General features: G+C 44.7%; 1 protein-coding gene across 12 annotated transcripts; it reads left to right on the forward strand.

Annotated features, from left to right (window-relative positions):
* Window positions 1-245: 245 nt before the first annotated feature.
* On the forward strand, window positions 246-61,949 carry LOC133351414 (serine/threonine-protein phosphatase 6 regulatory subunit 3-like). 12 transcript variants are annotated; one of them, XM_061566606.1, is made up of 25 exons: window positions 246-546; window positions 13,664-13,895; window positions 15,980-16,166; window positions 19,379-19,516; window positions 21,773-21,838; window positions 22,415-22,527; window positions 24,677-24,790; window positions 25,884-26,013; window positions 27,950-28,102; window positions 28,841-28,999; window positions 29,979-30,043; window positions 30,603-30,718; window positions 33,181-33,278; window positions 34,897-34,986; window positions 36,371-36,468; window positions 37,484-37,541; window positions 38,817-38,950; window positions 41,839-42,017; window positions 43,325-43,571; window positions 47,564-47,664; window positions 53,553-53,889; window positions 55,900-55,929; window positions 57,732-57,854; window positions 58,067-58,174; window positions 60,431-61,949. In XM_061566606.1, exons 2-24 carry the CDS (start codon window positions 13,669-13,671, stop codon window positions 58,167-58,169), a joined length of 3,066 nt encoding a protein of 1,021 aa, XP_061422590.1. In that variant the 5' UTR covers window positions 246-546; window positions 13,664-13,668; the 3' UTR covers window positions 58,170-58,174; window positions 60,431-61,949. The 12 variants fall into 12 exon arrangements, with proteins under 12 accessions (XP_061422590.1, XP_061422583.1, XP_061422585.1 ...); XM_061566599.1 differs by having other exon boundaries at window positions 58,067-58,165; XM_061566601.1 differs by having other exon boundaries at window positions 55,906-55,929; window positions 58,067-58,165.
* The last annotated feature ends 82,230 nt before the right edge of the window (window positions 61,950-144,179 follow it).

Consider the following 144,179-nt stretch of genomic DNA (forward strand, 5'->3'; position numbering starts at 1 on the left):
GCCCCTCTCCCCCCTTTCGCTCCCCCTCCCCTCGACCCCCCTCGACCCCCCCTACCCCTCGCCCCCCACACCCCTCGCCCCCCACCCCTCGTCCCCCCACCCCTTGCCCCCCCCCACCCCTCGCCCCCCCCCACCCCTCGCCCCCCCCACCCTCACCCCCCCTCCCCTCGCCCCCCCTCCCCTCGCTCCCCCTCCCCTCGCCCCCCTCCCCTCGCCCCCCTCCCGCGCGCATGCGCACTGCGCCTCCCCGCCCGTCAGCCGCCATCTTCGCGCGGCCGTTCGTTTGGTTGTGGCCGCCTCAGCTCGCGCGGTGGTCGACGACTCCTCTGCATCCTCCCTCGTCGTCGTTGTCGTCCTCCTTCTCTCCGCGAGTTCCTCTCGCTTACCGCCACGCATCTCTCGTTCTCCTCGGAAGAACCTCGCCCCGCCTCCGCGAAGCAATGAGACGCGGCCGAGTGTAGCCGCGGCGTCCGTTCCCGCCTCCCGCGCGCGCTTCCTCATTGTTTCTCCTTCGATCTGCCGGCGGCGCGCACAGCAAAGCAACAGGTGCCGCTTCCCCCTCCTTCTCGCCGCTGCGCCACGTGTCTATTTCTCGTCGCCGTGTCATCGTTTCGGTTAGCGCTTTGTTGCTTGCGAGCCGCGACGCTATCGTTCTTGCTTCGCGTTCCCCCGAGGTTGGGGCCTAGCTCTCCGCGGAGCTTACGGCTTTGCCTGAGTTGGCTGCCGCCTAAGATGCTTCGGGTTCCGCGGACGGCGCCAGCCGATGTGGGGAGGCGAGAAAGCAACCTAGGCCCGATATGGGGTTGTTCCTACAGCAGTAGACTGTTTTTGTTGTTGTTGAGGTAATTGTGAATGATTTTAGACTGTTTTGGCTCAGGTGTTGTGAATGTGTACGTGATTAATGTATTGCGTGTTTGAGACGGATATTCCTCGTAATGCATGCACTAATGCAGTCACGTGTGCATATACGAACACATGCTACAAAATGCATTAACACTGTACAGTACTCACAAACTACCAAAGCACTAATACCACACGTATAAAAACACACTGCTAACGCGTTAGTACACAATCTAACATCTGACATTGGTAGCTCCCGAACATAATATAACACGAACTACAAATAACACGCATTACTAACACAACAACACTGGCATTCACATTTGGAACGTAAAGGTACACATTCTGTCAAATACAAGAACACAACACATACACATTGCCATACACCAACACATTACTTTATAGACAGGCAGCCCGACCAGTTCTCTGTTATTGGAGCAGTGATCGTTCGAAATATATTGATTTGTTAGTCGTCTCGTTTACATTGTAATTTTCATACAAGTAAACATGTCTGCACGGTTACGTGTCCTAGTTAATGTCTCATATCTAATGTGCCGTAGCTAATACATAGCTAATATGTCAATATAAAGTGTGCCATAGCTAATATGTCAGCTGCACTGGTCATAGCTAAGAGTCATATGGAATGTATGACATAGCTAATGTGACATCTAACGTGTAATAGCTAATATAGCCATAACTAATTTGGCAGTTAACGTACCATAGCTAAGATCGAAAACATTTCATGTGGCATAGCTAATGTTTGTCACAGCTAGCGTTATACCTTCTCTGTAGTTAATATGGCACTTGATGTGTCAAACTGTTAGAGGTACCAGGTCATCGCTATTGGGTGTCAGCTAAATGCAAGACTGAATGTGTTATAGCTAACGTGAGCCATGGATAACGTCTCGTTATGTATCAGTTAACGTGTCAGCTAATGTGTCAGTAAATGGCGTTCCTCTGCGTGGCCACGATGTTATTCCGTCCACAGCGCGCGGTCAGTGGCCCGAAGGCACTGTCAGAGTTTCTGCTGTTTATGAACCACTCAAAAACTGCTGTCGCTCAAAATACTGACTTCTTTATTCAACCTATACTTGTATAAGTACATTCACTGGTGTGTTTTGGTTTGACTGGAACCATCATTCTGGTGGAGAGGTAAAATAATCACCATTTTAAAATCAGTAGTGGCCTCATGTGCAGACTGCCACTGCCATAGAAATATGGATTTATTTTTCTCCCTTTTTGTTTGGGACCACCAGCAGAGTTAAGTGCCGCCCATGTGTGTTTGAGCAGGGATACGTTATGACCTGACTTAGACTTTGGTACTAAATTGCTATGATTCATTGCACATTAAGTGCCTCATTTTGGTTCAGTGTCACGTGTGTTTGCACATAGTACAGTCCTTTTCCCAAGAAAGCCTCCCCTAGTCTCAAGACTTTGAGGAGAGGCCGGCGATTGGAATTATGCCACAGTCATTGAATGAGTTTTTTTTCTTACTACACTAATATCATTTTGTTGACCTGCTATTTCCAAATGCAGAGGAATCTGGTTAGTTGATTCCCTGGATTAGAAAATCAATTGAAATGTGGCCTAATTTGAGATTGCAGTGCAACTACTGCCCTTTTGTCAAGTGCAAATCGTTAATAAACACCAATCGCCCCTTTCTTTGTCTCTCCGCCCACTCATTAATTGTGTTGCAAACATGAATTTCAACCAATTTGCACTGACGGTGTATGTGGGTGTAAATTGACCTGTTCCATAATGCAAGATAGACATTTATCCAGTAACTGAAAGCTTTAACATTTGACAGCACAGCCCATTGAATTTGACAATGACGTTGCCGTAAATTGGCTTTTAAAGTACGTTCGTTATTTATCCAGGACGGTCAGCACAGAACAGTTTGTTTACATTGCAGGTCTCTGAAGGAGGGCGCGAGTTCTTTGTGTGGTGAGTGGCCACATGTTTGGTTATGAACCGTACTTATATCACTGCCTGTCACTTGCTCTTCTCTCGAATCAATGATGAAAGCTCCTGTCCCTGTTGTGTGATGAGTGGTGTTGTAAGCTGGCTTCATGTAGAGTGTGTGAATGTGGAAATATGCAAACTTTTTTATTTGGAAGTTGGAATTTTTATTTATTATTGTACGTATTTACGGTTTTCGGATAATATTTTCAGGTTGAATGTAGATTCGTGTCAATTTAGATTTTGGTATTAAGTATATTTTAAGTAAGTATATTTTGCATTAGTTGGTATAGTATTTAGCAAATCTGTGAAGATAATTGCTCACACTTTAAAAATTCCAAAATGTAATAAGTTTAAAGAAATCTTAAATTGCTTTGGTAAAATAGCAACAATGAAATTAGCTGATATAAACTTGGGTGCAATTCATGTGTTTCTTGAAAATACTGTACGTGTGTATCTGTTAAATTCTGGTAATGGATTTGTCCTGATCGTATTAATAATGTTAAATATTAATTTTAATTTGGCAACGCAAAATCGAGGCAAATGCTGTGGGAAAATGTGGTAAGCTGAAAGAGGTGTTACTGTACTTACAGTATTACTGTACATTTGTTTCGATTCTCATCTTGGCACAATGCTTCAACCCTATTAGAATAAAAAATCAAGATCTTGTGTTGGTATTAAGACTCTTAATGTTTATGAATTATCTTGGTAATGTTAGGTATAACACAGGCATATGCAGTGTCCAAGGTATTAGGCAGTATATTTATCTGATGATGTTTGACTGTATAATGTCATACAACCTTCATGTCTTGTTTTTTTCAACGTGAAACAATCGTGGTCTGGCGGCACAATTAAGTGTTTCACATTCATGTACTGTGTGCAGTATGCTAAATGAAGTGGACCTACGCAAATATATAAAACGCTGAAAAAAATCCCTACGAATTAGCCTCATCTATGTCAATGATGTAAACACTTAAGGCAGACATTTATTTGCATCACAATATCTGCATTGCTCATTAGGCTTCTAGCTTATAACTCTACTGTGTTGGGTTGTGTGTAGCATGGACAATATATTACTTGCAACCATTGGCTTAACGAAGGGCGTATATGGTTTTGGTGCCAGTTAGCGCTGTAGTGAAGTGCTCAACTCCGAATTGGAAAATTATGAGCTCACACCTGGTTTCGGGGGGTTGTTCGGCCCATTATCCCTACAGAATTCATAAGACCGTTACTACTTTGTGGGAAGACAGCCATGGTTGCTCTATGAATTTATTAGCCCTGCCATAGGAATGTGCAATTCAACTACTATTTGATCTGTCAACAAAGATTGGTATGACTTGGTACTCATTTGAATCTAGGCAGAGACTTAATTGTTTTTTTACCCCAAATATAGATTGAAAAACATCACAAGCAATAAATACGCAGAGCTCTGTTGGATGAAACAAATATATACTTTTCAAATTTGTTTTCTGCATCTTAGGTACAGGATTGCTCACATGGTGTCCTCCTTTGATCAGCAGACATGTTGGGTTATGTTGACTTGACTATAAATGTTAGATACATTTTCTTGAGATGATGAAAATTAAGAGCACTTTTCTGGTCAGCTGTTATCTTTAAATGTCCCCGATATCATTTGGTACAAGTGAACCTGTACATAAGACTGTTGTCCAACCTTATTCATAATATTATGCTTAGCCTTGACATGCGTTCATGACTATAGTTTGTTTAGCCAGTGTTTTACGTTGCATTGTTTAATTTAGCGGCTGAGTTGAAAATGTCACCGGATAGTTTGCGTGAACTGGTGTAAAATGGTTGTCTTGTTTTCAATCGGCACTGTAGACATTGACGTGTATTTGAGCAGTGTTGCCATGGCGTTGGGCCCTCATGGAGGGATTACTAATGTGGAAATTCTATGTTTAACTACTAAGGAGAAGCTGAATGCAATTCCTTGTTGTGTGGCAATGTTATTCATAAATTTGGTGTGTAACCTCCCTTTATAACGTTTATTTCCTTCCCCAAGATGTATTTTAAGATGCCCCTCACATTTTATATTTGTATGCTGTAATCGGCACAGTTTGTGCAGAGTTCGAATTTGCCATTGCGTGGACTTTTAGTGAACGCAAACATGCTGGCCGATCTCGCATTGTTGCTGAAGTATTGCACTGCTAGAGTATTATTTGAAGAGGTAAGAGGTCATGGGACCCATTGATGTCAATACTACTTGTGAAAAATGCAAACAGGCTGAATGGTTTGCTGGATGACAAGTGCACGAGGACACTGGCTGGAACCTGGCCAAGCGGACTGCCCCGTGATATTGCTTAGTGATGTCTGCATTATCCTTGACCTGCAGTCTGGTTGGTTGGAGGTAGTCTAGTGCAGTCCATTGTGGAACTGCAAAGTTGTCTCTGGATCTGTTCAGTATGACACCTTACCACTGTGTCACCTTCAGTCGTGATTATTAGTCGATGGGTGTACTGCATCGGCTGGAAGTCAAATAAAAGTGACCTGTGCCGTGCTGGGAAGGTAATGTTGCTGTGTGCACAACTTTGTAATGACTAATTAGCACAGTCAGCGTTATGTTGCAGAATTAGTTTGGATGGCAATTGACTTGTGTAGTATATTTTACTCTTGGGCTTGATACAATCTCAACAACAGCTGTCCACTAACCCACAGGTGCAGTACTGAATGTGGAATTGGGAATGAAAGATTTATGTAGGTTGTTAAAACCTACATTTTCAGCGGTCGGAAATTGGGCTACCCATTTGAGAGACTGGTCCTTGCCATATGGATGTTGAATTTTCCCTGTTTGTCTCAGGGTTGCATTTATATATTAAAAACCCAATAATTAGAGTATCATCTGATTTTTCTGTTGATCTTTAATTGCTAGCATCACCTGTACATAAAACCTAATGTGGCATAGTCATTAGGTCATATTGTTTCCCTGCCAAATTAAGTGTGTGGTATTGCTCAGAGCCGATTGTGAACGGTATATTTTGATGGGGCTAATTTATTACTTGTTCATCCACGATTAACTTGCTTCAAAGTGGTTCCTATTTTATAAACCTTTGATTGTGACTTGACTTTAAACAATTATGTTGACCTGGCCTAATATGATCCTTATGGCTGTACCTCAGGGTACCAAATAATACAAAATGGCCGAGGCAATTAAATATGTTATTTCTGGGATACTATTTTTTCCAGGGGTGTACTTAACTCCGCGACTGGAGTACCAATCAATCCGAAATCAGTGCTACTCCGCGGTGTCGAAACGCGAAACAGCATAAAAAAAATCTGTTAGCGAAAAATTCAACTTTGAATCGTGCATCGTGTATAGCTCGTTGAGATGAGTCGATTGCCGCCAACCATCAACAGACTAAATATGACTGCATCACGGACATTATGCGAGAGCCGGGGTACCGCCATAAGGTTGATGTGTTGCATCGTTTGTTGCAAGCCTGTAAAATGTACGTATTTTTTTGGGTGTATTATTAATTGGTAATACCCATTACTCGAATTAAACGAATTTTTCTAAATTTGTATAATCCGTATCACTAAAGTAAAAAAAAACGACTTTAAAACTTGGCTAAGGTCACATTGTCTTTCTAAGCATGCTTACGTGCATTCTGGAAACAGTTTTAGGTATTGCTACAAATCTTTTGGGAGCAGATTTTGTCTGAGTGTATTTTATGAGCATGTCTTTCCTTATCAGTACAAGTTTGCAAACAATTTATGAATTAGACATATTCGTAGACATACTTCATGATTATACTAGTGATTATCCACATCCTTCAAGTGTCTGAAATGTACATCCAAAATTATTAACTGTCCCTTTAAATTTACACCACAATTACAGTTTTATATACACATTAAAGTTAAGCCCCAAGAATTTCCATAATTATTTTATAAGGACCTATTTGCGATAATCGGCCCATTCCTCAAGTTGTTTTCTGTGATGGAGAAAAAAAACTGGAGTATGCAGAGAAAATCTATGTGTATGCTTTGCACAGATGGCCAAACAGAAATATATTTGCTGCACTGCCTCCTGCAGGTACCTTATTGATGGCAGGTAGGCATCTCACAACTCCATGGTTCCATCTCTCCACCACCCCTACCTCAGTCGTTGGAATACATGCATCCAGTTAACAATACTGGATAGTCGAAATAATTTTTTTAAAATCGAGTATTTGATTTCGTCACAATCTTTACACATACCGTAGTGTAAATGCAAGCATTACAGCATTGGCTGTCATGTGATCTGAGTTGAGAATATTTTAGAGTTTGCAAGTATGATCACGACATTCAGCTTTGGAACCCAGCGGTTGATATTTATTTTGGCCATCAAGATCTTTGTTTTTCTGCTTTGGATACACATGTGACTTGCAAATTGCCAGCTGGTTAGTAAGTGACAATTTGTTTTTAGTTTATATACCGTTGGGAGTGTCAGTATTTCTGGATTGCATCATATTTAGCCGCGTACTCGGGTCAGTGAACGAAACTGACCTCAGTCCTCATGCAGGTTTATATTTCCACCATTCATGTGGTACATACGATGCATATGTCTCATAACAGTTTGCTTTGTCTCGTGATCTTGTTCGAAGTTTGACTCATGGTTATTAATGAAAACAAAAACCACACAAAAGATAGCAAAATAAACATTGCCCAAGAAATGAGTTTTAACTGTAAAAGGCTCCAGAGGCACGCAAATGATGCAAACCAAAAAGTAACAAGGTCTTATCTTACTGCCTGGGACACACATCCTCGGTACAGTTCTCCAGGACATTTTTCTGCGGTCGCATCCTTAAGGAAGTTAGAACGAATTGAAAAAGGTATTCGGTCTTAAGTGTAAACCCCGGCATGTGGGCACGATAAATTACGACCGAACACCATGAGAAAATAACACTTTGTACAAGGAGGGCTGCAAATGAAGAGGTGCAATGCCTCGCATATCATTTCATTGACCCCATGCGATGTGTTTTGATTAAAACTCCTCCATGCCTCAAGCTGCGTGACTGAGGGGTATTACAGAGTTCATGATGAGCTAATACAGAGATTATTGAACAAATTATACAATGCGAAGGGACTCCATATGACTTATAATTTGAAATATTTACCCAGGTAAGTAAGCCTCACTGAGTCTCAAGACTTTTAAGGAAGGTATTGTGTACGCTATTTAACGTCCCACCTTTAAGAGTTTATATTGGCAGCAAGGGGAAATTGGGAGTGCCTGGAGAACCTACATCTGAGTTGAAAGCTCTCAATACTCGGCACAAGAGAATATAAACCTATTTGCCGCACTGCTTCCTGCGGTTACTGTTACCAGGCACATGTCTGTGTTCAAAGAACAACACCTCCTGCAAATGGGATCGCAGGTGTGCGCCACCACTCAATTTCAGCCCACTTACCCTTGGATGCCTTTGAGTCTTCCGATTTTTGTCTATTGCATAACTGACTCTTTCATTCAGACTGGGATGGTGATTATTTATTCAGTTTCATGTGTTTCAAAGCATTGACTTATTTCATAAATAAGACATGTTATCTCAAACTAAATGATGACCTTCAAAATTACACCAGATGATTAATATTATGATGATTTTTACTGAGTTTGCCTAATTTGTGGAACTCCTATAATCCACATTTTCTGTATTTCCCGTTGTCAAATTTATTTTTGTCAATGTACATTTCCCGCATCATTAGTTAATATTCCCACATTTGGACTGCTTAATTCAAGTTCAAGATTTGCCTTGAACGATGCAATGCGTTTCTGTTGGTAGTCACAGACCTTTTAATATTTAAAATCATGCTGGAAATTTGAGATGGGTCTGCTTTGGCCACTGTGACCTGCTGCTGTGGTGATGGCTCCTTGTTCATTCTAAACTTACGTCAGTGTGGAGAATAGACTAATGTGTCATCACTTACATTTACAAGACTTTCCCATTACTGAAAAGAACTGTCATTTACGCACATGTGCAGCATCACTCAGATATTTTAAAAGAGATACTCGGGTAAGTTTACGGATGCCTAAAGCAATATAGGAAATCGAGCACAATGATTTTTAAAAAATGATTACAAACAATGCATCTTGCAAGTCAGAATGTCCGCTGTGTTTAACATTTTTGCGTGTCGGTTTTTTCAAGTAAAAATTGAAATGTAAAATTATTTTTTACTCAAATGACTCAAACGCCTCGAATGAGCATTGAGGCCGCCCGACAAGTTACTTGCGTTTGACTGGGGGGAGGAATTTGTCAGTTGGGGACTGTACCATCTCCCACTTAGCACGGGGGGAGCGTTTTCGTCAGTTCATTGCAAAGGTGTTAATGCCTTTTACGCACATAGCACACTCACATGGCGCTAGGTAGTTGTTGCTTGGTAGTGTTGTTAATTGACGGCTAGGTCTACAACTGCATTGTCTGCAGCAGCTGAATAGTGTGTAATTGATGAGATCTGACTCGTAGTGTGGCTTGAGTACAGTGTTCTATTCAGAAATTGGCGAGGGTTGTAGTGACATGTGGAAAATAAAGCTTGTATAAATGCAAGTAATAGTAAGACTACTCTGTAGGATCATGCATTTTTGTGCAGGCATGAGCTTGCTTATTCATTGGGTAGCGTACGGGGGAGTTACTGTCGAACAACAAAACATCAATTGTGGTTGTTTTATAGAATTGGTGACAGTTTTATAACTTTGGCATTGGCTCTAAAAAACGTGGTTACCCTTCCAGATGACAGCCGTAGAATGTAAATAGTGTTGCATCAGCGGAATGTGCAACAAAGGACAGTGTTTTCTTAAGTGCCAGACTTATTTAAGGTTTGTAATTCTCTGAAGTTATTCTTTTATCTGGTCTTGTGGTGCTGTTGGTAAAGCACTTGACTCTTAATCAGAAGGTTGCAAGCTAACATTTTGGTTAAGGGCCAACTTGGCCCATCATCTCTACGGGATTGTTAAAATGAATACTCCCGAGTGAAGTCAACAGAGGTCCTTCAATGAAGAGCTGGACGTGTACCACATGAATGTAGCATTTACCACCATGTGTTTAGGGCAGCTATCGGAGGTGAATATCATCACATTCAGTTTAACACGTAGGCTTTTGCGTCCAATATTATCCATAATCGTGTTTTGTTTGGGTTAGATCGCATAACTATAAATGTGTTGGTAAACCCGCCACCACCTGACACAGCCAATGAGTAAGGTTTGTCACGTAAAAAAAACATGGCAATTCATTACTAGTACATTACACCGGCGTGTTGAAGAGTAAACCCACAACATTTACAATTCGAGCATGACGTTTTGCTAGTAATTACAACTCGGTCTTATTTTATACCAAAACAGGTGGATTTTTCCATAACTTTGGCTATCACCTGATGAGGCTGGTTGTAATTACCGACGCTATATTTGTTGATAAAATGGCATGGCTGGCACTTTGTGGTAAAGCACATCAAACTACTCTTCTTCAAAACAGTTGGCTTTTTGCGATGTGCCACCTTTGTCAAATTGACATGCATTTCAGCATTTTGATTTGTGGAAATACAGTATTCGTTGTCTGCCAGCTATATTCCATTTGTCCTCTTGGAAGGATGTGAACATGAGATGATGGATTTTCTAAAGATAAAGAAACATCCTTTTGAAACTCCCAGTCAGGCATTGGTCCCGATGGTGACTCCACAAGATTTTTGCTAGTTATTTCAGTAAACTTAAATGATCTAGGATGAGATTGAGATCTTTTGCGCACTGCAAAGAGTAGTTCAATGTATGTCATCCGAAATTGTACTTCTCAGAGTCTTAATAAGGGTTTAAATGGCTCATGCGCCGTCAATTATTTGCACATTCTCTCACTAAACATTATTGTATGCATCCTTGCATGCCTGGTGGTTCAATAGAATGCTAATGATGGCAAAATAGCCCAGAGGTTCGAATAAAATGTAAATGAGGAATTATGTAGACGGAATATAGGACAGTCGCTCTCGAGGTGTGAGGCGGCACGTTACATCAAAGCAGTCGTAGGAGCAGCTTCCATTGACTGCGGGAACTGAACACTGAATGACGATGCTTAATTCACCCTGCATTGCTCCTACATTAAATGCTAGAGATCTGCCATTGCATTTCTCATTCTGAACGCAAATATGAATTGTCCTTTATTTTTTGCTGACGCTCATGCTGGCATTGCATCGTGCAACAGACGCGCTCCTGGCTGTGCTGATGAGTTGACGCATTAGCTTCTCCATTTAATGTCAAAACCGATGCATTCGCCGTGAATATTTTAAATAAACAGCTTGGAGCTGAATTAGCAAAGGACCTTTCCTGTTTTGACCCACATTATAGGATGCCTTGTACTGAGCTTTACATTTGTGATGTAAGATTGCACGCAAATTGCTTATTTTTATGCTTTAAGTGACAGGCGGCTTGACTTGTACAGAAAGAGACAAAGTGGTGCAGCGCAGATGTTGTTTTTGCAGTTGATATTTTCATTTAATTTAGCTTGAGACGAAGCAAACAACTGTACACTTCTCCACATGGGTTTTCCAGTAGTATTAAATATGAGGGTATGTATTTGCATCTAAGACTTACTGTACATTCCATAAGAAATTAGGTTTTGGCTGATCTTGGTAGTATGGTGGGGATGCATGCCTGCAAACCAGAAACTGAGGCAAGATGGAGTGCATGGGGATGAAGCAATGGTGTGAGAAATCCAAAGCAGAATGAGTTCCTAAAGGAGGTAGTACAGCAAGTACGTTTATGAGATAACAGAGTTGTCCCTCTTTTCGAGTTTCTCCAGTCACATATAAGTGTAATAATGCAATTTAGAATGCTCACTTTCATGGACCCAAATGACCGTGACTGAGGTGCGGAGCTCAGTTCAGTGACACTGAAAGGCCAAGCGGAAGAGGTGGGCCTTTAATTGCATCTTAAAAGTAGGTGTAGATTGAAAGCTATGAATGTGCAGTAAAATGGTGTTCCAGAAGGAGTAGGCTACCATGGAGAAATTATTCCTGGCAGCGACGGTTCTGGTGATGGGCATTCAGCATTGGTTATGAGTTGCACGTGTGATGTGATATCATCCAAAGCTCCACATAAATATTTAAGAATTCATTGTTGTATGGCCATCTCCTAGCCACCTCATCGCCCAGGCCCACAATACCTAGTTGTTGTTGACAGTTTTTATTTATCCGCATACCAGGCTCAAGCCTGCTTGGTTCATGAGATGTTATGCTGATATAAAATAGGACATACAGGTAGTCCTCTTCTTACAATGGAGATGCGTTACGACGACTCCATCGTAAGTCAAAAATATCGTAAGTCGTCGGACCATCGTAACTCGGGGACTATCTGTACTTGTATTGTTTTTGAAGAAGCAGTGCTTTTTTAAATCCTTTATATTAAGTTCACTTGCTTGCTTGCTTACGACCATGCAAATCTTTCGGTCGTTTTTTAACCCACTTCCCGTCATCCAATCGAGCTGACATTTTGCACACAGACTCGTTGTGCGTGACAATGTATTTTCGTGATTTTTTTTCCAAAATTTTACACCTTTTAGGAAAAAAAAAATTATATTTAATTACCAATTGCTTCATGGTGGCAGACAATCATCTGACCCATAGGTGGCAGCCATCTCAAGCCAGAGGATGAGAGGACTCTAGCCGCCCATTTCAAAGACCAATGTGGGCTGGGTTGTGGCCCATTGAACACGCATATAAAGGATTTATAATGAAAAACTTTGTTTTTACGGGTTAATTTTTCTGCACAGTTGTTGCTTCTGAAAGAGATGAAAATTGCACAACATCTTGCAATAATTTGTTCTCCAATCACTATGCTCTCGCTTGCTAAGTTATAGGTTACTCGTTACTTCATAAAATGCACTGACCTAGTTTAAGTAAATGGCTCAAATTTTTGAAACGCAACGCTTGATTGCCGGAGACATTGTGTCCCAATGGACACTAGCCCTGGCAATAAATTGACCAAGTTTTTTTTTTTGCCGTGGGTTTTTTGACTCGTATAATGATGGGGGAGAAAAAGGCAGCCAGGGATGTTGTGCCACTGCCTATGCCACTACCTATTATGGGCCCCAGTAGGTATCCATTAGACAGCAGCACTGGCCTCTCCATCCAAGTGTTAAATGGGTATTTTGTTTATGCATGTGCATACGTGGATGATTTTGTGTCTACTGTAATAACCCTATTTACGACTCCCTTTTACGCCGTTTAGCAAATACGTATTTATTAATACCACTACCTAATTTGCGTCCTCTCATCCCACATGTCACTGACAGCATCTGTCCTTTGTCGTATCCGTCACCTCCACCTACCCTGTAAATTGCTTTGATTTGCGGTTTTTTCGTAGGTTCATGAGCATAGGTTCAATTGGAGGATGATAGGAATTACATAGTAGATTATAATAAATAGCTTGCAAGTTGAAAAACATGGGAGAAACGTGTTTTAGATGTCATGAGGAAGAGGTTGACATTCGTGAGCCATATTTTGAGAACAGAGGGAAAGTTACAGAGACAGGTACTGGAGTTGCTCCTCAAGGTTGGTGACCAAGGGGAGAAGACCCTTAAGATTGGACCTTCGACGGCCAGAGCCAACTTTTCAGCAACTCTTTTATCTAGCAGAAGGATATAAGTGGTGGTGCGATGTTTTATTTTCAACATTATTGGCTATTTAATAGCTTCTTGATCTTTGTGTGTTTGTAACGGTTTAATTAGGCATGTAAAGGTTTATGTGCTCCTTGTTTGCTTCAAGTGCTTATACTCATGAATTATGTTACCGTGATGAAAAACAGGTACACGGTAAAAAGGTTCTCGCTGCAATCACTCGCAGTGCAAGGCTGACCATGGGGCGTTGTCCGTGTCGTTGTCTGGTGTCCGGCACGCAGGCAGGATGTTCTGGAAGTTTGACCTGCACACGACGTCGCACATCGACACGCTGCTGGAAAAGGATGATGTGACGCTTGCCGAGCTCATGGATGAGGATGACGTGCTGCAGGAATGCAAGTCCCAGAACCGCAAGCTCGTCGACTTCCTGGTGCACCCGCTCGCCATGCAGGAGCTTGTGCGCCTCATCACCCAGGAGCCGGCCGAGGACCTCGACGAGAAGATCCGATACAAGTGAGAGGGGCTGCAACACGGGTGGTGGTTATTCTGTTGGCGTGCAGGGAGGGGGTATTATAGTTTGAGGGTTCAGATCACTTTGTGAATGGAGATGAGGAAGACCAACTGTGTGTGGCTGTGACATCACTCACGTATGTATGTTAAACTTCTTCTTGCACCATACGTAGCCAAATTTGCTAATCTGGTGCTTTGGTCGCACACCTGAAAGTTACGTGGCTGAGCTTTTTAACGTGGGTTTTTAGCATTAACAATGATAAAAACTTGCTTGACATATCATGCGTCACAGCCTAGGGTATGAGTCTGCAAAACACCAGGTGTGTGTTTTTGGATTGTGTCTTTAAAAATGGGTGCTTTAGTCACTGTGTTGGAAATAAAAATTCTGATTGCTGAATGATGACATGGCTTTGTGTCTGTGGGCAGTATTATGAGTGTGCCATGGATTATAAAGATTTCACAGCATAAACACCGTTTTGTGTGTCACACGTAAAGCATTTTCTGGTTCATGGTAAAAGCACAACTTGGCTGCGAAGAAGCAAAAAATATTACCGATGTGAATAACAAATGTTAGCATCAAAACCAGCCAACTTAGATTTGCTACTAGTTGGCTTGCATTACAAAGCGTACATTTTCTGGTGGGGAATTAATTAGGTGGGCATTTGCATTTTAAGTAAGTATTTTTGTTGTTGAATGGACATTTGTTTCACGACAGGTCAGCACTTGAATGTAACGGGCAGAACCAGATTTAAATATGAAGGGAAGTAATACTTGTCAAAGTGCATACATAGGACAGTGCTCTCATATCCTTTGCAGGTCCAAGCTAGAGGTGGAACTTCCACATTACTATGGTGGGAACCATTTTGGACAAGTACTTTTTGACAGTGAATGGGAGGTATGGCCATGTGTCGTATCAAGGTGTAAACTTCTAATAAAATAAGTATCCTCATCCAGTTGACCTGATGTCAGTGAATTAAGACCAGGTTCCCTGTTAAATGGGAATGAGTCATGGTGAAAGTAAGGTTAGGGTTGAGGTGAGTAGTGGTCTTCTGGGGCTTGCATGGCAGTAGGACTGAAAATATACTACAATTAATTTGGTATTAGAATTTTTGTCCCTTTTTATATTCACTGTATTTCGTATCTTTCCTAATATAAAGATGATGCATTGTCATGGGACCGAGAAATGACAATTTGGAATGCTTGCAGAACGCAATGCACCAATGATGTCTGGAAGATGATATCACAGAACTTTTTTTGAGCTCCGTTTAATTGCTTTATATCCACATAGTATGTATATATGTTGAACTTCTGATGCACCATACATAGCCAACCATGCTAATCGGAGGCGTGGAGGAAGGTCAAACTAACGACAAAAAGCAAACATGTGGTAGACCTGACTTACTCTGCTTTAGAGGTGCTACGTGGTAAATTAGCAAATAATGTTAATTTTCAGAGCTGGAAACATGCCAATCTAAGAGAAAAATCTAAATGAAGATTGTATTTTTTGTATAGTCGTCAGTGACTAGCATGAGCGGCAAATTCATCTTCCAAGTGGAGAGGGCTTTGTAATTTGCCAGCTCGTGTACAATTGCCTCCCCTTATGGCACGACCTATGGTGCTTGGATTGAGACCATAAATTCCCTACACCTGAACTTCGTTTAATCATGGGTGGCTGCCTGGATTCAAACCCCAAAGATGTCATCAGTTGCAGTTTAGTTCTCTGACATGCTATTAGCCCTCTGAGCTGCCCAGTCCACCTCGATAACCTTGTTACTTTATTCAGGTACATCTCCATTATCGTAGTAACAAGGCGATTTGTGAGCGTTGCTGAAGATATATAAATGTGCCAATTCGTTACAATGTTATGTTTAAAAGTCTTACTAATTGGCTGTCGGGTGGTGGCGGGTTTAATGACACATTTATATAGTTACGCGATCTAACCCAAAAACCTGTTTTGGATGATATTGGTCACGAAAGCCTCCATGTTAAACTTGTTGAATATAGCACTACAGAGAGAGAGAGCCTTGCGTCTCCTCACCTTCTTCCTCATTCCCTGTCCGTCTTGTCTGTTGCACGCTCCCGTGTAGGTACCCGAATGTGGCGTGCGAGCTGCTGACGGCCGACGTGACGCAGATTAACGACCGGCTCGGGGATGACGAGGCCCTGCTGGCGCGCCTCTACGCCTTCCTAGAGCAGGAGCCACCCCTGAACCCGCTCCTCGCCAGCTTCTTCAGCAAGATCATGGGCATCCTCATCAGCAGGAAAACTGAGCAGGTGGCCCAAAACACATTGCTTTGCACAGAATAATCATGCAAGTTTTACTTTTATCTCTCCGATGTGTTTTCAGATTGCAATGTGTATTGTCCATCATGATGTCAGATGTTTTGCCCTACATGTGGGGAGATTCTGGAAATGAATTGAGCATTTTCAGGCACTGAATGTAGCTCCAAAGACGTGTAGCTCTCGTACATCGTGCCAGACAATATGCGTTACAACTTGAACCCATCGGAGAGCTGTTCAGCGTAACTCTGAAAACCTACACGAAAGTTTGACTTTGCTTTGACGAGAGATTTAACTCCAAAATAAACAACTCGTACATTGTCCCCCCAGCAGTCCAACACTTAAGTTTTGAGATGTAAGCTTGGCACTAACTCTGAAGTTTTTTTTCATTAACAAAGCTTCAAGCTCACATCAGACAGCCTAGGACTCGCAGCCCAGTTACGTATGTACACTAAAAGAGCTTTATGATTTGGTTTGCATCGAAGTAAACTAAAAAGTCGTCTTGTTCAAGCTTGTGTTGACTGGCACTCATTGTTCAGTGGCCCTAAACCAGTACTGGAGGGGGTATACATTATTTTGGTTGGGATTGCTTTATTCAGAGGACAACCGATGTTGACTTCCAACAAATTTGTGCTAATTTTATTAAAAGCAGAAGCATGTGATTATCTTAAGCTGAGTCAACAACTAACAGCTTTCCCATTGTGTTCCATGCTCTAACCACAAAACCACCAGTCCAGATGTATTACATTTCATTCGTGAATCAAGGCCCATGGATGATTATTTTATTATTATTTTTGTTTACCCAGGAAATCCTCACTGAGTCTCAAGACAGTTTTTCAGGAAGGCCCTATCAAGTTTTGGTTGTTGGAGGCGATCTTACTATGTGTTGTCCCAATTGAGTTTTGCAGGTAATACTTCAGTTGTTTTGCCCGATAGAAACTACATTATGGTTCTATTAGCTATGGGAGGAAACTGGTGAACCTGCAGGAAACATGCAGAATAGGGACAGAACAAATAAACGCCACACATTAAGGCACCTGATTCAGGAATCGAACCCAGGGACTTCTCACTGTGAGGCACACGTGTTACCATCTTGCCATTTTCCCCAGATATTCTGGTATCCTCCAATGCAAAATATCCCAAGTAAGTACTTTCTAAAATTATTGGCTTAGTGAAGTTCTTCTTAAGAGAAGATTATAATAAATAATTGGTGAGCCATATCTTCCTGAATTTTGCAGGCTTTGTACACATGACAGGTCAACCCATATGGCAGCAAAGTGCCACAATGAAGCACTACAACATCAAGTAGGCTTGAAAAGTGTATTCACTACCCAGGGAAGTGACATTTGAGTCTCTTTTAGTTTTCCAGGGAGGGGATTCTCTATTTTAATGCTTGGTCAATGTACTATTTGTAATGTTTGTATGTGTGTGGGAGGAACTTGGAGTGCCCAGAGCAAATGTATAAAATATATTGATATAACATTCACAAATATGTTCAGATTGTTCAAAGGACCTGCTATTGAAGTACTTGCAAATATGAAAATGGATGTGTGTTTAATGCATGATGTGTCTATACACCAGCCTGAAATTGCATTTGGTCAGGAGTACTGGTGTTTCCACTGTGGTAGCTTGTGGAGCTGGACGTGGATAGTTGTGCGACAAGCACATCACTGCTCAATTTCCCTGTCAGTAAGACTGGGCCATTATTAGAGCAGCCTACAGACCCCAGTGCGAAGTGGTACAAGGTGGCATCAATGCCATTGACACCACTACACCTCACCATTACTTCCCACTGCTAGATCCCACAACTCCTAGCGTCAACACCCACCACCTGTGGTCCACTTTTACAGTTCCCTTTGTCTGGAATGATCTCATTCTTTTGTCATTCCAATGCCTGTCTCAGTGACCTGTACCTTTGCATTTTACACAAGTGCCTTACCCATTGCAGTATTCTCAGCATTCTCTCAAGCATCTATATTTTTTCCACTGATATTCTTTTCGCAACCGACAAGTTGCTTACCCGATGCTGCCGTCAAATTCCTAGCAATTCACAATCACCGCTGCTTAAAGGCCAGAGTCACCTGTACTGGTTAGCATAAGTCATGAAGGCGCTGTTGGAACTTAGCCAATTCCCTGTGCTTGGTTTAGAGATAAGGAGAGGGTTTGGGGTGGGTGGATGTGTTGCTTGCCAAGAGGTGGGTTTATGGCCCTGCTTGCTCATGCTTAGGAATATTGCATGGCCGCATGCTGAGATAACCAGCGTGGCAGTCACTGGCTGCCCAATGCAGGTTCATTTCCAAACCTTGATGCAATTCGTATCCAAACCTGGTCCGGTCCTATGTTGGGATGAATCGGCTCAAAATGAGCGTATGGTGCGATGTGGTCAATGTCTGTATATGGGATCAACTGTGTGCGTTGTCCTAGTGTTAATAGGTACTTGCAACCAGTATTTTCCCTTACGGGCTATGTTCATTGCATACATTATCTGTTGACATCCACGGTTTTAAAGAAACAGTTTGAATTTGGAATGTGTTTAATCTCTTTATTGTAAGATGCTGTGGTGTATGTTTTTGTCTTTATTTGTGTGAGGATCGTGGGATTTTTTGTATGTTTTTTTGTGAACTGGGAAAATGGCTCTCTCGCGAAACTTAAATTTTCGCAATTCATTTTTACAGCTTTGCATTACCTGGTGGTGGTATTTGATATTTGTGTTGTATCGCTGTGGGCCACTTACAGGAACACACATTTAGTCTGGTGTCAGTACACACTACCACACAAATATGGCTGCGTGTGGTCATGAGTCCACTACCCAAAGTATTCCCAATTTGACGTCTTTGCTTACAGCACTTGACACTGGCTACCATTTGTATCGAGCTTTAAAAAGGGGAACTTTTCTAATTCGGTTTTTCTGCATATGTATCTGGTGTACTGTTTAGAGCACTCTTCTTTGAACATGGTGACCAGAGTTACGTTACTGGGCATATATAATAATTACATTTGTAAAGTGCATTTCACCCATAATCCCAATGCACCAGATGTCAGTGGCAAGTAGGTATCTACCATTCCTGGATCTCGCCGAGTTGACTTGGCCTTAAATGAGTACCTGGTGTAGTATGTAATCATCAGCACTGTGAATACAAAGCAGCCAGCCCCTATGATCTACAAGGCTATATATATATGTGTGGTGTTTGTGTGTGCGCGTGCAGATTATTGACTTCCTACGGAAGAGGGACGACTTTGTGGGTCTGCTACTCAAGCACATTGGCACATCGGCCATTATGGACCTGCTGTTCCGCCTGCTCACGTGTGTTGATCCCCCCAAGCTCAAGCAGGACGTGCTCAACGTGAGTGAAGAATCTGTGTACCTGGTAGCGGTTGAACTATTGTAAAGTGTCTTCCTTGCTCATACAAGCAACCGGTTGGCTCTAAGCAGCCGATGGAGCAAATTCCATATTCGTATGGTGCAGGCCATTCTCTCCGTTGCCTTTCCACAAAGTGATAGGACTCATTTTATCGACCCTCTAGGGATGATTGAATCATTCGACTCCCGAACGTGAATTGAAGACCTTTCTTTCTGATTGTGAGTTTGGCCCTGTAACCTCGGCATCTGTTTTTCATGGTATTATAACGGTCACTAAACATTATAGCAGGCTGTAAATAGTTCATCACAATGCCTGTTTGCCTCATCTAGCATTCTTAGTGGTTAGGAATGTTTGCAGTGCTGTTAATGTGACAAACTTGTGCAGGGGAAATGCGGTCACTAACGTAGGCAACCCTTAAGTGTACGTCATATAAGAACAGTTGTGGTCGAGGGAATTGTGCTGTAAGTTGGTATCGCCTTCTGCATTATGTATTTGCCAATGTTGTTTCCCAAGTGGGCGTTAATTCCATAGGTTTTCTCTTAAGGTCATGTCCCAATGCAGCTCCACAGCTTGTGGGGAAGGACTACATTTTCTGCCTGTTTAGCCAATTTGCAAATAAATTTCCCCTTTAGTGGCTCAACTAGTATGTGTTTACTTAGATTGAGTTATATACAGATTGCATATGTTTTGCAAAGGCTAAATGCTGTTTGTGTTTCAAAGAAGGCCTCACCCAAAATTTAAATAGCTCTTCTTGATATGTAGCTAGACTACTGTGTACCAGGCTTTGTGAAACGAGTTTTCAGCTTCATTGATTAAACAAAAACAAGTAAACCCGTAAAAACTAAGTTTTTCACTATAAATCCTTTATATGCGTGGCGGCGAACTTAATATAAAGGATTTAAAAATATATTCGCCTGTGGAGGACGCGGGGATCAATCCCCGCTACCTTTGGCATGGGAAGCGAGGGCGCTACCAACTGCGCTACTCCGCCACGGCCTGTGGAGCGGTTACGCTCTGGGCTCTTACACTCTGACGTTCATCCAAAGCCATGAATGCGTTCTATTTGAATATATGTAAAATACATTTTTTTTGCCTAAAAAGTGTCAAATTTTGGGAATTTTTTTTCACAAACAATAATTGTCTGGCACAACGAGTCTGTGTGGAAAATGTCAGCTCGATTGGATCACGGGAAGTGGGTTAAAAAACGACCGAAAGATTTGCACGGTCCTAAGCAAGCAAGCACGCGAACTTAATATAAAGGATTTAAAAAGAGACTTCACTTCTGGGCACGTTTCCCTGATGGTCACGGCAGGATCTGTTTGCGTACAGCCCTTTTGTCAATCTACTGCTGGGTAATTTGGTTGTCACAAAAAGTATTTTGAACAGCTTGGGAATTGTTTTGTGAGAGCGAAAAAGACCCCAGCTGGGCCCAAAAGTGAGAGGGCCAGGAGGTATGCAGTCAACAATGCTTGACTCAGGGAGGAGGATGCCCCTGCCATGCATAGTCCCATGGGATGTTGGCTATCAACAACAAGGCAACTCCTATGGCTAATTGGGAATGGGACGCAAGCGTAGGATTGATCACCCTGTCGCTGGCCGCCTTTGGGGAGGGTGTATAGTATGAAAGGCCGAAACACCCTAGGGGACTCAAAGGTTCACTGCTGACGATGCGCTCCCCAAATTTCACCAGGCTCACTGTTCATGAACTCTTGGAAGTGCTTGCACAAAGGATAGTAACATCTCATCCTGTGTTCTTTGGAATCTAAAAATTTGGTTTCCTTCCTTTTATGGACTTTAAATGTTCAGTATAACTGCTAAATATCGATGTAACTGATGTTCTTACGGCAGCTCTTTCGAGTATCCAATTGGTTTACTGCTCTGCCCATTTTAGTGTTTCCCTTGAAATCTCGCCAGGTGGCACTGTTGGTAGAATTATTGATCCGCACCGCAGTTGGAATGTTGTGAATTCAACTCCCTTTAGGGGGTGTGTCAGCTCGCCTCTCCTCCAAGCCTGCTAATACCTATCACTTTGTGGGAAGTCAACTGTTTTCTCTAGGGAGAGACTGGCTCAAACCATGGAAATGCACAACTCCCAGAGACCAGTAAAGATGAACACGTTGATGGAACACATTGATGTGATAACTTACAATCATAATAAAAATAACATGTTGACATAATAATTGACATGTACTCTTTAGAATATATTAATGTGTATTGATGTTTTATTTGTGTTGGCAGTGGCTGAATGAACAGAGGTTGATTCAGAGGCTAATTGAGCTGATTCACCCTTCTCAGGATGAAGATGTGAGTACAGCTATCACTTGCCTCAAACATTTAATAAAATGTTTTAAAAACGTTTCCCCACCATGTCATGCCACCCTCGCCAATGCCATACCAGCACTCTCACCTGTACCCCTTGTCCATTGACAGCTGTGCACTGTACCAACTGAGTGGCCATATATATGCACACACCACACTTACTGGTTCAGTTTTAGGTCTGTATGCTTGGCTAATACTATAATATATTCACAGGGGCTGTATATTTAGCTGTATAAATTCTGTATATCGTTTATTTTTTATGAGATCTGGAATACACTTAATTTGAGTCAGAGTTCAGTTGTTGAATTGGTGGGAGTGCTGGTAACGTTTTGTTGAAAATTAGTTACGAAAAACGACTTGCTTTTCAAAACGTGAGTGACATGTCTTTCCTTCATATCCTATTTTTCTGTGGCCGTATCTCCTGATCACTCCTTTGCCCTCTCTCGATACTTCTCTTAATATTGGAAATGCTACTACTCACAATCAGTATTGTTTCTGCCAATTCAGGTGATTGTTCATCATAAGTTGTATTTGTTTTTTTCAACCCCCCACCCCCTCCAGAGACATTCAAATGCGTCTCAGTCACTGTGTGACATCATCCGGTTGAGCCGGGAGCAGATTAGCCAGGTGCAGGAGAACCCAGAGCCAGACCCCCTGCTCACAACCCTGGAGAAGTGCGTGCACGCTTATACCTTCATAACTTCCACAACGTTACTCTACAAATGTCTGAACACTGGAGGTTACGCACTGTCATATAGTGCACTTGCGCAGACATATAAACACAACCGCATATACATGCGCATCTACACATACATGGATATATACTCTACAAATCAAATCGCCCAGAATGTGCTCTATCTCATCAGAATTTAGAAGCTAAGCAAACTTGAGCCTGCATACTGCTTAGACGGGTGACCACCATGCAATAAACGGGTGTTATGGGCCGCTATGGGGTTACGTTGTGGGCAGCAGAGAGCAGTGCATAAAAATCGGCATGCTCCTTGCATTTTTCCACCCGCACATGTGTGATTATTTCTGATCAAATCAACCCCATAAACTGTGTATGTCGGGAGGCCCTCATTTAGCAGTGGATTGGCAAGGGCTGTAATTTCCATTAAATATGTCATCACATTACACACACTACACTGACATATCACTGACATACCACAGCCACAAACTATAGGGTCCAGTACTGTTAAGCAGTCATTATGTTGAGTGCAGCACATCCAAAGATGTGGTCAACATGTCCCAGTGCTGATGCTAACTAATTGCACCAGGTGTTGTTTTGTATATGCATTGCTTGGATCGTTGTGGAGTGTTAATTATTGATGTGAGACCAGTTTTAAACTTAATACGCACAACTCACACGCATTCTTCAGTGAAAGATACTCGTAACCAGCCTGAATTGTGTCGTTATGAATATCATACAATTATAATTTCTCTTCACTCTAACGTTAATTATTGTGTCTGTGCTTGTAGTAGTCTTTCTTATGATGTTCTGTAGTTGCTGTGCTGCTGTAGAGATGGGTTGCTTTTGGAGTTTTATATTTTTCCTGTAGTAAACTGAATGGGTAGCTGTCAGCATATTTGTGATCCATTCCTCTCTCAGATATTCCTCACCGGCCCGCACTGACCAGTATGGTCTAAAAGTTCTCCTGACCGACAAACTAAAATCTGGATCCACTAGTTATGCCATCGACTGGGAAGGAGCACGGGGTACTAAGAATCAATGGTGCGAACAGGTTCCCTTCTGGATTTAACAGGTGCTACGTTCAATATATGGACTCCCTCGTAGAACTGGAGGAAGAATTGAGTGAAATAAATTGGAACATAGTTGGACTCGGTGAGGTGAGAAGAAAAGTAGATAACTCCATACATTGAAATATGTTTTTTATTTCTACATTTTAGAAGTGGCAACCCTTTTCTATACCAGAGAGTTTTAGGATTCAATAGTATAGGTGGCATTCCTGGAAACTCCATCGTACGTCGGATCCTTTTTTTTCCATAGAACCAGAAACATCACTTGGCAATGTGTGTTTCCTTTTATCAGCCATATTTAACAGGGTTTAATAGGTAAACATCTACAAAACACTCGAATAATAAAATGTTTATGCGAAGTCACATCGGAAACCAGACTGTTCAAACGCATTCAGAGTCATGTCGGAAAGATGCGTCGTAAGTCAAGTTTCTGCGTCGTAAATCGATCCATGGTGGCATTGTATCAACGCAAATGTGGATTATCGTAAATCGGAGACCGCCAGTACTTAGGATGAAGTTGTCCATTTGAGACGTCATATTCGCTTTTAAGGAGAGTAATTTGGCTTGCGCAGTACACATCGAACAATGGCAGACAAAGGAGATAGTGCACCCGAGAGAATAACCTCCATGAAGATGGAGGGATGAAATCGGTCGTGTAGGGGCATTGTATTGAAGGGCTGTGATGGATGTCATATGCGTATGCTTTCATCCAGCAGTCGATACACCAAAACTGAAGATTATTTGTGACGAAAATCATGTTATGCGCATCACGGGTATCATGCAAGCCTATAGCTGTCACCTGTTTAGACTAAATTTCCATACCATTAAATGAAAAGGTAGCATTTTTATGTAATTTTCATAAGTCGTAAGTAATGGATGATTGGATGTATATGTATCGCAAGCGTAACAATCATTATAAAGAAATTAATCTTCACACAGTTCTCTCGTAAGGTTTAAATTTCCAACGTTTTGTTTAAACCCTGCTCATACTCCGCCTGTCCACACGTTTCTGCCAGCAGGCTTCGTTGCTGCCGGTTTAACCGCTTGCGCCTGTGAACTCTGCAGGGAAGAGACCATAGAGCAGCTTGTGAGCAACATGTTTGATGGTGAGAAAAACGAGTCTGCCCTGGTGAATGGAATCCAGGTGCTCCTCACCCTGCTGGAGACAAAGCGCCCAACGTAAGTGAGCATGCTGCTGCTGCTGCTGTGCACAAAAGTGATGTCGTCTTCAATCAGAATTGTTCTCAGGGCTTGGAGGTTACAGTCAGTAATGAGTGTATTGATGTGCATGACACATCCATGGATGAAAATAGGGGCGTAATAGGATTGGGACTGGAGTAGGGGTTCAGGTTATAGATTTGTTGCAGAATTATTTCTCGGTGATGTTTTGTACCAACAAATGTCACACGTTAGTTGTCTGCATGTGCCCAGAGGTTCCAACAGATACCAGCTTTGTGAAGGATAGTCTATTGCACTCAATGCCATTACATTGCAATTGAGACTTACATATTACAGTATAAATACATTGTTATGTTACGGTTGGCAACATGTTACTGTATTTTATGGCTTCGAGTTCTATTTTGGGAAAAGAACAGGTAATATTTTCATTGCATGTATAAATATATCTTGATTAACACGTATTTTTAACTGGTCAGGTATTGCTGTGGTCATAGTTGACTCTCAACAGGAAGCTTTTAAATTTAAAATCCTGATTGGTTTGACCCCTTTTGGTTTGATAAAATTAGTACCACTTGGTGGGAAGTCAGCAGTTATCAATCTATTGAGTGACGAGCTTCTGTCATATAAACGTGGAATTTCGACAGCTGATTCAGGATTGTAAACAAATATATATTGTCTCATGCGTTTGATCAGAAAGACACTGACCTTGAATTATTCACAATGCCGCATTGCCAGTATTTTCTTGATGATTTATTAACGGCCAAGTAAAAGTGTGCGTCTGCTCATCTCTGCATTGGGGCAGTGTACTCATCTCTGCATTCACATGTACATGACAATATCTCCATAAGAGAGGCAATCGCGAATTTACAATATTTTTAATGTTTTTCAACTTCCGAGTGTTAAGAGGCTGAGCGAAACCTTAATGAAAATGTGTTATCGCAACTGTCATTGGAACACCTTCCCCACGGTACCATTCAGTTGTTTTGTCATTGCGAGCAACTCATTTACAAATGAATGCAAGTAAGTAAGGAATGAACGAGCGAACCGCTGTTTCTTCCCTGGCATGCGGTGTCGTGCTCCGGTTGTTGTGTAGGCTCGAGGGACAGCTGGACCTGTTCCCACAGACCACCGAGCGACCGCCGGTGGCCGTGAGTGGTAGCACATTGCAGGGCATCAAGGCACGGTTAAAAGACTTCCACGCCTTATTGCTCGAGCCCCCAAAGGTACTCCCTGGTGTTCATCAAAAGGACCCACAAAGGCATCTGTTTCACGAAGTTGTTTGATGTATTTTTTTCATTTGATGCTCAGTTAAATTATTAGGGGTTTCCAACTGAGAGAACAGCTGTTACTCGTGTAGCTGTTGTGTATGTGTTCAGAGCAGGGGAGCAGTAGTGTAGCGGTCTGCGTGCTGCGCTACGAACTCGGCGACCCGAGTTCGATTCCCGCTCATGGCTAACATCGGTGACGATTACCTGAACCGGTCCTGGGCCTCCCCTATGTTGAATCGGCCTCAAATGAGGACCTGGTGTGGTGTGTTAACATCGCCACTTGGGAAACAAAGGCAGGCGGGTGTGGTGCTGGCCACCCACCCCCTCGCGTGCTGTGCCAGCCTTCATAGGTGCTCGCAAACAGCACTTGCCCTAATGGTCTGTTGAAGGCTATTATGGGGATTTTTTTTATTCGTGTTTTTGTCTTAATCTAAATAAATGTGTTTGTATTTTTTCTCTTTCTGGGTTTCCTCATATATTGCCTGCATAAAACAGCTTGATAGCTGCATAGTCTTTCGTTGCACCCAGATCTACGAGTTGATCATGCTATCCTGTCTCTTTCCTTGCAAAATGTGCATTCGCTGATTTTTTTTTATTTATGGCAAGCCCAAGCAGCTCTTGGGTAATTATAGGGGACTCAATGGAGATGGAATGGGCTAGAAAAAGATGTATGTTGATGTGGGATATGGAGGACCTGAAGCGAAGGAGACTTATTGATGATTGATATCTGTGGTATCAAGATTTACGTTTTTGTGGAGGGGCTTGTAAACACCCTTATGGTGGCTTGTGGTATTCACCCTCAAGTAACAAAGGGAGGCAGAAGTACACTAAATTGAGCAGTGTGCCAGGCAGCTAAAACGTACCAATTTGTAACTTTGGAGGATTATGGCTTGTGCATATGCCAGTCATACAAGCCAGTTAGCCTTTAATATCTGGGTTTTTAACTTTGACCTCCTGCCACTGATAATTTTTGAATTTGTGTCCTTAAGTGCACCTGTCCTAGGCACAAGTACCGATGGTGTACTTATTGCTGCTTCGTGGCAAATGACATTTTGCCTGTAACGCTGTGCCTTTCCATATGTCTATGTATGTATGTGGCGATATAGATATTAGAGTATAGTCCATCCTGAAGGACAGTAACTCCTCCCTGTTTGTTCCTCCCTACCCAGCACATCTGCCTCTAACCAAAACGTTTGCCTCAGAACACATCATTTTCATTTACCTACCCAACATTTCCACCTTACTACATAACTTGTCCACCTATCCAAGCCACCATGTTTGCCTCCTTACCCACATCAGTCTCCCTACCCCACCCACCACTGCCATTTCTCTTGTGATAATTTTCACCCCTCTACCAAAACTTGCCCACCTGCCCACCAAATATTCAGCTCCTTGCCCAAAATATTGGCAACCCTACTCAACATTCCTGCCACCATACTTGGCGTGTCCAACCTCTGTGCTCAACAAGTCCACCTACCTACTTGCCCCGTAAACCTCCATATCGTAGATGACCACCTCTTTAACATTTTTGTAAACGAGATTTATTCCTTTTTAGTTCAAGAGGCATTTTTACGTGTGTCTTTTTTGTGGATCATACAGTGTATGCCTGTGGTATTGTATTCTGTGGGGAGTGGTAGTGCAGCGGTTAGCGTGCTGCTGCGATGAACCCGGCAACACGAGTTTGATTCCCATTCACGGCCAACACCAGTGACGATTATCTGAACCAGTCCTGGGTCTCTACTCGGTCGTCTCGGCCTCAAATGAGCACCCAGTGCGGTGTGGTGCTGACCACTCGCCCCTTCGTGTGCCATGCCGGCCTTCATCGGTGCTCGCTAACAGCACTTGCCCCAACAGTCTTATAAGGTAATATGGGGGATCTTTGTCTTTGCAGAAGAATGCCATGACTACAACAATAGGGGTGCTGGAGCCCCCACTGGGGAACACGCGGCTGCACGTGGCCAAGCTCGTGTCGGCCGTGCTGCAAACCAACACACAAGCACTTAATCAGCAGCTCATGCAGCTCGACACCATCGCTGTGCTGCTGGTGAGCGTTCCTTCACCCATCCCCCCAACCCATGCCTCCATGAATAATTAGCTTTGCTCATGTAACTACTTATTATGGTCTCCCCATGCGATTCGCATCACTTGTTGGATACCCTTCACCAGACACCCCTCCACTCACTATGCACCACACACTTAGTGATGACAGACTGACATTGGGGAATATAAAATATACCTTTCAACATTTTTTTACTTCACAAAAACTGCTGCCCTGTGGAAACATTAAATTTACCATTTTTAATGTGTCCTTTATGCCACTGGCCTTGCATGCTCAACCTGAGTGTGGTGATTGGTCTGATGTTTGGCAGGAAATTCGAATTTCGCCAATAAGGGGGAATGTGGTGCAGATCATACAACCTTCATCATTGGTCGTGGACCTCTACCACAGCTCCCCCTAGTGTAGTTAACATAAGTCTGAGACCCAGTTGTGATATTTTCATGGGTCATTCTCTCACTGAGCTGGCACCATTTAATATTGAGTTGATATAGGGGAGGTCCAAGGAAAGTTTGAATACTACTTGGCATTTATATTATCTATGGTCAGGAAGCAAACACAGGTTATTAGGTTGATGAAACAGTGCTCGCCACTGCGCCACTGCTCCCACAAAAGACATGCAAGCACATAAACGTGCAAAACACAAGCTCACAAAACACTTTTAACACACAAAGTAACGCCCTCTCCATGTGACAATGCAATAGCTCTCTCCGGGGTTGTGCACAGGACCTTTACTTCACGTACGTATGGAACAACTTCTTGCACTTACAAGTGGAGCAGGCGGTCACCACAATCCTCAACAACCCCCCCAGCACAGAGGAGAGCGACGATCCTGGGACAGAGGACGGAGTGGACGTCAGGAGGGAAAACGCCTCGGTAAAAAGTGTATGTATCTATTTCTCTGCGCTGACGAACCCCCAGCATCGATGCAGCCTTCATATGTTTAAGCAAACACCTGGCCACATGGTAACAGAACCCAATAAATTAGCTGGTAAGCATTTCATCATGAATGATATTGCTGTCTTCCTGCAATCATCGTCATGTGGCAAGTAGGGTTCTTGTGTAGGGTTATGGGATCTTGAGTAGAATACAATTATGACATTTAGCTGATTGTCCACTAGGAACAATGGCAGCCATAACTTATGCAAATCCACCATACACTTTCACCTATAATGCTCTTGACAGTCATTCTGAAAGTCATTCCAATTGGACCATGTATTTTTTTTTATCTTTCCCCACAATTTGATTCCAATTGTGCTATCGGCATCACATTCTCAGATTAAGAATGTATTTGGAACTCTTGGCAGAGTAGTGCATTAACTGTTAGAAAGCGGTCCTAGAAAGGAGATTATGCACGTTGAACTTATTTCGCACCATATGTAGCCAACCGTGCTAATCGGAGCTGCGGAATACCATAGAACTGCTTCTGAAATCTCTTCAAGTGATTGCTTATCCACACTAGGGGGGGGCAGTTGAATTTAATCAAATTAAATGCAAATCAAATTGAATGTATTGGCCATTTGTGAGTGTGCTGAGGCTGTCAACTCACTATACTTGAGGAACCTGATTTAGTCATGGACAGTTGACCAAATTTGAGGACAAGATCTCAGCAGTACCAGCACAATGCTCCAGCACTCTGACCTTTGAGCCACTCAATCGTATAATTCATTTCAGGAGGAGTACAAGCGTGCACACATGTACAAAAGACACCCACACACACATTTTACGTATGTTTAATCGTGACTTGTTCCACCTTTTCTGGTTATTATTAGACTATTTCATACATCGGAGCCCTTTAACATTGAATGTATCTTCAAACTTACTTGCTTCTAATTACTTTTGAAATGTCTTCGTGTCTCCTCAGCTTTTCCAAAGGTGTCAACTTGTACAAAGGATGCTCGGTGCGTGGGAGTCAAACGAAAAAGAACAGTACGTTTTTTTGAGTCCTTTGATGCACAGTTTCATTTTTCGTTGTAACGCTTAAACAATTGCGGAAACATTTTCTGCATTTTGAGATAATGAATTGGCTGCATGCTCTTTGGCTGCCTACATTAAATATAGAATGTTTATTATGTAGCCATCATTGCTAATTGGAGGTGTGGGAAGGACAACAAACTAAACACAAAAATCTAAAATGTAGGCCCTGGTAGGGATTTTTACGACCTAAATCCACGTTTCAATGTGGCGCATTAAAAATTTATTTCCAAAAGTTTATGCAATTTCATGTTATGAGTGTTTCGTGAAAATTCCACATTTTTTGATGGTATCCAGTCTTGGTATATGATAAGCACTATTTACTTCCCACCAAGTGATGCAGCCTCATCAGGCAGTGCCAAGTTAAATAACTCTGCTGTTACTGATAATATATTTGACCCTGGATTGAACCTGGGTCTTATAATGATGGGGAGAGGCCCTGTATTTGGACTGGGTTACTGAGCTGTACGTCTCTGCTACTAAGCGCTAATCAGGTTTTGATTGATCATGGCAGGGAGGAAGGTGGAAGGCGGAGGGGCTACATGGGCCACCTGACCAGGATAGCCAACGCTGTGGTGCAGAGCGCGGAGAAGGGACCCAATGCTCTTCTCATCAAGGAGCTGCTCACAGGTGAGGCTGAACCCATTATGGCTCAAACCAGTTTAGATAAACTTATGCAGAAGCTATCTAATTCATTTTGGACGAATGTCGACTTAACACTGATATCTTACATGTAATATTCAGATTGAATCGATACATATCAGTAAAAATCGCTCTTAGAAGGGATTTAAAAAATTACTGCATGCATGGGGTATGATTCTCAATTTCGTAGGTGGCTGTGTAGGCCTGACATTTTTGCATTGGCCACTCCCAAAATGCAGTGATCTGCCAAGATTAATTGGCACTATGTCATCTTGTGAGTCACACCCGTGGCTTTTAACTGGCTGGTACTTGGCTATGTAACTTGTGAATATACATTTTATTCTAAAACATTAACAGTATGATCTTTATTGTTTCATGTGACAACACTTCATTATTTAACTTTTTCCGAATCCTTTTCTTAAATTAAAGGGTGGTTCTTATTCTGAATAATGGGATGATGTGTTACATAGGGTACAATAAAGTAATTGCAGTTTTGTGAAAACTAAAGGGGGGAAACATAATTAATGTTAAGAAGCTTTTTAGATTTTTTTTTATCCAACATCGATTGCTTGGAAATCATCAGATCTGTCCCAAAACTGTTTTACTTTATAATGTCAATGTAAATTCCTACTCAAATTAGCAAGGTGGTGGATGTGGAGGTTGATCATTGAGTCAGTGGTAGAAATTCCACATTTCCTCGGTGGAAAAATGGGAATAATTGTCACTTAATTGTCACTTAAGACAATGTGTTGAAATAGATTAATGAAAATTAAAACCTAAGAAACTATTTGGCTTGGATTGGGGCATCCACGACAATAACATCCAAGTATGTATTTGAAGTTCCAAATGAAACACACTACGTGTGCAGGTCACATTGGTCTAGTGAAATAGTGACCAATACACCAAACACTGAGCCCATTATAGTGTATCTCAACGGTATCCAAAGCCATGACCCAAAAATTTGCTGGATTTGACTCTGTAATTTGCAATAGACATAAAGCATACTAGCGCCATCTATTGGTGGTTATTGCTTTTTTATGTATGGAATTTTGTATTCTTTGCGTCTTCTGGTAAAGCCACATAGATAGAAAAAAAATATACAAATAATGACAATCCCGACGTTTCGATCGCAACACAAGCAAAGCTATCACCCCAACCGTTGGGAAAGAACCATCTGAGGACCCAATCAAAACCTTCACCTTTGCCATACATAGCATGGTTCACCAAAAAGATTTCCAAAATCATGAGCAAACACAAGATTTAACACAGTACATAAAATTCGTGATCTGATCCCTTCTGTGAAGGATGTGATCCCTGACCTGCAATACCCCAGTGTCTACAAACTAAGCTGTGTTTGCGCAATAGTTACATTGGGTAGACTAAGCGACATGTCTCGGACTGGGTTCGTGAACATAAGGCAGATCTGAAACACGGTAGGACCAATACCTCAGCCGTAGCTGATCATTATTTTAACGAGGTGGGCACACACGAAATAGATTTTGCCAAGACGAAGGTACTCTGCAAGCCCACTGGGTATCAGCAAAGATTCGTTCATGAAGCCATCCAGATATATAAACACACACACAATTTCAACTGAGAAGATGGGTACAAACTGAGCAATCATTGGCAGGACTTTATTAACCAGTTTAGGTCATAACTGGCTGTAATGTTCCCTTCCTACCTACCCATGTTAGCAGTTATTTTCGACTCTAAGTTACATTCACTAACGCAGCCATCATTAGCTGTGTTAGTAAATGGCGGCTTGCTATCCTTTTCCACCTCCATGTGGCGATAGTTCTTTCCGAGCTCTCTCCGAGCTTACCTTTACAAGCATCTCTAAACCTTTGTAAACAGCTCTTTGATTGGGGTAGACCTATTGCCGGGTACGGAGACCTCTCCTACATTAACATTAGCTGCCCCGCCCATCTCTAAACCTTTATATACAGCTCTTTGATTGGTGTATACCTACTGCAGGTTACGGAGACCTCTCCTACATTAACATTAGCTGTCCCGCTCATCTATAAACCTTTATAAACAGCTTGCATCAGCAGCTTTCTCCCTCTTTTTTCACCTGATGACGATTGCTTGTGTTGTGATTGAAACGTCATGGTATTGTTTATATTGGTATTATTTTTTTCTATCTACGTGGCTTTACCGAAAAACCCAAAGAATATGAATTTCTGCATTCGCAAAAGTTTTAAGTCAAGATTTATTAAATTTAGTCGGGTTTTTTTTTTCTTCAGTCATAATGAAAATGTTTGTATGCTTAGGTTGTTGTTGGTTCTGATTTGTCCTGAGATCCACAAACATATTTTGTAATCCACCTATGGATCGAGATCCACGTATCGGCTACAGCTGATCAAGCGGGTCGTTGTTGTCAGAAATGTTCTTACATTTGCACCAGTAGCGTACGTTTCCTGACACGCCTCTTCTCCATATTCCTGGCGCAGAGCTTCCAGACGACTACAGGGAGCGGTGGGACGTGTTTGTGGGCAGCGCACTGGTGGACATCAACAAAAAGAACACAGTAGATTTGGTGAGGAGCCTCGTAAGTTGTGCGAATTATTGTTCCTATATTATTTTTCCCCCCTCAACGCTTCTGCCAAGCTTTAACCTTTGCTTTCCTTAATCTTCCTGGAGTGTGGTTATTCAACTGAAAAAATAAGTCTCTGCAGAGAGTAATTTGGAGTGAAAGCCACGTTGATCTTTGACAATTGATGGCTTTAACGTCGGAAACAAGCTGTGTTCATCCATGGAAATTGTCAAGGTGTACTTGTAATCTCGTCACTTGGTGAGTGTTACACAAAAAGCACCATTTTATGTTTTGCCTGTTGTAAAATGAGTCTTGTAAATGTATTTTTCCACAATTGTCACTTTCAAAATCCAGGTAATTTATCTTTACTTGGTGCACACTTAGAGGGTGTAAGAGTCCAGTGACATCTTGTGGACCCCTCTGATTGGTGATGACTTAGAATTCGCTGGCCAAGGGAGTTCTTGGATTTGATATTGGTGGATCACGTAAGGGGACCCTTGATGTGAGTGAGACACCAGCCAAACGGAAATTAGCTCATTGTAGATGGTGTTTTGAGTTTTCCTCCTTTCACGGATTTATCTAGTTATTCCAGTTGATACAAGTTAAACATATTTTTTTAAGATATCGGCCAGACATCTCATGTCGAGGTTTTGAGACTCGAGAGGCTTTCTTGGCTAAATAATCGATTTGTTTGCATTTTTAAAATTTGGAATTGCACCTTGTGTAAAACTCAATTGTTACTTCATCATCTGCTTTTTTTATCAGCAGGGTTCAATATTAACAGCTGCCGTCTATCGCTGGCAAAACCTGTGCTGCATTATGTTGATTGTAGCCATGCAACAATTCATCCTGATACCATGATTAAATAAATTGTCATGATTCAGGGTTATTATTCGATACCAAAATTTATTCCTGTTCGTCTTGTTTGTAATATTCATCTCCTATGTTTATTCTATTAGCCTAAAGGTAACATGGCTTAATTTGCATACTTTAATTTCCATAATCGATTAAGCACGTTAGTCTGTGCTCCATCGTGAGGGCGAGGATATTTGTGCTTCATGAATTGTTACATACTGACATGAATTCAACGATGCCCTTGCTTTTTGGAGAATCGTTTTTACTTTCGACGTAAGTGGTACTTATCATAAAGGTACGAGCCGTTTTTTGGTCTGCATCCTACAGCAAACAATGCCCTTAATAGAGGTTTTCTAGGGTTAGATTGTGTAAATATAAATGTGTCGTTAAACCCGCCACCACCCAACACAGCCAATTAGTAAGGTTTGACGTAAACAGAACATGCCAATTACTTGCTAGTTCAGCACACCGTTGTTTTGGAGAATAACCCCACAACATTTACAATTCGAGTATGACGTTTCACCGGTAATTACAACCAGCCTCATCATTATGGATAATATGGGTTGTGAGTATTGGACGCTAAAGCCAAACAAAGCCCAAGTTACTTGACATTGTTGAACAGGTAAGTGATTCGGGGCTGAGCCTTGCTACATTGACGTTCATCAAAAGTTTGCTTCCAGCTCCAAGCTGACCGCGATCGTGCCTTTTTGGCATTTTATTGTGGGGTTGCTTCTCTGTTGACACTGCGGCTGTGTGACTGCGGGTGTCGGCGGCGCAGGTGAGCCCCTACAACCAGCACTCGTCGAGCGAGGATGACGATGCAGACATCAAGGACATCGGATTCCCCCCGGATGCCTCCCTGCAGCAGGTATACGCGTCCGACCGGCAGGCAGCATCGCGCCACGCAGCCAGCAAACAATGCAGCACCGGCATTTAGCTCGCGAACGTTGTTTGTCATCATTATCAGCCCACATGGATGGTCATTACCTTGGTCATTATGGTTGTCATCACTTCGATCGCCACACCATTATCATGTTCACCGCAGTTGAATCCATTATTATTATTACCGCCATTGTCATAATCATAATTTATAATTTCCATTCGCATTGTTATTATCATCGTCATAATTTTGGCCACAAATCATCATTATAAAGCGAATAATTGTTAAACTAAATATAATTGTTACTCACTGTAATTGTCACACTTTGATTAATTTGTATTGCTCTCAAATGGCCGTTCCACATTGTTGTTACCATCCTTATGGTAACCATCATTACCATCAACATACTTATGTTACCATCATTGTGTTCTATTTTTGTTAGAATAGTTATTGCTATAATCATAATCTGGCCTTTCAATCATTGGTAGTGTTTTCACCATTGTCACAATCATAAATTTGATTGTTTAGTGTAGACATCACTCAATGTCATCTCCCATCAGCATGATTACTGTATTTTCATTAATCATCAGCCATTCATATTTAATTTTACCAGTTGCCAGAACAATGTCTCATAGCACCACAGCACACATCACAACATCACATATTTTTATGAGTATTGCTGTTGGTACAAACTGAGAACACCTCTTGTCATCGTCATTAACACTGTTTTATAACAAAAACAATATTCTGATGTATATTCTTAGTAAACAAGAAATATTTTGATTTTAAATTACGCTTGAAGGAATGCAATGAAGAAACAGGCATTTGGTTAAAAATTTTGGTGTTTTTGGTTCAGCTTGTTTTAGCATATTTTCAGCTTCGCTCTTCGGCAACATCCGAATTGATTTGGTGGCATTTATTTTTGAGCGATTTGGGGCATCTTTGAATGAGACAATATGCTTTCTTTTAGACACTTGCGAAAATGTATGGATTTCATCTGATACTTTGTTTTCTCGCTATGAAGCCAATTCACAGGTGAAAGTAGTGTATCTGCATGCCGACAGTGTTTATGCACATACATTGAGGCCGAAAAGTAAAGCTCACCGTGTGACAAGTAACATCATGGCATAGTCAAGTGGCCTGTTCCACCAGTCATGTAATAGCACGTTGGAAAAATTATGCCATTTCGCCGGCTGGCAAAATCCAACATTGCCCGCTTGCTTTTTGCATTTGTTTACGAGCGCGCTTTGTTTTGCATTTTTCAAAAGCAACCCTTTTTGTGTTGTTTTCTTTTTTCTTCTGTTGTTGTTTGTTGCCGTTGGCCTTTTTCTTTCTTAAATCTGGCCGTCGCTCATTTGTCGGGCGATGCCAGGCCTTCTCTGATTATCAGATGCAACAAATGACGTCCAATTTTGTTGACCAGTTTGGCTTCAGTGATGAGGAGTTCGCCGAGCAGGAAGACAATGTGAAGTAAGTGGCTTCTCGCGTCCTGCTTGCCGCTCCGGAGTTAATATTACGTGGTGTCACGGGGCAATGGAACGTAGTGGGAACGCTAGTTAAATCTATTTGTAGCACAAAGTTAAAGCAAAGAGCACTTAACTCGGATCCCTAACCCTGCAGAAAATTATTAAAAATGCACAATGCTCTTCATGATATTGAGCTGGGCGGTGCTAGAGTTAAAACACTCGACTCATAATCATAATTTCCCAGTTGAGGTTAGACTAAGTTTATTATGCCTCTGGGGTCTAAAAATGAGTACCACTCTTGTGAGAAATCAAGTGGTGGAAGTGCTGTTTAAGTATTGTTCATTATTGTCTAGGGGTCGTCTCATTTTGGACGTGTGTCGGAGTGTGGCTTTATTTACACATTTAAATAAAATACAATTGTACAATCAGTTAATAACAACACATTGTGGTCTCTCTGGGTCAGGACATTGTCTGATATTGGTTTATATTCAATCAACATTGGTCATTCTGGTTGGAGATTGATTGGAATTTTCACTGTCATTTAATAGCCATTGACAGATGACCCCCACCTCATTGCTATTTTGATTCAGGAGAAAACTGACCTTTATTTATTTGCATTACCAATTGGTGTTTGTCAGGATGAGACAAAGTATGCACTAGTGTTTAACATGGCACGTGAAAAAGGACGACCTGACCCATTTAATTATTACATTTACTGTTCTGGAATATGCTTGTAATATAATCATTTAAAGATGTATTTTTTAGATGCAGTGTTGGCCTATACATTTTAAATCAGTGTTTAATATCGAAAACAGTGTATTCCATTCACTTGTGGTTTTATTGTAATATTAGCTGGTGCTCCAAGTATACATCTACAAACCCACGTGCACATTTTTCTAAAAGTGTTGTTATACATAAGGTAAAGTATGGAAGCACGCATGTTAGAAGGCTGATGTGAAACTATTTCAATTTTGCTTGCTGCGCGTAATTTTTATTTATCTTCCGCTTGTCTGTTTCAGCGCTTCCTTTGATAGAGTATCTGAAATAAATTTTGCCATGAATGCAAACGACGAAAGCGTAAGTAACTCGCTCACGGGACACGCTGCCCCTATGCCCTTAGCGAATCCAGTTGAACACGATGACTGAATGCCACCGCCTTTTCTCGTTCAAGAAGCATCTCGTGTCAAAACATGCCCATCTTATAACGTGAAGTTAATTTAGACTTGGTGTTTTGTCCGACTGATCAGGCGAAATCTCGCACTGTTCCTTTTCACATGTGAGGCCCCATTATTTTATAATGGGTAAGTAATGCAAATTATGCCCTTGCCATGTATGTTCTCTATCGTTCAGCTTTAGGAACCAAAGGTAAATTTTTCATAATCTGTGGTATATGCTCTTTCAGGAATCAATATTAACATCACTTTTATTGGTAAAAATAACTTTATAGATCTCTTTCCTTGAGTAGGCTACATTGAAGGAATTCATCACTTGAGGAATAGTGCATTATACCTGTTCCCATTTGCAGTGCTGTAAATGCTTTAAGTAATGCAGAAAGGTGACAAAAGGAATAGTGCTTAACTCCTAATCAGTGATCCTGTGATAAACACGTGGTGATGGTGCAGCCCTGCAATCGCTTGCACATGCCAATGCTGGCAGAGGTCTCTGTTATGTCTGTGTGTATGTTGAACTTCTTGTGCACCGTACGCAGCCAACTGTGCTAATTGGAGGTGGTTGAGGGTCCACCCTGCACTCGATAGAATGAGCACAACTTTGTGGGAAGTCAATATTGGTCATCATATGTAGATGGTGGACCTTCCCATGGGAAAGTGGAATTTTCATCCCTGGCTCATTGCCACCAATGATGAGTTCTGCCCCAAGCTTTCTGGAGTAGGGAAACATTTTGTCCTTGTTGAAAATAAATGAATTACTCGCATTTCTCCTATGTAGCTCTGTCTTATCTCTGGGTTTTTTAGGGACGGATTAAACATTGAGTTTCACCAATTCCATCCTTATTTAGTCTTACTGCTAAATATACCATTGGAAATTCCACATTCCCATGGTGGGCGGCACCATCTATTTTTCCCATAGTCCAATTCCTGTGGTCTTTCCACAAATTGGTGCTGCATATTAAGTTGTCCCTGGAAGGATGATTGGCACAGTTCAGACCATGAATCGAGCGCTATGATCACCGATCCATCGGTAGGGAGTAGCCTCAGAAATCCACGAGTGTGGGTGAGGATTTGGGATCGGCATTGAGGGTTGGGAGGAGAGAGCTGTGGTGTGGACTGCGTATGCTCTGTGAGTGCCACGTCCCAATTGTGGGCTGCCCTCTCCCCGTGCTTGTGCCTGCAGCAAAACGCGGCGCTGTTTGAGGCGTGCTGCAATGAGCGCATCCAGCAGTTTGACGACGAGAGTGGCGCGGACGAGGAGGACATCTGGGAGGAGAAGCAGATCACATATGCCACCAACGTCAAAGTCCGGCAGAGGTGACGCAACGTGGACCCTCGCGACGACGGCACACGGCCCCCAAGCTCATGAGCGCTCTTGATTTCTCGGTTGCCACCTGGTTCTCTAATTTATATGCTCCCATTTGCTTGGTTTGATTATCCTAACACCGTCATCAATTACTTTTTTTTCTTAATTTGGAACGGCCGTTTGCTGTTAGAAATAGTTGTTGTGCATATGGCCGTGTGATACACTCTTACTACTTGGTTTATGAGAAACCAGCAGTCCGCACGTCCTTTCCGGCCCTCCAGCCAGCCAGCGGGCAAGCCTTTTTTGTCATATAGTCTGATAATTATTAATAGCACTGTATCAATCCACTGCTCGGTGAAGGATGCAGATGTCCTCGTGCAGATATGCACGAGCACTTGGGAGCATGGCACGAGCCAGAAAGGAATCCACGCAGTTCTTCCAGCCAGAAAACTTTTCCAATATAGTATGAAAGGTTTGTGAAATTACAGCCAAGCACATCATTATGGCAGCCCAATGACCCGCTGCGTCTTTAGTGACCGACTTCTTAATACTTCAGTGCAGTGATGTCACTTGAGATTAAGTTCCTATGTCGATGTTTATTAATTCATTAATTGGAGCTTCATTTGTGTGGGCAACCTGAGACGCACAACATAGTTACATATTTATGGGATAAAGTTGTTAGTTTTTTAGGATATGTCTCTTAACCATTAGGTGATAATTGCTTCTTTGGTAAGAGGGCCATTCTCTTCATAGGATGATATGCAACAAGAAAAAGTGAGCACATCTGCATAATAACAACTTAGCATCTGTTTGGATCGCAAGATTATTATTTAGCGGACTGGGAGAGGGTTTTTTTTCGCATCATGTATATCCTGGAACTGTGTCATTACCAGTAACATGTTGCGTAATTAGCAGGGAAAGCAGGTGAAAGTAATGAAAGAAGTGAAGTTTGCAGGAGACGATTTACACGAGGATGTATTCTGTTATGACTTAAATTACACTGGTCAACACACTTTTTCTGGCATAAGGTATTCCAACGGTTATAAGGTAATGTTGGGGTGCTGATTCCAAATCTGGCATCAGTTTTTGTTTATCACATCAGGTTTTTTGACATATCAAATATTGCATTTTCAATAAAAACTGCAGAAGAAAAATATTAAATAAATGTGGATATCTACATAAAATGATATTATAAACACACTATCCTAAAAATACAGCACCATATTTTAACACTAAAGCAGTCACTGACTCGCAACAACTTGCAATCATAAGTGACGGATTTAATTTCGGGTAAAATCAATGAAAATGGGGTATGCCGATAGCATAAAAATGAGATGTGATAGAGCAAATTTGAGATCAGATATGGAATCAGCACCCTGAAATGAGTCTAAAACAGCTGCAAAAGTATAGGCCAGACATTTTTTTTGTTGACCAGTGTTATTTATTTCCCGGTGATGTCAGTGATTTAGAAAAGTACATAGTTGGTAGAAATGCTTCAGATTTGTCAGGCAAACAAATATTAACAACTTAACTTTGAAAGATAACACGTACTTTGTGGCATAACTGGAAGCAGTCAAGAAATTTAAAATTCTATTTTTTTGCTTGATCTGGATGTAATCTAGGTCTACTGCACTCACCGGTTGGGCAGATGCATATTCCAACAATGTTCAATTTATTGAATGTTTCTATCATCCGTGTATGTTGACAATCATATATGGTACATTGGCAGTGCTTCTGGCAAATTTTGAAATGAAACCTCTGGAGCATTTTTAGTTCGAAACGTGTATTTTGTTTAATACTAATTAACAGCACTGTCTTTGTACTGTTTGCCTTTTGATGTTCTCTGGTCTGACACTGGTGAGCTAAGCTCTAAAGAAGGCTGTCTGTTTGAGGCCAATCGGTTTCAAAGACAATGCATTGATTATCAGAGCATGTTTGTTTGCATGTTCACCACAAAGTACGTGTGGTTAATCCAGACTTGATTCCTTGCAAAAGGTTTCTATTTAGAGTTTGACCATCCTAACTTGCTTTATTGCCAGAAAGGGTGAAACCTATTATTTGTTCATGCTTTGATACTGGCAAAAAGGTCCTATTTTGTGTATTTTGTTGCCTGTTTTTTGGTTCCACGGCGTGCTTTGAAAAATGTAGCTTGCGTACAAAATCATTGCAGGAGCAGAAATTGCTTTATTTGAATCAAGGTTAGCTGTAGGGTAATGGATCAAATCATCTGTTTTGTGTTCTCTGCTCTAATTGCTTTTACCCGGGCCGATGACCACCTTGGCTAGAATTAAAATTCTGCATTAAAGTTCATTCCACAAGCAATGAAATACATTCCTTATTTATTCCAGCGCAGTTTGACTGAATAATCCCAAGGAAGCAGCCTCGGCATGTTGATATTTGTGCCGATTGCCCTGCGACCATGCACAGCACGGATTTCATTGCGAGCAATTGGGAAGCACGCGCTGCAAATGAGTGTGCCAGAACCCAGTGCACGCAGAATGTTTCAGCTCACGGCTATGTTGTTACCAAGGGGGGCAAGTTTCTTGAACGTATCACATGTGCAGACCATGTCTTCAGCATTACAGTTTTTTTTTTCAAGTTACGCATGGTATTTTTGGACGTGGCTTGCAATTTTTTGCCGTCCTTAATTTAAATTTGTGTTAAGTTAGTTTAAGTTACGTCATTTATTACGTGTATTGCCACCACGTAGAAATATTCCGGATTATGGTGCTGGCAACACAATCTCCCACCAATTGCCATGCCAGCTTTAATGGGTGCTCACTAATAGCACTCTCCCCAACACCTCTGTCTAAAGTGGGGGATGGAATCTATTTTGTGTCCTCCACCACCGGGGCCGCTGTCCTACAGACTCCTCCCCCTGTCTTCTATTGATGGTCAGGTTTGGTGTGTTGTATTCGACCAGCAATACGGGCAAAACGTCGGGCGATAGTGGGGGCAGCGAAGAGAGCACAGACTCGGAGGAGGACGTGGAGGAGGAGGACGTGAGCGTCAAGCCCTGCCGCCACTCGGCCAACAACAACAACGCGGAAGACCGAATGGATGTCGACGGTGCTGACGGTGGGTGGTGCTTGCTGCGTTCGATTTGTGTCGATACACAATTATAGCAGTTGGCTGTACAGCTCCAGGGATCTCAATGGGTTGTGTGAAAGCACTTGCACACAACTGGTGAATAATAAGAATAATGTCATGTATGAATAAAATCCTTGATGAGTCATTTTACTTTTTCACAAGGGCCTTGTTTGGACTGTTCCGTTTTTACGAAGTAGTTTGCTTGTGGGATGAAGCTGCAGTACCTATAGAAGATCCACACATACAAGGGGATAACATTCACATTCCACACAGATGGGTTCACGAAACTTAATGGTGTACTGCTATCTTCTAACTACCTAACAGGCAAACAAGTTTGGAAGTCTGACAACCGAAGTGATTTGCTAGCACATTCCTCCAAAGTGCACCACCAAGCTTGGCATGATGCTGGATTAAAGCCCTGTGCCTGCGTGACACTGTCAGGCACTAAGTGAGGTTCTGGGTTCTATCCCTGAAGTTCCTTGATCAATGTATCAGAAGGTTAATATTGATCATATGCACTGAACCAGTTCTCGTATAATCCTATGTTTTAACTCTAAGGCTTCCTATTATACTGGGGAAGCTCATAATGGCTATGAATGAGTCGATGTCACTGAGGTTCCTGGAATTAGCATCTTTCTCGCTCGCTTTCAGAGGAAGCTTATCATCGCTGTTACAGCATTGAGTCTGCATTAATTTGTCACATAAAATGTGAGCATGCAGTTTATCACAGCGGCTCCTAGCACCTGGCTTGTATTGGCAAAGTGCAGCCTCCTAATGCATCTTCAGGACTGCAGCATGGCTTACTTCCATGTTCACCGGTGGAAGAAGGATTCGACGCTTACGTGATTACATAGATTTCCTCTTTCACTTTCGTAGGGTATAGAGGCTGACATTTTTATTACTTTCCAGGTTCTAGAGCTTGATTATGACAAAAGCAGCTAGAAAAGTAACTCTTGGTCTTTGAATACAGTTGCCAAGATGCTTGCAATGTCATTGCCTTAAAGGTTTGAAAGACAACATGGTAGATGTAATCGGGAAGAGGATGGAGGGACGGGTGATCGTGACAGCCATTCGAGTGGCATCCAGAGGTTAGCTACCAAGAGGTTAAGACCTGAAGTCAGATGATGATGATGATAAGACTTGTAGAGAAAACCTTGGAGGTTCATTGTCAACAGTGTAACAGCCATAGCCTCTGTAAGATGGAAGTCAATGATGGCAGTGTGGTGACATCAACAGCATTGTCTGTGATAACCTGCTGACTAACCGGTTGACTGTAATCTTGTCTCCCATCGCAGCTTCAGGTCCCGGATGGACAGCGCGATTTGATGACGTGGCGATGGACACGGGGGGTGGGGCATCTGCCGACGGTGACGTGGGAGGACGGGCGGGTGACAGCAGCAGCACCAGCAGCAGCTCCAGTTCGTCTCCAGCTGTAGTGGACACAGGCTCCAGTCTGTGGGAGAACGCAGGGGGCAGCCCTGGACCTGGGCAGCAGGGCCTCAGCTGGGCTGATTTTCCTGACACCAAACCCAAAACCTCCAGGTGCCCCCTCCCTCCTTTCTTTGCTGCCCGATATTAGAGCTCTGTGAACAGCAAAAATGAAACGTGGACAAAAAGTGAAAAGGTCATACTTGCTGTAAATGTAAAAAATATATTCTTAAACGATTTGATTACTTGTTCAGATTCGAGGATACTATTTGGCTTCTTGTGCCCTTGTGATATTTAATCTTTAGTTGTATGAATCTATGGTATAAAGTTATAAATATGTATGCACTGGAAATTATCTTGTACACCTTATTTGATGCATGTATTGTAAGTGTATTAATACACTTTAAATGATGAATCATTATAACCCAAATGCTTTACAAGGGTTAAAAAAGCAGACTGTTAGGTGATGGCACACACTAGCTAAACAGCTCCCCTCCCTTGTTGCTAATCAAATGTACCAAGAAGCCCATATTACTAACCCTGGCCCTGGTGCATAACCAGCCTTCTTTTCAGTTTTTGTTATTTCACTTTTCATGTTCACAGTGCGTCTCGGTCCTTGATGTGCGACGTGAACAGGTATTGCTGGGCTTTTTTGAACAAAGTGCAAGTGGCATTTAAGGTCAACAGCATTTTCATTTGACAGGCGTATATGCAACACTTGGACCAGTTTCCTACTCTGCTCATCGGCAAGCCATGGTTGGTTCCACAATTTTTGATTTGTGACGGTACAACCAAGAGCCAGTATGAATACATTCAAGCCTTTGACTCATTAAATGAGCAATGGGGGTAGCAGTCGCCTCTGTTTTTGGCGACTAGACAGTGGTGGGAATTTTGCATTCCCATGGTAGGGGTCTACCATAGGTTGACCACTGTTGGCTTCCCGTATAGTGATACTTGCTTTATCTACCCCAGAGGGATGATAGGTAATACATTTTACCATACAGAAATGTGTAACTTGCACCGTATATACTGTGTATTAAAATGAAATTCCAAATTACTCTAATTTTAACAAGGTTAGGATTTTATCATCGTTATTCTAACTGTTCCACCTGAATTTACTTTTATCATGTCAATAAATATTTTTGTGTGATGGGAAGTCAGATTATAATGAATATTGCATACACATGACATTATTTAGTATTTCATTGTGTATACTAATAATGACAAATGACCTTATAAAATAAACAATGCTTTAAAATAGGCCAAGTAATTCTCAACTTTTTGACGTGCCCTCGTACATGTGTATCCGTTTGTACAGACCCCCCACAGCATTAGCACACATCAGGTGCAGGATTGATTCCCTTATTTAAGTATATCGTATGTATAAAACCCCACCTGCTGTCACTTAAGTTTTAATATTAACATGCATTTTATATTACAGGAGCTTTTACCTGAGCAACAGTGCACCTGCAAATCTGCCCTTTTAACATGTGGGACATTTTTAGGGCCATTACAACGATGAAAAGCTGAAATTCATGGCTGCAATCTCTTATGTTCAGTCCACACACCAAAGGTGTCTGGGAGCGAGTTCGTGCCTCGTGAACTTCCCATTTTAAAATGTCACCTGTTTGCATGCTGGTGATTTACTCTCACTGAATGTGCACATGCAAACTAAGCAGTTCTTGTCAGCCTTCTGCGATGTCACTATACCGCATTATAAAATTCTAAATGCCCATAAAACATACATAAAAAAGACTCCTGACTCTTAAGAGGTGTATTGAAAGGCGTCGGGTGTCGGTACTGAGCTGGCACCATTGTGATCCTGGTTTCAAATCCAAGCAGCCACTCGTGATCAAACCGGGTTCTCCTTTGTCATCTGTTAATGGTTTCAACTAATAAGCTGCACAAAAACCGCCATATTACATTTTCAATAAACGTGTTACTTCCCATAATTCCAGTTCTAAGAATGAAAAAAATATCAATTTGATTACCCGTACCATGTATGGGAAGTGCAGTACCCTTTGTGTGCTTCAAATTAGGTTGCTTGAATATCGATCTCACATTTCCTTTCACGGACCATTCTTTAATAGAGGGTGATACGTTCCTCTGCGATATATCCTCGTTTAAGGACTTAATGCCGAGAGCACATTTTATAGTTAAATAAATCCCTGACTCCCTAATTGCATTCGGAGTTTTTGTACGATCTCAACTACTTGTGTTTACCAAAAAGAAACTTATCCAGTGTTCATTCTCGATTTGAAGTTTTTGTGACTGCAAGGATCCATGCTCTTTGGTTATTTCAGCAGTTGCTTCTGGCTGTGGTGGTCCCACCTGATGACGAGCGCTTGTGTTGCGCCTGAAACGTTGTTATTTAAAAAAAATTTACCTATGCGACTTTACCGAAAGAACCAAAGTGTATTTATCCAGTGTTGTAGACTGTCTGGAAAAGTGCTCTTATCACTCCTTGTGATGTGATTAAGTGCTTTGTGCAGTATACAGCATCACGCTTGCTGGTCACCTTAATTCCCTTACGAATTAGTAAATCAATTTAGGCTAATTTTACCTCCAGTAGACCCTGATCAAGTCCGGATAACAGTTGCCACTGGTGTCTTATGTCATGGCTGATAGATGAACCGATATAGTTGGTCAGAGTCCAAGGGCACAACTCGCCACCACATTGCTTCCCACACTTCCATGCATCCAAGTACAGCCATACACATGGCGGGCACACATACAAACATGATTTCCATACTTTTTGTTGAGGTCTTATCATTTATGATTTTCTATTGTAAATTATATCTAGGTATACATTTGTGCATTACACAATGATTGTAACTGCACACTAGGTTTATCTTGTATGCATGCACATTGCATGTTTTGGTAAATGTAACTGCTGCTTTCATATTTAGTAGCATGGGTGTTGGTCATAATTCATATTACAGTAATTTACATGATATGTCAATTCATTGTCAACTTGACTTAACATTAATTGAGATTTAGTTTGACTATAACCTCCATATACCTTATATGAAAACAGCATTTAAAATTTTTTTGCAATTTTATTTATCAGAGTTGAGAAAGAGGTTTTAGCAGTTTGTCGAATACTGTTCCATATGCTTATTGTCAACAAGGCACCAATTGGCAAAATAATTCCTATATATGCAGCCCTGCTTGTGGAGGCACTTATGGCCAATTTCACTTCAATGGGGAAAAAAAATCTGCAAGCAAGTCAAATGCACAACAGTGAGTGGATGGCATCAAATAGATATCGCTTTGCGTCCACGAGTTTTTCCGGACATTGTTATGTACAGGTGTAAAGTAACGCTATTCACTTTGAGCCTCATGGAAGGGTTTGATATATTTTTTGCAGAAGGGTTTCCCAAGTTGAACGTGGTTCATGTTGATCAAGCACATTTGGTGTGTTAACCATGGTTAAATTAGGATTATTTTTTTATGTAAAAGTGCAAATTTTGAGCATTTCATTTCGGTGAATCATTTTTTGTTTTGGAGATAAATAGTTACAGGTAGTCTTTTATAGTTCGGCGACTTCGAGGCAAGGGTTGGTGGTGGATCATGATGAAACCTTCAAGCCAGTTGGGTTGAAGGTAACCAGGAGATGGTAGTACACAAAGTAGATTCCTGACCTACCTGTAAAGACTTTTGAGAGTTATTCCTTTCATATGCCTGGGTTTTTGCCAGGTTATCTCATTTCTACAACCAAAACTCTAATAATAAAGTGGCCAAGTGTCATAATTCAGGAACCTCGAGCTAATGTGTTTAGAAGCTCATTCAGGTTTAATTTAATACATGAAGGACATTATTTGGACAGTCATATTTTGAAACAATTGAGCTTGGCTGCTTTTAAATTTGGCTCCTTCACTAAACTGAAAGACATTGCTTCGAATAATTTGAGTGTGCGTGAAACACTTAAAAAAAATCCGTACACACTGGCTAGCAGCCCACTTTCTGTACTACCATCGCTTGGCCTGACATTTGCAAACTACACATGTTGATGCACAACCCACAAAGGCACACTTGCAGATGGCAGCAATATGAACCAATGCAACGTGTTTGAATAAGGAACTAATGTGCCTCACTCTTTGCAGTCTCTCGGTCACCGGCCCCAGGAGTAGCTCTCCCATCGCAATGGAAACTGGCCCTGACACCACCGACCACACGAACAAGCACGCGGCCTCGCAGACGGCCGGTGAGTTTGACCATGGCCGCTGTGGATAGGAGTCCAAGAACACAGCCTTCTTGTAGCTCAAATTACAGGACCCTGGAGACTGGGTTTCAATGCCACAGCTTCAGCACATGGAGACCGGTTTTGGCCACTCTTACAAAGCAGTCTGGAGACATGGTGCCTTCTACACAGGTCGTTTGGTCGAAGAGCTTGCAACCTTTAACATTTATAAATTCTGTTTGTCTTCACACTTTCGGCTTCGTCCGAATCATCTCCCTGCTCGAACGAGCAATGGGCAGGCACTTGTCTCCACTCAACCAGTGGTGGAAATTCAGATTTCTATTTTTTACACAGTCTTTTCATAGGATGACCATTTGTTAGCCTATATTAAAATTACCGTTTCTTGCTATACACAACATTGAATTGTTTGGAATTTTTTTGAAAACTGTCAACGGTTTATTGTACTGAGCACTGCACATCCTCCATTATCATTCAGTCATGTAATGTCATTTAATCCGACCGTGTCAGTCTGTTATTCACTTTGACTAGTGTCATTCATTGCTATTGGTCGAGACATTCAAGTGTCAGGGAGACGTCACTAACAAAAGAAACTTGTTTTGGTTTATGACGGGGAGCTGAAAGCCAGTCTCCTGAAATAGCTCGGAGATTCAGGCCACTGATCCTGAAAAGGAGTCCTCTTATTGCCACAGTGATGAGGTTATGACAAGGCAAATGGAGTGAACCATTATTGTCGGTTCCAGGCCACTGCCTGGACACGAGGGGAGACTTGTACCAATACAGTTGAACCAAAGTGACGCAATTTTTGGTTTATTGCTGATGTCAGCAGAATAGCGACTGCTCAAAGCAAGCAGAACACAATTGCAACTCGCGTTTCAAAATCCCCTTTGTCATTGGCGCAGCAAGGCTAGTCTCCTCATGGTTTCTCTTTAAATTGTACTTATTTTGATAATTTTCTCATCACAATAAATGTAAACCCTTAAAATGCTTTCATGGTCTGTGCCATTGGTGCAAATCAGATGGTAAATTACAGGCTGGCAGGTAGTAGACCACTTAACTGGTACCACTGAACCTGAGTTTTAATCTGAGCAGCCAACTGTGCTTAAACCGGATTCTCAAGTTTTAACGATTTCATGAACTCTGCCTGGCCACCAAAAACTGCATAATACGAATAAATTAATTTGACTGGTAAATTTCAGCTCTGAAAAAGTATAGTTTTAACTCTCATACAGAATCTCATAGGAAGCGCGTGGGACAAGTCTGATAAAAAGGCCGCTTAAGTCTGTGGGAGACATACTATCAAAAATCTCTTCCAGATGTTCTCACTGCTTTGTGAGATTTCCAAATGGATTAATTCTTAAGTTATATGATTCTTCAACAAGAAAGGCACTTGGGGGGGGGGGGGTGGTATCTGAATGGGAGTTGTTACATGGGGAGAACCAGCATTGTTAAAGCACTACGTTGAGCATGGTGGCTACATTGGGCACCTCATTTTAGAACTTTGGAGACGAGGGTTGGTGAATTGCATACATTTGTGAGAGTCTGAAACTTGTTGGGCTGCACGGTGACCAGAAAATGGCATGTTTGATTGTTCCGTGTCTTATAGTTTCTTTCCCATATCCGTTAACACTCCATGAAAGGCAATAGGCCAAACATCTAAATGCAGTTTCCTTCTAAAATAAAGGCTGGAAAAATGTCTTCGCATTATTATTTATGGCATCAGTTAGTAAGCTGTGTTTTTTTCATTGATGGGCATGCCAGCACTCCATGTATTACTCAGCATCATTAAATTTGTGCCACTTTACATCAGGAAGGGCGCTTGGTGACGGGCAGCTTCTCTTTGTCTTATACTGCCTGCCGCCAGTCATGGTATTCGTAACATGAAGCAATTCCATTCAGGGCCGTGGATTATGCCGCAAATAACGATTTTGAGGGGAGGCCCAGTCCAAACCACCTCCTACCCCCTAAGGGTTGCAACTAAGACTATAGCCATCCTAGATATGAGTTAAACATTTACATTTTTGACACGTCTAGAGCCTCAAGCAAGCAAGGAACTATATTTTGTCTTATCTATGCTCTTTGTGTGTCTGGTTTCTGTGTCCGCACGAACGTTTGTAAAGTTTAAAAGTAACTATCCGTGTGGTGTAATAAAATATTAGTTTTTTAATGCCATTACCCACGTGGCCCCTACACTTTCGCGTAGATTCTGTAAAAGCAGACGTGTTGCTTCGTCTTGGGAGTCGATCGCGATGTGGATAAGTGTCGACTGCCGTAATCTATCCAGTTTTGACAAATGGTCAAGAAGACATTTGCTATTAAATTGCAAGCGTGCGAAGTTACACACATCGCCTCGCAAATTTATTTTGATGCTACGGAATCAGCAGGTCGTTAGGGTTAAGTCTTCTGAAGACCCCCCCCCCCCCCCCCCAAGGCAAAGCTTTTCCTGCCAAAAAGGGTCGCGTCACACGAGGGCGCTTCTGCTGAAGCGGTTTGTGCAGGCAACCGTGACGCCGTACATGGGGGCACGATGTACAGCATTGCTCTGGTTGCTTTGGTTGATCCCCAGTAACGAGCACTACAGCTAACAGCATGGATCGCGGTGCGGGTACCGCTTGCGAAACAGTACATTGCCAAATACAGAAGTGCTCGCGATTGCGTTAGGGCCCGTTGACTGCCTGCATTCTAAGCACGCACCAAGCATGTGCAGCAGCAGCGAGCGTGCGTGATAATTTATCCCCGATCACAGGCCGTGTTTTAATTGCGCAGCGACTCGGTCGCAATTTTTTGCCGGAGTGGCATTTGATTTTGTCAGGGTTGCTCTGTATTGACTGCTCACGGCGGTGACGATATTGTCCAGGACCGGGCTTCAATCGGTGGGGCAGCCGGTGGCTCTGTGGACAGGTTTCGGATGAGCTTGAGGCACGAAGCGGGCAGGAGCTGGTGAGCAGCGGGTGATGACTTCGCTGTGCGTGAAGCAACAAATGAAACTCACGCGGCCATACCAGTAGACAACAGCTATAAAGAGGTACTACCCTGGTCGGCCATCCAGGGACCAGGACCTTTTCCCTGTGGTCGCTTATTTTTGGGAAGAGGCGGACAAGGGCATGGAGCTAATGCAAGCCTGGTCGGGGAAGCTGCCACAGAAACCATGCGGATAAAATTGTCCTAATCAGAGTGACGGGACTTCTTCCCTTGGCAGCCAGGGAGGCCCCAATGGTCCCAACCAGACAGCTGAGGTGTTTCCACATACCCTGCACACTACTCGGGAAGTGTCAGCCTGAGAATATGAAAATATCTCCGGAACTAGTCTGACCTTGCGTCGACCAGGAAAGGAATTCCACCCCCTCTCTGCTGTCGTTGGTCTATGGCTACAACATTCCCTGCACAGCTGAACAAGCATCAGCTATGTGCCTTCATGCAGGAGGCTGTGATAGAGGAGCTGAGCAGAGGAGAGTCTAGTCAGAACAAATTAACAGGCGACATAACTCATCATTGGCTGAGTCATCGTCAGGTGAGGCAAACTAAGAAATGGATGTTTTAACAAAAGACCTCCAGCGTTAGCTGAGACGCAGGACCCGGCGCAAGCTCAAGCTTTCTGAACCGGATAAACCTCAGCCGACTGAGGCAGAGCCATTCTTCACCAGTGATTTACTGTGAAGAAACACAACGCTTCCGCTTCCAGAGTTTCTGAAGAAACGGTTCCGCCGGAAGTGGGTGAAACCAGCTGGGGCCCCACGCAGCCTCAAGGCTCGTTACGCACTGGATGAAAGGGGGTCGTTAAACTTTCCCTTTGATCCCAAAAAGAGGAAAGCTCCCAGGCCCTGCCAGATGCAAATGACCAGGGCTCTAGTTAAGGAATTCAAGATAGGTCATCATGCCGCAGCTTCTGCCATATGCATCGCTACATACGTGGCGTTCGTAGCCAAGTTCGTCATCGAGTTGTTGAAGAGTCCAAGCCCAATGAAGGATCAGGAGTTCTACCAGACCTACCTCTAGAATGCGACCATGTTTTCCCTCAACGCAGGAAGAGATGTGCTGGACAGTGTCTCCGAGGTACTGGCTGCCGTCGTAGTGGGCCGCAGGGTGATCTAGCCTCAATGACTCAAGTTAACCGCCAGCTGTTTGAAGGGGAGATCCTCTTTATCAATGACTGTCAGAACGACTTAAGAAGGTGGACGGCGCAAATAAGTCAATAAGCCTTTGGACGTTGGTCTTGGTATTACAGCAGGGAGCTCAGCTCCAAACCAACCTACAAGTCCCACTGCACCGGAAGCAAGGCAAAGGACAAGCCTAAATGGCCACAGTGCTGAGCTGATTCAGCCACTAGGGCACAAGTGTCGGCACCACTATTGATTCCAAGGAGAGCAGCTGGTTTCCCCTGTCTCCTGCATGCATAGGGAGCCATATAACCATATTTACGCAGGTGTGGGCTCGCACGACAAGGAACACATATCTGAGCAGTCATGGAGCAGGGCTACAAGCCGGGCTTCCAGGCTCATGTTTCAGTGGATTCAAACTTTTTCCTCCGTTGGAGAATCCAGAGCTCGCTCAGGAAATCTCAAGACCTTTTGGTATCCAAGCCATTCAATACATGGCTACAAACTAACAAGGGCTGGGATTTTTTTTTATCCAGATTTTTCATGGTCAGAAAAAGCTCTGCTTTAGGCCAATTCTGGATCCCGATGTTCTATCAGAAATACCCTGCAATAGGGTGATGGGATGACTTTGGAAGACCTGCAAGATGCCCACCTGTCACGTGCCTTTTCACCCACAGTGCTTCCAGTACTTGTGATTTTATGCCCTCGGGCAACACTGAGAAGCGAGCGCTGCCATTCTGTCTGGCTGGTGTTCAAGGTTGTCGTGGCTTTGGTGGTGACAACGAGAGGGGATATTCTCAGTTACCCCTATCTGGATGACCTGATAATATCATCATGTTCCAAACTCCAGCAGGACACCGATGCTGTCCTTAGACTGCTCAAGGAACATGGTTGGGTGATGAACCCAGCCTAGTTTTTTTTTCAATGCAACGACTATCACCTCAGTGACGACATTTGGAAGGATCAGATGTGGCTTCCGGACAAAAAAGCATTGCTTATCAGCCAGCAGGCTCGAGAGCTGAAAGCCAGTCCGGTGACCAGGGCAAGGAACATCCTAGTCATTTTAGGGCACATGGCCTCTACCACAAATATGGTGCCCTGGGCAAGCCACTTCTGGGATGTACTGTGGCAATGGGACCCATTTTTGTTCAGTGTCAAACTTTGCCTTTCTACCATATTCTCTCTAACCCCTCCTCTCCACATGGCCTTTGTTGTGTCCGTGGAAAAAATAATTGTTATTTGTGCGTCCCCCTACCTTGGGGGTACTTTACTATCAGTAGTGAGGATTATGGGTAGGGGTGGGGAAGTATGATCATGGCTGCTTTATCTGCAGCGTGTTCCGTGGCCCAAAGGGAATTGCTGAATGTTATGAATAACATTGGATTGGTGGCCAACAGTATGGACTAGAAAAAACACAAGTTTTTACCAAGGTATAAAACCATGTTTTTTGTGGTCAGTGATTGGTGTTGGTAGTGTGCAGAGTTTTACGTTCCGCTGAAGTTGTTTGTGTGGTTGTGGTTTATTAATACAGGGTCATATACACACGATGTTGATAGTGCTTATTCATGATAGCAATAACCGGTATAGCGTAGGGCAGATACATCAACAACACAGACCTTACATTTGTAAGGCACCTCTAATACTGCCAATGCAGTTCCACTTGTAATTCCACCTTGATATGTGGCCATCATAAAACTATCGTCATCCACAACAGTTGGCCTACAAAAAGAGACACACAGTGATATTTGTTCATTGTCAGCCACTTTACACCCTGACGCTTGCTGCTGGTCATTCCAGACCTACCACCGGTGGTGAAGCAGCAGCAGCAGCAGAAGCCCGAAGGTGGCAGCAGTAGCAGCAGCAGTTTGCACACAGCACGGGCTGTTGCACCGGGCGTGCCTTCGGACGATGACAACAGTTCATCAGGAGGCTCGGACAGCGACGATCACGAGGAGGTGGCGGCGGCGGTAGTCGGGGCGTCGCCGACGTCCTCTTCTGCTCCCGGCGGAGCTGCCAGCAGTGCCGTCTCGCGGCCCGGGGGCTGTGTTGTCACGGAAACGATCACGACGGGCTCCGTGCAGGAGACCGTGTGCCTCACCATGGACGCGAAGAGCGAGACGGCGGTCTTCAAGAGGTACCTGCTCTGCGCGGAGAGCGACGGGCAGGGCGAGGGCTTCGCAAATGCCGAGGGTGGAACGGGCTTTTGCTTCGTGAGGCTTTCTTGTTGCCGTGTGAAAATTGGGTGGTGAGGTTTCAATCCTGATTGAGTGCCATCTTTTTGGGAAGTTTCCAGTGGGTTTTCCCCTTGCAGAGAGAATGATCCTGCTGCAGGAATGTGGAAATGATGCAACTGGCTTGCATAGGGCTGCCAATGGAAATGAGCATTCAACAGGGATACTTTGAAAACCTGTTATAAAAACCAAAGTGTCTGAAAACCGATTATACTCGAGGGGATATTGCTCTATTCATGTGTATAGTTCAGCAGTCTACTCGCTGTACTGCCACATTATAGTTCAGCAGGATGGGGATCTCGCACTTGTCCATGATCCATCAACCCTGCCTGTAAAGTTCTGGATTACAACCAAATATGTATTGAATATATTAATGCATTGCAACGTGTTAGAATTTTTTTTAGAGTTGTGGCTTTCAAATGCATTTAAAAAAGATCACTTTGTCCAGATTATTACAAATCTAGTTGTGCCTACCGTGAAATGCTGGGTGACACATGAAGGCTATCATTGGGAGTGTAATTCTACTTATGGCGTCAGATCTTTAATGAACACCACTTTTTTAAGCATACGCATGAAATAACACTTTTAAATGCACATTTGGCTGTGATGGAGATAACTTTTCTTCCTCCAAAAGTCACAGTAAACCTTTTAATTAAATTTCCGGGTAAGGTTTGAAAATCACTGCATTAACCTTTACACATCCTAACACTGAATTGATCTTTTTTAAAATGCAGAGAGTAGATGTGTATAGATTGTCACCCAAGGCCATTTATTTAAACGTAGTCATTTCCTTGTAAGGAATTTATGGAAAACATTCTAAAATGCATCGATTTCTAAAGGTAAACATTTTATTTCACAGGGGGATTGTGTTCATACTAGAAAAGGCAACTGCCGCTCAAATAATAAAGCTAAACTGAGATGATGTATTTGTTTTGTTAAAATGTTATCATTCCATCCTTCAACTGTGGTAGTGACATTTTTTAAAATTGTTTCTTTGGGCCATGACGACTTAGTGGTTGTGTTTATTTATTTGTTGGTCGTGAACTTTGTGTTGGTGTAGCATGGCTTCGCATTTTGTGAACCGACAACTCGATGAAAAATAATTAAAATGACGTGATTTAGATAATTCTACGTCAGAGTGAGATTTCCCATCGTCACAAGTAATAGTTTTACAAATGAGCACACGATTAAGTATTCACATGGAGTTTACTTTATGCCCATAGTGACACCGCTGTATACTGTTTTAACAGCATCCTTACACAAGTATAGGCTGAAAATTTAAGACTTGATTGCGTGAGAAGATTAAAATAGGTAAACTTTTTGGGCAACGGCCCTTCATAGCAGAGATAGCCAGAATATTTGTTGGGTTGACTTACAGCTGTACAGTTTTATAGTGTGGTGGTTTATAATACTTTAAAATGAGGCTGTTAAAATTTAGACGTTGATGGATATTATTTTTTAGTATAAGAAATAGGGTAGTAAGCAGACTTTGAAATAATACATATATTATTAAGTGCATTCATGGAAATGGCTAATTTTTAATTTGCAAAACTGATGAAAAGTAGGTCAGAGTATTTTAAGAGCATCGGAATAACCACGTCCTCAAAACCTTTTAACGTAATGAATACTTTATAAAAGGGCTTCACTTTAACAAGAACTTAATCCACTGTTCGTTAAAACTTATGAAACAATTCTAGCAGTGTTGGGTTCTTATGTCCAGAATTCTCTTTATGCCACCATTCAGGTTAATGCAAAAGGTGCGCGGACCTTTAAACCTTGCTTATGAACTGCTGCTGCTACACTTTTCTGCTGCCGCTGCTGTTTGCTGCAGTGGCAGCTGCTTTGGGCAGAGCGCCGAGTGACTCTGTGATCTCTTGTTGCACTTGTCTTCCCTTCCCACTGGCTTCTATGAGGTGCAGGATCTTTAGGTCAACATGTAGATGGTATGTAGATTTTGCTGCCTCTGAAAAAAGAGTTCCTCACTGACCATTGAGCCATGCCATTTTTGGCACATGCACAGCGAAACCCTGCTTGTTTTTTTCTTTCTGTTTTGATTTAGCTTTGGCTGTCCTTTTCTTTCACTGTTCTGCTTTTTTGTAATTTTCGTTATTGATGATTTTTTTGTCACCATTGGCCCTCTGCGTCCCAGCATGTATGTCTTAAGATTTTTTTGCCGCATCAAACATGTCTTCATTATTGAAACAAATCAAACGCTACATTTTTTTAAAACAGTTCTAGAGACATGTATCGGCTTCAATAAACATATTGAGGCGCTTAAATAGTGCACTAAAAATACCACTACCTGGGCTGAGTGTAGGTCATCAATTTGTCATGGGTTTTTTTAGCCGTTGCATGTCAAATCAACCATTGCTATAAAATGTGACTTTGTTGCATACTTATGCTGAATTAGTATGGAAAGCAGTAATTTCTGGGAGCAAACTAAGTGCAGCCCGATTACATTGTTCATTGACTAAATTTGGCTGGGAGTGCCAAACAATTTATGCTGCATGTCTCAGGTTGGCTGCTTATAGAATGTGCAGTAAAATCACTTATAAAAGGCAAATCAAATATTACAATGCAGCATTTGCTACAGTGATGCAATTGCGACTCATTCCGACCATGTTTTGCACACCTTTAGCTAATTTTGGTACATTTCTCCCAAGCCTGGCCATAAGAACATGAAAATTATGATTCAGATGCCCTCTTAGAATGACCTAATTTACCAAATACAACACAAAGTATGCAGATAGCATTATACAGTGGCAACACAACGCTGAGCCTATTTAGAAGCCATTAAATATACGTGGAGGTCATACAACAAGGTTACATACGACAACACCCAGGTGTCTGTAGTGTAACTGCAGAGTTACAATGTGCTTTCCATCTGATCAGTTGCCTACGCCAATCACAGGTGCAGCATGAAATAAGAGGGGACACCAGAAATCCTTTTACGTTTTCAAATCAGAGTTGTATAAGTGATGCATTTCAGTTTTACGTGCTGTGCGCATCCTTTTAAATACAATTTAAAAGTTAACAGATTTTCCTACGTTAATCTTGAAAGATAACATCTGCTAGGTTAAAGGGAAACAGGCGTTATTTATTAAAAAGTTATAATGCATTAAGTTTATTTGGCTGCTTTTAATTTCCACATGATAGGCTACTTGTTAAGCTCTCATTTGTGGCCAGGTCATTTATGAAAAAGAGCTATATAGTTCAGTGGTCCTTGTAAAAAGAAAAATAGATAGCTAGAACAGATAGGTATTTAAAACAATCATTCTTTTTTGGACTTTCAAAGTTATTTATTTAAAATTGTCCATAATCACTCAGGCTCCATGATCACATTTGTCACGGATAGGTGAGAGGTATTCTGTGTGGTTGATTAAACATGTAATGATCTTTTACTTATGCACGTACAGCGCACATGCGCTTGCATATTTTTTGGCGAATGACTCCTGCTGCCAGCCGCCTGCCTCCGCTGCCACCTACATTTCATTCATTCATTTTCCCACTCGGAAGCTTTCAGCATGAACGATAAGAGCAATGGCAAATAACTGTAAACGAAATGATACCATTTAAAACGAGGAAGGAAATGAAATGGTGTGGTTGATACCTCGCGACTTTTGGACGGTTGGGTTGGGGGAGCAGTGCAATGCGTTGGTGTCTCACTGGCAAGCGTTCCACACAGATCCGTTTGTGTATGCGTGCACACCTGTGTGTTTTCCCCCTTTTGTTCCGTCCCCCGCAGCAGTGACGCGGCGGATGTGGTGAGCTCGGATGACGTTCCCATCACCGAGATGTCCCTCAGTGGCTCCGAGTCTCCTCAAAGTCCAGTCGCGCAGCCCCCACGGACTACTGGCCCAGCGGACAGGTACGGCGTCTCTCACCCCAAACCGCGTGCACACCCAAATTTACCTTGATGATTATTAGTGACTGAGCTGAAACCATTAACTTAAGACATTTGAGAATCCAATTTCGTCGTGAGCGGCTGGCTGTCTGGAGGAAAACCCAGGACCTCATGAGTGCGTCTGAGAAATCTGGCCACCTAGGCTTAGTACGTCTGCTTTTGCTGTACACATTCAGGAGTTCCCCGGGCCATGAGGAGCCTGGCAAGGATCTGGCGATAGCGGTGCCCGTAGAGAATGGACCTCTGGAGGAAGTCCTGCCAGAAACCCTGCCCAGGTGATGCCGGTAGGCAGAGATGAAGGAGCCACCACACACATGCAACGTCAGTCTTAATTCATACAGGCATTGCAAAAGCGATTCCTATATGAAGAAAAGAACAAACATTCACGTATGCACTGACATGAACGGAGACATGTCTGTTAACCGGCATATGTTTCAAATAAGAATATAATTTGATATTCTTTTTACAAAGGCCTTGCCACTTCTTGAGACTTTCAAGAGAACACTGCATTGGGATGTTTGGCTGATTCCTTATTAAGGAGTGTTTTGCGGGGGAAAAACTGGAGTACCCAAAGATAATACACGCATATGCGAGTAAAACACTTCTTCTTTCGTACGGATTCACAGTAGCGGATTAAAGATGTAATTTTAGATTTGTTATCCACTCAATTGTCTGTTCAGACGCAGAGTGGATCCCGTCCGTTCTTCCTCTAAAGGAGTGAAGACAGCAGCTGTTTACAATGTGGTCGATCGTTTGGCATCGGTGGCCGCACTCGCAGGCCGCCGAATCTTTGACGCGCCATTTGTTCATCGGGTGGCCGCATCGGCCATGCCCCGTCCTGATTCGGTTGATGGTCGACCATTGGCGGCGTGGAAGGTTGAAACCGGGAGGTTCTACGGTAAGGTCCTGTACGAGATGTTTATTTTTGATGTTGGCCGCAGTCCAGACTCTCGCTTCTATCTCTCGCCTTCATTTTTATTTGTGGCGTGGAGTGAGGCTGCTCTGATCCAGAAGGGGTGGCGTTATTTTAGGCGAACAGGCGGCACTGGGTTGATGTCCCGATGTATCGGAAGGTGCGGGAGAACACTCAGATGTGCGCACAGACAGGTCATGAACCCATTTGCTGTGCCGCCGTTTCCTGGTGCGTGAGTCCAGGCAGCGATTTGCGTAGGCTCAGAAAATGCGGAGCGCAAAATGCGGAGTATATGTGCACGTTCCCGTCAGATCGTAAAGATGGACACTTATCAGTGGTCGCTAGCGGGAGTAACGTATCATCATTCCCGCTACACCAGCCAATCGGCTGCAATGGTGATTTTTGTTACAAGTTTCCATGGATTTCTGCTACAGCACTTCCTCTTTGAAGTAGAAGAGAGAAACTTGGGACTGATGAGGTGGACATCCTTTTTTATGATTTGGGTGTCCATCTCTATGAAATTAACTTAGCATTTAGTTGCAGCAGCAGTGGGAGATGCAAGAACAGAGGGTTACGTGACATGACATTGAGCTCTCGTAGCATAGGCAAAGCACTCCATCGCAACCACAACGGTACGTCACATAAAGCGCTTAAACGACCACAACCATACACAACCGATCAAACAGCCATACACAACAAACCGTTTCATAGCAACAATAACCAACCATCGCAAAAAGTGGGCCAACCCAACTACACACGAAAATATAATCGCTCCAACACAACTGCAAACACACACAGCAATGACCACAAATAAAACAAATACAAGGGCTCAAACACAACTACTAAATGGAGAACTCACCTTCCACGCAGCTGTTTCAGAGTAATGGCGGATTTAAGGCCGCTCCCGACCACCTACATTCTCGTGGAATTGTTTGCCATCTTGCATAAATCCCATGGGAAATCAGAATTGTATAAAATCATGGCCTATGCAATTTATAGAATTGCGTAAGCCGTTCAGTACTCGGGCCCCCCCTGCCCTCCTCACAGCTTAGGGGATTTTTGAAAGTCTTGCAGCTTATCCTAAAATCCGTGCGATCCATCAACCTTTCTTCCAAAGAGCTGGATTACAGATGTTCACTGCCATGCATGGTCAGGTTGTGTTTAATGCAAATGTTCAACTTAGTACCCGTATTTTGTGGTGCTATGATGTATATTATGTAAAGTTCAATTACTTATGTCGCATACATAAGCACCGCATTGATTCAGAAATATAACATTTGCTTTGGTGATACTGCATTGGTGGTAGTGTGGTGCCCAAGCACAAATAACAAAAATGCAACACATTTGTCAAATAGCACTGCTTTAAAATGGAAAAAAATATATAACTGGCAACAATGTAGGCAATTGCCTTTCTTCATAGCACATAGATGATATATGATCTGTGCTAGGAATAAGAGCTATTGCCTGAAATGTCCCCTATAAAAAAAAGTATATAGTTGGAAAAGTTTTGGGAAAGAGCCCTTCTTTCTGGCTCAGTGCAGTATTTATGAAATATACACTATCAGTTTGCAGCGCCTGTGTTTTAAAATGCAAACTGTTGTGCTGTGTGCGGATTTGTTTTTGGCAGGCCGGAGCCACTTGCTGCTGGTGAAGTCATGACAAGCGTCTCGTCAGCTTAGTGGTGAAGTGCGGCGCAAACGTTTGATTTCGTCGTGGCTGGGGGAAATCTCACACTCGTCGAGGCTGGGGAAGTCTTATCAGAACAAGTCGCAAAAACAATAAAAAGTGTAAAGTTGTTCCCAGCGTACGCCTCGATATCCAGCCTAGGTCTTTTAACGGTGCGCATTGAAAGCTCGGCTGTATTTTTACCATTGTCCCCTCCCAAATTCGTTCAGCCACTAAACCTCAGAATATATTATTGAGTAAAAGAAGAGAGCAATATTATAATATAGCAGCCCTGTTATTGCGTTTTGCGTGTGCAAGGAAATAATTGGGGAGGGGGGTGGGGAGGATAACAACCGATGTAAATTGACGTTTTAAGTTTAGAGTTGTGCAGATTTTTAATCGCAAACCCCCTAAGTGTTTTCAAAGGGTAACAGTGGAGAAAAGGATAAACTTTCCCAGCGGAATGGCACATCACAGGACTAGCACATACGTTTTGACAGCAGGAACATATTTTTGTTTAAGTAAGGTAATATATGGCCTGTACTTTTTTGAAAGCAGCAAAGTTTTGCAAAAAATATACATTAAACATTTTTAAAACGGCAACACAGAATGGTCATTCAGTCTTGGCAAGGATCGTATTGTTTAATACATCGCTTTGGAATTAACGTTAGAAAGAAATGTGCAAATATATATTGTACGTCTGAAACTAATATAATGAATGGACCATTTCAAATCATGTAATTAACTAAACATACCCTGACTAAACATACCCTGACGTGAGACATTGGACGCGATAATAAATGATCATGGTTGTTTTGTCGAATGGTTTGACGTTTCTAAATTAAAATCGACAAACCAAATTGATGGTGAAGCTACAAAGGAGGCTTCTGATGTGAGCAAACGCCATTGCTGAACGTGCTGTCGACTACGCTTACTGTGTAACTGTTCCTGTGTTTGCATCTTGTACAAAATACAGCTGAATTAGCAGCCCGGAGGAGTAACGTTGTGGTTATCTTAATTTCTGCCAAACCATACCCTTCTCCACACCACCTCCCCCTCCTCCCCACATTCCCAAAGGCCCCGTCTTTCCCAACAGAAACTAAATCCTGGCCAGATTGTAGAATTGCAGTGTATACTTGGATATTTTGGAATTGCTTGTATTAAACCAATTGCCATAAATACAACTTGAGTGGCTGTTTAATAATAAGGCTGTCGGTGCCACTGTTGATGTTTTACCAAGTGTTTGATTAAACTTAACGCAAATGCTTCTATATGCACTCTCGATTATGTTCCGTGTGATTCAGGTAGCTTTGTATTATTATAAAGTCTTTCCCCCCCCCCCACCCCCTTTCGTTGAATGCAATTACAAAAAAATGCCCTTATTTTTTCCTCCCTTGTTGGATCTTCCCTTTCCCTCCCCCGTCCACCATGACCTTTCCCTCTAAAAAAAATTGTTGATAAAATAACCGTTGTGTACAGAGGTCACTGGCTACGTGCTCTTTTTATATAATTGAAGTACCGTGTGCTTTTGCGTGTATGCATGTGCGTGATGATTATACCACCCTACATTGTATTGCATATTTTTCTTTCCAATCACCTTTGTTTATTTTAGTCTTCACATGTAATCACGAAAGCCCATGATGAATTTTGATTTGAAAATCTAAAAAAATTTCAGCACGGGTCATTGGAAAGCAGTGGCATGGGTGAAAAATGCCCCAGCGCTTGCAGACCAAGCTTTATAGCTATGCACCGTCAAATACTTTTTGAACCTTGGTGCTCCTTGTCCCATTTTTATTACACAGGCTCCATCACGAGCTAATACAGAATGTTGAGGCAGATATAGGTGTGGCTATTAATTTACCTTTGCCTCATGCCTTTTGATTAGAGATTGAAATATCAGCCGAAGCTTGGGCTTTCACATTTGACCACCACATGTTAGTGCTTTTTTCATTCTACCCCATGGTTCCAATTCTATCGGAATAATTTGACAACTTTTGGAAAATTTCTCAACATGTCGCATTTGTTAAAACATCCTGCAGAACAACATTTTTTGTTATACGCTGTGTGAATGACATTTTCCCGTGTACACTCTGTAGTGCGATTGTCACATGGCATCATACCAATATTTTTTTTCCAGAACGTGTATTCAAATCAAGTGCAAAACCAAATTTGATGATTATGTTGAGCAGTTATTAGTGATTGGGATGTGAACAAACTTGCTTGACAATCCAGTTTAATCACAGGTGGCTGCCCAGATTCAAATCTAGTGTCTCGGGGGTTTTCTCAATGCTGTCATCTGAGCATTAGCGAAGCTAATGCTGGCTGATCTGGAAATAATGACAATGTTTAGCACTTTTTTTTCGTACACTAATTTATATTTTACTTGTTTCATTTAGTTAAACCAGCCTAAGATCTAATGCCCCTCCCAACAAAAGCCTTATAGCTGCGTAAATTTATATTTGTTTATGTTCCTGTAATATTAATCTAATATATAGTATATATTAATCATTTAATATTACTGGCATGTCGAGAGAGGCAAGTGCTTTTTGTCACCGGGGGTGGGGCAGGCTGGGTGGTCTGCGGAAATGTTTGCATCGGTTGAGTGGTCCACGGGCCAGACAAGTTTTGAAAAAATACTGCTCCCGCGCTTACACGAGCTCATCTCATCAATTCTCGGTGGTCATCCTCTCAGACTTGTACGCATCTGGCTCCCATCATCTGTCTTGACCCTAGGCCATTCTCCCTTCTCACGACGTGTCCTGTCCGATGCCCACTTGCTTAATCCAGTTTTGTCTTAAGTTTTAATTTTGGTGGCTGCTTTCTCCCTTGGGCACCTTACAATGGTATTCTTGGTTCTTTCGGTAAAGTCATGTCGATAGAAAATAAGAATAACAAAATTTAAGATTGAAAATAAAAAAAACCCACGACGTTTCGATCGCAACACATGCGGTGTTCATCAGGCGGAGAGAAAAGAGGGGGCAAGCCCAGATGTCTGCGTACGCCTCGGCAAGGTAAGGTAAAAGTTAAAAGGTAAAAACAACGAGCCTACCTTTACCCTACCTTTTACCTTACCACAATACAATCACTCTACCATACCTTTTACCCTTTAGCAGGTAAGGTTAAAGGTAAAAAAGCAACGAGCCTACCTTTTACCCTTACCCCGTACATATTACCCGATTACAGGGTAATTACTAGGGAACTACTACACATGAACAAGGTTTATAACGGTAAATGCTAGGTAGAGCGCTTTATTCATATAGAATACTCTCGATGATTCCAATTTTACACGCTTGTATCCTCAAATCTTGTAACTCAATTTTAACCCACTTCCCAATGCAAACTTGGTATACTGATGTCATACTGATGACAATACTATATTCCTTTAAAAAATGTCTTTTGAAACATTTTTTATATGTTATGTTTCGGCTTGGGTCTAATTGTCCACGGTCAACTGACGTTGGCTGTAAATAACCACGGCCCCTTACGTTATGGCAAGCTTCGGGGCCACTTTCTGGAGTCGTGGAGTTCTGCCATTATGAGTACATTTAATAAAAGCGTGTTTTTAAAAAAGTATGTTTTCATATTACTTATTAAATGGAGGCCACAGACTGCGCCACGGAGCTTTTAGCGGTAAACAAGGTACCGTATTTACCGGGTAAAACTTCGCGCTACTTTTACCCGACTGGGTAATTCTTCCAAGCTACCTTTACCTTACCCCTTGCAATGTCCACACCTTTACCCTTTTACCCGGTAAAAAGGGTAATTTCCTTTACCTTGCCTATGCCTATGTCTGCGTACAGGGACTTGTTTCCATAGAGGTTTTTTTAGGGTTAGATCGCCTAAATATGTGTCGTTAAAACCCGCCTCCACGAGAAAAAAAACCAGTAAGGGTTAGGGGCCGTCCATAAATGACATTACGCGATTTTGGACGATTTTTTACCCCCCCCCCCCATCGTCACAAAAAGTCAGACCCCTCAAATATGACGTCACAAAGCTCTGTCCCCCCCCCAAATAAAACATGCTTCAAATCGCTTTAAACTATTGTCATTGTGCGTATTTAAGTAAGAGCCGCTTACTTGATACAGCTATCTCTGCTGTGACGGTTCCACCTGAAGACGGAAGCTTGTGTTGCCTCCGAAACGTCGTGATTTTTATTTTACTTTTATTAATTTGAGTTTTAAATTTTTTACCTACGTGACTTTACCGAAAAAACCCAAGAATATGAATCCTTGCAGTCACGAAAGCTTTAAATCTAGAATTGAGTAATTATGATTACATTATACTGGTAGGAACCTCCTGGTTACACTAGCCCACAGGGGATTATTGTGTCCGTCCGTCCGTCGTGCATCCAAAAATGGGAGGAGTGGGGCTGGGTGGGGAGGGAGGGGAGGGGCTCGGCTGGGTGGGGAGGGTGGGGAGGGGCTGGGAGGGGAGGGGCTGGGAGGGGCTGGGTGCGGAGTGGCTAGGTGGGGAGGGAGGGGAGGGGCTGGGTGGGGAGGGAGGGAAGGGGCTGGGTGGAAAGGGGAGGGTGGGGAGGGGCTGGGTGGCGAGGGTGGGGAGGGGAGGGGGGAGAGGCTGGGTGGAAAGGGGAGGGTGGGGAGGGGCTGGGTGGGGAGGGTGGGGAGGGGCTGGGTAGGGAGGGGCTGGGTGGAGAGGGGAGGGTGGGGAGGGGCTGAGTGAGGAGGGGCTGGGTGGGGAGGGGTGGGGTGGGGCTGGGTGGGGAGGGTGTGGAGGGGCTGGGTGGGGTGGGGCTAGGTGGGGAGGGGCTGGGTGGGGTGGGGTTGGGTGGGGAGGGGCTGGGTGGGGAGGGAGGGGCTGGGTGGGGAGGGGAGGGTGGGGCTGGGTGGGGGGTGGGGCTGGGTGGGGAGGGGCTGGTCACCCCGTGGTGCCCTTATAAAACTCAACGTTTAACCTACTCACGCCGGCTTGTGTCCGCCCTCACAGTCGGGCATATTTGCGGAATACACCACGCCGCCGTTGACCCTGGCCATTGACCGAGCAACCAACGTTCCTACCAGCTCCCTCTGCAGGAATGTGTTAGGCACCCCATAATTCTATAAGGGCCAACACGCAATGACAGAATTCACACTTTCTCCACTAGAGTGCGCATGGTGTTAAGAGTTGAGTGGCAGGTTGCATTGTGGTGTGCCCATTTTGACTGCTGGATGGATAGAGACAGGCTAATTGTACTTTGGAATTTTACCAAAGTAAAACATGTTAGGAATTACAGGTTGCTCAGCTTTTGGCTTGCAAAACAGTTGTTGGATAAATCCTTTGATACTTACCTGGTTATTAATCAAGTGACGATTATTGAAAACCGATCAAATACATACGTTGTAAAATGTTTCTGATTATCCATCATATATCTCTAACAGCCAGGTTGTTAAAACAGGGCTATTATGATTGTAAAGTCACGCATTCAAAATATGCACCGTCTCAATTCAACTCCATCATTATAATCGTCGCCATCATCATCATCATCACCTTGTCCTCTCTTTTGAGAATTCACCAGTGCTTGTAATATAGACAGACTTGTCCTTACCCACGGGAATGTCGACTTGCAACTCAACTCTTTTAAAAATACAGTTAAGTGCACTCGATATTCTGTGTTATGTTATTGAAAGAGCAATAAAAATCAACTTACAATCTATCCGCAAGCATTGTTGATTTACAGCAGAAAATTCAGCCGGAAATTATGGGTGCAATTTAATGTTATTTCGTAAAAAAGTGATGCACTGCACTGCAAAGAAAACTATTATTGATTCTGCCCGTATGTGTGTGTAATAAAGGACTCGACCCTGGTTCTGTCTCCGTGTCCTTTATTTGGGTTCGCGTTCTCTTCCCACACGGCTCTCCTCCTGAGACTCTCTGCTTGGCAGCTCCACAGCTGCCTTCGCTCCCGTAGCCTTCCGCGCTCCTGCAGCTCCGCTGCAGGCTCTTGGTGCAGCCCTCCGGCTGCTCTCACAGCAGCTCCACCGCTGCTCCCCGTTCCTCCGTGCTCGGTCACCGCTGGCTGGCGGTGCCGAGTCTTACCGTGTGTGGCGATCTCGCCACCCCCCCAACCTCAGCCCTGCGTGGCCTCTGTAGCTATCTCGCCATCTCCAACCTCAGCCCTGCGTGGCCTCTGTGGCTATCTCGCCATCTCCAACCTCAGCCCTGCGTGGCCTCTGTGGCGATCTCGCCACTCTCCGTCTCTATTCCCAACTCTCTCTTCCACCCCGCTGGCTGGCGCCGTCATGAGCCCCTCAGCCACCAGGCTGAGGCACGGCGACCACCCAACGTGTTCACCACCCTTCACTCCCCCGACTGACCCAGATGGCTTCCTGTCTCCCCGCTATAACTTCTCCCCCACGTGACCCTGACTCCTCCCTCTCGGATCGTCATATCCTTCCCGCCCATTTACGCCCGCATTACATGTGCATAGTGATCTCAATCATGCAACACCAGCGTTGTGTGCGATTTTTATTATTGCCATTTCGTGAGAAACTAGAGGAGAACACATCCACTTTCACCATCAAGGCTATGCCACGGGAAAGGTATGTAATCATGTGTTGGAGAAGAAACAAAAATCAAGGATTACACGAGAGCTGAGCTTTTGTGAAGACCTGATGATGCTGGATGTATCCTCCAGCGAAAGCTTTTAAATATAATTGTCAGGATTTTTGTTGCTCTTCAACATTCCATCAGTTTGCTGAAAAACCAAGTCAATTGCTGTATTTGCTCACCTGACAATGGGATTCGATTGGCTCTGTCGTTTGGTGTGGAGGGTTATAGTAAAAACATGGCATTATACGTACACAATCTACTACCAAAATAAACTATTATTTTATTAATGACTTAAAAATAAATAGATTTTTGATTTAAAGCTTTCGTGACTGCAGGGATTCATATTCTTGGTTATTTCGGTAAAGTCACGTAGAAGGGAAATAATAAAATAATATAAATATAAAACAATAAAATATTCTCACGACGTTTCGACTGCAACACAAGCAATCATCGTCAGGTGTGAAATCCACACTTTTTTCAAATTTTCTTGCTGTGGATTTCACACCTGATGATGATTGCTTGTGTTGCAGTCGAAACGTCGTGAGAATTTTGTATTGTTTTATATTTATATTATTTTATTATTTCCCTTCTACGTGACTTTACCGAAAGAACCAAGAATATAAATAAATAGATTATTAACTAATTATGAAGTAGGGATTTTCCTGTGTATGAATTGCAGCTCAATGTCGCAGCATTGCTCCCGGTAAGAACGTATTTTTGTACGAGTCCAACCGATATTTCTGAATATTTTAGCAAACTTTTTAAAATCACGACCTTTAGATGGCTGCGTGGGCAGCCGTGAAGCTGGATAATGCTGCATTAAGAGAACTGAGCCAGACACACAGATCTTGTAGTCACCTGTAATTAAACCAGGCACTCAGTCGGCAAGTCGATGGTCTGAGCTAGGTCATCATACAACTTTCCAAAAACAAATCCCTATAGTTTTTTTTTAAATTTATCTTAACCTAGATCTAAGATGAAACAAATATAGATGTCGTATACCCGATAACTGACACATGACAGACAATATTGCTGTCTGGTGAGGTTTGCAGTTCTAAAGTCTAATATTCTGGAGTTGTTCTCTGACGCAATGTGAAGCTTGGCTGACGTTAGTGGTTCTAGAAACATTTCCTCACCCCGTGACAGGTCTTTAGTAGCACAAATGAGGGTATCTGGATGAGCCCAGTAACACACAGTTCTGAAGCTATGTTAGCGGGAAAGTAGCGTTGAAAGGAACCACATTATTTACTCACATAGTTACCCTCCTAAACGATGCATTTTTCATATTGATCATGAAGCTTAACATTTTCTTGGTTCTTTCGGTAAAGTCACGTAGAAGGGAAGTAATACAATAATAAAAATAAAACATAATAAAATAATTCTCACGACGTTTCGGCCACAACGCAAGCAGCTGTCTTCAGGTGGAGAACAGGTCTGTCAAGTAGACAGAAACGTCGTGAGAATTATTTTATTATGTTTTATTTTTATTATTTTATTTCTTCCCTTCTACGTGACTTTACCGAAAGAACCAAGAAGATGAATCCCTGCAGTCACGAAAGCTTTAAATCGAAATTTAAGCTTAACATTTTTGTGTTCTTCTAAATCACGCTTTTGTCCTACCCCAGTCCATTCAGATTCCCCTGCACAGCCTCTCTCAGCGCATCATCATCACCACCACCACCAACCATCATTCTCAAAATGCTTTCCACGCAGATGCTCCTTCAATTTTGGGAAAGAGACGAAAGGTCTCCGGGTGCCAGTTAATCGAGAATCGGCAAGTTTTGCGAGAGTTCTCCTCCAAGTGGCATTTCCTTGACAGCGTCTGACACCGCAGCTCGCTCCCGCAGCGTGCGCCGAGCATTCGCATGCAGAAGCCAGGGTGATGGCTGTCACCTCTCCGTGGCATTTTTACTTTGGTGGACACATGCAAGTCGATGGAGAAAGTCTGCATAATATCGAGCTGTGGTCGTTTCTTCGTGTGGCATGAAGTCAATATGAACCGCACCTTTAGCATTCTAACCAATAGTGCTCGTAATTTTGCCTGCAGAGCGCTCTGACTTGATTTCCTTGATGGGTGTCGGTGATGATCTGTTGTAAACTTAAACTGCACTGACATGCTTTGGACTTGTGGTCATAATGGTAAACCCGGTTTGCTCTCAACCCTGGCATTACATCACCTCTAACACTCGTCCCAGTCTGCCTTCAACAGGCCAAGGTTGTCAGGAGAAGTTATCAGACGCTCCACTGTTGATTTCGCATACCGGCATTCTGGGGACCCAACGTGCAGACACTTTGTTCCTTCCTAAGAGATCGTGTGATGCTGTTTCCACACTCATACCCAAGCAGTACACGAGTAACACGACTGTCTTCCACAACCGTGTGTTGCAGAACCTTGATTGCCCCCCCTCCTTCTCATTTACCGCAGTTGCAGGTCTCCCTGACCTGGGGTCATCTTACAAAAAAAGTCTGCCCTGATGACATCTGCCATTCACCCTTTACCTGCTGCATATGATGATGCATTGCCCTCATGCACTTGCATCATGCGTTCATGAATTTTTTCCGGATCAGTGTTCTCTACGGTCTAAAATGTGGTCATGGCACAACGTTTAAGTTTCAGATGTTCAGCATTCATCGTGTTTTATCGGTAACAGATAAAGCACAAATAGAATAGCGACTATCATTTATGAGGCGCTAAGTAACGTAAACAAACGTCTCGAAGCATGTCTCGAAGGAATGAATCAATCTTGAGTCGTGTACCCTTGCCGTTTGAGTATCATAAACATGTAGTCTCTAGGCCACTGGTTCCAAAGCTGTGGTTCCTTTGACTACTCGCTGTGGGAAATGGTCTGTAGAACTTTTGCAGGTACACAAAATACCGTATGTTATTTTACTGCACGGTTCAGAAAGGTTTGTAATTACCACTCTGGGTTTTCCTTTGATGTTAGGCTCAGAACATTTGTGTCACCCTCTAACTCTAACTGATGCCACAATCCAAAAATATTGTGAAAAAGAAATGAAGCCAACTGAATTTTGATTTAAAGCTTTGAATTAAAGCTTTCGTGACTGCAGGGATTCATATTCTTGGTTCTTTCGGTAAAGACACGTAGAAGGAAAATAATAAATAATAGAAATATAAAACAATAAAAAAGTATTACGACTTTTCGACTGCAACACAAGCAATCATCATCAGGTGTGAAATCCACACCTGATCATCAGTCGAAACGTCGTGAGAATTTTTTATTGTTTTATATTTATATGATTTCCCTTCTACGTGACTTTACCGAAAGAACCAAGAATATGAAGCCAACTGAATTACGCACATCCTAACATTGCATCTGAAGCCAGACCGTGCCCTGCGTAGTGACAATGTTTTTCACATCGGTGTTCTCCTTGTTCCTGGTGTCCTCACCCTTTGCATCGCAGCACTGTCTTACACTTCCTTTATCTTTCTTTCTTTGCTCACTCAGGAACGTAGATTTGATACCGCTGCGATAATATGCTGTAGTTGCTATTTCAAAGAGTGGCTTTTTGAAATTCCCAGAACACTCATAAATAATTTGCGTTCCACTGTTTGATGTGTGTGCACCTCCGCTCGATTGCTTCTGCAGGTGCGGTCACTCGTTTTATTTTTAAAATCACGGTTGCTGAGCACAGGCCGAAAGGCTCAAAAACGCAAAGAAGGCCAGCAATAAACTACACGATTAAAGTTGATATAGATAAGAGTTAACACGTTTTTGTGTTGAAATGGGAAAGGTTACGAGAACTTAAAGAAGAGCTGATGGGATGGGATTCCAAAGTCAAGCAGTGCTAGGGAAAATCAGAGCAAGAAGCGTTGTGGTCTGCGGTGTGGTGGTTGAACACGATTGGGATGATGGGGCTAAGCAGTTAGTCAGGTATGCCGAGTCCTCAACAGGGGTGAAAGAATCAATTTGTGAAGTTCATAGGGACAGTAAGCATGGCAGTAGCGATATAAGTGGAAGCGCCCGACTGCCGGTGAGTGAGTGAGAGGCTGGAGTGGATCAGTGAGTGTTGGATCATCAGTCACCCCGACTGCCTTATGTTGAATCTATCAAGTAGTAATCATAATAATTACATTTATAAAGTACCTAACATCAAGGATCTTGAAGAGCTACAGAAACAGCAGACACTAAAAACATGCAAACGGTAAAACAATAACATACATCCTAAAATCCATTTGCTGAATGAGTTAAAAGTGGAACAAGCGGAAATGTATAGATAAGATGTAATATGAGCTACAAAAATGTTCACAGACTCTGAGATCCTGATATATCGTGGGAGAGAGTTCCAGAATCTCAAGGCTACACGAGAAAAAGCTCAGTCGCCAATAGACTAAAGCTTCGATTTGGGAATCCAGAGAATATCTACATCGCCAGATCTTAGAGAAGTGCAGTGAGACGGGAACTGGGTGCTCTACACCAGATATATGACAATAGTACTCCAACTTAGGCAGAATATGTTTTAATATAGTGGTAATAAGTGTTCACATTTAAAGAAGGCTTTGCTGCAGAAAAGAAAAACCAAGCTTCATCAATGCCTCCTTCGCCAGATGAACAACACAGCCATTCCATGTCAGATCAAAATGAGTTGTTGGGCCAAATAGATGAATAGTGGTACTGTTAACCTTCGTGAATATGAGAGTCAAGAGAAGATCGCTGTCGAATTCTCAAATGTTTATGCACAACATCAGAACTTATAATGCAGTAAATTAATGTCAGCGTTTCCATGAGCTCAGCGGTATTGACTCATACTGGCAGTATATAATGACATAGTACAATGGGTTAGCCTTAATTAACTGACCAGACAGTTGAATGTGAACATTAGTGATGCACGTCTTCTCTTCTCATTGTATTCATAACCTTACTTTGAAAGATGAACCCCACACAATTGCTTGGGTTTCCGAGCCCATCACAAGAGTGCTGACATTGCATCGATGATGACCACGATATTTTCGCTGACGTCGAACCGTCTAATTTCTCATTACGAGTACAAAAACCACACCGCATTCTCATCAGCCCTTTGTAAAAAGGTAAAGGTGCAGCCATGCAGACTTTTGGTCACGCCACTGCTGGTGGAAGGCCCTCCAGTGGAGAGGGCTCTCTAGAGAGAACCTCTGGAGGGTATTTGACCTACCCTTCCACGCTGGCCATACTTCTTACAAAAGGCGGAGGTATCCACAGTTTACCCAACCACACGTGACCGAATCACAGAGCCGGTAGGGGGATTTAAGCTCTTAACTATTAAGCTACATTTTTTTATTTTACCAGGTAAGGCCCAATGAGCTATATAGCTATTTAACGGTAGCGATCGGGCCACAAATGATAGCTGAACGAAGTGGATAATTATATTATGTAAATGTATAGTAGCAAATACTCTAAACACATATTTCTAAATGTGGTGGGAAAAACCAGAGGACTGGGAGAAAAATCCAGGCGACCACGGAGAAAACATGCAAATTCAAAATATACAGGTGTCAGGGTCGAGATCGAACCCATGACCCTCCTGTATACCAGGCGAGGTAGTCAACATCCCACCACCGTGGCCCCCTTAGGATCAATTTAGGATTACTCCCCCACACATTCGTCAGCTTCCACGCCGGGAGATTGAATCGGCGACCTCTGAATTGAAAGTCCAGGATGATAACCATGAAACCACGGCAGCATCCCATATACGTATATATAGTGTTTTTGTTGGTATTTTCTTAAAAGGAAATTATCACTGTTGTGGATATCACTCTACATGCATTAATCTATCTGCATTGCAAATTACCACCTCCAGGAGAGAAGCTGAAGTTTAAGCTAAAGAAATGATCGCCTGGCAAAGCTCACAAAGGACACAATTTTTGCACTGCACGGGAAGACCTACGCACACACTTTCTTGGTTATTAAATAGCCGATTGCAATTGTTGGTTGATTTAGCTTGAAGAGCGGACTGTGATAGCACTTTGTGAAAATGTGTACAAAATTGCTCGTTCGCTAATAATCTGAGGGAACAAATAACCTTCATTACAAGCACGAGTCGCCTTGTTGGGTTGAAAATCTCAGTACCAAACAGCTCCAGGAAATGTAGAATGTTTTGTTATTTATTCATTAAAATAAACATGGGGGTGATTGTTCTGCATTGCTGCAATGTATGCGCATTTATTACAATAATAACTCAATGAGGTTTCTCAAATCTTATCCCTTTAAAGTATCGTTCCTTTTGACTGTAAAATAATAAATGCACGTGTTAGGTTTTGGCTTGCATAACATGAATTATATTAAATAGAAATAAATAGAATTGTTTTGTGTTTTTATTCTGGAAAGAAGCATTCATTATTTAATCGGGAACCGACATTAATAATTCAATGTTTTTTATGTGTGTGTGAATAATCATATTTGTGTATTGTGCTGTTCACTGTTATAATGAGTTGGACTTTAAATTGTTAGTAATGGTGTAGATATTGTCGAGGTGTACTAGGTTAGCACACTGGCGCCACGGTTGAAACAGCGGTGCAAGTTTCCTAAATCGGCCGTCTCTGTCCACCCGGCGACATAAATGGGTTCATCGCACTCGATTGGAAGGTCGCGTATGGTGGAGTCAAATGCGGGTAAGCGCACCCATTCCAAAAACGCCCGGTCAGCATGGAAGAATAGGCCAAATACCAGAGGTGGGACAAAGTCATTGTTATGCAAGTCCAAGTCGAGTCTCAAGTCATCAAATTCATGACTCGAGTCTGACTCGAGTCCAAGTCACATGACTCGAGTCCACACCTCAGAGGTGGGACAAAGTCATTGTTATGCAAGTCCAAGTCGAGTCTCAAGTCATCAAATTCATGACTCGAGTCTGACTCGAGTCCAAGTCACATGACTCGAGTCCACACCTCTGCCAAATACCCTCGCGAAGGGCTCCCTCTCGTGGAGGTTTTGTTTCCGCCAGCAGTGGTATAAGCAAGCAGTTGCAGGCCTGCACACTTTACGTTTTACCCGAGTCGTGGTGAGGGCCTGGCAGAGCGTGCGAATGGCATTGAGCCAGCACGTCTGAGATCCCGGCTTAAAAGCCTGCGGCTGGCAGCGGTAAGATGACCATTCCATCAGCCAGGCGGGAATTCAAGTGTACAGTCAGCCTCATGCTTCAGCATAGTCACCACTGGTTGCATTTATATATAGAGTAGCACTGTATATGAAAAAAATCATTCTGGGATGTAACAGGCACAATAGTTTGCAGAGTTCAATTGTATTGCATCTCAGATCCGTGTACATTAGGTGTGCGACTGCGTTGTAGTCAGTGCTCACAAGCACGTCTCGATAAGCATGACATGAACACGTGTGCTTTCCACGCCAGATGCACCAGCAGTAGTTCTCATGCCAGAGACTGAGCGGTGATGGTTGACTCATGTTGTCCCCCATGCTTCAGTGCATTCTGGGCATTGTTCATTTGTATTGTTGGTTCAGAACTAAAAGTGGCAAAACACCATTAAATCAATTCCGTCACTCTGTGTGCCCAATCTTAAGCTAATCCGGGTGGCCCTGGTTACAAACTAAACGCGCTGTATCGTTGCGCTCTTCAATTTACTAGTGGATGTACCGTGCAGGACCCGCAGTTGTCACCTCTATTTAAAATCCAAATGAAATCTACAGTGGGCCATGTTCATCCATAACATATTCACTGGCAAATCTGTGCTATGCTTAGCAAATTCATTAACCCCATTGTCATACCCAAGATATTGCCTTTGAACTAACCCTAGAACAACAATTGGAATAGGTGACAAAGCCTTTGCCGTTGCAGTAACAATATTTTCAAACAACCTTGTTTCCTCCCTTAACATCGTAAATCTTCCTTTAAAAAAACACACTGAAGCAGAAGATTGGTGCTGGATACAACCACATTCTGAAAATGTGATTTGTAACTTTTATCCTTACTCGTGTATCGATAGTTCACGTTTAATGTGCAATTTTATTGAGGGGCTGTGTGTTGTCTTGGTCTGTTCTAGGACTGTTTTTGTTGATTCGCTTCCTTGCTGCAGCTTGCATTTCGTGAAAAAAAATCGCCATAAATGTATGTACCTATGCAATTTTTACTTATATACGCCATTTATTAGTTATTATTTTTTCGTGACTTTTTTCGCTTTTACGTATTTTGCACTGCCAAAGTTTTTTTGTAATGTTTGTTGTTGTAACCTGCCGATCTGCCCCGACTGGGCATCTGTGAAAGAGAGCAACAAAGCTCATCGAATTCCTCCAAGATAAATACAGATTCTGATTCTGGATGCTAAAAAACACCTGGGAAAGCCAGATGCTGTAGACTTGGGCTTTGAGGTGACTAGGAGATGGGAGTAAACTAATAGATTTCTAAATCTATCTGTGCAGAGCTTTGAATGTTATTCTCTGGTGTGCATGGATTTTCTCCAGGTACTCAGGTTTCTACTGCCCTACATGTCAGACACTTTTCCATGAAATTGTCCAAACATCGTCATGCAGGACCAGCCTGAGCAGGAGTGCTGAGACTCGCTAAGGCTTTCTTGGATACATAAAGGCCACGTGTATCATTATATTCGCATCGATAATGGTCAGACTGTTCAACCAGCAGCCGCAATGTTCATTGTATAATTGTATACTGCATAAGGCCGAGATAGAAAAAAATGTGTGCATACTTGTCATTAAGTGTTTGCTGTGTGTGCATCATTCAACCCCCTGGGCATCCTTGCAAATGAAAGGTTCCATCTCAATGAATTATCTAGGTTCAATATTTACTTACGTATTTTTTTTACCAGCCATGGAGGGATGATAGGTTGAGTGAACTTCGAGCAGGAGTTGGATATATTTTCACGAGTCCAGTATTCAACCGCACAAGCTATACGTTTCAATGTAAAATGCTCAATTAATTTTTTGCTTTAAAAGGATCAGTCGCACACTTTCGTAACACGCTTAGGCTTTGCATTCTATTGTTTGCGGGATGTGTGGGATTGGCATTACGGTGTTATCTCCCAACAACAATGGTGCTGTCGTGCATTCACTGCACACTTGCACTGAGGCTGTCCTATTGTGTACGGCAAATGTAAAGAGCTCTCGTGTGACATTTGTCCCACAAGTAGGCCATCGAGTTTGCGTGCCTTGCTCAAATCTGTGTAATTACGCACGGCTCCTAAATTGTCCCGCGCATCTGTGACAAATTCATCCGGTGTGCGCCCCATTATTTTGAATCTCTGAAGCAAAGCATGTTGTAGGCTGCCGTGCCGATATGTTGTGGTCGGTATGGTGTGTCTTTAGCCTGCGTGTGTTCCTTAAAACACGAAATTGCTTCCGAGGACAAGCGTATTTTGGAGAACACTAAAAAACCCATGCATAATGAAATATTTTTAACCGACGCATTGCGGTAGGTTGATTTGCCAGCCACATAGTTAAACAAAATCAATTTAGGCCCCTCATTGCTGTCGAAATGTTGACATCCGCAAGCAGGACTCAATGGAGAGTAGAATAAACGAGATGTGCTAAAGATTGTGCACCGTTTATTACAACGCCAGTGGTCCACTCTGACATTATCCCCAGCTCGTGTATGAACGTCAATATAAGGCAGGGAGGCTCATGATGTACTGTCGATGTTCCTGCTTGCCCCAAAGCGGCATGACAAGGTGCTACAGGCTTCGCATTGGAGCAGTAGATAAAATGCAATGCGCATACATAATGCCGTTTTACTGGCATTACCTTGTGGGTGAAGTCATGAGATTAACACGGCTCTAATAATTGCCCTGTGAAGGGTGGGAAGCAGCTGCATGTACACATTGACGACCATTATTGAGTTTCGAATGTGGTCTCAGACCTTCTTTTCCATTGTTTAAAAAAAAAAAGTTAAATGTCCGAGGGCTTTAACAGACATAAATGTATTACGGCTCACACACACCGTTCCCCAAACCCGGTTACAGACGCTCATTCCAAGATCCAATTCACTTAGAAGCTTACGGGAAAAACAAGATAACATCATCAAGTTGAGGCCTTAGAGGTGAGGGGGACAAGAGGAAGGCTAAAGGAGGGTGGAGGGGAACAAAAAGAAGTGGCGAGGGAGAGCGGTGGTGGGGCAAGAGATGGAGGTGCTCACAACGCGAATAAAATCCAACCATTTGCCATCAGAAGTTGGCTCGTCACAGGTTGGGGAGAGATAACCACGAGGCCCGCATCTGGGTGTATTGTCGTATCCAGTCCACCTGGTTATTACTCAGACGTTCTAACACAGCTACTCTCAAACTTTACTGGCCTCCGGACCACCGCTTGTTGAATTTTGTTCCAACCGAGTACCCCCATTGCCTGACCCAACATGGTTCTGAGAAATAAACGTACGAATAATGAACATCAATATTTTCACCAATTGTCCATCTTGTGAGGTATCCTCACTAGTTCGTAACTGCCAGCGAATTAAAACAAATTGAACGGACGCTTTGCACGCGTGACGTTATTTGTTCTCGCTCGCTGGTTACTCTTGGAAACCAGCATTGTTCACGATTAATGCGTTTAGAAATGTATTTTATACCCTTCTAGGTTACCATGTGGATTGAAATGTTATCGTAGTTATTTTAACTTGGCAGATTCATACGTGATTATTCACCAATCACTCTCTCGTATGATGCAATTTCACACGTTTATAAATCACCTCACGTACCCCCGGGGACATTGCCACGTACCCACAGGGGCCCGCGTATCCTCGGTTGAGAGCCACTGTTCTAACACAGGCTGTCGAGGCGGTTTCTAGAGCTCTCTGATGGGTTTGCGGGTTGTATAGCGAGCTGTCAGGCGGTACCAAACTCGACGCAGGCCACACAGTCCGTTTACCCATGATGCCATCGATGGCGGCACCTTGCGGTCCGTCTAAATACGGAGAAAGGCCATGCAGGCAGTGATGTTGGATATTCACAGGGAAGCACTCCGACTACTACAGAGAGGCCATTCGGAGGCAGTCCCAGGAGAGACGACTCAATCGTGGGGGTGAAGAGACGTGGCTCGAACGTAATTATCACACCCGGTAGATAGCCCCAGGACAATGCCAAACGGCGCAGATGTATGTGTGGGTTTATATCCAGGGGGCACCTCGGATAAATCGTTGCTCCGCGTTGGTTTGTGAGGTATGTGCCATTCAAATATTGAAGTTTGGAGAGCCCAAGAGGGGCAGATTTAATATCTCTGCATGGTTATCCCCCTTCACCATCTTTCACTGTCACCCCCCGATGGTGAGGTAATGTAGCCCCGCTGGCCACAAGATCTCTATATGCTATTCTTAGGTTTTTTTCGGTAAAGTCACGTAGGTAAATAATAGAAAATTAATAAAAGTAAAATAGAAATAAAAATCCTCTCACTTGATACAGCAATCGTGCTGTGACGGTTCCACCTGAAGACGGAAGCTTGTGTTGCCTCCGAAACGTCGTGATTTTTATTTTATTTTTATTTTACTTTTATTAATTTTTATTTTTTACCTACGTGACTTTACCGAAAAAACCTAAGAATATGAATCCTTGCAGTCACGAAAGCTTCAAATCTAGAATCTCTATATGCTACCATTGTTTTTTTGTGGTTGGACTACATCATGATCTGACTAAATTGGTGTCGTTAAGACCCTTCGACACCCAACACAGCCGAACAAATTAAATTGCCACATGTACAGGCGTTCAATGCACCAATTATTAATTCAGCTCACCGGTGAGTTTAACAAATTATTCTCACAATCAAAACGTAACACTTTCAACATCGCCTTTTGATCAAAGGGGGTGGATGTCGCCAACTTTTAAAGGCAGCAAGGTTTAGAATCCATCTGTCATTTCCTTGTTTGTGTGGGTTTTCCTCAGGCATCATAAATATGTCCCCCACTTTATGAAAATGCTGCAAAGGGAACTAGCCAAAAGATACCAATCCGAATCCTCATGAGAGAAATGGATTTCCAGGGTAAATTATCAAAATCATAAATTGTGGTTTTAAAAGAGACTGTCATGGATGCTTTTTTTCTTGAAGTTTAACCTCATACACACAACCTCTGGGGACATCAAATAGGCAAGGCATCTTGTTCATTTGCAAAATTGAAAATTAAAGGCTCTCCCTGCGTGTCAGTTTTACTGTAAAAAAAATCTTCAAAACAATTTCGCACGGTGACACTTGGCTGGATTGAGAGTGGTTTTCGTTGGGCCAAAACGAGCGATGATCAACGATGGTGATGTACAGTAAAATAAGGCCTTTCCGATTATCTCAACCACATTAATAATAATAATAAAAACTTATAACACGCAGAAACATCACATTTCCAGTAAAGACTCGGAGGCTCTATGGAGCCAGTTTCAGGGCTCTCCGTACACGCCTGACGAAACAAATGAGCAGCCTTCAACTATCTCTTAAAATTGGTCGTGGGTTTGATGCTGCAAAGAGCTTCAGCTCATAGCAGCGATTCATTGGTCATGCAAGGAAGCACCATTTTTAACAGTTCATTACCACAGTGGTTGCTTATAGCTTAAAACAACGATTTGTGTAAAAGTAGACAATTAATATGGGACCGTTTTGCCAGTATCCAAAATGATGAAAAATAAGAATAGGTTTTACCCTTTCAAAGACAATGCATATATTAATTATCAGAGCATTTTGCATGTTTTGCCACAAGTATGTGCGGTTAATGCAGATTTCATGCCTTGCGAAAGGCATGCACATTTTAACACCCGTTTTATTGCCAAAAAGGGTAAAACCTATTCTTCATTAAGGTTTGTAATTTGCTGAAGAGCTTGCCGGTACGCATGGTGACTGTGACGAACCAACAGTGACACACTCACAGACCAGTGTACCCACTCCAACACGGTCACTATATGCGACTCGGGCAGACAACGCCTCGCCAGCACAGTCATTAACGGAGCCTTACGACAGAGATGTATACATCCAGTAGGCGGTGATTTTTTTTTTTTGGCAATGGCCATTCTTTAGAATAGTTGGTGACCAAAGCGAATGAAGACATACCTTTGAGTACTTTCACCTTGTGACTGCATATGCAGCACGTGCCTCCAGTTTTTTTGTTATTTTAAAATAAGTTGTACCTGGTCGTTTCTTCCCGCGGAAAGAGGTGAATAAACTTAAGATATATTTATTCGAAGTCTTTAAAGTAATAAATTAACAGGGAATGATATCAGACACCAGTAGTTTGATAACATTTAAGTAAATTGGCCAATAGGCCTTACATATGTTTATTTTCTCAGCAATATTTGATTTCAGCTAGGCAAACCAAACCCATGATCGTTTTTAATTTATATTGCACTCATTAGCAGGGAAAAGTCATTTAAACAAATGCTGCTGGGTTATCTGGCGTATTAGGCAATAGATTATTTTCCTTTCCTGTTTACATTTTGTGAAATGTGGAAACGATTATGGCCACAGAAACGCAATCTCTACACATAGAGTTATAATAATAATGATACTAACAATGCTTAGTTTTATATAGTGTCGTTGTTCATGCACATTGCAGCCCACAGTAGCTGAGGAACCACAGACAAGGTGGAAAGCAGCAGTCTGACGGTGAACCGGCACAAACTGTTGGCAAATCTCTGCAGTCCTCTATATATTAAGATGTTTTCATCCAATTATTGAGTGTTTATATACTGTATGCGACCTACTTGGTTTATCCACCCTCTCCAGGTGCCTCATTGCCCATATTAAGTGCTTTAAAAAAATGCATGAACTGTAGGGTTGTGTGCTGCGATTTTGGACGAATCTGAAAATCAAGCCTAGATATCAAATTGCGAATTGTTTGATTTTCATTGTTTAAGATTGCTCTGAAAACTTGAAGTGATGTCACTTCGAATACGGCATCACGGGGCATTGGGTGGTATCACTATAGTTAGGGCGTTAATTTGGTACGCCGTGTAAATGATCCAAATAATTTGAAAAAGACCCGAGATTGTCCGAACTATCTGAAAATCCAAAGTGTTTAAATTAGACACCTATCCCTACCATGCTGGGGTTTAATCCTCATGCACATCATGTCCACTGCTACAATATTTTTTATGACTGCTGTGAAATTATACGAAATATTTTCAATAATTTTTTTGTGGGTTTCTTTGCCTCCCAACAGTCGTAATAAGAACATGAGCGGGTTAAATGTGACTCCAGGCCGAGTGACCCATCGCTTTGGGCCCTTGTCTCTGGAGCGCGGGTTCTCACATGAATTTTCTGCACCACCATCAAACGTCAAAGCCTGCTCGACCTCAAATCCCGTCGTGCGTCTCTCTTTGATCGCGTGATGACACGACAGCGGCCTTTGATGTTGAATGAATTTGCGCAACATCGGCCGGGGTGCCTCCAGATCATCGGGGACATTGTGCGGTGAGGCTGAGTGATTACGGAGGATTACCAGATTATGAAGGTCACCTTTGTGGCACTTAACTGGATGCTTGATACACAAATGTAATATGAAAAGTTCTCTCCAGCAGTGTGCCAGCAACTGTGGTCACCCCGAACGGAACGTGGGACGTGTAACGATTCAACGGCCGGTGTACAACTACGAAGGAAACATCACCACAGCGATGTACTCCACTACTCACGACGCAATCATCTGCCTCAGCCACCTCCAATATAACTATGGTTATTGATCTCCATGAATATCAGCCATACGAAGACGACTAGATGAGGTCATGGCGCAGGATTTGATTGATCGGTCAGGCACGTGCATTGCCCGTGTAAGCCATCTGACAGACAAGGCACATTATTCCTTAGCAAGCAGTGTCGGAGTTACGTAACACTGACATTGGTGCACTTTGAGGCATAACTAGGTGGTGATAAAACATACTTTTAAAAATTCGGCAACAGCCTCGGCTCAACTCCCAGCTGGAGGCTGGGATAATGATCTATCTACGTATTGAACATAGCTGCCGTGTTGACGCATAAATGTGTAAGCAAAGCAAACACAAATCATCAATGACGAAGCGTAAATGGCAAGGTTTGTTGTTGCATCCTAACGGGCGTGATACAGCTACACTGAGGCTTAGCTGTAACGCTGTCCGTCGCGCAGTATTACATTCTGTTGCCCACAGTGCGGCTGATGCTTCTGCTCCAGGGCTGAGACTTTCATCCCAGCAGCACGCAGTACAATGCTGCTGCTGCTACTCACTGTCATCCGCAGTCATCATCGTCCGCGATGGACAGCCGATGAAGAAGAAGATTAAATACATTTCGATTTAAAGCTTTCGTGACTGCAGGGATTCATCTTCTTGGTTCTTTCGGTAAAGTCACGTAGAAGGGAAATAATAAAATAATATAAATAAAACATAATAAAATAATTCTCACGACGTTTCGGCCACAACGCAACCAGCCGTCCTCAGGTGGAGAACAGGTCCGTCAAGTAGACAGAGTCTGAATTATTTTATTACTTCCCTTCTACGTGACTTTACCGAAAGAACCAAGAAGAAGATTAAATACATCAAATGTAATCAATACGTGGCTCTCTAGTGTGTATTTTGCATGCACCGCGTGTAGTTCGTCGCGTTGTCCGACGTTTCACGCAACATCCCTGGAGCTTCTTCAGAAACTGAACGGTCAGTTCCTGTCAGACAACGCACGCTACAGCCAGAAAACACAGCACAGAGCTGCACAGAACAACCGCAAATACATACGCAGTAGAATACATATGTAAATAATGATTTACCAATATATATGGAAATATAATGCAAAGTATCCAGACTGTTGTAGAAAGAGCCCTGTTTGGAATGTTTTTAAAATATATATATATATTTTTACATATATGAGGAAAATAGGAATGCCCAGAGAATACCTGTGCACATGAGGGGATTGCTTTCAAACTCCACATCGATCAGAATCCTACTTGCTGTACTGCATTCCGCAGGTGCATTGCGTTGCCCCCTAGTTGTGTGTCCTCTGTGTCTGAAAGCCTGGCTGTACTTGTAGACAGTTTTATGAATATATAAATTATAATAAGAGACGGAATGACTCAGACTCGCTACGAGAAGGAATCAGAGGCAGGTGGTGATGGCAGCAGCCACGCAGCGAGCTGCCTCCAGGATGATTTGCGCTGAGAAATCGGAGTAGAACAAAAAAGTTTAAAGACGCAAACTTCGTGCGAATGATTAAAGTTTGAAATTGCTTTATTTGTTTCGTGTGCGCACGACCACAGCAGCCGCTGTCAGGAGTGCGCTTGGAGTAACGAAGTAAAGGCACCCGACCCACAATAATCAACCTCACGAAAACACTGACGCACCCGCAGAGGCATTCTCCACGGCGTTGCACGTCAACCGCAGCCGCTGTTGCGAATTGAAGAATTGTTGGCTGGCCTGGGGCTGAAGCAAATAGGCATTGTGGTTTAAAATTTACAGCTCTGGGTTTGTGTAAGCGAGCGGAGGTCACCTCGGGCTGCTGCTGCTGCTTCTGCGAGTATTTATTTCTAAGGTGTAAGTGAGTTTTTATGGCGCCAGAATATCGGTGCCAGAAAAAACAAACATGTGTCTGCTCAACAGTTGCTGTTTGCACTCTCGAGCTCTCTCAAGGTAGCCGTAAAAAATTTGGGAGACATTAGGGTTCGATGTAGTTGCCTGCTATTTCAGGTGACACGGTTTTTCTGATTTCCTGGATATTGGACCTGAAGATGTTTGACGTCGTTTTAAACAAAACGTCACGTGCATAATCTTGATTTGAAGCTTTCGTGACTGCAGGGATCCATACTCTTTGGTTCTTTCGTTAAAGTCACGTAGATAGAAAATTAATAGTTCTCCTGCTGTGTTTGTCTCACCTGATGACGCTTGCTTGTGTTGCGATCGAAACGTCGTGATCTGTCACGTGTATAATTTCTGCACAATTTGGTCGCGTGAATTATTCCTCGACTGAGCTGTAACAATAACAATTCGCCATTTGCGTGAACATTTCATTTGTGTGGCTCTGTCGGCTGGTGGAGGGTTCTTGACGACGCGAATTTGGCCAAAGCATTACATAGTGGCCTAACCCAACGATCGATTTTAACGTATCGGTGGCTTGTGTAGGTGTGTGTATGTCGCTGTTTCAGACCGTAGGAGAAGCAGTGGGGAAATGGTGACCACCGCACTGCCGCGTGAAGCTGTGTTTCTCAAGTGCCAGCCCCCATGATCCCTCCACCCACAGTGCAAGCTTTCCATGATTACCAACCATCAGGCGCGTGCAGCGTGTCGCGGCTTAATTTGCATTTGGTGTCACCCATTGCAATCATCGTCCCCTACTGCCACACACACACACGCACGCACATACGCCTGCCTCTAGGCCAGGCGCTGAGTTATCTTGTGTCGCACAGTGATAGCTGCCATTGGAGGTGCCCTTTAAAACATGCATGGCGTGGGCCGAGTGTAAAGCCCTCTGAGACACCCCGATGTAAAGGGCACCTCATCAACCACAAACTATTATTATTACACGATCGAAAAATATGGGACTCATATTTTCCCATGGCAGCATTATCATTGGGAGTGATTGGTGTATGTGGTTTGTGTGAGCTGGCCATGGGGGGCATTTGTGTAGCGGTTAGCATGCCGTGCTATGAACCCGACAATCTGATGTTAATTTCCACTCGCGGCCAACACCAGCGACGATTATAAGAAGCTGTCCTGGGTCTCCCCTAGGTCGATTCAGCCTCAAATGAGAACCTAGTGTGATGTATGAACATCACCACGAGGGAGACAAAGGCGGTCGGGCGAGGTGCTGGCCACTCACCCTCTCGTGTGCCGCCGTGCCGGTCTTCATAGGTGCTCGCTAACAAAACTTGCTCTAAAGAACTGCTCAGGCTATACGGGGGATCTTTGTATTTACGTGTGCGTCTGTGCGTAGTTTTGCGTGCGCTGTAAGACCGAGTGGTCGGGTGCTGCTGTGGTGACTATGGTGAGAGCACTCGACTCACAATAGTAAGGTAAAATGTTCTTATCCTGGTCAATAAAAATGTTTACTACTTTGTGGGAAGTCAACAGTGGTTGCCGCGTGAAGTAAACTGACCAAAGCCATTTCGTTTGTGGTGTTGCCATCATTGGCCAGAGGAATACGGGTACCGCACCTTTGTTCGTTTAAACTTGAAGACGCGTTGGGTTGACATCATCAGCCATGATCAATCCACTGCTGAATGAAGTATTCAGCAAGTCACTGCCATTTCTCACGATCTTGCAATGCAACAACAATCCATCCTGCGGTAGCACATGAACCACTGTAATTTCATCTCGTCCATCTCTCTTGGGACGCGTTCCATTTCTTGCGATGCCATTCTGTTATTATATTTGACCATCGTCCATCATCCCTTGCAGCGACGCGAACCGCCCAAACCCACTTATTTTTTGGTCTTAAACAGTTGGGACGATTTCACGTTACCGATGGTCACGTTGTTTATCAAGCCTGTTCTGCGCGATCCGGGCAACTCGAGTATGATTCCTGCTCACGATGCACTCCGGATGGATCGCGTCTCCTGCGCGGCAACTGTTCGAAAGCGCAGCCAAGGTTTGGTGGCATCAACAGCGTTGACCACGATGGCATCTTGATCGTGATGTCACCAAATTAATTGTATCGTTTGTTGTCGTAACCTTCTGACCCGCCCCTACTGGACATCTGTGAAAAAGAGCTTCATAGCTCATCGGATTTTTTCCCCCCAGGAGAAATAAAGATTCTAATTCTGATATATCTGGTGTGGGCATCCACTAGGTTTGCTTAGCCTAAAATTATTTCCGATGCCAAAACCAAGTGCTCATTAACAACGCTTAGCCTAGAAGTCAATTTGGCTAAATGGGCATCGTTGTACTTGCAATTCACAATTGATATGTGAGGTTTATTTTAAAACGTCATTATTTATTCGATATAATCACTCTCACAATGGAATGCTGAAATTAAACATGTGGAAAGTAGCAGGATTCCAAGTGCTCATTGCATTGGCTTGCAATGATCTAATCAAAGCAGATTGAACTAGCCTCTCCTGCACCGATTGCTATTTGATGTTGATCCAGGCGAGAGCCCACTGAAGTTGACACAACTCATTTTCCAAGACGAAAGCTCTGCACCGTTTGTGAGTAGCGCTCACCGAAATAGAAAATAATAGGTATAATGTGACACATCAGACAATGGCCCTCCTTCATAGCAGCTGAAACCCCACCGGTTATATATCTATGTCCAGTGTTACCACTTAAAGTCAGTGTTATTGAGTGTTGATTTTGAAAAAAATATGTACTCTTGTGTAACCACTGCCAACACACTATCACAAATTGTTGCGTCAGTTTTAAAACAAGAACTTGGACAACCAAAATTAACCCACCTGTAGTTTTTGCAGAGTTTGTTTGTGTTCACGTGATTTTGTCTGTGGCATCAACAGTGGACTATTGTTACACATGATGACAATACAAGTTGCTAATTATGTACTTCCATTTGGTAGTTATATACATTGTTTGGCAACCAGAGTGGGAATTGAACTGTGACATCTTTAAGTATAGGCTCAGGGATGAGGGTGCTGAGCGCCCTCCCCCCAATCAAGACCTCTTGTCCCCCCCACCCCTCCCCCTCTTGTCCCCCCTCGTGTCCTCCCCCCAACTCATCTCACTCATGGCACAATTCAATGAACAGTGTTCCAGACTATTCAAGCTAAATGTAAGCACTATGCCATGATGGTTATTTGAATCGGAATCAATATCTTTTTTTAGCCTGGAGCAATCCGATGAGCTATGAAGCTTTTTTTCACAGATGTCATTGACGATACTTCATGGTGCTGCTCAGTGCGGGTTAAAGTCAGAGGACCCAAGGACCCGTTCAGATATCACTCCACTGCTATTAGCAGTGGCCAGGTATCAAACTCTGGTCCTAAATGTTAATAACGGCAGTGCCGCTAGCTGCTGCCTCACTCCTCCTCCACAATGTAAATACACAGCACTATTTATGTATTTCCGTCGGGGCAGCAGTAATTATACAGAGGGAGACAGCATCTGCTTCTTATTTATTGATTGAAATGTCAAAGGCCACTGCCGTGGTGGTTCCAGTGGGAAATATAGATACTGCCTGCAGCGTGTATGTTGATATTTCTGGTGAGGCCGCCACGTGAACTGTCATCATAAAGCCTGACCTGCGGAGCTAATGGGGCAACCTCTCAATTGGGTGATGATGGTCGGCTATTGAAAATCAAATGCTGCAATGCATCATCATCTAATTAAGGGGGCAATATTTAGTGGACGGGGTGGAACCCTGGGCGTATACGCATGCCACTGGCGAGCACATAAGAACCCGAAGGGATACCACTATGAATTGTTCAAGGGCTTGAACTGTGCGCTACAATCAGCGATTTGCGGTGATTGTGTCAGGTGCGCTTAACTGCCGGGGAAGTTATAAATGTCATTTTAATCGGGGGTGGTGAATAATATCAAGTTTGGGGAAGCCTACAAAATCTGCTTTGGGTTTGCCAATCTGCTTTTGGTTTTATGTGCACGGGTGAATTCATTGTTGATACTATAGTCTCCGGAATATGAGACGCACATATATTTTTTGTTAAAGTTGCCAATGCGTCTTATAATTCGGTAGGCGCGTGTGTGTGTGACTTATTTTGCATTCCTTTATTGACACCGGACACAAGTTGGGTGGATGTGTCTTACCTTATGGGGAATATGGTAACTGTAATACTCTGTAAGCTGGTGATAAAGTACTTTGGCTTGGCACTGACAAGACCTATAAGGTGCGCAGACTCAATGATGTCGCTGCACAGATCACTTGAAAATGGGAAAACTCAGGATGCAGTTTGTTGTTGTCTTGTCAACGTGGAGTCGCAAGCCACCACGAAACATATCACTGCATCTTCGCCCAACACCGTTATTCACAACGGCAACCGTCAAGGCTTCTCCTTTCCAGGATCACAAATCTTTTCGTTCGTATGCAAATTCAGCCACACATCGCCGATGATTGGTCATCACGGACAGCTGCACTGTGCGCTATTGTGAGAATGTATGGGGCAGTCAGTCACCCATTGTCTGTTTGACGAAGTCTAAAATAGGCATGCGCAGTATTTATCATGCGTTGCAGGTACCTCTGTACTTGTACATTATTCACATAGCTTGTACGAATTTTTATGATTGCCACATTAAACGCGTAGTCCGCGAGTTTGTGCACTAACCGATTGCTCATTCCATTTTGTCAATTTGTTTGGCTGCCTATGTTTTGCTTGCATGACAACCCATTCAATAACGGGGTCCACAGCAGTTATAGTGGAATCTAAATATCAAGTTAATTCACTGATTGAATTCCACAATTCATCGAAAGCGGCGTAAAGGGATCATTTGTAATTTTGGAAGTTGGTTTGAGTCCATCTATTTTCATGGACACATTTTCATTACTCGATGTTAGCAAGTCGGTCAACAAATTCCATTGACCTATTACAGCGCTTTGAGATCCTTTATAAAAAAGCGCTATATAAAGGGCATTATTATTACTTACCACAGTCATCTTGCCTGTATTGAAAAACACATTTGTCAGTATTCCATAATATATTTTTAAATCACGATAACCTTTTGCACACGCTGACACAAATATATCATTTTTTTATAAATGCAATATTCTATTGCTAAAACTAAATAAAATATGTGTCAAAGGTACACGGTTGAAAAATACTGCAGAATATGTGCACGCAGGGCGACTGCTAAAGGTGGATCAGCATCGACATGTATGTTGAACTTCTTTTGCACCGCACGCAATAAACGAAGCCATGCAAACGCGTGGCTTGCGTGATACTCTCCAACAGAAGCATTGAATTAGTGAGAACGGCAGTGCGACAAGCGTGCAGGAAGCAGAATCAGAATCCTTGATCTTTATGTATGAGTTATGAAGCTTTTTTTCCACAAATGTCACGGCAACGACAAACAATTAAGCGGCACACGCGTAGGTCACGATGAGACAGACCAGTGGCCCTGCCCGGGAGGGAAGAGCCCTTTCAGCTGGCAGGGCCGGGACATTGAGGTAAGTCATTTTAGCACAGAGGTGCTGCTGTGGTGTAATTTTAACTACCTACAGGAGGTCGTGGGTTCGATCCCAACCCTGACGCCTGCTGTATATTTGGAGTTTGCGTGTCTCTCTCCTCGAGGTCGTGCGGATTTTTCTTCGGGTCCTCCGGCTTTTCCCTCCACATTTAGAATCAACATCATGCGTTCAGAGTATTTGGTTACTGTACACTTCCACGTGATAAGCCACTTCGTTGAGCTATCATCTGTGGCCAGGTCGCTTCTCAAAAGGAGCTATATAGCTTATTGGACCTTACATGGTAAAATAAAAATTGTGTTTTATTTTGTCTCCAAGTTTTTGGCAATTATTTCAACAATTTGTATCATCTTTAGGAGAGTTATCATGCCCCCTCAATTAGAGGCAAGTGGACAGAAATATGAACAGACAGGCAGACTGACATATCGTTAATTTGATTTGATCCCGTTTAGCCAGGTTTCTGCCTTTCGGACGAACGGATGTAGCTTACGCATAAACACTTTCAAATATAGTTGGAAATTTGTTTTAAATGATGCAGGGCTTTCGTAAAACTTTAGCGATGACATGCAATGTGCCAACGTGCTTAAAGAAGAAGTTTTTAATCAGTGCAAATTGCCTGCCATGACACTGATCCGTAAACATGAACACTTGACAAAGAGAATGAAACGAAAGCAGAAATATTGCAAAGAAGCACTGAGACACGCGTGCTCGGAATTACGCGAGGTACATGGAAATCATAATTGACTGTTTAGGAACGTAAATGAGTTTAGATTAGTTTACTTCGCTAGATGAATAATGGCGAATGGCCAAGACTGGTAATGGAATGGTAGCCAGAGGAGTGAAATACTAATGAGAGGGTAGCCATTCCGGAGACAAAGCACTGGGATAAATTAATGTGCAGTTGTGAGATGCTTTGTGGCATCGCAGAGCTGTGAGGGATAACAATGACGTGGGGAGGCCTCCATCCAGCAGTGGATCGACAATGGCTAATGATGGTAACAATATTTTCAATGTATACATAGTATATGTTTTTGGAGCTGCCACCGCATTCACTTGTAATGGCTGAGGCAAGGATTACCACTCAAGAATTGGCCTACTAAGTCATTCTAGGCGCTGCAAACCCCACAACTAACCTCGTAATGCGCAAAATAATAGTATATAATAATAATAGTTCAATTTGTAACGCGCGCAAATTTGCAGACGTAGTGGCCGCAACTCAGAGGCGCGGAGCCAAGCTCAGAGTCGCTCAAAAGCATGATTGTAGAGGTGAGTTTTTAAGTCTCTCTTGAAGGAGGCGATTGAGGTGATGCTGCGAATGTGCAGAGGGATATCGTTCCAGACTGTTGGGGCTGCCACCGAGAAGCGGCGCATAGACATGACCATCCTGGATCTTGGTATCAAGAGGAGGTCGTGAGTCGCGCTGCGCAGGCATCTGCCGTGTGCTGAGCTGCAAGTTGTCAATAATGAGGAAAGGTACGGCGGGCACGTATTAGAAACACCAACAACTTTGTTTTCAAGCTCTCATTTCACCCATGACACAGATAACATCGGACTTTTTTTTGTTAATGCACGGCGTTCCTGTGGGACTTCTCTGCGAGGGAAAATCGTGCTGCTCATTGAGATCACCCCCGCTCGTGATCAACTTCTGACATTCGGTGCCGTCGGGCGATTTTCCACTTCACGCTCTTTCATTGATTGCTCGGGGGAGGAAAAATGCCTTCTTGATGTTCACCTAATCAATCACTGGCCACATTAAATGTCACTTTTGTTTATTTTCCAAGATGACCACAAGTGTCCGATGGTGATGATTTGACATGCCCTTGTGTTTGTCCACCCAACACGTCTGTGTCTGTCTGCGTCCGATATGAAACTCAGACATCCGATCCTCCAATTGGCTGTGTGGAGGAGCATTGCCTGTAAAGCACTGAATCGGAGGTTGGATAAATGATTCTTGCAGCAGCCATAGTGTGTGGTGTGTGGGATACACCCAAGATCTGTTTGTAAGGTTCAAAATTGCAAGGTTGGGATTTCAAATCCTGATTTGGGGTCGATTGAGTCTATCATCCTTCTGATGGTCCTTAAAATAGCAACCGCTTTGTGGGAAGTTATCAATATCCGATTGAGAGAGACGAGTGCCTGCCACGAGAATGTGGAATTTTCACCACTGGCTCAGGGTCACCAAACAGATATGAGCGTGGCTGCGCATTGCTTATTTTAGAATAAGGAGACACTCAACTCCGAACGTAGGCGACACTTCCATTGTTTTTCAGCTGGTAATGGTACACATTTCATACAAAAGACATCTCGAACGGTAACGCAAAAACATGCAGCCGAAAGGAAGGATTTGGATTCTGCAAGTTTATCTCAGTGTGTCACACAAAGCCCTCTGCTTGTAATGTAAGGGTTTCTGGGAGCTTAGCTCCAAAGAAGGATGAAATTAGCATTTGCTCCGGCTTGCTTAAATGCTAAATAATTGACCTTGAAGGTTTGGTGATTAGCAGCTTAGCGTTATTATGATTGATTGTTCTCGTTTAAATTAAGTTCCACAACCCCCACACAAAATCTCATGCCACTGCTCGCCCTTTTCTATCCGGCACGGCTTTTGACTCATTGAAGTCATCGTAAAACAATAAAATAAATCTAACACTTTCATCCGCCTTGGCAATATATAACTCGTCAGTAAGAGGAGGTCGATTAACTCAAGCTGCGGCGTTGCTTTGGCCGAGCGGTAGCGCGTTGGCCGCGTGTCTCAGAGGTTCACAGTTCAAGCCCAGTGGCCACCCTGGTTAATACTTGCGTGCCGTTGGTTTCACCGTGGATGGTATTTTTACAATATGGAAAAATCACTCGCACATCACTTTAAAAGCGTTATAACTCATCGAATTCTTCCAGTATAAATATTACGATTCTAGTAATATGGGTACAGTGGGCATAGCAACATCGGCCTCTATTGTGGAACTTTTCGCCTCCTATAGGACCCCATGGTTTCGACTAACGTTAGAACTATGGTTTAACGGGACGTTTATTTTATGGACGCGGCTGCCGATTTTTGGCCAATCTGAGCGCTCGTAAGTGGGGCTGAGCCATGCCCTCAGCCAATCAGCGACGCCCATTTATGAGCGTTTAGACCTCGACTGGCTTTCCTGACTTTGCGTTTTCTGGTTTTGCAGTGGAAACAGCTCTCGTGCAGACACGTATAATTCCTACATTCTTTTAAGAGTTATTTCGGTGAACACTAGTTTTTTTGTGGAACGGATTACTGCAGTGTACACTCATCTGTAAAACACAAGGCCTTCTTGATAGCCTTGCCCGTCAAGAATGGCGTGGGTACCAAATTGTACGAATGATTTGATGTGATGAATGCCAATGCAAGCAGCATAGAAATCCTGAGTTCAAATCCAGGTGGCACACCCACGAGTAGCTTAGCTTCGGTTTCCACTTGTAGGGAAATGAGGCATCGAAGTAATTTAGTTTTGCATTTATATGACCATTTTGCTATTTTGAAGGTCAATTTGGTACAAGGCCGTAATTATAATATATATTGGAGGGAGGGGGGGGGGCACCCCCTCCCTCCAATATTAAAATATGCTTAAAATGTCCCCCCCAAATATATTGCTATATATAAAAAAAAAAATTCTATGCTATGTAAATAAAAACTATTTGCTAAACCTTGGCCACAATATCTGGACTTATCTTCATATAACAATGCATATATTTCTGTTTAATTGATTGTGTTCATGGTTGTACTTTATTAATCCCTAATCTTTGCCATTACATACAATGAAACAAGAAAAGGTAAAAATGAAAAAACATGGCAATGTAATACAATACACTATTAGACACTAGGGGTTATTCAAGGGAACCTGTGGCGTCCCTCACAACCATTTATGGCCTTCGGCCAGGAAAGTCAAAAAAATTGCACATGAACGACACATTCACGCACCCGATGCTCCGTTATGAAGTTTTAAAATGAAACATCTTTGAATTGTATTATGTTTTGAATTAGATAATTTTATTTCTTCATTAAAAGCTTATATCATTTTACATCTGGAAGACTTAATTGAAAACGACATTTCGTGTGAATTTTCTCTCGTCGTTTAGTAGATGGCCTTGCTGGGGGTTCGGTTCGATGCGGACTTTCACCTGTTTGGGATTGCGGTATTGAGATAAGGCGACGTAGAGCTGCTGGCCGTGCGAGAAGACCGCCGTCTGCAGATCGATTCCAACGTAATCAAACGTCTGTCTCTGCCCCTCCGTCGTTCATGCAGGGGGCGCGTAGGTTTGCAGCGCCCCCTGCATGAAAACGACGGAAAGTGCAGCATTCATCACAGATAGATAAAGTTGTGCACTTATATAAGAGTATTATTGTAAAAAATAAATAAAAAGTCCATCCCATGTGTTAAGTGATTTTTTTTATATTTTAGGCAGGAAATGAGTTTTAAAATTTTGATTTTTTCCTGGGGGAGGGACCTCCAGACCCCCTGGAAGATTTGGTCCCCACCAATGTTGACTCCATGGCTACGGCCTTGATTTGGTAGACAGTCGCAGAGCTAACCACTTAAATATGTAAAGGCTAATTAATTGGCCGATGGTACCTTAATATATAGAGGGCCACAGAGCCTGGAGAAGATTTTTGCGCTGGTTCATCGTCTGGCTGCTGCCTTTCCCGCTTGTCTGCGGTTCCTCGTCCCGTCTCAGAGTTGTTCTCTTTGAGAGCCTGCGAATATTGCGCAGAACGTTATAAATGTAAATGATTAATGACTTATAGCTAAAGAACAAATTCTAGCCGTGTGTTATACACCATTGCAGAATGTCGTGGATTATTCTAAAAGTTAAACCAGATAAGGCCCACAGAAATATAGCTATTTTCAGCAGCAACCTGACCACAAATGATAGCCCAATCACGTAGAAATTTATCGTAGCCAAATATTCTAAACGCATGTTTCTGAGTGTGGAGGGAAAAACCAAATGAGCCAGAGAAAAATCCACTCCAAATATAGCGCAGTCGTCAGGGTTAGGATAGAACCCATGGCTTCCTGTATATCAGGTGAGGTAGTTAACATATCGCCACCATGTGACTGATGATCTGTTTTGGGAGTTTCAAAGGAATATAATTCCCAAATTACTATATGCCTATATAACGATAAGACCGTTTGATATAAAATATTAAGGCAACGTATTATCTTAAATTAATGCGAGGTGATGGTCATGTTTCCTATTTACAGTCAGTGGTGGAAATTCCTCCACCTAAAGTGGGGGTCTGTTATTCATAGGGGGGAAAAAAAGTTCCACAAAGTTGTGCCATTGACACCATATGGATCATTGGCTGAGTCAGTTGCTCAGGATGATTGGAACTTACCCACTTGAATTTGTGATCAGGGCCCTCAAACCACCACACCGCCTGTCCCGGTTATGTAATCGGTGAAAAAAACCTAAATGTAGAAAAGTGTTAATAATGTATTGTGAATGCGTAGATTTATATTGCAGCCAACTGCTTCTGGGCTCCTCTTTTAACCTCATTTTTAGCTTCGCCCCACCTGTCCGTTCAACCCAGCACTTGAATCAATCTCAACACCCAATCCCTTTAAACTCGCCCGCTGTTTCAAGTTTCATTTATTAGGTATAGCCCTGTGAGCCATGCGGCTCTTCAGTCGGGTGCAACCGCAAACAAACAAAATATGAACAGAGAACATCTTAAAGTGATGATGCGCAACAGAAACATCCTGGATAAACCAGCAAATCATCCACATAAAAACACTGTATTACAACGCTGTGTGCAAAAATCCCAGTGTGATGCAAGTCAAACAATAACAACCATAAGACAATTTAGATTAAAGTTATCAGGCCAACTCCACACTTCCGCAAGAAACATGGCTTAACCATATGTTTTCGAAATCACCAAAATAAAGCTATAAAAACAATGTAACAACAGTAATCATAGGAACTTTGATTCAAATTTAACAATAAACGATATACACAACATGTACGACAAAACTTGCAGCCATAGCTGGCAGCATGACACTCCCAGTCTATGATGTGTGAGTGAGTCAGTGGTAGTGTGAGTGAGTGTATGATGTGTGAGTCAGTGTATGATGTGTGAGTGAGTCAATGGTTGTGTGAGTGAGTATATAATGTGTGAGTGAGTCAGTGTATGATGAGTGAGTCAGTGTATGATATGTGAGTGAGTCAGTGTATGATGTGTGAGTGAGTCAGTGTATGATGTGTGAGTGAGTCAGTGTAAGACGAGTGAGTGTATCACGGCCTCCTCCACGCCACCACGGCCTCCTCCCCGCCACCACGGCCTGTGTTAAACCCCCCCTCACCCACCACCTGTCTGTCACTTTGTTACATCAAACGGATCTATGGCCATATTTGGGAGGCCCCAAAATTCTTCCAACGGGCGGCTCCCCGACCCCCTGCGATTGTGGCACGTGCCCCTTTCAAAAGCATCGCTACGCTTTACCCCCTTTTACTCCACTCCGCCATCGCTTGTCTTGGATGCCTCTGCATTCAGTGAGCCCATGCCCCTCAGCCTATGCCTCTGCCCAACTCGCTGGCAGGTGATCCCACAAGTGGTCACCCCTCGTTTATCACAGGGGCCAGGTACTCTCCCCAACCCCCTTGCGCGTCCGATTCCAGCTGCTGCCGCTCTTTGCCCTGAGGAAAGCCTTGAGTGAGGCATCTCTCTCTAGGTTGCTGTCGGAGACATTTCGGGGCTGGAGAGGTCAGGCGCCAGGGGCTGAGTTAGGACAGTCCGGCAATTGGCACCTGTGTTCAGGTGGCAGGTATTGATTTGTACCCAAATTTGGTACCGACACTGAGTTGAACTTCATTCCAGAAATATGCACAGTGTTGATAGACCAAATGTTGCGTGAGAAATGTGTTCGGGTATGATCTGTGGGAAAAGGTGGCAACCTTATTTCAACACTTGGCGTGAATTTGCGGGTAATAAGTACATTTCGGAGAACACTTTTTTTTAAACCTTAATAATTCAGTTATTAGTTTCTAGGACTTTGTCAATCCACTGTTGAAAGAAGACTTCCCCCCCCCCTAACTGCGTCGATCCTGACCATTCTTCACCGCGCTGATCAGTGTGGGTTCACGAAGTGCGGGCACAGTCAGGACGACTTTTGATATCACGCGCCGCTGATGGTAGCCATGGATGAGCATTACCCTCAGGTTGCTTGTGAAGTCCAAGTGGGTTAATTACCACCCACTAAGCCACCACAATAACTTGCGATTTTACACTGTAATACTCTTATAATCACATCTGTTCAGCTTTTTTTGTGCAATTTACATGATTCTAGGTCGTTAATATTAATATATAAATCATGTGGGAATGTATCCTCATCGCTGCCCTTTAACTAATGTACAATGTTCCCTACCGTTTCCAAGTCTCCCTTGTAAATCGCAAATAAAACTCCACATATAGATGGACTCTTATCTGTTTAAATCAGGAATGCCGTTTGCATACATAATACATAGTGCGACATTTTCCTTCGTGGGCGTGCAGTCTGTGACTCTTCGTAGGAAAACAAATATGAGTTGAAAGGAGGGCGTTCACTGTGTGAAAAGTCGAACAATGTATATTCTAATAAAACCCACAGGCATGAGACAGATTTTCTGTTTGGTGATCATACTTACTTTACATAGACAGGTAAATGATACCCTAAACCATAAGTAATGTTGCAGTGCACTGAAGTGAAAGAGTACAGTATTGCCTTTCGCATTACATACCCTCACTGCCGAACGTATTGACGACGGGTTACATTATTACCACATACATACTGCGAGGAAAATGTTGTATTCTTGCTTATTCATTCGGCCCATGGGCCAGAACTCACAGGGATGACGCTTCTCTCGAAGATTGACTTCAAGCTGTGTCCCTCACAAAAGTGCCTTCAATTCCTTCCAGCTGTTTCCCCCCTTTTCTCAGTTTGTTTCCGTTTGAAAAAAAAGTAGTTAATACTCCTTTTGTTTATTCTGGTGACTGAGCCACTTAAGTGAGCCGATATTTTGGCACTCCTCGTGTAGTGCACAAGTGCCACGTAATTATCGCAAGTGCACAAACTCGTGCCACGCAGAGGGGTGAGTGAAGCCAAATGTATTTTTTTTTAATGCAAATGTTAATGAAACTGCACCTCTCAAAGTTGATTGGTCCCATTGTGATGTTGTTTAAGGAGAGGTATGCATGCCTTTTAGACTGGAAATGTAATGCTAGAAGTCTTAGGTGGATAGTATTACGTGAGCACTGGGATGGCATTGACAAGAGGCTTGGTTCAAATAGGACAGTCACCTGCATTTAAATTCCGTTGTCAAGTCGAGCGATTCGATGGTCTCAACAATGATGACTGTACAGAAAAAAAACATCACCAATTTGGTTTGTTCATTTGATGAAGCATTATTGTTGCTCTGAGGATTAAGAAATGTTTGGTCTGGGATCAATGGACATCTCTATTAGCTCGTTACTCTAGATACGAGGAAATTTGAAGGCATCTCAGAATAATCTCTATGAGCGCTATCCCCTCAAATGGGTAGTTTTTTGTTCTGAGGGCAATCTGGTTTCCTACTACACGCCAAAAAACTCAGAATTGGCCAAACATCCCCTGCTGAAAAGGTATTTGAAGACTCGGCGAAAATTTTCTGCATATATAATGTAAAGGCCGTTACAGTATTCACAAGTCACAGTATGCCAGGAGTGCGCCACAAAGCCTGCACCTCAGCACTCCATTCGGTCAAATGTGTGTGCGTGCGTTTTAAATGTGTGCGTGTGTTTTAAACGCGGTTTCTTAGCACAGGCCCAAAGGACCAGAACAGCAAGCATTATTTACACGTGTCTTGAATTGAGCAAGGTTAATAGTATTTGTATTATAAGGGCGTGGAAAAAGGAAATGAGAGGGAATTCCAAAGTGGCGCAGTGTGAGGGGAGAAACAGAAAGAGAAGTGTCTGACCTGCAGTGTGGTGAGTTGGTGGGTGAGTCGGTGAGTGGGCGAGTTGGTGAGTGGGCGAGTCGGTGAGGGGGCGAGTTGGTGAGTGGGCGAGTTGGTGAGTGGGCGAGTTGGTGAGTGGGCGAGTGAGTGGGCGAGCTGGTGAGTGGGCGAGTCGGTGAGGGGGCGAGTTGGTGAGTGGCGAGCTGGTGAGTGGGCGAGTCGGTGAGGGGGCGAGTTGGTGAGTGGCGAGTTGGTGAGTGGCGAGTTGGTGAGTGGGCGAGTTGGTGAGTGGCGAGTTGGTGAGTGGGCGAGCGGGTGAGTGGGCGAGCTGGTGAGTGGGCGAGTGAGTGGGTTAGCTGGTGAGTGGGCGAGTGAGTGAGTGGGCGAGTTGGTGAGTGGGCGAGTTGGTGAGGGGGCGAGTTGGTGAGTGGGCGAGTTGGTGAGTGGGCGAGTTGGTGAGCGGGCGAGTGAGTGAGTGGGCGAGTTGGTGAGTGGGCGAGTGAGTGAGGGGGCGAGTTGGTGAGTGTGTTGCTGTGACCTACACTGTGGTGCTAGAACACAGTCTGGATAAGTCTGCTAGACTGAGTCCACAAGGTCGGAGGAAAAATGAATGAGTGAAGTTCATGACACGGTCATATTGGGCAGGCACAAGTCATTAAACGTACCCGATTGTGGTTAGAACCGAAGTGACATTGATAAAAAAAACCCCAACACATTCGCCAAAAACTCTGCTTTACAAGATAAAAAGTATAAAATAGGCGATTCTTTGGGCGTTGGTCCTTTTCACACAGCACATAGAGAGGTCAGAGAGGTCGAATGACCTTGACGAGGCTGTGTTCAATACGTTGATGGAGTTTTTTGTCGGTGAACATGCCGGGTCCATCGCATTTTACACATCCGAGAATCTTTCCTGAGCTTGGCAACCCACGGGGTGTTTGTTCCGCTGGAATTCCATCAGGGTTGGCAAAAAATGCTCTGTCACATCCATTCGGCTCCTCTAAGCCACCCAGATACAACGTTAATTTGTGTGTGTTTTGTCCTGCCAACTGGTATTGTTACTCGCCGAGCGGCCAAGGGGCCTTCCGCGCGTTTGCCATTGACGGTGGCAGATTGCAACGGCTCAGAAGGTCAAATGCCACCGAGTGGGGCGAGAGCAAAGCTCGCCGCGTACGCGGCGCCAATGCGAGGATTGCCAAAGTGACACTTCGTGCTGTGTGGGAGCGACACAGGCAAACATCCCCCCCCACCCCCCCCCCCCCCCGTGTAGCTCACACGGGCCGTTCGGGTAAGTGCTGTCAAGGCCGGGCACGGCACACCAGGTAGTCGTGTTGTGGCCACCCACCACACCCAGTCTCCTGGACGGTGACGTTCGCGCACCGCACCGTGTACTCGTTTTAGGCCGAATTGATCTAGGAGATGCCCAGGAGCGGTTCGCATATTCGCCACTGATGTTGGCCGGGAACGGCAAATTTAATTCAGGTTGCTGATTGCGTAGCTCAAAGGCTCACCACGACACTCACGGTGCGTGTGTCTGCGTGTGTCTGCGTGTGTGTGCGTGTGTGTGCGTGTGTCTGCGTGTGTCTGCGTGTGTGTGCGTATGTCTGCGTGTGTCTGCGTGTGTGTGCGTGTGTCTGCGTGTGTGTGCGTGTGTCTGCGTGTGTGTGCGTGTGTCTGCGTGTGTCTGCGTGTGTGTGCGTGTGTGCGTGTGTCTGCGTGTGTCTGCGTGTGTGCTGGATGGTAGTGCGGTGGTCAGCGCACTGCGCTACGATCTTGGCTTCCCGAGTTCGACTCCTGCTCATGGTCAACTTCGGTGACAAATATTAGAACTGGTCTTGGGCCTCCTCTAGGTCGACTCAGCCTTACATGAATGTCCGACGTGGTGTGTAAACATTAGAAGTGGGAAGACAAAGGCGGCCAGGCGTGATTCTGGTCAACCACCCCTCATGTGTAATGCCAACCGTAATAGGTGCTCGCTGACAGCACTTGCCCTAACAGCTTGTTCTGGCTATACGGGGGAATCTTATTTTTTTTTAGGCTCAACAGATACACACACACACCGGGTCGTGTTTTACCACCTTTCTTTTTGCGAGTGGGCGGAGAGATGAAAGATGTCCTTGCTTCTGTGTTGCAGTACATTACAGAAATGGCAACGCGAGGTGAGTAGTGGCAAAAACATATCCCGATTGTTGGAGTTTGTGAATCCCACGCGTATTGCTCCAGTCACTCGGCTCGTGTCGGTTTATTTTGGGTATTAATACAACGTTCCAATGCCACCCACGCCTCTCGATGGGACTCCCCGAAGTCCGCAACTCTGCAAGGAAACGCCTCAGGCGGGGAAAGTTGGGCAGCCATAAGGGACGGGAAATTTTTGAGAAGTTGAAAATTTGAACCGAGTTTGTAGATTTGCCACGTTTTTCAAAATTCATATTGTTTTTTTTCATTCCCACATGAGTGAAAGTGACCTGCTTGAGAGTTTACATCGTGGGCTGGGGATAAATCTTTTTCAGAATCATAATATTCATTTATACTTTAGGAGTCATCAGAATCTTGCACTAATATCACCCATCAACAGCAGTTTAATAATAATAACAAATCCCTTTTCTTACTCGGGATACCTCACTCAGTCTCAAGGCTCTTCTTCAGGAGGGCCCTACCAATGTGTGTTTGTCATGTGAGAGGAAACTGGAGATTCCCGGATAAAACCCACGCGTACGAGATGGGAACATCAAAAGTTCAGCACCGTTTTATTAAAGGCATCCGTTACTGTGCAACCATCTCCTGGCCCATTTAAACATGCCGAACATGAAAACAAGGACTCGGACTCATTGCTGTGTTTTATTCATAGGCTCACAGCAGGTGTGAGTAATGTGGCCCCTGAAGATTAGGTGTGTGTGTGTGTATATATGCAGGGTGGCCCAAAGACCAGGACACACACGGCTATTTGATTTATTTTAACGCTGGCATAAAAAAAATGTTATTGCTTATTTCCTCAAATCCATATTGTATCTATTACCATGATTAATATCAAATTTTATTTGTTCCTGTTGAGACAACAAAGCATAACTGATGCATGTTTATAGATTACACCTGTAATGTGAAAAAAGTCCTCAATACATTTTCAGATATATTTTATGCATGCATTGATTTCAATGGGACTCACTTTTCACACACACACTTATTAAAATAAATGAAATAACCCTGTGTGATTTGTTAAAATAAATATAATCCCACCACGTGTCCTGACTTTTGGGCCACCCTCCATACATATTAAAACGCACAGTAGTAATGTATGTGAACGTTCGATTAGCATTGCCACTCGGTGGACAATTTTAGAATGCCTTCCCCGCTGACAAATATAGCCACGGTGCAGCATTCGCAGTGGCGTGTTGCGCGTGGTTGAAACCACCGATTTATACCACTCGTTGGACCGGAGGAAAATGATCCTCATTAGTGAATTCGCATTCACGTACAATTCCAAGAGTGCAATTATTCATTGTTTGTTCCAATTTCATCGATGCCGCAGTGTGCGCCGTAATTTGTCGCACAAGTTATGCGCGCCGAGTTCAAGTTTCATTTTCATCCGAGTGGGTCCTCAATACAGAGGGAGGATGCAGTCGTGGTCTCAGCAGGACATTTGTTGCTGTGTTTGTATAATCCACAAGTTACGGAACGGTTAATTCCGGAGGGGCGATAACACGGGTGGGTGTTGCCACACCCCTTAATGTATTGTTCACAGCAAACACAAGGAAGTTCACTTTCTTCAGTCTCAATCCCCAGCTCTCATTCAGTTGAGCACACCTCGGTGGAAACCACCCCTGATCAATTCTCTTTTCAAGCCGCTCCTTTAATTTAATACGCTGCTGCTCGGGGCGTTCCACGCAACCGCAGCGTACGGCTTGCAGCACAATGACAATACAAAGCTAAAATGGTCAGGATCCTTTGCGCGTGGGGCGAGAAGACGGACGGTTCCCTCGAAGTTGTCTCTCCGCAAGGAACCCGCTTTGTTTGCCTCCAATGCATTCGTGTCAATACGAATTGCTGAACTTCTTTCGCACCGTACGTTCGCCAAACCCGTGCTAATCGGAGGTGCGCGGAAGGAATGCATTTGAGACGGCAGCGAGCAATTGCTTCGGCAACAACAGCCACAATTTCGCTCCCTCGCTTGTTAGTTCGTTCCCCCATATCCCCACCCCACCATCCCCGCCCCTGTCCAGAATATCGATACATGTCTCCGTACGCACGCGCGATCGTTTATACGGGGAGGCTGATGTCGAGTCCCGAGAGAGAACACGACTGGCGAGCGCGCTTTCGCAGCATTACAAAAGACATTTTTCACCGGCGAGCAATTTGCCACCGCGCGTCCGTCCACTCGCCATCCAATGGTCTCGGATAAATGCCTCGTACGTACCATCCCCCACCCCCCGCCGTTATTATGGCTGGTGTTTAGCCGGCTCATTGTGTGTCCAAAGTGGCGTGGTTCTGCCCAACGAGGTTCCGCCACTCTCGTTGATGCATCGTGCTGAGATTTGCTTTTTTGTTTCGATTTAAAGCTTTCGTGACTGCAGGGATTCATCTTCTTGGTTCTTTCGGTAAAGTCACGTAGGATTTAAATAATAAAATAATAAAAATAAAACATCATAAAATAATTCTCACGAGGTTTCGGCCACAACACAAGTAGCCGTCCTCAGGTGGAGAACAGGTCTGTCGAGGAGAACAGGTCTGTCTGTCTCCTCGACAGACCTGTTCTCCACCTGAGAACGGATACTTGCGTTGTGGCCGAAACCTCGTGAGAATTATTTTATTATGTTTTATTTTTATTATTTTATTATTTCAATTCTACGTTCCTTTTTGTGTTTTGCTTTGCCCAATGTAATCCCTCGGCATTTTAAGGCAAAACGTTGTTTTAACTGCAAGCCAAATGCACACCTCCCCATGCTTTCAGATACAGCTTTGTGTTGCTCTGAATGTAGACTCGGTGTAGGTTAAGGCTCAGCAACTTTATTCCAGGGTTTTTATTTTTTGTTGCAACATCTCTCGCCATCAAGCCGGCACATATCCAGAGTCCTGTGGTTTGAATAATCACACTTTTGAAAGTGAAAATTACTTCGGACGAGGTAAGTATAGCTCAGCGTTATGGTTTATTCACAGATGATGTGCAAAACACATAGAGACCATACTTATAGAGGCTTCACTCCAGAAAGCGCAAAGGGGTTTCTCTCTTTCTAGGGCCCTTTATATATCCTATTCCCCCCTTTCTAGCAGGTTCTCCTCTAGTTTCCTCCAATCTCATTTTCCAACGGTTATCAATCGTCCCTTATTTAGTTTAACACGTAGGATTTCGCGACCAATATCACCCATAATAGAAGGTTTTTTTGGTTAGATCGCGTAAATATATAAATGTGTCGTTAAAAGCCGCCACCACCCGACGACACAGCCAATTAATAAGGGTTGTCACGTAAACAGAACATGCCAATTCGTCACTAGAATTCATTAATTTCATCTTCCCGCCCCTTCCCTTTGTACCAATCTGATTTGAATGCTCCGATGCCTTTCAATCTGATTGGTGTGGTGGCATCATCGACCAAGTTGGTTGTCAGTCGATCTGCTTCGTTTAAACTTGGCCTGCCTGGGAAGTCGTTAAGACTTCTGGCAGACTACCTCACACACAGACATGGGGTTGGCCGCGAGGCCTAACCCTAACAAAAGTAACACCGTGAGGCTCAATATAGATCTTAAGTTTCTGTGACTGCAATGATCCATACTCTTTAGTTCTTTCGGTAAAGTCACGTAGGTATAAAATAAAATAAATGAAATATAAAATAAAAAATAAAAAAATAAAATCACGACGTTTCGGAAGCAACACAAGCTTCCGTCATCAGGTGGGACAGCCACAGCAAGAAATAAATTGCTGTAGTAGGCAAAAATAGCTGCTTGTGACAAGAAACGTCGTGATTTGATTTATTTTTATTTAGTTTTTTATTTTTAATTTATTTTATTTTAAATTTATTTTATTTTATACCTACGTGACTTTACCGGAAGAACTAAGGAGTACTGTGTAGGCTTTTTTTTATTTGTTTGTTACCAACCTAACGATCACTGACGATTTGTTTTGCACGAGCTATCGTGGTCTTGGTGTATTCGTCCAAATTCAGAGTTTGACCCCGCAATTATAAACACTACTCTTACGTTTTAACGATCTTATGGCAAGCGTGGTAGTGCAAGCTTGTAATTCAGCACTTCTGAGACAATGGTCCGTGAATTGTATAGATTTTTGATACTCCAAAACGCACTGGGCTGTGATAAGGTTGCAGTAAATCAAGTTGGTTCATTAATGTCTTTCCAGACCCTTTTAGTGTAATGCTCCACACATTTGTGGGCGTTTCTAGATATTTCCGTGCCAGCTTCTGCAAGCAAAATATTCTGTCAAAGGGAATGAACCAAATATTTCAAAGCGTGACCCATCTGAAAAATTGCAATTGTTCAGTTAGGCTTTGTTGAATAAACAGACATTGCATAGATCGGTAACATCAAACTCGAAGGTTGGAAAACTGACAAGCACTGCATTCAAAAGTGCTTGTCTGTGGGGTGACTGGCCTGCAACACAGAAATGTAGAATTTCCATCACTGTTCCAAGACCACGCATTGCTCCTTTGAGAATGTGGACGGAGACTGTGCTTCCCAGAGTGCTGTCCTTGGATGATTTCACAATCAGACAAATTGTTAAAAGGCAATTGATCGGCATGACAATCACAGGATCAATCAATCAAACCCTGCACACCTCCGTACAAGTCTGCTGAGATTTTATTTTTTTCCCTGGGAGATCCAGAGCACTGGAATTCTCGGCACTGTTTGCCGAGACAGAGGCAGCAAATATGCGAGCACATGAAAAACAAATTCAGCAATAATAAATAAAGCAACGTATTTGATGACGAAGGACCATTGCCCAAAACGTCTCGCCGAATGTTTTTTTTTTTTACTTTGACAGCCGCAGTGGTATGGATGAACGTCTTGCACTTATGTTTTAAACAAATTAAGTATCACAATGGAACGCAGAGAGCAACTTGCGGAGGATTCCAAAGGGAATGCTTTGTTTTTACTGATATGAGAATTATTATCATTAGCAGAGAGAAAATACATTCTAAATCTCCTGTGTACCGAGGCTTTCATGCTATTGGGAATCAAATGAAGTTAAAGTGGGTCTCACCGACAGCACATTTGTTGGGAGCTCATCGCGAGCTATTTAATTGCATGCTCTAAAAATAGTGCATGCTATTATTTGGAATAATTTTCATCATCATCATGATGATAATTTGTGTTCTTTTTATTGCAGTCAATTTTCCCATTGCAAGAAAGGGAAAGTAATTTAAAGCGCCGTTATGTCAACTGAGTTAACATACGTGCGGAGTCAGAGGTGGTCGAATTATATGTTTTATGGGGGCAGGCGGGAGGGGTGTCCACTGCAGACCGCATGGCTTCGTAGCCCAACACGTAAAATACGCAGCCAGTGACAACTTAATCGACTAAAATCGATTTTTACGCACGACATACACCCATCATCGGGTTCGTACATGGAAGAGTCAAGTTTCCGGTTGAACGCGTTGCAATATGTTCACATGACCCCTGGCAGCTGTAACATGAGCTAAATTCACCATCATCAACAGTCATTATCTATTCACTGCTGGATGAAGGCCTCCCAAAGGCGCCTAAATCCCTCACGGTCACGTGATGCAACTATCCTGCCAGCTCCTGCACACAAGCCCATCCCATGCCCTCCATCTCCATGGTGGACGTCCTCTCGCGCATATTCCCTTCTTTGGCCACCATTCCCTCCACAGTCGTGCCCATCGGCTATCTTACCTTTTATTGATCATCGGCCATCATCTGTCCACTGCTGGATGAACCCTATCGGTTGCCATCCCACACGATTCTGTGACGATTCTTACCACCCGTCACCATTTCGCCTTCTCCAGTCAACGCCATGGCTGGACTGGGGCTGTGGTTTCAGCGTGTTGGTCATGGGGGTTGTTTGACCATACTTCACCATTTTGGTCAATGCAGGTTGGTGAAGGGCGCAGATTTGTCTTGTCTTTCATTGAAATATCTGACTGGTATGGATGCTCCTATCCAGTAAGGCTACTCAAGTCTTCAAGGATATCAAGATTCTTTGTCACGTTAAGGCACTAAGAACATTATCATCATTACGATTGAGTTTTTAATGTTTCAATTTATCTATTCACCACTTTTAACCCAACTATATCAAGTGACAGTGCATGTAGGTTTTGCACCACACTAACTGTCCTGAACACACCAGAGTGACATCTTAGCTTGGGAATGTGGTGTTCAATTTGTGAAATATTTCAGATGATGAGCTAGGGTTTGTTAAGCGATACCGGGATACATTTTCACAATCGGTAACCGGCTGGCAAAGTCGGTAACCTGGAAGCATTTGCAGTGGATTGTTAGTGACAGATGCACTCATTGGCATATGCGAACGTTACATAAAGTCACCACGTGGTGCATTTGCCTGTGTTTCTCAGTTAAAACCCAAAGGTGCAGCGCTGCAATCGCTTGGGCACGCCACCTCTAGCAGAAGATTTTGATGGTGCCTTCCCTAAGACGTCTTGGAAGAGGTAGGGGCACTCACGTATGTATAGTATGTTGAACTTTTTTCGCACCGTGCGTGGCCAACCGTGCTAATCAGAGGTGCGGTGGAAGGTCAGCAATCTAAGCACAATAAAGCTGTTTCAATTTACCACTTTTAACCCAGATATTATCAAGTCACAGTGCATATGGGGTTTCCACCACAGTAAGTGTAACCATGTATGCTGCTGGGTGGACAGAGGAGGCGGGGTGAGATTTAAGAAGCGTGCCCCGTTGTTTCAACTGCCGAGCCAGGGGATGGGAATCGAACCGATGCCCTCTGGTGATAATTTTACGTTCACTGCTCAACTTTTAATAAATGTGTGGCAAACCAGTAAATCAAACATTTTTACTGGGTTTTCGTTCATGGTGTTTTCATGAAGTTTCGTTTAAAAAAGAAACGCCCACTGATTTTGCAACCCCATGATGATGAACCAGGGGGAACTTCTGCCACGTCTGCGTTGGGTCTGGCTTGTCCTGACCGCTAGGTGGCGGCACTGCACGCTGTTTTTTGAAAGCCGTGTTCAGTTCAAACATCGTTCAATACAAATACACCTTGCGGGCTTTCAGAGCCAAACTCGGTGAAATAAAGTGCAACATTAAACTTTAATAGATGAGTTTTATTTCTTAGTGTGCCGTCATCATCGACTGGGCTGAGACCACCAACTGACTGCACGCAAGAACCTGGCGTAATGTCAGCTGACATGAGAACATTAGATATGATCACACAAAGTCATGGGATTCTGGCAGAATTATTTTAGTCTCCACCCAACTAAATCTCGGTATATAACAAAAATGTTTTTTTGTTTTAAAACGCATCAGTTTAACTGCGTACGGATGAACTCATCGCGCTCTGATTTTGCGTGTTCTCCCTGTGGTCGCGTGGATTTGCCCCCAGGTACTCCGGGTTTCCCTCCACGTTTAGAAACATGCGTTGAGAGTTTTTGGATGTTGTACAATTTCACAGGATAAGCCACTTCGTTGAGCTATCATTTGTGGCCAGGTCGCTTCTGAAAATGAGCTACATAGCTCAGTGTAGTGGGCCTTACCTGGTAAAAAAAACGTAGTTTTATTAATTTAATTTCTTTATGTGGCCAACAACAGTGAATTATGTGATAACCATTCGAAACGAGTGGGGTTATCAGGTAACTCACTCGTATTAGCCATATATATACAGGGGCCGTCCATAAATGACGTCATGCGATTTTTGACGATTTTTGACCCCCCCCCCCTTCGTCACACGGCGTCACAAAAAGTCAGACCCCCCCCCTCAAATATGACGTCACAAAGTTCTGCTCCCTCCCCCCCCAAAAAAAGAAAACATGCTTCAAATCGCTTTAAACTATTGTCATTGTAGTGCGTATTTAATGTGGCGCTGCACTCTGATGTTGTAGGAGAAAACATTTATTAAAACGTCTATTTAATTCATTAGAACGTGTTGTCTATATTTATTTAAAGTTGTTCATTTTGATGTGGTCACATTTCTCAACCCCCCCCCCCCTCGTCACACATCGTCACAAATGTCTGACCCCCCCCCCTAAGTGCGTGACGTCATTTATGGACGGCCCCATAGGCGGTACCGATTTCTGCCCTGGTCCACAGACTAAACGCGGCACTTTCAGTGTGAAGTTGTGAAACGGGCAGAGGCCATTGCGCGATGCTCACGTGCATGGCAGCGAGACTGATTTGGCCTGTGGCCACGTCTGCTGGGTTACACTTTTTTTTGCCTCTGGCAACTTGTTTGATTTTTCGATTTCGTTTCCTTAAATCGACAGGGAAGTCCATGGTTGAAGCACTCGCTTCTGTATGCAGAATTGGGGGTTCCTCCCCCCACCGCCCCCTCTTCTTTAGGCCCCACCCCTTCCTTCAAACTAAACACATTTTTTATTTTACCAGGTAAGGCCTGGCCACAGATGATCGCTCAACAAATTGGCTTATCACGTGGAAATGTATAGCAACCAAAATACTCTCAAAGCGTGATGTTGATTCTAAATTCAGATTGTTAATGTTGTGGCTTGGCTCTCCAACACACCGGTGTGCTGTACTAGTGATGAAATGGCATGTTCTGTTTACGTGACAACCCTTACTAGTGGGCTGTGTCGGGTGGTGGCTGGTCTAACGACACATTTTTATATTTACGCGATCTAAACCCCCAAAAAAAACCTCTATTATGGATGGTATTAGTCGCGAAAGCCTTCGTGTTAAATTGATTCTAAATGTGGAGAAAAAAACAGGAGGACCCAGATAAAAATCCTCGCGACCCCGGGGAAACAGAGAGAGAGAGAGACACACGCAGACTCCAAATATACAGCAGGCATCGTCAGGGTCGGGATCGAACCCACGAAACCTCCTGTATACCAGGCGAGGTAGTGAACATCTCCTAGCCACCGTGGCGGCACGCCTGCTCCCATCTTGACGGTCGGGCCGAGCTGCATGGCGCGGTCTCCCCGCGGCCCCCACAGCCGGCAGTGCCCCACACCCACGCACGGCGACAAGGCGTTGTGAGGTGGCGGTGGGAGGCGCCACCTCACAACCCCTGAGTGGGAGGGGGGCCCGCGAGTGAAGATGTAATGCGGTTGTAAACGGCCCTTCTGAGGTGCCGTCAGGGGGGGAGGAGTTAGGTCACGTGGGGGGAGAGGGGTTGAGTATAGAAGGAGGGGAACCGGAAGAGCAGGGGGAGTGACGGGGAACCAGGAACAGAGGAAGGCCACGAAGGGCGAAGCGGGGTGTGGCGAGATCGCCACGAACACGGGGGGAGCGAGGATCGGCACCGTTGGCCAGCGGTGACCGACCCGAAGCAGCGAGGAGGCTGCAGTCAGCAGCGGGGCTGCACAGAGAGAGTGGGCAGCGGGTCTGCATACAGTGACAGCCAGAGGGTCTGCACATAGGGGTAGCAGCAAGTCTGCAGGGAGGAGGTTACAGTAGATGAAGCAGAGAGTCAGAGGGGTGAGGAAGCTATAATAGCAGTGAATAGCCGGGGGCTACAAATACAGGAGTTATAACAGAGTGCCGTGTGGGTAAAGACGTGAACCTGAATAAAGACACGAAGACAGAAAGAAGTGTTCGAGTCCTTTTATTACACTGGAGTCAGAAGTGAAACGGCATGGCGAAACAACTGAGGAAGAAGAATATCCCATCTCCGGCGTCGGCTTCATCATCGGACGACGACGATCTTCCTCCTGAGGTCGGCTTCACTTCAGCGGAGGGAGAGATCCGTGAGGGCCCGGGTGTGGAGGAGGTTGCCGCTGCGCCCGACCCATCTGCGTTGAAGGACGAAGATTTAAGATGGACCCGGATGGCGGAGCAACTGGCGACCCTAAAAACCGTCATCACGGAGTTGTGTGACCTTGTCACGCCAAGGGCGGCGTTGGAAGGTGATGGTGGTGATCGGCAGGAGCCCGGGTCGTCTTCGATGGCGCCGCCATCGACCACGCGGCGTGAAGACGCCATCTTGGGCGTGGCGCACCACGGAAGGCGGGAAGCCGCCATCTTGGGGCCGCCACGAAGATCGTCCGCCATCTTGGCGACACCGCGTTGCGACGCCTTGCTGAACTTGCCGCCGGAAGAGTCGGTGACGGACGGAAGCAGGCCAAGGAGCCGCAGTCGTCACCTTACAACTGTTAAGGAGTTCTCCATCGGGGGCGATTGGAGTGCGTTCGCTTGTCGATTTTTGGCGGCGGTACGAACGGCAAGGTGGACGGACGCCGAGGCGCTGGAGGTGCTTCCGACTCTCCTTGACGATGAGTCTGTTCGTTTTTTTCGCTCTATAAAAGCTGCGAAGAAGAAAACATTGCGTGGAGTGTTCGACGAAATGGCGGACGCGTACGAGCCACCGGATGACGCCCATCGCCGCTTCGTGCAGCGGCAACGCGCACCGGAGGAGTCGCCTGTAGCGTACAGGGGCGCCGTGCTGGAACTCGCGATGGCCGCTTACCCGGAGACGGAGCCTGACCTGCTGGAACCTCTCATCTTGGGGAAGATGTTGGAGTTATCCCGGGATCTGGGCATTCCTATGCCGGCTTGCGGTCACGAGAAACTCACGTCCCGGACCGCGGCTAAGTGTTTGGACGCCCAGTTCAATCTCCGCCGCTGGAAACAAGTCACGGCGTGGACGGGCGGTCCTGTCGTCGATGGGGGGGCCGTAGGGTGGGACCCTACAAAGGCCGTGTACGTGCCGGATGCGACCGGCCCAAAGGAGCTGTCGGCCGCCTCCACTCCGTGGCCGGCTCGAAGCGAGCCGGGGCCGCGGGCTCCGCCGCCGGCGCGGCCACGTCGGGACGGGGTGCCTGCTGCGCGCCGACCCGACGTCGACTGTTTCCGCTGCGGCCGTCGGGGCCACTATGCCAGGGACTGCTGGGCCCGGGTTCCGGGGCCGCCCCAGCAGGAGGCCTCGATCGCGGACGTCCCAAAGAAAGACCCTCCGGCACAGGCAAGTCGGTGCGCACCAGACACCCGGCAAGGCCTGACACCTCACTCATCGCCGTTGTTGTGCGACGCGGATGTTCTAAAATATGGGAGGCCAGTAGCTGCGCCTTGTCGCTCGATAACGCAGTGGCGTAAGTTGGCTCGGCGGGTTGTCGCGGCCGCTACAGGTTCGTCCACTGTACCGGGGTCGATCCAAGGGGTGGACGTGCGTATTTTGGTGGATTCCGGGGCGTCCGCGACCATTATTTCGGATGTCATATTCCATCTTTTGAACATCCCACCGGGGGCCGTGAGGCCGGCTTACGCTTCCTGCATCGCTGCGAACGGGGGTAGTATGGGCATCGTGGGACAGGTGGACGCTAATATTTCTATCGGGGGGGTCTCGGCCTCGGGCGTTGTGTTAATTTCGAGGTCCCTGGCGGTTCCTTGCTTGTTGGGCACGGATTTTTTGGCTAAGATGCCCATTTTAATTAGAATCAATGAAAATTGCATTGAACTGCCAGGGGGCCGCAAATTGGCGTTTTTACAGTCCACCTGGGGGCGACCGGCTCCGGTTGCCCAGGTGCAGGCGTTATCGGAAGTTTCAGTTGATATTCCACCTGGCTCGCAGATGCTCATTCCCCTACGATACCGGAAGCCGGTTCCGGGTCGGCAGAGTGCTTGTGGAATTTTGCTGTCGCCGTCCGCCGCTGTTACGGGCGGATTGGCACTGGTGGGGGCGCAAACCATTGTCCGTCCGGATCAGCGCCCGTTTTTGCAGGTGTTAAATGCGACTTCTGAAAGCGTGTGTGTGCCGGCTGGTACCGTTGTGGCACACGCCACTACGGCGTTTACGGCTCAGAGTGACATTCCGGACGGGGGGCTGGTGGGTGGTGTTTCACACGACGGAGGGGTGGACGATCGTTGGATCGCCGAATTATGTGCGGAAAATTCGGCCCTTTCCGCTGAGCAGCGTTGTGCGATTCATAAATTATTAGCGAGCTATTCCGATGTGTTTAGCTCGGACGATTTGGACTTGGGACGCACCTCGCTGCTCTCTCATCACATCGAAACGGGGGACGCGGCCCCTATCCGCTTGAACTCGCGTCGGATGAGTCCGGCTGAGCGTGAGCACGTTCGAGGGGCAGTGGAAGACATGTTGAAAGCGGATATTATATCTCCGTCTAATAGCCCGTGGGGTGCGCCTGTCGTGTTGGTTAAAAAGAAAGATGGTAAATTACGATTTTGTGTGGATTTTCGGAAGTTAAATAAAGTGTCGGTGGCAGATGCGTATCCCCTGCCGCGTATGGACGATTCTCTCGACGCCTTGTCAGGGGCTAAGTTTTTTTCAACGCTAGATCTCTCTTCGGGCTTCTGGCAGCTTCCCCTTGACGAGCCCTCGCGGGAAAAGACAGCGTTCCGTACGCCGCAGGGGTTGTTCCAATTTAACTGTCTGCCGATGGGGTTGAATGCAGCCCCTGCCACCTTTCAGAGATTGATGGAGTTGGTATTGACGGGGTTGCAGTGGGAGACATGTCTCATTTATTTAGATGATATTATTGTCTTCAGCCGCACATTTGATGAGCATTTATTGCGGTTGGAGGCCGTTTTTGCCAGAATGCGTTCTGCTAATTTGAAATTCAAGCCTAAGAAATGTCATCTACTGCAACGTTCCGTTCGATACTTGGGACATATTGTTAGTGCGGACGGGGTGGCCACGGATCCAGAGAAAACTGCGTGTGTCCGGGATTGGGCAACCCCCGCCACGGTGGGTGATGTGCGTCGGTTTTTGGGGTTCGCCTCATATTACCGGAGGTTTGTTCCGAATTTCGCTACTATCGCCAGGCCTTTGCATCTCCTTACTGGGAAGGGGCACAAATTTGTGTGGGGACCGCCGGAGGAGGCGGCGTTTCGGAGCCTGCGCGACCTACTGGCTACTGCGCCGACGTTGGATTATCCGGATTTTGAACATCCCTTCATTCTGGATACTGATGCGAGTGACACCGGGATTGGGGCGGTGTTGTCCCAGTCAAAAGGTGGTGTTGAGCGTGTGGTGGCGTACGGGAGTCGGGTTTTGTCTCCCGCGGAAACTCGTTACTGCGTCACTCGCAGGGAACTTTTGGCTATTGTGTATTTTCTCCGCCAATTTCGACCGTATCTGTACGGTCGGTCGTTTATTGTCCGAACGGACCATGCGGCCTTGCAGTACGCTCTTAAGATGGACCAGCCATCCGGACAATTGGCGAGATGGCTGGACACGTTGCAAGAATTCTCCTTCCAAATTCACCATCGGAAGGGTGTGCGTCACGCTAACGCGGACGCACTGTCCAGGTTGCCGCAACAATCCCCTTGTGCGTGTGCGTCGGGGACGCATAGGTGTGGACCGGCTCAGCCCCCCCCTCAACCTGTCGCGCAGGCAGTGGATGTTCTCGAACCTCCGCTTACACCGGGACCGGTTGAAGGGGGACCGGCTGACGGGATTTTGCGTCTTCCAAGGTCTGTGTGGATTCGGGAGCAAATGTTGGACGATTCTTTGGTGTCGTTACGGAAACGAACGGAGAAGGCGGGTAAGGAAGTCGGTGCGGGTGGTAATTCGGAAACTGCTCTCCGAGATGGGTTACTGATGTGGAGGGAAGGGATACAGGAACACTGGCGTCTCGTTGTGCCTGCGTCATTGCGCTATGAGTTGATTCGATCTTTGCACTGTGACACACTTTTACACCTGGGGGTGCAGAAAACCCTATTGACGCTGCAACGAGACTATTATTGGCACGGCATGACGACGGATGTCGTCGGTCACGTTCGCGCGTGTCCCGATTGTGCCCGCCGTAAGCCGCCTAAACATCCATATGTTCCGCCGATACAATCGATTAAAGTATCTCGGGTTAATGAGTTGGTGGCGTTAGATATTTTGGGACCCTTTCCGCCATCAGCTAAAGGGAATAAGTATTTACTGGTGGGGGTGGAGTACCTCTCTCGCTGGCCGATGGCCTGGCCCTTGCCTGACCAGTCAGCGGCGTCTATCACGGACGCCTTTCTATTTGGGTATGTAATGGACAAAGGGGCTCCGGAGAGGCTCCTTACGGATCAGGGACGTAACTTTTCGTCTAAATTGTTGGGGGAGGTGTGTGCGGCTCTTGGAACTAAAAAGATACGGACGTCCCCCTACCACCCGCAAACGGATGGTATGGTGGAACGGTTGAATCGGACTCTGTCCGCCATGCTGTGCCATACAGTCGGGGAAAACCAATCTGATTGGGATTTGCATATCCCTGGGGTGCTTTCGGCGTATCGCATGATGCCGCACGCGGCTACTGGATACTCGCCGTTTTTCCTTATGTACGGCCGTGAGAACGTGCCGCCGATTCATGACCAGTTGGGAACCGGTGCGAGGGGGCCTGTTAAGCCTCTTCCTGAGTATATTAAGGACAACGTTCGGCGTGTCGCTGAGGCGAGGGAAAATGCCCGCATGGCTACTGCCAAGGCTCAGGCCAGGAATGAGCGGTGTGCCCGACGTTCAAAGGGGGAGTGTCCCTGGAAAAAGGGGGACCTGGCCTGGCTTCATTGCCCACAGGTGCGGCCAGGTACATCTCCTAAATTACATCGACCTTGGCAGGGTCCGGTCCGCCTCATTGAGGTTCCTAACCCACAGTCGGCGCGTGTTCAGGTTGGTGCACGGCGTTGGTTCGTGCACACGTCCCGGTTGAAGCCATACATTGCCCCACGGCCGGATGCGTCATCTCCCCAAGTTGCCTTGCCGGGGTCTGTTGCTGCCGACTCGCCCTTGCCTGTGTCTGCTGACCTTGCGAGAGCGCCTGTCGTACCCTTCACAGACAAGCCGGCCGTGACAGCGCAGGGAGGAGGACCTTCCGCTTGTGGGACGCCGACCGGAGCCGCAGAACCCACGGGACCTGCAGCTCTTCCTATCCCTCCGCGGACGCGAGTACGGGATGTTTCTGGACGCGAGCGGGACAGTGGCGGGCCTCCAATGGCGACGGAAGAACTTGCGCCCGTCGCCCCTAAAACCCTTCCACGTTCCCGCTCGGCGGGTGGGCCGCCGACCGTCCGGGACGGCCCGGCTACCCGTACTCGCTCGAAATCCCTCACGTTTCGTTAGATTGTGTTGTGTTGTGTTATTGTTATAATGTTCTTCAATGCTTCGTGTCTTTTTGCGTGTTGGCCCTTTACACCCGCATTGCTTTTCAGGTTGCAATTCAGCCGAGGTCGGCTGGATTTTCTTTAGGGGGGAGGGTGATGTAATGCGGTTGTAAACGGCCCTTCTGAGGTGCCGTCAGGGGGGGAGGAGTTAGGTCACGTGGGGGGAGAGGGGTTGAGTATAGAAGGAGGGGAACCGGAAGAGCAGGGGGAGTGACGGGGAACCAGGAACAGAGGAAGGCCACGAAGGGCGAAGCGGGGTGTGGCGAGATCGCCACGAACACGGGGGGAGCGAGGATCGGCACCGTTGGCCAGCGGTGACCGACCCGAAGCAGCGAGGAGGCTGCAGTCAGCAGCGGGGCTGCACAGAGAGAGTGGGCAGCGGGTCTGCATACAGTGACAGCCAGAGGGTCTGCACATAGGGGTAGCAGCAAGTCTGCAGGGAGGAGGTTACAGTAGATGAAGCAGAGAGTCAGAGGGGTGAGGAAGCTATAATAGCAGTGAATAGCCGGGGGCTACAAATACAGGAGTTATAACAGAGTGCCGTGTGGGTAAAGACGTGAACCTGAATAAAGACACGAAGACAGAAAGAAGTGTTCGAGTCCTTTTATTACAAATATTAGAGAGGTGCGCAATGAAGTGGCCGCCTTTGCAGCCAAGTGGTTGAACTGTGGAGCGGCTACGTGGAAAATAAAGGGCTGATTTACATGCGTGTATTTCGAATTCACATTTGTCGTTTTATTGGTGTGTGTCGACATGTAAGTTGAACTTCTTTCGCATCGTACGTAGCCAACCGTGCTAATCGGAGGTACTGATCCGTGCCTTCTTCCGTCTCGGGACATCGTGGTTCTTACACGGTTCTGCGCGGAGCAGTAATTCTGATGTTATCTCGCGTCTCAGCGGTGGGAAAACATCGCCGCAAATCAGAACCACTCAGTGCACGCGTGGTGGAGAAGGCCAGAGGGAGCCCGCGACAAGAACCAAATCCCCGCACTGGTGAATGATTTTGTGGTACTGATGCATTGGCAGTGGTGCACGAGCACAGGGAACACACCAACTCAGGCTCAACATTGGTGTGATCCGCCAACTCTCACCTCCACAGTGCTGGACTACAGGCCAGGTGCATCAGTCAGAGATGTATTCCTATATTGACTCTGGCTGTCGCCTGATGATGCTGGTTTTAATTGCCGGCGAAACGTCGCACTCGAATTGTAAATATCGTGGGTTTACTCTCCGACACACCGGTGTGCTGAACAAGTGACGAATTGGCATGTTGTGTTTACGTGACGAACCTTACTAATTGGCTGCGTCGGGTGGTGGCGGGTTTAACGACACATTTCTATTTTTACGCGATCTAACCAACCTTCCCTCACCTTTATTATGGATGCTGTAATATTGGTCGCGAAAGCCTACGCGTTCAAATTACTATATTCACGTGTTCGCTTACAGATGGATTTTAAATTGCTGTGGGGGTTATTTATTTATTTGACACCCAATGCAGCGATTTGGGCGCACATGGCGGTGAGGTTTGAGTTCATCAGTGTACAGCAGCCGCTTCATGACGAAAAAAATACCCTGCGATGTTATCTCGACAGGAGTTCTTCTTCCTTTCAGTCAGACGTGCCGACGCATTCCTACGATCCAGCGCTTTGGAGATGAGGGCCGGTGTATCACGCAGTATTTGTGAACCCGCTGGCATTTTAGATGGCCAGGAGATGGCCAGTACAGTAAGTTGTGCTTTTAACCCATCAGTGCAGATATTTGAGTGCTAGTTAGCACAACATGTGTGCTCCGTTTTACTTCTGTGCGCTTTAATTTCCTTCCACGTGAAGACTCGCTCATGGAACTGGTCAAACATTCCAATGCAGGACCCTCTTTGAGAAAGAGTCTAAAGAGACTCTTTCATATGTTTTATTACTAGCTTTACTACCCCGGCTTCGCCCGGGACTTAATTCACCACGCCCGACCGCCTTTGTCTCCCCAGTGGTGATGTTCACACACCACACCAGTTAATTGTTTGAGGCTGAGTGGACCTAGGGGAGGCCCAGGACCGGTTCAAATAATCGTCAGCGGTGGTGGCCGTGAGCGGGAATCGAACTCGGGTCGCCAGGTTCGTAGCGCAGCGCGCTAACCACTACACTACAATGCGTTACGCTTCCACATGCGCGGCAAATTTGACGTCACAGCTCAATTGCTGTGCAAAAAATATATGCATTATTGAGCTCCCCCCCCCCCCCCCTCCAAAAAAAGACAAAAGTGTATTTTTATAATTTTTGCATGGTGTACAGTCTGGAAAGTACGCACATGACAAATTTCCAGTTTGTTGCATGTCGGGAATTACGCTAAACATTTTGAACAGACACACATATTCACAACTTTGCATTTTATATATTTTATTATTTGGACATTCGATTCCTTTGAGTCCGGCCGGATAGCTACGTGGTTAGAGCACATTTTTCACAATGGGTCATGCTTCTAAATCCACAAATCCAAACACACAACTTTGTGACCAGTCAAGAGTAATTTTCCTGCACAGAGACCGGGACCCTTTCATGGGAACGTGGAATGTCTGCTCCACTCGCAATGCAACGCGGATTGATCTGGCATCATCTAAATGCGATCGCATTTCAAGATGCTTGCACAGAAACAGCCGGGGCATGTTTTATATTGTACAGCGAGGCAGTCAGTCATAGGCAGAGGATGCAAGGAAGGTCTTGAGCCTTGATTTGGATAACGGAGCTGACAGCGCAGACGGCTGGGGGTGTCAAACTATGTATGGGTGTTGCACTGGAGAACACGTGACCTCCCACTGAGTGAAGCTGGTCCAGTAGGAAGCCTTGTGGTTGTTGGAGCGGAAAGTTGGTTTTATTATAATCGGAACGCCCTGACATTAAAATGTTTCATCTACTCAGTCATCTAATGGAAACTGCATCTTAAATGAGTATGGACAAGTTAGCAGGCATTAAACCGTTAATCAATTCACTGATTAAGATATCTGCTTATGCGCAAGATGCCGGGCATGCATCAAGTTGCGTGCATAAGAATATATCACGTACGATTTATTCAAATTGTACGTGCAGGTTTATGGAACAAACGGGACATAAAAAAACAAGACTGACAACACAATTGAAACAGCACAAACAAAACGAAATGATTCTCAAAATGTGACCTTGAAATCTAGCAATTTGTTGAATCACGGAGAGGGTATTTTGTTTCCACTTGCGAATCCAAGCGATGAAGGGGGTGCTGGAAGGGGCATGGGGCTGATCGCTCCCCCCTATCCCCTCCTCCTTGAGACCATGAACATCATTTTAGTTTAGGTATTTACCAGTGACAAGACATCGGTGGTGTTTTTGTTGTTATATTGGGGTAGATTAAAGAGAAAGATTGCAATTTTGGAACCATTCTCCCCTGCTGTGCATTTTCTAGATGCGCCTCTAATTGCTGCACGACCGCACAGCAGAGCGCATCTGGGTTGTACATTTCTCGATCAAAAACGTGACTCACTGTGAGAGTCTAATGATGAAATCCTGTAAACCATGAGAACTACTCTATAACTGCAGTGTTTGCCTGGCGGGGGAGGGACAGGAGCCCCCTGTGTTCGTACGAGGGCCGTTCATGGCATATTTTAGTCAGTGGTTTTTCATTAGGAGGAAGGAAATGGAAGGCAGTAGCAAGCCACACGCCGCAAGATATGTTTCTGCCAGTCTCCCTGTAGACAGCAGAAGGGGGCTTTGAGTGGCAGGTGAAATGTGGCACGCTGGCAGTAGGATGGAAGTTGATGGGGTGTATGATGTGCAGCTTAAGACATTTTTATTTTTTTGTTATCATCCTTATGGGTAGTCCCCTGAGGATCAGCTATTGTTCTTGGGGTTTGTATCTAGTTTTAAAGACATTCCGTGTTAAAATGTTCTACGTGTAATACGGGCGTAAACGACCTTCCGGATGTGACGTCACGGGGGGGAGGAGTTACGTCACGTGGGGGAGAGGGTTCAAGTCTTAAAGGGGAGAAACCGGAAGAGAAAGGGGAGTTGTTGGAGACTGGGATAGAGTAAGGCCACACAGGGCGGAGGGTGAAGGAGTGGCGAGATCGCCACATACACGGAGTAAGGTTCGGCACCATCGGCCAGCGGTGACCGACCCCAGAGGAGCGGGGAGCAGCGAGGAGGCTGCAGAGAGAGCAGCTGGGGGTCTGCACGAGGAGATCAGCAGCGGGGGTCTGCACGAAGAGATCAGCAGCGGGACTGCTACAGGATAGAAAGAGGCTACGAGAGCGACGGCAGCCTGAGGCTGCCAAGCGGAGAGTCTCTGGAGGAGAGCCGTGTGAGAAAAGTATACGAACCCAAATAAAGGACACGGAGACAGACACAGTGGTCGAGTCCTTTATTACATACGTAACAGCAGACAAAGCAGGGTATTGGCTCGATATAAGGGACAGGGATATAAACGTAAAGCAAGGGGGAAGCCATTCAAACCCTTCGTCGTTGCTGAGTAGATGGACGGGACCCTCAAGAACAAGACACTTGTGCAGCGTAATACAAACCCTAGACAACATGAATCATACACTGTACATTCTTTGGAGTTTTCATTCGGTGTGCATTGTGTGTGTGGCTCAGTCGCACGGGCATCGACAAATGAGATGGAACCACGAGTTGGCAAAGTGGAGCAAAGAAGCTTGCTTGGAATTCTCTTTCGTCACAGGTAGAAGAGCCCACGGATCAGGGACGTACGGATTGCTAAGTGGGGCTTGGACACGACGTGTCGCTGGAAGGGGATGATGACCGACGGAGGAGGCTGCTGGCACCAACGGTAGCGGAATGAGAACGTTGCTTGTGTAATGACGACTTGACACACTTCTCTTGGGATGGGTTCTTTATTGGAGAGACACATTCACGCGAACAGGCGGAGACCCCACTGCAACAGCCCCGAGTCTCCTGTGCATCTCCCTTATATACGGACCGAGGCCACGCCCCCATTCCCGAACCTTCTCGCTTGTTTTAGACGCTCGCTCCACCAGCAGACTCTACCATCCTCTTCCGTCACCTGGCCACGCTCCTTTTCTCGATCATTCCCGTAGCCACAAGTCCCTTCGTACTGCAGGCTTACTCCCCTGTCATTACCTCCCGTGGCCACTAGTCCATTCGCCCTGCAGGCTGACTCCCCTGTCATTACCGACCATGGACACTAATCCAATCGCACTGTAGGCTTACTCCAATGTCAAATTTTGACTTTAAACTTTCGTGACTGCAGGAATTCATATTCTGTGGTTCTTTCAGTAAAGTCACGTAGATAGAAAAATAATAAAAAAAAGTTTTTTTTATAAAACTAAAAATAATAAAATAAAATAAAAATTATAGAAAACAAAAAAACACTAATGTAGACTGTAGCCTGGTTCTTAATCGAAGTGAGTGTACTGGCAGTCTATAATGTAGACTGTAACCTGGCTCTTAACCTCGGTGAAAATACTGGCTGCCTATAATGTAGACTGTAGCCTGGTGCTTAACCTCCGTGAGTGTACTGGCAGTCTATAATGTAGACTGTAGCCTGGTTTTAAGCTGGTGAGCGTATTGGCAGTGTATGATGTAGACTGTAGCAATGGTTATTAAACTGATGTGAACGTACTAGCAGTCTACAATGTAGACTGTAGCCTGGTTCTTAATCTGAGTGAGCGTACTGGCAGTCTATAATGTAGACTTATTCTTGGTTCTTTCAGTAATTTAAATATAATAAAATATATATAAATAAAAAAAACCATGACGTTTCGATCACAACACACCGTCATCATCAGGAAAAGGGGGGTTAGCCTCTAAAGGCAAACTGATTATAAAGGTTCAGAGATGGGCGTAGCCTAAGTGTGTCAGCAGCATGGATGGGGCAGCTAATGTTGATGTAGGAGAAAGCAACACCAACGCAGTGGGTCTATACCAATCAAAGGGCCGCCAGGCAATCATTGCACCTCGCTCCACATACCTACAATGCTGACGGTGTAGGTTGACAAAAAAACACAAATCAAGTCATGACCCAAAGTGGTTGATGACATATTTCCAATGATTGCTGAGTTTATAACCATTTTCTTGGTGGAAATTGTGTCTGTGTCTGTATATATGGATGGCTTCATGAACGAATCTTTGTTGATATCCAGTAGGCTTGCAAAGTACCATCGTCTTAGAGAAATCAATTTCGTGTGAACCAGCCGCATTAAAATAATGATCAGCCGCGGCAGTAGTATTGGCCCTACCGTGTTTCAAATCTGCCTTATGCTCCCAAACACGATCCGAGATATGCCGCTTAGTTTCCCCAATGTAACTGCTGCCGCAAATACAGCTTAGTTTGTAGACGCCGGGATATTGCATGTCAGGAATCTTGTCCTTCACAGATGGGATCAGATTACACATTTTATGCACTGTGTTAAATCGGACCTGAATCTTGTGTTTGTTCATGATTTTGGAAAATATTTTGGTTACCCCTGTATGTATGGCAAGGTGATGGTTTTGATTGGATCCTCAGATGGCTCCTTCCTCACGGTTGGGATGATGGCTTTGCGGATTGTGTAGTCAAAATATCCATTCGCCTTGAGAGCTTGGTGTATGTGTTTGAGTTCACTGGTTAGGTGTTCAAAGCTCCAAAATTAAGATAGGTGTTCATGGTTGGAGATACATTGAGCTCTGTGGTGTAGCGTTTTGATGAGGGAATTCTTCTGGGATGGATGGTTTTGGGAATCAGGTTTTAGGTAGGCGTCAGTATGGGTTACTTTCCTGTTGACAGAATGGCTCGTTGAGCCATCTGGTCTCTTTTTGATTAGGACATCCAAGAAAGGTAGCATGCCATCCTTTTCAACCTCCACGGTGAATTTGATGGCTGGGTGTATGGAATTGATGTGGTTGAGGAATTGGTTCAGAGCCGGTCGGCCATGTGGCCAGATGACAAACGTGTCATCCACGTACCTCTTCCACAAGGATGGGCATAGAATGGATACCTGGATGGCGTCCATCTCAAAATTTTCCATACAAATATTGGCTACAACCGGAGAAAAAGGAGAACCCATTGGGGTGCCTTCAGATTGTTTGTAGAATGTTCCATTCCAGGTGAAGTATGTATTGGTGAGGCAGTGTCGAAGATTTGGTCGAACAAGGATTGAATGCTGATGTCCCGGCCCTGGTGGGTCACAAGACATCTGGACCACCCTGCATTACTGCTCCACTTGTTATCAGGCATTTGCCAATTTTCATCGATCTGCACAATATTTGGCAGATATGTTCAGACCATCAGATACCCCCCTCCCCCCAATAAAAACCCGTGAATGATTGTTGACAATTCCTATATATCCTATACAATTCGGGTTAACCGCGTTGTCTGTAGCTGCTCTGGGGTTTTGGAACAACGCGGTACCTTCTAACTTGATTTGGAGCTTTCGTGACTGCAGGAATTACTCTTTGGTTCTTTCGGTAAAGTCACGTGGAAAGGAAATGTATTATTTAATTCATTTTTCTTTCTGCGGTACCTTCTGTTGGGATCTCCTCTCTGCCAACTCTTTACCATCCTTGAACAGACCCTCGAGATCACAACGAATCAAGTGTGAATGTAGATTATAGTGGAAATGTTTATGTTTAAGAGAATATCGTTTCCTCGTTATTCACGAACTTTATATCCGCAAATCGCATCTGTAACTCTATACGACTGCATCGAGAGAGAGAGAGAGAGAAAGAAAGTGATGAGATTAAGTGACGAGAGAGAAAGTGATGGGGGAGATACACAATTTTCATGGATTAAATAGCTTGTTTATGTATTCATTTATTTAAGTAAATTGATTCTAAAAGATAATAGTTTTACTGGCCAATATCATCCGCTAAATTTGCTATTCACGAGTATCTCCAGAACGTATCCTTCGTGGATAGGGAGGGAACACCATATCGCGATCTGAATAAAATGTTCGGGCACGGTTAACATCAGTGACGATCGGAGCCTGAACTGGTCCTGCACAGAGCCGCTATGTATTCACCAACAGGCACAGAGCCGCTATGTATTCACCAACAGGCACAGAGCCGCTATGTATTCACCAACAGGCACAGAGCCGCTATGTATTCACCAACAGGCACAGAGCCGCTATGTATTCACCAACAGGCACAGAGCCGCTATGTATTCACCAACAGGCACAGAGCCGCTATGTATTCACCAACAGGCACAGAGCCGCTATGTATTCAGCAACAGGCACAGAGCCGCTATGTATTCACCAACAGGCACAGAGCCGCTATGTATTCACCAACAGGCACAGAGCCGCTATGTATTCACCAAGAGGCACAGAGCCGCTATGTATTCACCAACAGGCACAGAGCCGCTATGTATTCACCAACAGGCACAGAGCCGCTATGTATTCACCAACAGGCACAGAGCCGCTATGTATTCACCAACAGGCACAGAGCCGCTATGTATTCACCAACAGGCACAGAGCCGCTATGTATTCACCAACAGGCACAGAGCCGCTATGTATTCACCAACAGGCACAGAGCCGCTATGTATTCACCAACAGGCACAGAGCCGCTATGTATTCACCAACAGGCACAGAGCCGCTATGTATTCACCAACAGGCACAGAGCCGCTATGTATTCACCAACAGGCACAGAGCCGCTATGTATTCACCAACAGGCACAGAGCCGCTATGTATTCACCAACAGTCACAGAGCCGCTATGTATTCACCAACAGGCACAGAGCCGCTATGTATTCACCAACAGGCACAGAGCCGCTATGTATTCACCAACAGGCACAGAGCCGCTATGTATTCACCAACAGGCACAGAGCCGCTATGTATTCACCAACAGGCACAGAGCCGCTATGTATTCACCAACAGGCACAGAGCCGCTATGTATTCACCAACAGGCACAGAGCCGCTATGTATTCACCAACAGGCACAGAGCCGCTATGTATTCACCAACAGGCACAGAGCCGCTATGTATTCACCAACAGGCACAGAGCCGCTATGTATTCACCAACAGGCACAGAGCCGCTATGTATTCACCAACAGGCACAGAGCCGCTATGTATTCACCAACAGGCACAGAGCCGCTATGTATTCACCAACAGGCACAGAGCCGCTATGTATTCACTAACAGGCACAGAGCCGCTATGTATTCACCGACAGGCACAGAGCCGCTATGTATTCACCGACAGGCACAGAGCCGCTATGTATTCACCGACAGGCACAGAGCCGCTATGTATTCACCAACAGGCACAGAGCCGCTATGTATTCACCAACAGGCACAGAGCCGCTATGTATTCACCAACAGGCACAGAGCCGCTATGTATTCACCAACAGGCACAGAGCCGCTATGTATTCACCAACAGGCACAGAGCCGCTATGTATTCACCAACAGGCACAGAGCCGCTATGTATTCACCAACAGGCACAGAGCCGCTATGTATTCACCAACAGGCACAGAGCCGCTATGTATTCACCAACAGGCACAGAGCCGCTATGTATTCACCAACAGGCACAGAGCCGCTATGTATTCACCAACAGGCACAGAGCCGCTATGTATTCACCAACAGGCACAGAGCCGCTATGTATTCACCAACAGGCACAGAGCCGCTATGTATTCACCAACAGGCACAGAGCCGCTATGTATTCACCAACAGGCACAGAGCCGCTATGTATTCACCAACAGGCACAGAGCCGCTATGTATTCACCAACAGGCACAGAGCCGCTATGTATTCACCAACAGGCACAGAGCCGCGTTGTGACGTACGGTCTAACAACCCCCAGGACTGTCACGGTGTGCACGAGCAGAATTCTCATCCAGCGGTGGATCGACATCGGGCTGAAATTTAATTTAGAACTTAATATTATTGCAGCGTATCGTTTAATAAATGTCACATGGAATTTTTTTTTTAATGCACATTTTGATAATTCCAAATGTCTGTAAATCCAAATCAACCTTTAAACATCGACATAAAAATTCGCACCACCACCACCTTCCCGTCTCAAATTGAGACGCCCGTTTGGGTCACACACCGATCCACCGCACACCGTGACAGTACGGGGGGGGGGGGGTTGTTGGACCCTACATCACCACCACTACGCTGCTCCGTGTCCACCGTATGGTGCGAGACGCGGTAGGTGGGGGAGGGATAGTGGTGCCCCAAACAAGGAGCTGGCGGCTCAAGACCCGGCGACTGAACAGCCTCTGGTGTCTCTCTGCTGCTCCCAACGAGAATGGGAACCGCACCTCAACCGAGGCCCAACAACAACAAACAACAACAATCACGCATGTAAAAAGGTGTGAGGATCTTCTTGGTTCTTTCGGTAAAGTCACGTAGAATGGAAAAAATAAAATAAAATAAATAAAATAAATAAAACATAATAAAATAATTCTCACGACGTTTCGGCCACAACGCAAGCAGCCGTCCTCAGGTGAAGAACAGGTCTGTCGATAAGACAGAGTCTGAATGACACCTCCTAGGCTTGGAGCGTCTATTTAACCTGGGACGGAGGAGGAAGAGCGCCTTGACAAAAGAATTTGCATATCAAGAGGAATTTTAGCATATTTATGGGAAATGCAGATATGCGACTAGTACTACTTGTGAAATGCGTAGGAGGTTTGGAGGGGGGTTTAAAGTCATTTTTGCCCGTGCATTATGCAGGACCAGCAGCATCAAAGGGAGGGGATAGGGGGAAGCTTTAAATCGAAATTTAAGGTGTGAGGATATTTCTTCCATAAATGGAACGACCGCGGCCTCGCCGAAACTGCAAATGCGGTGAGGTGCAAACCATCAGGTGTTTATTACTGGCGGCTGTCCAATGCGACACGCGAATTGTCGTGGAACAAGCGGACTCCACTCGACTACCATCCCGGGATGGCGTGGATTGGCTTACAACATTAAACAAACAATTGTAGCCATGTTGTTGCTGCTGCTGATTTTTCCCCCCAAATGCCTTGTGAAAGAAGAACGACAATTCTTGTTGATTAGTTCAACACGATAAGCGCCGGACAGTTCATTGACCTTAAGATGTGTTAAACACAATGTTGCTTTATCATTGACAATGAGTGTGCAATATTTATACCAGTGGATGTGTGGTGATTGCACCAACTCGCTTCTGAAGTTCAACACACAATTACCCGTTACCCGCACTGGCCAAGCAATCTATTAGCACACCATGGCAGTGAATGAGTAGTTAATGTGGGTGCGTGGCTTGTGAACAGCAAGAACTGTTGCATTATACAGTACTCATTTCGCAAGCTCGTCAGAGACGATAACCGGCACGCTGATTAACACGGACAACGGTGAAGAATCACACTGAAACGTAAGGAGGTTTAAATAAAAAAATTACAATTTTATTTATTTCTATAAAGCATCTTATTATCGTCAACCTGTCTGTTCTCGAGCTCACGTACATGTCACCGTGCGTCTATTTTACTCCACACATTGCTGCCCTTCAAATGCTTTGCTAAGAAGGCCATCCGGCTATATTTTTGATTTTCGGATAATTAATTTTCCGCTCCGGTACTTCACAGGGCTTCCGCGGCGCTAAACACGAGTCCCTTGTGAGATTAATTATTTTGTAAAGTCTGACTGTGACTTATCTTAACACTGAAATAATGTTACTTCTTCTATGGCTCTTTCGGTAAAGTCACGTAGATAGAAAATAAAATAAAAATAAGAGTGCAATCCAAAGGACATGGGAGTCGGCAGCCTTCAAGTACTTGATACAGCTGTCGGGCTGTGACGGTTCCACCTGAAGACGGAAGCTTGTGTTGCCTCCGAAACGTCGTGATTTTTATTTTTTATTTTTATTTTACTTTTATTAATTTTAATTTTAATTTTTTACCTACGTGATTTTACCGAAAAAAACTAAGAATATGAATACCTTCAAGACTTCTTCCCTAAGCTGTCTGCGGCAACGGTCAAAGCCGATGTCTTCCTTGGACCACATATAAAGAAGATCCTGGAGTGCAATAAATTCCCCAAGAAGCTCACTAGTAAGGAGAAAGCAGCTTGGAACAGCTTTGTCGCAGTGGTTCGTGGCTTCCTGGGCAATCACAAGGTCGAAAACTACATGGAGCTGGTTGAAACTGGTGAAGAACTACGGTACAATGGGCTGTAGGATGTCCCTCAAAGTTCATATCCTTGATGCTCATCTTGATAAATTCAAGGAGTACATAGGAGCGTACTCTGAGGAGCAAGGCGAGCACTTCCACCAGGATATACTGAACTTTGAACGCCGCTACCATGGACAGTATAATGAGAACAAGATTGGAGACTACATTTGGGAGCTGATTCTGTATGGCCTTGTCTCACGAGTCTTAGGCCAGAGAACGCCAAAAGGCGAACAGTATAAAGACAATACAAGTGTAATAGTGTTCCAGGAGACTTTGACACCGGGGTTGGAGGCACACGTATTTATTCCGTGTCGGTACAGTACAGCACTGACATACAACACTGGATGGGGTATCGGCCCCCTCACCCGTCTAACTGGGGATACACTTCTAGCTACGCCTAGCCTACCCCTGGGTCCTCCACTAACGGGCTAGGGAAGGCTAGCTAGCCCGACACTGGTAAGTCGGGCTCACGGTACCCGGAGTCCCAGACCAGCTCTTACAAGAGCACCGGCTCTGGCTCTCGGGACCACGCCGCTGGCTCGGTCCTGTCCGGCCCTGACAAGGGCGGCGATCCAGGGGAGTCCAGGGCTCTATCTATGACGATCTTCGATCTTCACTGGTTAGCTTCAACATCTCTCCCTGAGCCCTCCGGCTCATCCCCTTTTATACCAAAACCCCCGCTGAGGGGTGGGGCCCCGGGGGATCCCAGCTCCGAGTCAGCCCCCCAGGCTGCCCGATGCGGACTTCGCTGGGAGCACCTGCCCGTGCACCGACATAGCCACGCCCACTGTGTTTCTTTCCCATCTGATCCCATTGTATACAGCCCCTCCGTAACACCCCTACACAAGTATCAGAGCATTTCTAGCTTGGCTCGAGCAGTTTGCCAGAAAGAAAAACCTATTCTTATTTTTCATCATTTGTGCTACAACTGCCTGCAACCTAGGTTCGATTTTTGCTCATTCATACTTGGTGCAAGTGGCATCTGAAAATGGCATGGCCCTCACCTATGACGTATTTTACCTATTTTTATTTTTACCAGGTGAGGCCCACTGAGCTATATAGCTCTATTTCAGAAGTTACCTGGCAATAAATGTTCGCTCAACGGAGTGGCTCATCACGTGGAAATTCATAGCAGCCAAATACTCTAAACGCGTGTTTCTAAATGTGGATGGAAAAGCAGGATGACACAGAGAAAAATCCACGCGACAACAGGGAGAGAGACATGCAACCTCCAAATATATGTGTCAGGGTTGGGATCGAACTCGCGATCTCCTGCATACCAGGCGAGGTAGTTGCCATCTCACCACCTTGGTGCCCCACTCAGATGATATTTATAGGACTGGCCCCAGCAACCGAGAATAATATTTGTGAATGTTTTCACTTTGTAAAAAAAGACAAACATCCTCGCGATGTAGAGTATTTATCTATCTACTCCGTTAAATTATCCGGCATCTCACAAGAAAAATCTCATGTTTATATTTTTTAAATGTCCTACAAGGCACCATAGGAAACGCTCTCCCGCAGGGTTTGTTTATGGCGAGAGCGGAATGCTGAGGGCTTCACGGGCTCTAAGCGCTGATCAAGTCACATTCGTTTTGCGCACCAGCATCCGTGATCTCTGTGGAAAGTGGGCAAGCCTGGCATCCACCCATCTGCTATTTCCACCGCCGGAAAGATTCCTGTGGCCGCTGCTACTGCCGTGCGACGATTGCAGTGCATAGCACTGCTGGTAAAACACGCTCATCGGTTTAGTCCGGTGAGCGAGTTAATGCACAGCCAATAGCGACTGTGGCCTAAAATAATAATCATACCTTGACCCAAGCTGTATATTTGACTCATGCTGTATATTTGGAGTTTGCATGTTCTCTCTCCCCGTGGTCGTGTAGATTTTTCCCTGGGACCTCCGGTGTTTTCCCTCCACATTTAAAAACATGCGTTTAGGATATTGGCTGTGATACATTTCCACATGATAAGCCACTTCGTTGAGCTATCATTTGTGGCCTAGTCGCTTTTGAAAAGAGCTACATAGCTCAGTGAGCCCTACCTAGTAATATAAAAATAGTTTAGTTTTAGTTTAATAATAAATACAACGCTGAACATAACATTAATATGTTTAAATCACAGTTACTTATCACAGGCCCAAAGGTCTAAAATGCCCAGTGGCGAACGTAGCACAATTGAAGTTGTAAATGATACGTATGAGTTTACACGTTTCTTGACTGGAGCAAGGTTATATAACAAAAACAAACTATATGAAGAGGAACGATGAGAGGGAATTCCACAGCCGAGAAGTATGTTGATCCTATAAGTAGGGTGGCTGAGCACAGTGTTTCTTATAACAAACACAGTTGAACTTATTTATTGAAAAATTTGCGAAGAAAATATTCGTTTTTTTATGTATACACATATCTCTTTTCTTGACAGGCAATTATTACCAATTTCTCCTTTCCAGCTTTATTTTGTAATAATATTCCCGACTTCACTTTTTCTACCCTCACTAAAAATCAATATTCAGCAAAATAGATCAATAAATATATACACTCCTGTGGGGCGACTGACCCCTTTCGAGATGAGCTCTGATCCATTGCTGGTTTGGAGCATGAAGATACTCTGTCTATTAAGTGTAGTTATGACACAAAAGTTAATCGTGTTCCTGTTGAAGATGGTATTTTTTGTACACCAATTTTCTTTGTTTGCCGTTGATGCTGCCATCCACCGATAGTCGGGAATTACGAAGCTACTAAGGAACAAAACATAATTTTATCACGATGCGCCATTCGTAGCAACGACAATAACCTTGCCAGGGATTTCAAATGTGCCAAACACATCGTTGCGATTGCTGCTATCAGCAACGTTACACAAACCTAGTAAATGCTCTTATCTCAGGGGGAATAACACTCTAATGTGCTGCTGTACATTGCAATACATATTCTATTTTCCGAATGGTTTTTTCAGAGTTCTGCAAATTATATATTTTATTTGCAAATTTTGATCCCTTTTTATCCCTTTTCCTATTTTATATTTCCCTTATTAATCGTCATAATCACTTTTGTTTCCCTCCATTTTCAGTTTAGTCCATAAGCAAACTTTAGTTACCTCATAATTTATCGTGGTGACGAGAACTATTATTTATTTTTCAACCATGGTTAAATCCGCAGCCGGGATAATCTGCTCATGGATAATAATTGGCGGTTAACTTTACTCACATACATGCAGTACACACATATTCACCGCTTTTTATGCAGCTGTGCGCCTAAATGTCAAGTCTGTGCAAGAGAGGCAGTGGCTCTCATTGACAATTCAAGCGATGGAAAACTTCAGTCTTATCGTGGAACACAAAACAAGGTCATGAACCAAAGGATCTTCCTCATTAGAGAATCATGTGATAACACGAAATCTCAATTTTATATTTTCTCATTTTCACAAGGAAAAACGTCACTGCCACTTCATCGTCACTAACCATACACGAGATCTGACTGCTCGCGTCTGTACATCTTGCACTTTGCGCTGATCTCGCTTCAAAGGCGGGATCGAATGCAAAACTCTGGAAGCCTCGTCTTAAAGTGTGCACATACGAACACGTGCGCATTATTCTACCTCCGCAATTTCCTTTGATATGCCCACGTAGCCACCCACGGCTGGCTGCCGTGACCTCCTTTTTCGCAGCGGTGCTAGACAGCCGGGGCACAGATAAGGTTATTAATTTTTCACGTCGCCGCTCGCCCAACGAAAATAGATGGTGTGCATGCGGAGGGGCTGGTGCATGCGGAGTTATGTAAGGGACGAGAGATGCAGTTTCTTCCGCCCGGAGCGCGCAGTTTGAGCTCCTCTGTGACGGCCTGCGGCGGAATTGACACGAGTTGTCTCTGGCAGCGTGCGCTGCACCGTCGAGGTTTGTGCTATGTGCTCGTATATGGAGAGATCGCCTTTTTGCTAAGCATCATTAATGTCATTAGCGTCACTGTCACCGCCACCGCTGCTGCCGCCTCGGTGGGAATTGGGTGTCGCTATCGTGGGCTTTGCCATGAACGTCATCGTTGTCGTTATTATTATTGTTAATTTCATTTCTACCCGGTGCATCCGTGGCGGCTCAACAAATTTGACATCGGGTTGGCAGATGCGAGGGTGAAATCGTGGAAAAACCCACCCGCATGTCAATGACGTGCTTGTAGGAGGCATAGTTTGACAGTTCTCTTGATTTTTATCGCCAGCATGCCAATTTCCTCGGGGAGGTCTCGGGGCGGCTGTGAAGGCGTCCGAGTGAGAGACTTCCCTTCATTCATTGCGATTAGTAGCTTCGCATTTTCGCCACGGCGTTTGAGACCCATTCAGGGCGGTGAAAAAGGCACCCATGGCTGTAATGAGACGATGTCACAACGCGAGGTTGCACTGTGCAAATATAGCAGCTCACGGCTTTTGTCAGTGTCAAAGGGGTTGTGTTGTGTGGACTTGACGGTCATGGGGACAGCATTTGAGTGCTTTTTTGTTTTGTTTCGTTTTGTTAATCAATGTCTACCGTTTGCAGACAAGACAGTAAAATCATGACTTAAAGCTTTCGTGACTGCAGCAATTCCTGTTATTTGGGTCTTTCGGTAACCTATCTACGTGACTTTACCGAAAGACCAAAAAAATACAGTTATATCACTTTCATGGGAAGGCCAATAACATGACGAGGGTTTTTTAATTAGAACACTATTTTTCAGAGGTCACTCACAACAGCCCCACCTCATGGAAATGTCAAGAGCCGCCACTGGTTGCAGCGGTTTCTAATATGAACAACTCAACATGTTATCTTCATGAGGCAATTCACGTTGAAAGAATCATTATATGTATAAAAAACCCACACACAACAAAATAATTGATAGAACAGTATTTTTTTAAAGAAAAATCTTTTCTCATTTCCAGCTGCTTGGTGGGGTGGCACCCCAACGCCCCTAGTGGACGAACCGCGCCTGTCCACATTGACTGTTCAAGAAACAGTGGGCTTGCGCAGGACACGTCGATAGGAGAGTGGGGCACCCAAGAGAGGGAGCACGAGATTTCCTCGCTCCAGATGAACTGTGGCATTCCGCGACCGTGTGGTTTGGCAACGGCGCTGTCTTGGCGCACCGTGGGTAAGATGCGAATATGTAGACAAGGACACGCGTGAAGAAGTAGAACAAGGCGTATTGATCGCTGAAATCGAATAACATTTACGTGCACAAGGCTCATTGTTTAACGCAGGTAAATGTTATTTTATTTCGGCTGTTTGTTCATTACGCGTGTGCACCATCAAGACAGTAGACAATGATTGAGTGTGAGTCATGAGTTATATTGTCAGTGAAGAGTGGTAAAACATTTCCCCTGACCAAATCAGAATCATAATATCTATACTCTTTGTTTTTTTCAGTAAAGTCACGTAGGTCACGCAGGTGACTTTACCAAAAAGTATGGATTCCTGTAGTCACGAAAGCTTCAAATCAGAATTTCTACCTATACTGAAAGAGTCCGATGAGCTATGAAGATCTTTTTCACAGATGTTCAGTGGGGGCGGATCAATACAAAACACATTAGGAGTACAAAGTATAGGAAAGGTAAATAGATCACTTAAAAAAATCTACAAATAAAACGAAACTATGTTTATCTCACCAGGTAAAGCCTACTGAACTATTAGTTTATTTACAGAAGCGACCTGCCCACAAATGATAGCTCAACAAAGTGGCTTATCATGTGGAAATTTCTAGGAGCAAAATAGTCTAAATAATCTAAATCACCCTGAATGTGCCCAATATCCCCAGATCTTAAATGCTAAGGAAAGTTCATCCTGGTCAGTGCATGTCAGGTGTTGTGGGCATATTGTTGCAACGGTTATAATGTTCCAGCACATGGCAGTAGAGCAATGGATGCAGTCCACAAATAGATTTGATCCACTCACGGGGTTTATTAATGAAAATACAGCTGTGTGGAGAATTGTGAGTGCTGTCCTCATATGAGTAACTTTTCTCCAGGCACTCTGGTGTTCGTCCCACATGCCAAGTACTTCATGGAATTGGCCAAATATCTCAATGTATGACCCTTGTGAAAATATCATTGAGTGATGCTTCCGTTTGTAAACAATTGGCATAATAAATGTCATTGCAGAGGGCTGGTACGCAAGTTGACTCGGGAACAGCATCGTGTGCTTGGCGATCCTGTGATGCGATATCCCGTTTTCGATTGGTGAGAGTGAATCAAAATATTCTCAAGCGATGGGTATGCCGAACATATTAATTGCTGAAACGTACGAATGTGAACAGTGGCGGATAGGAGAGTGAATTGTGAGTCTGTGGCAGTGAAAAGTCGTGCGGTTGCATGTAACCCAAGGCGAAGAGGGGCAAAAGTTGCTGAGAATTCCCTGAGAAGTACATGCAGATAGGGAAGGGCATGTGTTTTTATTTTTAGATTTGTCAAAGTGACGTCCTGCCCTAATTAGCATTGGGGTAGTGCTCATCTCCTTTTTACAGCCTTGAGCAGGGGTGGAAATTCCTACTTCCGAAGGCAAGGGAGAGTCTCTCCAAAGCACACTGTTGACTTCCCCACGACGTGGACCTCATCTTATGGATACCAGAAGGATGATGGGCTAAGTTGAACTTTTTTCGCACCGTATCTAGCCAACTGTGCATGGTAATCGTGCTATTTAGAGATGAGAGGGGAAAGACAACAAACTAAACACAACAAGCAATTTTATAGAAATACGTTTCCAATCTATATTTAAAAGTGCATAGCTGATAATTGGTTCTTTACCCTTCTATCTGGCAACAAAACTGACACCTTTTTGCAAGGAGTCATGTTTGCATAGACCGCAATACCTGCAGTCATAATACAAACAAAAGAACATAACTCTGATAATGTGCACTGTCCTTGAAGTTGATTGGTCCACACCCGAGACAGCTTTCCTTCGAGCCTAGTCTCATATGGGTTGGACCAGATGACGCCAAAAGGCGCACAACTCAAGGACAATGCACCATCAGAGTATGAGATGCTTGCCCCGAGCTCTCATACTCTGATGGTGCATTGTCCTTGAGTTGTGCGCCTTTTGGCGTCATCTGGTCCAACCCATATGAGACTAGGTTTGAAGGAAAGCTGTCTCGGGTGTGGACCAATCAACTTCAAGGACAGTGCACATTATCAGAGTTATGTTCTTTTGTTTGTATTATGACTGCAGGTATTGCGGTCTATGCAAACATGACTCCTTGCAAAAAGGTGTCAGTTTTGTTGCCAGATAGAAGGGTAAAGAACCAATTATCATATTTTTACTGGCAAATGAGGTCCCCATAGTGTAGATGCTTGCCCCGAGCTCTCATACTCTGATGGTGCATTGTCCTTGAGTTGTGCGCCTTTTGGCGTCATCTGGTCCAACCCATATGAGACTAGGCTCGAAGGAAAGCTGTCTCGGGTGTGGACCAATCAACTTCAAGGACAGTGCACATTATCAGAGTTATGTTCTTTTGTTTGTATTATGACTGCAGGTATTGCGGTCTATGCAAACATGACTCCTTGCAAAAAGGTGTCAGTTTTGTTGCCAGATAGAAGGGTAAAGAACCAATTATCATATTTTTACTGGCAAATGAGGTCCCCATAGTGTAGATGCTTGCCCCGAGCTCTCATACTCTGATGGTGCATTGTCCTTGAGTTGTGCGCCTTTTGGCGTCATCTGGTCCAACCCATATGAGACTAGGCTCGAAGGAAAGCTGTCTCGGGTGTGGACCAATCAACTTCAAGGACAGTGCACATTATCAGAGTTATGTTCTTTTGTTTGTATTATGACTGCAGGTATTGCGGTCTATGCAAACATGACTCCTTGCAAAAAGGTGTCAGTTTTGTTGCCAGATAGAAGGGTAAAGAACCAATTATCATATTTTTACTGGCAAATGAGGCCCCCATAGTGTAGATGCTTGCCCCGAGCTCTCATACTCTGATGGTGCATTGTCCTTGAGTTGTGCGCCTTTTGGCGTCATCTGGTCCAACCCATATGAGACTAGGCTCGAAGGAAAGCTGTCTCGGGTGTGGACCAATCAACTTCAAGGACAGTGCACATTATCAGAGTTATGTTCTTTTGTTTGTATTATGACTGCAGGTATTGCGGTCTATGCAAACATGACTCCTTGCAAAAAGGTGTCAGTTTTGTTGCCAGATAGAAGGGTAAAGAACCAATTATCATATTTTTACTGGCAAATGAGGTCCCCATAGTGTAAGTGCATAGCTGCAGTGGTTTTCTAATTTTGGAAGGAAAAGTCAACCCTCATCTGGGATGTGAACTCGCAACCCTACGATCGCGAGCCGCTCGCACTATTGCTGAACCGCATGGCCATTCCACCCACGAGCAGCTATTATGTAACTCACATTTACAAATGAGAATTCCATTAAAATATTGAATAGTCTGATAATGAAGAATCTGCGATGTATGTTTTGGGGGTTGTGCCACGTGTTGCTTGGCACGATGCCCGATGTTTGGCTACAACACTTGGGAGACCACCCAGCAGCTCCCAGCAGCACATGTAAGTTCTTGACACATGGTAGTGAAACGTTAGACCAGGGGTCGGGAACCTTTTTTGACTGGGAGAGCCATAAAAGCCAAATATTTCTAAATATATTTCATTGAGAGCCATATAGTATTTTAACGTATAATAAATTAAATACGTCTTACTTTTAATGCGACTTCTGGTGTTGCGTGGTTTTGCTGATGGCCTTGTAGTCTGGTTCAAAACGTGGTGAGGTTGAGCTTCGTGCAGACGTGACCCGTGAAATTTATCTTCAAAACTAATTTCTGTTTACTTTAAAATGACACAGTATTATTAAGCAATATCACAAGTATTTGAAAATCAGTTCCAAACTGATTTTTTTTTTTCAACTAAAAAATTGCCTGGGAGCCATATGCCGTCACCGGAAGAGCCATATATGGCTCGCGAGCCATAGGTTCCCGACCGCTGCGTTAGACTATCGTACAGAACGACACGCGGCACAACCGCGACAACCTAAGCAGCAATGTTGATGTAACGGTTCTCCATTAACGGTCTCTCCAGCACCAGCATTCCCTACCCCGCTGACGTCAGTCCCTGTACCTACGTGACGGGGAGTAACCCCGTGGGGTGGCAATCTGCGATCTGAGATGAGGAGACGTGGTCCGAGGTGTGACGGTATGCGATTGGCGGCTGGGAATGAGGTGACAGGGATGAGGGGAGGGAGAGGAAATGGAAGAGGGGACCGTAGGGATATAGAGGAGCACGTCGGAGCAGGAACGAGCGGAGAGAGCTGTGGATGAAGGAGGGAGCTGTGTGTGTGACAGAGGTGGATTAAACGGACTGTCACCCCGGCCTGTCTCTGCTACATAATCACGATGTGGCTATGGCAGCGACGTCGTCTCCAGGCGAAGTTTGTTGGAGCCGCTCATCGTAAAGACTCACACAGGGAGGTGCCTCCGTCTCACGGCGTGACGACCATGAGCACAACTGGGAGTGCAATTGGGTACCTTAAATAAATAAACAAACATTTCACACAGTACTGATGACGGTACCCATGAGACGAGTTAGCGCGTGGCAGCGCTAAAAATCCTTTGCTCTTCAGCCCTCACCGAGCCCCCTGGGGGGTTCTGTGCACATTTCTCAGAACAAGTTCACGGCGCCGCCAAGGGGGTTAGGCGGTGGGGGGGTTGGAGGAGGATGGGGGTGTGGGGATTGACAGAATAGTGTCGGCACTGAAAATAAACATCCAGATCCAGGCCTGGGTTCCTCCGCTTATAACGGCTGGATGAGCATCACTTAGCCAATTACAGTTATGTTATTTTTTTTTGACGTGCGTAAAAGGTAACGGCGCAGCCCTTCAATTGCTTGCTCATTCCACTGTTGGCAGAAGGGCATCCAATAGAGGGAGCTCTGGAGAGTCCCTCGATTGAGTGGATATTTTTGACCTACTCTTCCATATTGCCCAAACATCTTGCAAGAGGTGGGACTACCAATAATTTTAACCCACTATATGTGGCAATCGACTAACTGTGGTCTACTTATTTTATACTGCGGGACGGACAGAGGTGGGGGTATCTCCATAATAGAGTTTTTTTGGGTTAGATCACGTAAATATATAAAAGTGTCGTTTAAACCCGCCACCACCCAACACAGCCAACTAGTAAGGGTTGTCACGTAAACAGAATATACCAATTCGTCACTAGTACAGCACACCGGTGTGTTGGAGAGCCAAGCCACAACATTTACAGAAATCTGGCTGTTGCCTGATGAAGCTAGTTGTAATTACTGGCGAAACGTCATACTCAGATTGTAAATGTTGTGGCTTGGCTCTCCAACACACCGGTGTGCTGTACTAGTGACGAATTGGCACGTTCTGTTTACGTGACAACCCTTACTAGTTGGCTGTGTCGGGTGGTAGCGGATTTAAACGACACATTTATATATTTACGCGATCTAACCCAAAAACACTCTATTATGGATGATATTGGTCGCGAAAGCCTACGAGTTAAAGTGGAGGTATCTATTATAAAAGCCCGGCGTTCCGTTTGTCCATTTGTCCATCAACTAATTGATGAGAGCCTTTCAGAAAGCCTGAATCAAAACGTTATATAAAGTGGACCCCCCCAGATGTGGGGGTAAAAAGTTGATCCGACAGGGTTCCAACAATTGTCGATCCCCCCCAAAAATGTTTTCACTTTACTCCACCCCTCCCCCCCTTCAACAAATAAATGTATTTTGTAGGTATACATGCTTACACACCCTACATACAATGGAATCCAGATTATTTTTGTAGGCATATATGCTTACCCTACATACAATGGCTCTTGCTGTTATTATTGGTTGCCGACCCCTGGGATAGCTGGGTTGTCCCCTCGGATGCATCGGTTGTCTCCAATGTGCTCTAGTTTTCTCCCACATGGATCAAGACTGACTGGCTACAAGCATCTTAATATATAGAGAAATGCAGAGCAATTGCTGGCTCCGACTCACTGCCTGACAGCCTTCCAGCTTGTCGGTGGTTCCTCAGCGATCGTGCGATTAAATTTGCATGAACAACTGCCCAAGCACTCTCTCCGTCTGCTCACGCACTCTCTCCGTCTGCCCACGCACTCACTCCGTCTGCCCACGCACTCTATCCGTCTGCCCACGCACTCACTCCGTCTGTCCACGCACTCACTCCGTCTGCTCACGCACTCGCTCCGTCTGCTCACACACTCGCTCCGTCTGCCCACGCACTCACTCCGTCTGTCCACGCACTCACTCCGTCTGCTCACGCACTCGCTCCGTCTGCTCACACACTCGCTCCGTCTGCCCACGCACTCACTCCGTCTGTCCACGCACTCTCTCCGTCTGCTCACGCACAAACTCCGTCTGTCCACGCACTCACTCCGTCTGCCCACGCACTCTCTCCGTCTGCTCACGCACTCGCTCCGTCTGCCCACGCACTCACTCCGTCTGTCCACACACTCGCTCCGTCTGCCCACGCACTCTCTCCGTCTGCTCACGCACAAACTCCGTCTGTCCACGCACTCACTCCGTCTGCCCACGCACTCTCTCCGTCTGCCCACGCACTCGCTCCGTCTGCCCACGCACTCGCTCCGTCTGCCCACGCACTCACTCCGTCTGCCCACGCACTCTCTCCGTCTGCCCACGCACTCACTCCGTCTGCTCACGCACTCGCTCCGTCTGCCCACGCACTCTCTCCGTCTGCCCACGCACTCTCTCCGTCTGCCCACGCACTCGCTCCGTCTGCTCACGCACTCGCTCCATCTGCCCACACACTCTCTCCGTCTGCCCACGCACTCTCTCCGTCTGCCCACGCACTCGCTCCGTCTGCCCACGCACTCGCTCCGTCTGCCCACGCACTATCTCCGTCTGCCCACGCACTCGCTCCGTCTGCCCACACACTCGCTCCTCCAATTGCGCACTTCAGGGACGTGAGCCGTTGTTGCACTCCTGGATGCACGATGTTGCTGCAATTTGTTGTTTATAACAGCCATAATCTCTTTGTAATCAATGTGTGGCCTTTAATCTGTATACATTGTGTGAACACCAATACCGCGGACCAAATGATGCATAGCAGAGTTACAGACTTTACATTGTTTATCAAAACGGCGCAGCCAACTCAATCAATGTGAACAATGGCAAGATTTTATTCGAGGTTGAACTCAAAAGCGTCCGCCTACTCAAGCGAGCACTAGCGTGAGCGCTTAATCGACATCGGTGACCATGAACCAGTCAATAGTGGAGATTCCACACGACCATGACGATGATGACCCCTGGAGACTTCCAACATTCTGGTTACTTTTTCTTCCTATCGTATTCCGGAGGGATAATGGGGGGTGAGTGTACCCTCAACTGGTTAGTTAAATTGATCCCAGATAAGCAATTGCGCAAAGATTTCCTTTTATCTTCTGTGTAATGTTCTCAGACTAATTAGTTGTCTTGCCTTTTCTGATGCTCAGTGCTTGATGCATGCTTTTGTAACATCCACATCTTCTTTCTTCTGGATTGCACCGCTTGCCGGTATTTCTGATGACTGTGCATGTAAGGGTCAGGCCATTCAGATGCTGCTGGCTGTGCACTAACATCTCGGTGACGAGATGTTAACTACCTCGCCTGGTATACAGGAGGTCGTGGGTTCGATCCTGACCCCGACACGTGTATATATTTGGAGTTTGCATGTTCTTTCCGTGGTTGCGTGTATTTTTCTCCAGGTCCTCCCGTTATTCCCTCCATATATAAACGTGCGTTTAGAGTATTTGGCTGCTATACATTTCCACGTGATAAGCCACTTCGTTGAGCTATCATTTGTGGCCAAGTCACTTCTGAAAATGAGTTATATAGCCCAGTGGGCCTTATTTGGTAAAATAAAATAAAAATAGTTTAGTTTAGTTTAAAATCAGCATTCACATGTTTTGAAAGCTGCCTGTTTGTTGCAAAATCAATTTCAAGGTTTCTTTATTGATTTTGAAGGCCTAAAATTGCTTGGCACCTTTTAATATTTCAGAACTGCTATTTGATAACTTTGTTTCACAGAAGCCAGACTGGGGTCTGGAGGGAACAAGTGGCTGGCTGTGGTTATGAACCTCAACGATGGAACCCATGACCAAAACTGGTCATGGACATTTAGTCCATTCCATAAAAGTTTTGTTTTTAATGTGTTTTTTTGGTAAAGATTTGTTTTAAACGTAAATGTTTGATTTAAACCTACAGATGTTCCACATTTAAATGCTTTGATTAAATTTACGAACAATTTTAGTCTCAACAGTTTGTTAACCTTTTGACGTTCCAGAGTTCCTTCTCCAACCGGTTATAAAAACCGCTAAACTGTTCCAGCTCGAATGAGTATTTATAGTGATAATGATAAGACACTAGCGGAAATACCCGGCTTTGCCCAGGTGAAAAATATATTTCTTAAAAACCTTACATATATATACACAGATACTAAGGTATTGTCAAAGCCCAGTGGGCTGTTTGTACATTTCTCCACCAACAAATATATAAGAGGCTTTCACAAGTCCAAAAAGTTGTAGAAAGTGTGGGGTAAATAGTTGATGTCAAAATGTTTCCGAAAATTGTGGTCACCCCCCCCCCCTCAAAAAATATCTTTACCCCTCGTAGGTATATATACTAACAACACCTTACATACAACAGAGGAAGTGGTATCTATTGACTCTGTAGTAGTATCTACTGACTGTACCGTAGTATCTACTGAGCCAGTAGTAGCTACTGACTGTGTAGTAGTATTTATTGACTAATAACTACTGACCATAGAAGTATTTACTGGGCCTACAGTAGTATCTACCGACTATATACTCGTAACGACTAACTGTATAGTATCTGCTGACTCTATAGTTGTATCCACTGACTATAGTAGTAACTACAAAATCTATAGCAGTATCTACTCACTCTATAATAGTATCTACTGACTTTAGTAGCTACTCACCGTAGCAGTATGTACTGACTGTATAGTAGTATATACTGACTGTAGCAGTATTGACTGACTGTAGTGGTATATACTGACTGTTTTAGTATTTACTATAGCGGTATCTACCAACTCGATAGCAGCATCTACTATCACTACAGCAGTGTATACCGACTGAGGTCGTACCTGCTATCACTACAGCAGTGCATACTGCTGTGTTGGTACCTGTTATGATGACAACAGTGCATATTGTGGTGGAACCTGCTATGATTACAGCAGTGCATACTGCTGTGGTGGTATCTGCTATGATGAGAGGAGTACAAATTGTGGTGGTGGTACCTGGTATGATAACAGCAGTGCATATTGACTGTACTCATCATTCACCCTCACCATTCACCACTCACAACTCACCCTCACCACTCATCCTCACCACTCACCACTCCCACTCACTATTCACCATTCACCCTCACAACTCACCACTCACCAACCTCCCTCACCAATCTCCCTCACCACTCACCCTCACCACTCACCCTCACCACTCACCCTCACCACTCACCAATCACCACCCACCCTCACCACTCACTCTCACCACTAACCCTCACCACTAACCCTCACCACTCTCACTCACCACTCTCCCTCACCACTCACTCTCACCATTCACCCTCCCCATTCAGCCTCACCACTCACCCTCACCACTCACCCTCACCACTCACCGTCACAACCACCACTCACCCTCACCACTCAACTTCACCCTCACTACTCACCATTCATCCTCACCAATCACCACTGACCAATCACCACTCACCACTCTCCACTAACCCTCACCACTCAACCTCACCACTCACCCTCAAAACTAACCACTCTCTCACCACTCACCCTCACCACTCAGCACTCACCCTCACCACTCACCCTCACCACTCACCCTCACCACTCACCCCTCACCGCTCACCACTCACCCATCACCACTCACAACCGCCACTCACCCTCACCACTCATCCTCACCACTCACCCTCACAACAACCACTCACCCTCACCACTCACCCTGACCACTCACCACTCATCCTCACCAATCACACCCTCACCAATCACCACTCACCCGCACTGCTCACCCTCACCACTCACGCTCACCCTCACCACTCACCCCTCACTAATCACCACTCATAACCGCCACTCACCCTCACCACTCACCCTCAACACTCACCCTCACCACTCACCGTCACCACTCACTCTCACTACTCACCACTCATCCTCACCAATCACACCCTCAACAATCACCACTCACCCTCACCACTCACCCTCACCACTCACTCTCACCACTCACCCTCACAACAACCACTCACCCTCACCGCTCAGCACTCACCCTCACTACTCACACTCACCACTAATCCTCACCAATCACACCATCACCAATCACCACCCACCCTCACCACTTGCCACTCACCCTCATCACTCACCCTCACCACTCACCCTCACATAAACCACTCACCCTCACTACTCATCCTCACCAATCGCACCCTCACCAATCACCACTCACCCTCACTGCTCACCCTCACCGCTCACCACTCAACCTCACCCTCACCACTCACGCTCACCCTCACCACTCACCTCTCACTAATCACCACTCACAACTGCCACTCACCCTCCCCACTCACCCTCACCACTCACCCTCACCCTCACCATTCACCCTCACCACTTTCCCTCAGCACTCTCCCTCACCACTCATCCTCATCACTCATCAGTCACGCTCACCACTCACCCTCACTACTCACCACTCACCCTCAACACTCACCCTCACCGCTCACCACTCACCCTCAACACTCACCCTCAACGCTCACCACTCAACCTGACCACTCACCACTCATCCTCACTAATCACATCCTCACCAATCACCACTCACCCTCACTGCTCACCGCTCACCCTCACCACTCACCCTCACCACTCACGCTCACCCCTCACTAATCACCACTCATAACCGCCACTCACCCTCACCACTCACCCTCAACACTCACCCTCACCACTCACCGTCACCACTCACTCTCACTACTCACCACTCATCCTCACCAATCACACCCTCAACAATCACCACTCACCCTCACCACTCACCCTCACCACTCACTCTCACCACTCACCCTCACAACAACCACTCACCCTCACCGCTCAGCACTCACCCTCACTACTCACACTCACCACTAATCCTCACCAATCACACCATCACCAATCACCACCCACCCTCACCACTTGCCACTCACCCTCATCACTCACCCTCACCACTCACCCTCACATAAACCACTCACCCTCACTACTCATCCTCACCAATCGCACCCTCACCAATCACCACTCACCCTCACTGCTCACCCTCACCGCTCACCACTCAACCTCACCCTCACCACTCACGCTCACCCTCACCACTCACCTCTCACTAATCACCACTCACAACTGCCACTCACCCTCCCCACTCACCCTCACCACTCACCCTCACCCTCACCATTCACCCTCACCACTTTCCCTCAGCACTCTCCCTCACCACTCATCCTCATCACTCATCAGTCACGCTCACCACTCACCCTCACTACTCACCACTCACCCTCAACACTCACCCTCACCGCTCACCACTCACCCTCAACACTCACCCTCAACGCTCACCACTCAACCTGACCACTCACCACTCATCCTCACTAATCACATCCTCACCAATCACCACTCACCCTCACTGCTCACCGCTCACCCTCACCACTCACCCTCACCACTCACGCTCACCCTCACCACTCACCCCTCACTAATCACCACTCACAACCGCCACTCACCCCCACCACCAACCCTCACCACTCACCCTCACCACTCACTAATCACCTCTCACAACCGTCACTCACCCTCACCACTCACCACTCTTACCACTCACCCTCACCACGCACCCTCACAACAACCACTCACCCTCACAACAACCACTCACCCTCACTACTCACCCTCACCACTCATCCTCCCCAATCACACCCTCACCAATCACCACTCACCCTCACTGCTCACCACTCAACCTCACCACTCACGCTCACCCTCACCACTCACCCCTCACTAATCA

Source organism: Lethenteron reissneri, chromosome 37 (assembly GCF_015708825.2).
Source record: "Lethenteron reissneri isolate LAM-NWPU_2019-01 chromosome 37, ASM1570882v1, whole genome shotgun sequence".
Taxonomy (NCBI): domain Eukaryota; kingdom Metazoa; phylum Chordata; class Hyperoartia; order Petromyzontiformes; family Petromyzontidae; genus Lethenteron; species Lethenteron reissneri.

Bases quoted from the DNA above. Each gene is read 5' to 3' on its own strand.
- LOC133351414 (XM_061566599.1), top strand. From the start codon at position 13,669: ATGTTCTGGAAGTTTGACCTGCACACGACGTCGCACATCGACACGCTG. The intron at 36,469-37,483 runs GTAAGTGGCTTC...TGTCTGTTTCAG, and splicing joins GAGCAGGAAGACAATGTGAA to CGCTTCCTTTGATAGAGTAT. The intron at 57,855-58,066 runs GTACGGCGTCTC...GTACACATTCAG, and splicing joins ACTACTGGCCCAGCGGACAG to GAGTTCCCCGGGCCATGAGG.